The following is a 144,179-nucleotide window of genomic DNA, read 5'->3' on the forward strand; positions in this document are numbered from 1 at the left end:
GTAATCTGTCATCCTCTAACTCTTTGAATGCTCTTAAGATAAATCTTCCATGTCTGTCAATGTTATGTCTATTGTCTATGCATTGAATATTCTCCTTCCACATTGGTTAAGTATTTTCATTCACATTTTTCTGCTTTTCCTATTAGTTAATTTATACTTTCATTTTACATTCAAGTTATGAAATGATATCAGGCCACTCATCCCATTCAGTCCATGCTTTTTCTCATTGTACCTGGACAGTATTCCTAATTCATGTACCCATCTTAATCCCAGAGCCATTTCCACCTGTCGTATTGTTCAATGTTGACATGGTATCTCCTTTAATCATTAACCATGGTCATGGATTTCACAGCAACATACCAGTCCATGTGAAATGTTTCTCCCATAGTCTGTCCTTTATTTGCAATGTTCGATCTTATACCTACATCTTGCTTGTTCTAGACCCTTAGAAAGATTTTTGTACATTTTATTAGAATTCTTCATAAGAATAGACACTTTCAGATTAGATTAGATTACTTATAGTGTGGAAACAGGCCTTTCGGCCCAACAAGTCCACACCAACCCACCGAAGTGCAACCCACCCAGACCCATTCCCCTACATTTATTCCTTCATCTAACACTATGGGCAATTTAGCATGGCCAATTCACCTGTCCTGCACATTTTTGGAGTGTGGGAGGAAACCAAAGCTCCCGGAGGAAACCCATGCAGACATATGGAGAACGGGCAAACTCCACACAGAAAGTCGCCTGAGGCAGGAACTGAACCCGGCGCTGTGAGGCAGCCATGCTAACCACTGTGCCACCATGCCTACCAATCTAGGCAAAAATGAGGACTGCAGATGCTGGAGATCAGAGTCAAGATTAGAGTAGTGCTGGAAAAGCACAGCAGGTCAGGCAACATCCGAGGAGCAGGAGAATCGACGTTTCGGGCAAAAGCTCTTCATCGGGAATGATGAAGAGCTTTTGCCCGAAACGTCGCTTTTCCTGATCCTCGGATGTTGCTTGACCTGTTGTGCTTTTCCAGCACCACTCTAATCTTGACTTCTACCAAACTGCCATTTGATCAGATACACGATAGAAGATTCATATATTACAGCAAAGTTGCAGGCTATTCAGCCCATTGATTCGGTGCTGGCTGTTTCCTGTCAGCCCCACTCTCCTGTTGTTTCCCAATTTCCCTGCATTCTTTAACCTTTCAAATATTTATCTAATTCCCTTATGAAGGTGAGTTGAAGCTGTATCCACGATTCTATCTGCATTTAATTTCAAATTCAAAGTCTCATTGTGTAAAGAAATGTTTTTTCCTTATATTGGCACTGGTTCTTTTGCCTTAAATCATCTTAAGTCTGGGCGCTTTAGTTATCGACAGTTCAGCCATTGGAACACTCTTTTTAGTTTTCCTTTCATAATTTTAAACACTTCCATCAAATTTGCTTAGAGATGTTTTCTGCTCTAAGGGCAACACTCCTGATTTCTATAGGCTACCATTTAACTGTTAATAACTGAATTGCTTGAGCCATCCTAATAAATAGCTTTAATACATTCATCATGACATCCATCAAAGTGTTTGTGCTCTTCTTGTGCTACCCAGAATTGGAAACAACACTCTAGCTGGAGCCAAACCAGCTTTTCATAAATATACAGGATAACTTCACTTACTTAACCAGTAGGCCTACATTCCCATGACTTGTTATAAGGCTTGTTGGAGTGTTGGAAGGTGGGGAGGGGAAGGGCATTAAGAAGGCCGAAGAGGAGCTCAGAGAAACACAGCATTGCTATTTTCTTTAGAAACAAAATTATCTGCAAGCAGCATCACAGAACTGAGGGGCATATTTTTAAGGTGAGAGGAGGAAGATTTTTAAAAAAGACATGGGGGGGAGGGCAACATTTTTACACAAAGAATGGTACTTGTGGGGAATGAACTTCCAGAAGAAGTGGTGGATGCAGATATAGCTAAAAAGTTTAAAAGACATTTAGTTAAATGCATGAATAAGATATATTTGGAGGGATATGGGCCAAGTGCAGGCAGTCAGGTCTAGGTTAGTTTGAGATTACGGTTGGATGGGCGAGTTGGACCAAAGGGCCTGTTTTCATGCTATATGACTCTATGGCTCTGATACCACAGAAGGCAGCTTTTGTATTGTGGCAGTCTTGCCAGACATAAACATTAGTGGATACTGGGTTCAGACCCATTTCCAGATAAGGGTCAGAAGTGTGTTGAAGGGCTTTGGCCGAAAATATTGATTTTCTTCCAGCTCTGATGCAAATGGGACTAGATTTATTTTTGGATATCTGGTCAGCATTGCATGAGTTGGACCGAAGGGTCTGTTTCCATGCTCTACAGCTCTGAACATTTCACCACTGCATCTTTCCCTTTGATTTCTTATTTGCATAATTCGCTTCTTTCCCAAATTCCTAGCTCATTCCAAACCTGTAATTTTATCTCTTGAAAACATCAGTTCAACTCTTCACTGAGTCCATAACCTTGTTGTATGAGGGAGGCAATGAAAAAAAATCCAGGCAAACTGCCAACAACAGCAGCTTGCATTTCTAAAGGCATTTTTAACGTAGCATAACATCCAAGGGCACCCAAAGACAGAGAAAGCAAACATGAACTGTGACTAACTGCAGATGACTCTCATGTGTCTCGTGTAATCAAGGCAAAACCCTGAGAATGGGTCACTGGGAAGTTTGAGCTGAGAAAGTGGATGGCACATGAATCTATATTCTCTTACGCATATGGAGCGCATGAACCTGCATAGTTTTATATGCAGTTTTCTTTACTCAGTTTTCTTTACGCTAAGTTTTCTTTACTCAGCGAGTCGTGAGTTCATGGAATGCCCTGCCAGGAGCAGTGGTGGACTCTCCCTCTTTATGGGCATTTAAACGGGCATTGGATAGGCATATGGAGGATAGTGGGCTAGTGTAGGTTAGGTGGGCTTGGATCGGCGCAACATCGAGGGCCAAAGGGCCTGTACTGCGCTGTATTTTTCTATGTTCTATGTTCTATAACATGCAGCATGTTAGCCAGATTTCTCTGACATGGAATCTCTTACTCACTTGTACAGAGTATTGTCCTGTTCATCAAGGCTCGTGAAGTAAATATCAATGAATGATAGACTTGAACATAAATCATCCAACAAAACATAATCATCATGTCGCAAAGTCTGTTTGACCTTCTCTACTATTTCACTGAAACTTTCAAATTGGCTGGTTTTCTGGAAGAAAAGGCAAAAAAGAGATAGTCCATCACTTTCTCTCTTTTGAAAATTTCTCTTCTGTCTGGAGTTGGAAAGAACCATCAAATCATTACATCATAATAAAAAAGGCCAGCAACCCATTCTGTCTGTGCCAGCTGAACTAACTGGCTGCTTATTCTAATCCACTTCCCAGCACCTGGTCAGCAGTTTTGCAAGTTGAGCATTTCAGATCCTGATTCCTTTTAAATGAGTTGGGGATTTTGCCTCAACCAGCAAACTGGGCACCGAATCCCAGACATCCATCATTCTCTGGGTGAAAAATGTTTTCTTCATGTCTCCTTTAATGCTTCTACCAATCACCTAAATCTGCATTCATTGGTAAATACCTTTCCACTAGGAAAGCTGAGAAGTGTGGTGCTGGAAAAGCAGAGCAGGTCAGGCAGCATCCGAACAGCAGGAGAGGCGACATTTCGGGCATAGGCCCTACCTCAGGAGCACATTCCAGAAATTTCAACTCTCCTGCTCTTTGGATGCTACCTGACCTGCTGTGCTTTTCCTGTGTCACACATCTCGACTCCGACTCTCCAGCATCTGCACTCTCATTTTCTCCTTTCCACTCGTGGAAACAGGTGTCAATGTACACTTTATCCAAGTCCCTCATTATTCTGCATACCTCAATTAAGTCACCCCTCAGCCTCCTCTGTTTCAATGAAATAACTCTAATCTCTCCAATCTTCCCTCATTGCTGTTATTTTCAATCCCCAGCAATATTCTTGTAAATCTTGTCTGTACTCTCCCTGGAACAATTATGTTCCTCCTAAAATAGTGACCAAAATTGTATACGACTCTTCAGCTGTCGCCTAATTAGCATCTTACATAGTTCTAGCATTACATTCCTGCTCTTTTATTTATTTTAGAAAAGCATCCTATATACCTTCTTTACCACTTACCTATTTTGCTCTGCCATCTTCAGGTACCTGTAGGTAAAGGACATCTTCATGCACACCAGATAACTGGTGAGACCAGCCTACCATTTCTAAATATTAGAAATGTTGCGAAACGTTGATTCACCGAGCACATGCCACATGTTGGTGTTTTGAACCATGCAGATCCAAAAGGTCCAAGCTAATTCTAGAGACTGGTTTAGTTCACTAACGTTGTTCAGAAAGCTAGTGGGATCTCCAGTTAGGAAAATGCAAACATATTACAGGACTCCTGATTGTCATGATTTGGAGGTGCCAGTGTTGGACTGGGGTGTACAAAGTTTAAAATCACACAATACCAGGTTATAGAATCATAGAAATGTACAGCTTGGAAACAGACACTTCGGTTCAACTCGCCCATGCTAACAAGATATCACAACCAGATATCCCAAACCAATCTAGTCCCACCTGCCAGCACCTGGCCCTTAACCTTTCAAACCCTTCCTATTCATATACCCATCCAGGTGCCTTTTAAATGTTGCATTTGTACTAGCCTCCACTACTTCCTCGGGCAGCTCATTCCAAGTATTTTTTCAACATATAATTTCAGTTACATCACACTGTAAACCTTTGCTATAAATTCTGTGTCTTACTCCACAACCACCTGATGAAGGAGCAGTGCTCCAAAAGCCAGTGTTTCCAAATAAACCTGTTGGACTATAACCTGGTGTTGTGTGATTTTTAACTTTGTCACAATCAGATGTACATTCTCCTTTTGCATACACAAAATATAGCCAGTTGGAAACAGCTTGCTTAATTGGCACCACATCCCTTCATCACCAATGCTCAATGTGTACCTTCTACAGGATGCACTGCAGAAAAACACTAAGGCTCCGTCAGCAGCACCTTCCAAACCTTTGATCACCAACATCTAGAAGCAGAAGGGCAGCAGATATACAGGAATAGCACTACCTGCAAACTCATTTCTAAGTCACTCCCATCTAGCATTAGAAACATATTGCAGTTTCTTCACTGTCGCTGGGTCAAAATCCTGGGAAATCCCTCCAAATGGTTCTACCTGCACCAAATGGACTGGAGTGGTTCAAGAAGACAGCACCCCACTACCTTCTCACAGGCAACAACAGGTGAGCAATAAATGTTGGCCAAGCAGCAATGTACACTTACTATGAATAGAGAAAATAAAATCTATTCAGTACTTTATGATATGAATGTTACAGCATACACATCAAGTCAATTCAAATGTTCATTCTAATAAACATTCAGAAGTAATGAATCCAGATTTGGGAATTGGCAATCACACCTGTTTTATAACATAGAGTTCCAGTCAAATCAGAATGAATTCAATACCTGTTTCTCCATTAAATTTGCAATATGCGATTGTTGTCTCTGTAACATAGCCTGTTTTTTTTGGAACAAAATTGTCTCTCGTTCTGTTTGGAGTCCCTTATTAAATGCTGTGGTGGTTTCCTAGAAATAATAATATAATTTATTTTGGTGGTTTTACTGAACAAGTATTCAATAGCATGTGGTTAAAAATAAGTATCAACATACCCGAATATTTATAATGACAACTCCAATGAAGAGGTTGAAGAAAAGGTAACATCCCACTAAGATGAAACCAATTACAAAAAATCGACTTGATGCAAAGCCAAATCTGCCTGTTTCAGCCTGAAGATCAGTCCAGCCATCCAACTGCAAAATAGAAGTCAATTAAACCACCCGAATGAAATAACTGCAACAAAAAGATCATTTTCTCCATCCATAGTATCTTTACCTTCTATAAACAAAACAACAATGCATTGCAAGATACATAAAATCCTGAAATATCTTTTCCTTTGTTATGTTATTGGAAAGAAGGTCTTGCTAACCTATGATTTTAAAGCTATGGGCCACAAAAATCAGCATTGAACCTACAGTGAAATATTAAAACCTGCATAACAAGGAGCACTGAAAACCCATCCAAAATTCATGTATTGGCAAGTGGTTACACAAACAAAGTCTTAAGTGGGTTCATTGCCATAAAATCCAAACTAAAACTATTCACTAAGATGATCAGGGCAGGCGTTGAAGATTTCTCTAGGAAATTGCTCATGCCTTCCACTGTCCCTGTTGAAAGGTGGCTGCTGTACAATATTTTCCTTTGAAAATATTTTTGGCTGCAGGGCTCCAGAACTTAAACTTAAACTGAATGTCACAAATGACCATGCAGGAGCCAGTTATATATGGCGATCTGGGATGGGGTGTATAATGTTGAGGAGTGTTCACTGCGGAGGGAGGAGTCTAAGTTGCTGCTGCTCGCACGTGTTATTTCACTTGACATTGCTGTGTCCAGTGAATGGAGAGACTGGTGAAATTTGAGACTCTGGTTTCCAGAGATTAACCATATTTCTGAGGAAGTTGTGCATCAATGAGATTGTTGTAATGACTTGAGGCCCGGATGGGTGCACAGTACTCAGCTGTTGAGAAGACCAAAGCTCCAGGGCTATGGCAGAAGGATGGTGGATAGTGTTTTTAACATCCCAACTTGTAATGGTGAGATTTTGGATGACATCCACTCATGTCTTTGTCTTTCCAACAAACGTAGGAGGTGGTGACATTGTTAGAGAATGGTCAAGGGTCATGCCAGCATACACAGGATTTGGGTTCTGTCACACACTTGCTCCACAGAAGACAATATTTTAGGTGTGGTATGCCTTGTGATTTTCAAATTGAAATGCAGAATCATTGGACTTTCCTCCATTTGGTTTCAGTCTCCACTCATAGAAATATTCATCCATTTTTGGTAGCTCATGGTTTAGAGTGGCTTCCATGTCCTGGAATGATTTCGTCTGAGTTATCAAAGCAGTATCATTAGCGTAAATACGTTTTCATGATGATGTGGTGGCCATGTTGTTAATGTAGATATTAAAAAGAGTCAGTACTGACTCTGACCAAGTCGAGACCACTGTTGAGTTTTCTTGGAATACTAACCTCCTCTCATGGGTAATCTTCATCCTTAGGCAGTTCAGAAATTGTCCTCAATGTTACCAGCAGTTAAGGAGGGTCAAGTCAACTCCCCACTTTTTAAACTCCTCATGATCAGTCACACATATCTAACACTCTTCAATTAACAAAAACAGAAATTACTGAAGAAACTCAGCAAGTCAGCAGCCTTTGTGAAGAGAAAGCAGCGTTTACATTTCAGACGCAGTGACCCTTCATTAGAACTAAGCTGAATTTAGTTAACCAGATCAATAATGATTGTTATTACTTATTGAATACAAGAAAATAAAACATAAAACAAATGCTCAGAAACAAAACTTAATAAAAGGTTTAAAAAGGAGGAAGGGGAGTGTGTCTATACAGATAGGAGGTAAAGGTAGCTGAGTTTAAAGTTTTTCATCGTCCTTAAATTCTAAGAATGAAATCTGAGTCACTACTTTTAGCTGCTGTCCTGTTTTCCTCAGGAATACAAAGCTTTCAGCTAACATTAATTTCTTGATGAACAATGATCTTTGTACCCAAATTGCTTTTACACTGATGCTAGTTTCTGAGATTCAGAGAGGAAGAAAAAAGTTTTCAGCATCAGTTTTCAGTCCATATTGCTTTCTCTGTCCTTTGTTACTCAAAGGTGGTTATTGATCAGCAAGTACTGGTGTCTGACATTGATCCAACTGGATTGCTACAGCCAATCTTTCATCTCTAAATATGTGAATTTGCCATCCAAGTGTGAGTAAAGCAAGGCATGCAAATTTCATGGAGCTTCACTGAGTTTCAGTGTCTCGATTTTAATTCCAGTTTTTGCATATTCCAAATAGGCTTGTCAGGTGATCACTCCAGCTATTTTTAGATCAGCAGAGTTCTCTTTTAGTACTATATTAAATCCACGGAAGTCTCAGATATTAAAACCAAATAATGAAAGGTGAATATTTGTCGACCATTTTCACTCTGATAGAAAAGCAGCAGCTGGAGTAATGTGACACATGGGAGTACAGGGACTTTTTGACTATCAACTCATTTTTCCACACAGTATTTTATGCTGAGTAAAATAAAAACTTTGAGGATTAAAGAGTTGACAAAACCAATGCTCTGACAATAACTACCAAGCATCTACATAGTCGCTTGACAGCAACAGCATTTGGTTTTCTTGTGGCTTTGCAATCTCTGCTGGGTTTGATGCAGACATATGAGCAAGGAGAGGAGTAGTCAACTGGATACAAAATTGCTTTGATAGGAGGATCAGAGGGTGGCAGCAGAGGTTGTTCAGACTGGAGGCCTGTGACCAGCGATGTGCTGCAAGGATTGGTTCTGGGTCCACTGTGGTTTGTCATTTATAAAAATGATATGGATGAGAATATAGGAGGCACAGTAAGTTTTCAGATGATAACAAATTGATGGTATAGTGGACAGTGAAGAAGGTTATCTGAGAGTACAATGGGATCTTGATCGACTGGGCCAATGGGCCAAGGAATGGCAGATGGAGTTTAAATTAGATAAATGTGAGGTGTTGCATTTCAGCAAGACAAGTAAGAGCAGGACATATGCAGTTTATGGGAGAGCCTGAGGCACTGTTGTTGAACAGAGACCTACGTGTGTAGTTACACAGTTCTTTGAAAATGGTGTCATGTGTTGACAGGGTGGTGATGGCGGCACTTGACATGCTTGCCTTTATTGAGTTCAGGAGTTGGGACGTCATGTTACAGCTGAACAAGACATTGGTCAGATCATATTTAAATCTGGTTGCATTAAATGTGGTCTGACATGTAATTCTGGTTGCCCTGCTATAGGAAGGATGGTTTTAAACTGAAAAGGGTACATAGAAGATATAGAAGGATGTTACCGAGTTTTTAGAGTTTGAGTTATAAGGAGAGACAAGAAAGGCTGAGACACTTTTCCCTTGAGTATAGTAGGGTGAGGGGTGACCTTATAGAGGATTATAAAATCATGAGGGGCAAAGATGGTGAACAGCAAAGGTCTTTTCCCGAGGATGGGGGAGTCCAAAACCAGTGGGTATAGGTTTAAGGTGAGAGGGAAAGATTTAAGAGGGACCTGAAGGGCAATCTTTTTCACACAGAGGGTGGTGGATATATGGAACAAGCTGTCACAACATTTAAAAGACACGTGGACAGGTTCATGGATAGGAAATGTTTAGAGGGATATGGGCCAAATGGAGGCAAACGTTCAGTTTAGGAAACCTGGTAGGCATGGTACGATTTGGGCCGAAGGGTATGTTTCTGTGCTGTATGACTCTGTGCACAGACCATTCAGCCATCGAGCCTTCTCCATTAGTTACTGAGATCCTGGCTGATCTGATTGTGACCTCAAAATCTACATTCCTGTCTACCACTGATAACCTTTCCCCCCACTGCTGAACAAAACTCTTTCCAGTTCTGCCTTCAAAGTATTTAAGTATTTAGCTTCCAATGGCTTTTCAGGAAGAGACTTCTAAAGACTCCCAACCCTTTGCTGTCTTTCTGTTTCTAATGGTGATCAGTGGCCCCTAGTTCTTGATTCTCCCATAACTGAAATATTCTTTCCACATTCATGTCGTCAAGGTCCTTCTGGGTCTTTTATGTTTTAATTGAGTTGATGCTTCAAATTTCCTCAGGAGATTCTAGTCCCAGATGGCTGTGTCTGTAAAATCCAGGCTTTCCATGCAGCACTTTCAGCTTTGATTTCTACATTTGCCCAAAGATTCAAGGAGTATCTTGTAGCTGCTGCGGGATCTTGTGCTCGTTGGTGTTACTGAATAAAGGCTTTGCGTTCAAGACTGAAAATATGTTGCTGGAAAAGCGCAGCAGGTCAGGCAGCAGGTCAGGCAGCCCTTCTTCAGACTCATGCCCGAAACGTCGACTCTCCTGCTCCTTGGATGCTGCCTGACCTGCTGCGCTTTTCCAGCAACACATTTTCAGCTCTGATCTCCAGCATCTGCAGTCCTCACTTTCTCCTTTGTGTTCAAGACCCCTACTTCAGGTGTTGATAAGACGCTCAATGTAGGTCAGATTTACATTTGCAACTAAGCTTCTGTCATGATTGAAGGCATTACTCCTTGATACCCATAGCTAGTGCGCGACCTGATGGAATAAAGGATTTACAAAATACTGGTGCGAAATATTGAATCATGATTGTCGGGAATTGAACACAGAGCAGGCAAGCCAGGTTTCCAATGTTCTTGACTGTCTAAAGTATGGGCCACATATGAAAACACCATTAATGGCTTTTCATGACCCACCAATGTCAATCAGCCTAGTAACAGAAACACATGCACACAGAAAAACTTGTTTGTTACAGGAATGAGCTCTAGCTTACTGTCTGATACTAGAATAATCTAATTTTACAGTGCATTAAAATCCCCACATCCTCCCAATGTAGATATTATTCAAACAACAAGGTTCGTAATATTACCAGTGCTGCATTGGGTTAAATATGAATGTAACCTTGATAGATAACTCCATATAATATTGCTACTCCCCGAACCCTCATATTAACAATGGTCAATTGTCTATTTGCTGTAAGCTGATGTGATCGAAATCTCCCAAAAAAAGAGTGAAAACTCTTGACTTTTTGAGGTTTTTTTGAGGTAAATGACAAGGGCAGTTGATAAAGGGGAACAGTAGATGTAGTAAATTTGGATTTCCACAAGACATTCAATAAGGTGCCACACAACTTGAAATTACCTGAAGGGGAATGGAGGAGGCGACACCAGACTGGAGGGCGACACTGGGGAATCACAGCAGTGGCTGTCATGGAGAAGTGAGTCCCGGAGCTAGCTTGTCATGGGGAAGTGAATCCCAGTACAAGATTGTCATGGGGAAGTGAGTCCCGGAGTGGAGGCTGTCGTGAGGAAGTGAATCCCGAAGTGGAGGCTGTCTCAGGGAAGTGAATCCTGGATTGGAGGTGACACGGGGAAGTGAATCCCGGATTGGAGGCTGTCGCGGGAAAGTGAATCCCGGATTGGAGGCTGTCACGGGGAAGTAAGTCCTGGATTGGAGGCTGTCGTGGGGAAGTGAGTCCTGGAATGAAGGTTGTCGTGGGAAAGTGAATCCCGGAGTGGAGGCTGTCGTGGGGAAGTGAATCCCGGAGTGTAGGCTGTCACGGGGTAGTGAATCCCGGAATGGAGGCTGTCGTGGGGAAGTGAGTCCCGGAGTGAAGGCTGTCACGGGGAAGTGAGTCCCGGATTGGAGGCAGACACGGGGTAGTGAATCCCGGATTGGAGGCTGTCGTGGGGAAGTGAGTCCCCGAGTGGAGGCTGTCGTGAGGAAGTGAATCCTGGAGTGAAGGCTGTCGTGAGGAAATGAATCCCGGAGTGGAAGCTGTTGTGAGGAAGTGAATCCCAGAGTGTAGGCTGTCATGGGGAAGTGAGTCCCGGAGTGGAGGCTGTCGTGGGAAAGTGAATCCCGGATTGGAGGCTGTCGTGAGGAAGTGAATCCTGGAGTGGATGCTGTCGTGGTGAAGTGAGTCCCGGAGCGGCGACTGTGACTGGGAAGTCTATTCCAGATTGGGGGCTGTCACTGGTGAGTGCCAGGTTGGAGGCCATCACCGGTGATTCCCAGAGATTGGTCCCGGAGCAGAGGCCGTCACAGGGAAGTGAGTCTTGGAGTTGAGGCTATTACAGGGAAGAGAATCCCAGAGAAAACGTACATGAGAGCAGCTAAGAGCAGGCAGGGAGCTTGGAGTGGTGTGGGGTCAGTTGTTGGACTGCGGTCTGGCACAGGTGGAAACATTATCGTACTGAGCTACTATCATATAATCTTTATTTGTAAGTTGTTTATACGTCTGTAATGTCTGTCCTTTTAACTATGTCATACTTCTAAATTATTCAATGAATCACTGTAAAGTAATGCAATTACTTTTCTTTTTAATGCCTTTTTTTAATATCTAAGATTTGTACCTAGATACTTTCTACCTAAGATGGCACCATAAGAGGCAATGTTGTAAACGTTTCATTGTACTCCTGTACTTCTGTACTGGATTGAGGATTGGTTAAAATGCAAGGAGAGAAATTTGAGATAAATGGGTCTTTTACAGACTGCAAGATGCACAACGATCTCAATTATTCGCCATCTATATTAATTGGAAGACAGGGCAGAATGCGATGTATCCGGTATGCTGATGATATGAAAGTAAGTGAAAAGGTTTGTAGTGATGAGGACATAAGGAATCTGCAAAGGTTGAGAGACAGGGCAAAAACCTGGCAGATGGAGTTTAATGTTGAAAAATGTAAGGTCACTTTGATCGGAAGTATTTAAATAGACTGTCTAGAAAATTACAACACAGAGGAATATGGGTGTTCTTGTGCATGAAATTTGAAATGTTACCATGCAAATGCTGTAAGTATTTAAGAAGGCAATTGGAATTTTGGGCCTTCACTGCTGGGAGGCTAGAGTTTTAAAAAATAGGAAAATCTTGTTATGATTATACCGGATGCTGGTGAGGATGCACTTGAAATACAATAGACTGTTTTGATCGTCGTATTTAAGAAAGGATATATTGGTATTAGAGACAGTTGTCAAAGAGTGTGGTGCTGGAAAAGCACAGCCAGTCAGGCAGCATCCAAGGAGCAGGAGAATTGACGTTTTGGGCATAAGTCCTTCATCAGGCCTTCCTAATGAAGGGCTTAAGCTTAAAACGTCGATTCTCCTGCTCCTCGGATGCTGCCTGACTGGCTGTACTTTTCCAGCACCACACTCTTCGACTCTGATCTGCAGAATCTGCAGTCCTCACTTTCTCTCATTAGAGACTCACTACACGGATTGCTGAAATGAAAGCGTTGACTTATCAAGACAACAGGTCAGATCTTTATTCATTAGACTTTAAAATAATTAGTGCTGATCAACTTGAAACATACAAGATTTTGAGGGGGCTTGACGAGGTGGATATTGAGAAGATGTTTTCATTGGTGGGGAAATCTCAAACTAGAGAACATAGTTACAGAATAAGGGGACATTTAATTATAAACAAGATACAAAGCAATTTCTCCTCCAGGCAGCCAATGAATATCTGGAATTCTTTACCCTTGACAATTGTAGTGGTGAGATCATTAAAAATATTTAAAGAGGTGGACAGATGTTTGAAATACAGGGGAATTGAAGGCAGTGATAAACTAATACAAAAGAAGAGTTGAGGCCTGGGACAGTTTAGCATCTTTGAATGGCAAGATTGGCTTTAGGGACTAAATAGCCTACTTGTGCTCCTATTTCTTATGATGTGGAGATGCCGGTGTTGGACTAGGGTGGACAAAGTCAGAATGTCATATGACACCAGGTTATAGTCCAACAGATGTATCTAAAATCACAAGCTTTTGGAGTATTGCTCCTTCATCACTTGACAAAGGAGCAGCACCCCGATAACTTGTGATTTAAAATACATCTGTTGGATTATAACTCAGTGTCATGTGACATTTCACCTACTTCTTACGTCATTAGGACTTCCTCAGTGTAAAGCATCTCCACTCAGCAGTCAAATTTCTTCCAAATAGTGGGATAACTGTGAGTATGAATTTGATTGGGAGAGGGGCTTAACTTTACTGATCATCAGTTTAGAGATAAATGTTCAGTGGGGCATCAGAAAGAACACCACTCTCCTCTGGAATGGCAAATGGGATGATTTATATCTAGCTGAGAGTACAAATGGAGTTTGGGTGGAATGTGCCACTGAAACAATAATATTTCCAACAGTGTGCTTCTCCTTCATGAAGGTCCATCATTTGAAATGACTCTTTAAATGATCAGAAGTTTCCACTCAAACCCTGGTGTGTAGGACTGGAGAGTGCAAAGTAAACCAAGTAAAACAGGTCTGTTCTTAGCTCATTTCATTTGGATAGCCAAGGTATCCATTTCGAGAGCTGAGGTGCCACTTGGACAGAAACCCAGGACAACTTTGTGCATGGGTTCAGGGATGCTGTTAGGATGGGGCAATGGTTCAGGCTTCAGTTATGGGGGGGGCATCTGGTAGCCACAGTGGCGGATCAGGTATCCTTTGAGATTGTTAACTATGATGAAGACTGTGTGCAAAAGCTGTATGAACCCTTTCTAATTTTGCAATCTGTCAAGAGATGTCATCCTGTCAAGAAGGGTTGATCTGTCAAAATGTGTTCCATGGACAATAGTGCTATTCCTGTTACAGCGTAGGCTAAAAATTGAACTTTAAGTATAGAACTCTTTTTTTTCTCGTATGAGTAGGGGCACTTGTAGATTCTGAGCAAGTTGGCATGGTTGATAAAGGGGAAAGGGGGTTAGTGCTAAATAGGCAAAGTGGATATAAGGAACCATGGGCAATTGATGGTGGGGATTAGGTGTCAGGGGTTGGAATGGGTGGGATATGGGGAGTGTGTGAGGGTGAAGGGAAGCAAAGGAGATGCAAGGGATGAAAACGGGGGAAAGCTCTGACATGTTATTCTTTTAATTTTGGACTACAGCACTGAAGCCCAAAGGCAGCTTTTCCACTCAACCTACCTCAGGAACCAGGCACCTCCCCAGCTATTTCCAGGTCCATTGCCTCAATTCCCAATCCAGCTCCCACCTCCCTGTGACGGCACATACTACGTGCAGGCAGCTAGTTTTAAAGGTCAGGTTTACAGAGCTAGGAAATCTCCTTCCTCTACATATCTCACGCGGAACAAAAATCTGGTCCTGTATGTTCAAGTCTCTGAAGTACTAGTTGTTCTCATAATCCTCGAATAAAAGTCCTTCCAAGGTAACAAATTTCATGCCAAATCTTAAAAAAAATTCAAAAATACATATTTGAATTATGACCATTTCTGAATTTTAACAGAAGTTATCATTATATTGCTTGTGCCTGAACAATATAAAGAATGCTGAAAAGGTTTCATTACCGTTACCAAACTGAAGAGTGTGAAGTATGCAGACCTGAGGCTACCCCAGTTTTTGTAATCGCCGTGATCTGAGTTTCCATAGAAATAATATCCGATCAGTGCAAAAACAGTCATTAGTAAAAAGAGGAGGAACAGGACAAAGAAAACATTCTTCAATGTGCTCACCAGGGCAGTAGTCAGAACCTACAAAGCAGAAACAAGAATTATCATTTCAAAAGGAGCTGTAGGTAACTTTAAGAAGTAATCAAACCCTGAATATCAATTCACATTAATCTTCCTAGATCTCACCTTTCATTTATATTTTCAAACAGTCTAAACAGCCTTGGTCCAAAGACTGACACAACAGCTGAACTCGAGAGGTGAGGTAAGAGTGACTGCCCTTGATGTAAAGACTAATTTAACTGGGTGTGGCATCAAAGAACCTAAGCAAAACTAGTCAATGAGAATCAGGAGCAAAGTGTCCACTGGTTGGAGTCTGACCTAGCAGAAAGAAATATGATTGTGCTGGTTTCAGGTCAATTATCTGAACTCCATGGCAGCTCCATACAAGTTTCCCAGGCTAGTATCCTTGGCCCAGCTGTCTTCAGTTGCTTCTTCAATGACCTTTCCTCTATTGTAAGGTCAGAAATGGAGATGTTCGCTAATGGTTTCACAATGTTCAGCCCCATTCGCAACACATCAGCTGCTAAAGCAGTCAACATCCAAATGCAGGAAAACAAGTAATATGCAGGCTTAGGCTGACAATGGCAATTAACATATGTGCCACACAAAGACCACTTCAAACAAGAGAGAATCTAAACATCGCACATTGATACTCAATAACTTTAGCACCAAAGATATCCCCATTACCAGCAACCTGGAGATCAGCAATGACCAGAAACTGAACTGGACTTGCCATTTAAATAATGTGGCTGCAATGTCAGAGGCAAGGAATGCTGCGGCCAATCACTCACATCCTGACTCCAAAAGTCTGTCCACCATCTACATGGCACAAGCCAAGAATGTAATGGAATACTCTGCACTTACCTGGATGAATGCAGCTCAAATGACTGTCAAGAAGCTTGACACCATCCAGGTCAAAGTGACTCACTTGACTGACACCATATTCAAAGGCATTCACTCACTCCCAACTACCAAAGCTGGTTATCATTGTGTGCACCCATCTGCACAATGCATTGCAGAAAGTCATCAAGACTCCTGAAATAGCCCCTTCCAAACACACAGTGGGTAGGTATACGTAAACACCACTGTCTGCAAGTTCTTCCTCAAGCCACTTAGCATCCTGACTTGGAAGGACATCGCTGTTTTCTTGTCATTAGGTCAAAATCCTGGAACTCGCTCCTTAACAACGTTGTGGGTGTATCTAACTCATAAAGGTTGGTCACACTTTCCCAAGGGCAGTTAGAGATGGATAATAAATACTGGCCCAGCCAGGAAAGCTCAAATCCCTCTAATTAATTTTAAAAGTTAATGCACTTCATGGTCTTCACCCAAGCTATTTACCTGTAAGCCACGGATAAATGAGATTATCCTGAGTGTTCTGAGGGGTCGTATTATATGAAGCCAATACAGAGAGCGTTTAAATCTGACCGGAAGGAAGCGGTGGATAAGGGATAGGCTGAGCACGATGAAATCAAACACATTGAATCCAATCTTCCAATATTTGATTGGGTCAACATAAATCTTTGTTAAGAACTCCACTGTGTAAATGGCCAAGAACAGCTGTTCAGCTACCTACCCAAATGAAACAAATGAATGGAATTAGAATATTATTTCTAAAGACATCAACATTCTCACACCCTCCCTGCTTCTCCACCTGATAGCTGGGGGACGCCCCATCACATATTCTGTTGCCTTAATTCAATGTACCCTTCAAACAGGTTAGTAGATCAATCATCATGAAGTCATTTCCTGTTTTACATTAGTAAATAATACCAAGACAAAAACCTATTACCACTACTTGAGAGATTCAGCAGAAAGGTAGTTTAATTTGACATGTTCTTGTCCTGATATGGACCAAGCTTCCGGATTGGTGAGGAGAAAGTGAAGACCGCAGATGCTGGAGATCAGAGTTGAAGAGTGTGGTGCTGGAAAAGTGCAACTGGTCAGGCAGCATCCGAGGAGCAGAAGAGTCAATGTTTTGAGCATAAGCTCTTCATCAAGAATGAGGCTTGTGGGCCAAGGGGGCTGAGAGATAAATAGGAGAAGGGTGGGGCTAGAGGGAAGGTAGCTGGGAATGCGATAGTCAGATGAAGGTGGGGATGAAAGTGATAGGTTGGAGAGGAGGGTGGAATGGATAGATGGGAAGGAAGATGTACAGGTAGGACCATTCAAGAGGGCGGTGCCAAGTTGGAAGGTTGAGACTAGGATAAGGTAGAGGGGGAGGAGAAATGGGGAAACTGGTGAGATCCACATTGATTCCATGTGGTTGGAGGATCCCAAGGTGGAAGATGAGGCATTCTTCTTCCTCCAGGCGTTGGGTGGTTATGGTTTGGTGATGGAGGAGGCCCAGGACTTGCATGTCCTTGGCAGAGTAGGAGAGGATGTTAAATTGTTCAGCCACAGGTTGCTGGGATTGGTTAGTGCTGGTGCTCCAGAGGTGTTCTCTGAAACGACCCGCAAGTTGGCGTCCTGTCTCCCCAGTGTAGAGGAGGCCATGTCGGGTGCAACAGATATAGTAGATGACATGTGTGAAAGTATTGGTAACTTTCTGTCAGATGTGGAAGGATCCTTTGGGGCCTCGGATGGAGGTGAGGGGGGAGGTGTGGGTGCAGGTTTTGCACTTCTAGCGGTGGCAGGGGAAGGTGCTGGGAGGAGATGGTGGGGCGCGTGAACCAGACAAGGGAATTGCAGAGGGAATGGTCTTTCCGAAATGCAGATAGGGATGGGAAGGGAAACACATCTCCGGTGATGGGGTCTGTTTGTAGGTGGCAGAAATGGCAGAGGATGATGGGATGTATCCAGAGGTTGGTGGGATAAAAGGTGAGGACCTTCTTGATTGGTTACTCTTAGGAGTGACTGCAACAGTGCTCATTAGGAGGGGACTGATATATAGGACAGTAGTTTGACGGAGGTGAGTCATTTGAAATTTGCTGTCTCCAAATCTCATCTGCGTGGTAACAAGAGTGGATGTATTTTCTGTTGGAACTTTTGTTCAAAACTTGAACATTAATTAAATACAGAATATCAGTTTACAAAAGAAAAAAACTTGAAAGAAAAGAAAAATAATGAATCCTGAAAACTGAAATAGAACCTGACTTGAGCAGAAATCTTGCTTATATTTTTTTTTAAAAGTCAATGTCCAAGACATTAGAAATGACTCATGTAGTTTTTAAAAAGTCAGTGCTTTTTTTGCAAAAGGGACATAGCCCCAAAAACCATTGACAATTAATCTTATGCTTTCTTCCTTTATATTCCGTTTTATGCATCTACAAGTATCCTTTTAGTACATATTTACACCAACAAGTGATGGCATATTAGGCATTACTACAACTTATCCTATTGCACTTGCAGGATTAATACTTGTTGTGACGTACCCTAGTCTTATATTCCAGGCTATTTGAAGCTTTTGGTCAGCTTCTGTGTTTACTAGATTGGTATATGTATGCTAGCTGTGCTAATTTGAACTTTAACCTCATAGGAAGGACTGAAATTAAAACATGTTCCTCAGTAAAACTGAGGAGTTTTGAAGGTCTAAGTGAAGGTGAAGGTGTAAGATATTTGCGAATGAATCTGCTCGGCAATATTGTTACACATCTCTGGAGCAGCTGGTACTTGAACCAAGGCCTCCTGCCTCAGGATTAGGGACACTACCACTGCACCACAAGAGCACCCAGTGAAGGTCAAACTAACAGCATGCAATTTAACCGCCCTTGTTTGTGACTGGCTCAGAGTGGTCTTAGTAATTGTAGTGATGTTAGTGATGTATCACATAGAAACTTAGAACATAGGAACCAGAGTAGCAGATTCAGCTTTCCAAGCCTGTTTTTATCATTCAATATGATCATAGCTGATCATCCAACTCACTACTCTGCTCCTGCTTTCTTTACATATCCTTTGATTCCTTTAGCTCTAGGACCTATGTCTAACTCCTTCTTGAAAATATTCAGTGTTATGGCCTCAACCATTTTCTGTGGCAGAAAATTCCACAGACTCACCACTCTCTTGGTGAAGAAATCTCCCCTTATCTCAGTCCTAAATGGCCTACCCCATATCCTTAAATATTATCTCTGTTTCTGAGCTCCCCAGTCTTCAGGGCCATCTTTCGTGTGTTCACGTCATCTAGAACTATCACAATTTTCTAGGTTTCTATGAGATCCTGCTTACTCTTCCAAAGTCTAGTGAATATAGGCTTAACGGATCCAGTCTCTCTTCATACACCAGTCAAGCCATCCCAGATATCAGGAGGCAGTAAATGCTGGAGATCAGAGTTGAGAGTGTGTTGCTGGAAAAACACAGCAGGTCAGGCAGCATCCGAGCAGCAGGAAAATCGACGTTTCAGGCCGGAGCCCTTCATCAGGTATGAGGCCTCATTCTTGATGAAGGGCTCCAGCCCGAGAAGTCGATTTTCCTGCTCCTCAGATGCTATCTGACCTGCTGTGCTCTTCCAGCAACACACTCTCATCCCAGATATCAGCCTAGTAAACCTTTATTGCACTCATACTATAACCAAAACATCCTTCTTCACATAAGGAGACAAACCTTTCACATGATATTCTGGGTGTGTTCTCACCAAGGACATGTATAAGTGCAGTAAGACATCCTGCCCCTGTACTGGAATCCACTGACTATGGAGGCCAACATATCAATTGCCTTCTTCACTACCTACTGCACCTGTACACTTACTTTCAGTGACTGGTGTACAAGGACACCCAGGTCTTATTGAATCTCTCCCTTTTTCAAACAATGATAATTCAGACAATAGTCTGCGTTTGTGTTTTTGCTACACATGAAGCATCTCTGGTTCCTCCTCACAGCTCACCTTCCCCCCCCCCAGTTTTGCGTCCTTTGCAAACTTGGAAATATTATGTTTAGCTCCACATCTAAGTTATTTATATATATTGTGAATAGTTAAGAGTCCTAACACTGATTTCTATAGAACCCACTAGTCACTGGCTGCCTCTCAGAAGATGTGTTTATTCTTACTCTTTGTTTCCTGTCTGCCAAACAGTTCTGTAACCATGTCAGTACACTACCCTTGTGCTTTAATTTTGTATGCTATGTGGGATCTTACCTGAAAGTCCAAATAAACTACATCAACTATCTCCCCCTTATCAACTCTAATAGAGAAACCACAGGAAATGTGTGGCATATACCCTCAAAACAATAGGAAAATACTAATAAATTCAACTGTGTAAATATATTTTGAAAGTATTATGCTTTTCTTACATTAAAGAATAGAAAGAGCCTGTTTGCCATTTGGTAATCTGTCTCAAGTGCCAAGAAAAGGGAATTTGCCAAAATCGTGGTGAAGATAATTCCTTTGAAAATCCAGCTCTTCGTAAGTCTTTTAACATAATTATGAAACACACCATCTCTCCTAGAAAAGGAGATTCAGACAAAATGTAAGTGTCAGTTTCTTTTACAAAGTTAGTAAAAGCCCCACACCTTAGATTTACTTACCGCTTTTTTCGAAAGTCAAAATTTGTTTGCTCTTGATGAACATTGTCGAACAATGGATAGATTTGTTTCCCAAAAGGCATACTGAAATATTATTTGCTTTCTTGCTCAAAAAAATGCCATGACATTTAACTGCTCTATATCATAGAAAGATTATTCTGCAGTCTCTTATTTTTTTTGTGAAAGATCACAGCATTAAGAAAACAAATTTAATAAACAGTTCTAGAATGGAATAATACACAGCAACGGAGTAAACAATAAAAAGAAACTGATTGTGATGTACAGGCATTCTAGCATATAACCAATACCAAATGGCAAAATTATGAGCAGGATTAGGGCATTTGATTCTTTGATCCTGCTGCACTATTCCACAGAATTGTGGCTGATCATCTTGATGCCCTTAAAAAGCTAAAAAATATCCATTTCTTTCTTGAATGTATTTACTGATGTAGCCTCCACAGCCTTCTGTGGTACAGAATTCCAGAGATTCATGACCTTTTGAGTGAAGAAATGTTTGCTCATCTGAGTCCCAAACGGGCTACCCTGAGACTCTGTTCCCTGGTTCTAGACTCCCCATCTAGTTTGGTCGTATTTCTGTATCAGTTAGCCAGGTAGTAGTTGATTCAATGAGGACCTCAACCACCTCCAGTTTCAATTCATCTCCATTCTCACCCTTGTCCCCCATGTCATTGCCAATGGGACAGACTGTTACTTGCTTTTCCCCTTCTCCATTGTGGCATCACTTTAACTTGACATAACACAGCCTTTGCTTTTTTCCCTCATCTGGGGTCTCAATTCAATCATTCACTTCCTTGGATTATTGGCAAGTCTGCACAGGCCACTGAATCTGGCTTTTCAAGGGTTCCCTGATAACGGTAAGAGCACTACTAATACAGGGGAAGCTCGATTATCTGAATACCAATTATCCGAAAATCGGATTATCCAATGGAGATCTTGAGGTCCCGATGGAAACATGACATCAAAGACATCCAACAGTGATCACGTCTTTTGTTACAGTGATTAAACAGGCACCGTGTCCAAATGACTGACCTTCATCCCTCTCTCTATCCCCACACTTTCCCTGGAGTTCTACAGAGGAGTGTATACTAACCCCACCCCGCTTCCCAGGAATAATCTCTCCAACATTGTCCTGTGCAGGGCAAAAGTGGAACCTATCAAAAATTTGCAGTAAAAAATTGTGCGTGTGGCCATGGCTGTGTCTGTGTGCTATTTGGAGACATACCCCACAAAGGCAGCTGCAGCAACAGCAGTCTTGTTGCTGGTGTGCAGTCCTGATGCTCTGGAGAGGGAGTGGGGGTAGATGGAGGAGGGATGGCGGGGGCGGGGGCTCGTGTGCTTTGTGCTGGGGGGTGGGGGCAGGGGCAGGGTTAGACCGGGTTGGGGGGGGTGGAGGGCGTGGGGCAGAGTTGGACTGGGTTGGAGAGTGGGGGTGGGGTTGGACTGGTTTGGGGGGGGTGAGAGCAGGGTTGGACCAGGTTGGGGGCGGGCGTGGGTGGGGTTGGACCAGGTTGAGGGAGCGTGGGCGAGGTTGGACCAGGTAGTGGGGCAGGAGGGAGTTGGACCGGTCGGGGGCTTGGGACTGGGTTGGGGTGTGGGGGAGTTGGACCAGTTTGGGGGGCAAGGTTGGACCAGGTTGGGGTGCGTGTGCAGGGTTGGACTGGGTGGGGTTTGGACCAGGTGTGGGGCGTGGGGCAGGGTTGGACTGGGTTGGGGCGGGTGTGGGGTTGGACCCGGTTGGGGGGCAAGGGCAGAGTTGGACTGGGTTGGGGGGCAGGGAACAGGGCTGGGGGTGGGCAGAGGGCAGTGTTGGGTGCAGGCACTTGCGCGTTTGGTGCCGGGGTGTGGGGGGACAGTGTTATACAGCGGGGTCAGGAGGGCGCAGTGTTGGGGACAGGGTATCGATAATCGATTATCCAAACGAAATAGTGTCCACCATCTTGTTTGGATAATCCAGGTTCCATTGTACATAGTTTCCCGACTTAAAGATTCAGATGTTTGCCTCATTTTTATTGATGCCTGAGAGATTTTCAAGTGCCTTTTTAAAAATAGACCTAGCAGGGTTTGTCGTTCATTATTATTCAACATTTACACGTGTTAAGGTATAATGGAAGTTCCTGACTCCAAGCATGACAACCAAACCTTCCTCTCTGTCTGTGCATAATTACACTTTGCATTAGCCAAAGTCCCAGGTGCATGTGATATTGGGTATTCCTCTCCATTGAGCCATGTATGAGCGACATATGGTGAGGCATCAAATGTCAATACCAGATCTCGCTTGGGATCATAGTGTGCCAACACCTCACAGGACGATAGATGTTTCTTCACTTCCCAGAAAGATTTGGCTTGGCAACGCGGCTATTTCCAAGGATGGCCATGTTTTATTAGGAATTGATGCAAAGGTGCCAGGATGGAGGCCAGGTTATGTATGAACATAAAAATTAACATTTTGGGTCAAGTAATCCTTCCTCATAACTGATTAGATTAGATTACTTACAGTGTGGAAACAAGCCCGTCTGCCCTAAAAGTCAACACCAACCCCCGAAGCACACCCATCCAGACCCATTCCCCTACCTTTACCCCTGCACCTAACACTATGGGCAATTTAGCATGGCCAATTCACCTAACCTGCACATTTTTGGACTGTGGGAGGAAACCTACGTAGACACGGGGAGAATGTGCAAACTCCACACAGTCAGTCACCTGAGGCGGGAAGTGAACCCAGGTCTCTGGCGCTGTGAGGCAACAGTGCTGACCACTGTGCCACCGTGCCTGAGGAAGGGTCACTGAAGCCAAGTGTTAATTTTGATTTCTTTCCACAGATGCTGCCAGACATGCTGAGCTTTTCCAGCAATTCATGTTTTTGTTTCTGATTTTCAGCATCCCCACAGTTCTTTTTGTGGTTATTTTGATTCATTCTGATTTGGATGTGCTAACCAATTTAACTGTTCCAAACCAGATGTAGGTGGACTTTCCAGGATGTGTACTCTCCTGGATACTGGCCCGAGTTCTCTTACACAATTTATGTCTTGTGGAACTCTTTTGCTGTCTCGAGTCTGCATACTGGCAGTAACTACAATGGCTTGCCAGCCCAGGTGCTGAAGAAAATTTTAACTGGTAGGCTGAGGCTTGGTTTTGCTTTGGTTTTTGCTGTGGGCTGACCTACAGTCTGTCTGTTCAGGATATGTCCTGTGAGCCTTCACTCAAATGGTGTCCACTTCCACCGGAATACCCTGCAACTCAAATGCTAAACTTGCCACATTTTCCAATGATGAAGCCAATTGTAGTGCCTGTTTGAGGTAGAGGTAGAGCTCATAGGCGCTTTTGCATTGTCACATCATTAATCCCACAAACCAGTCTCTCAATATCCCATTAAGGATTAAACCAAAGTCCCGTGCCTCTCTGAGTTACCCTAACCTAGTCAAAAATCCCAATACAGAATCCTCTGGTTCTTGAATTGCTGAGTAAAACTGATAATGTCTCAGAATTAGAGGAGCTTGGGGTTGTAATATTCATTAACTAAATCCATCAACTTTTGAAAGGTTTCCCTGGTGGCTCAGGAAAGTTAGGCTCCTAATAACCAAACAAGTTGTGGATCCACAAGCTGTCAGGAGAATTCTTCATTGTTTTTTCATCTGTGCCAGTCATTTGCCTGGGGGAAAAAAAACCTTCTTTCTACATACTATGCCTAGTCTTTGACTGCAGGACAGAATGAGTCAAGCTTCCCAAATAATGGCATGATGCCAGAAATGCTTACCCCAACTCAAAGATGACTTGCAAACAAATTTCTTCAGGAGCATACTTTTTTTCTCATCACCACTGAAATAACTCCACAGACGCTGGTATCCCATCACCAAGCCACCCTTTATTTAAACATGGAAAGTCCTTGATGCTGATCCAAGTCCCTCAGAATGAACAGGATGTCAGACACACTTGCTTTCATACATCAGCCAAGGCTCCCCAATTGGACCAGATTAATAGTCCCAATCAGGGAACTCATTCTATGAGGTCCACCTGGCTGATCTTATTACAATCACCACTATTTGTATGTCTATGAGGGAGCTCTCCATTTCCTCATCAGCACCATATTTTTAGCGTAGTCAATTCAGGCATGACTGCTGCCTCATCTTCAGTCTGAGCCATTGTTTTTTACATAGTAGGTTAGTTCACGGGACTACTATCAAGGAAGTTATATTTCTTACATGTTTCAGAATCCCCCGAAGTTGTGTCAGCCATTCCAGATTTCCAGTAACCTGTGGGTGAGTTTTTTATCCCCCGCAAATCCTCTTGCTTTTAACCTTAAAATGATATCCCTCTTATTACTGACCCTTCATCTAAGCTGATTTGTATCCACGATCTATCCACGTCCTTCATAATCTTATACTGCACACCTCTATTAGGTCCCTTCTCTGCTCTAAAGAAAACTACCCAAGATTATCCAACTTCCTTCATAGCTTAAAATATCCATCCCAAGTGATATCCTGGTGAATGTATCACATGTAAAATGTGGAAGATTTTAGATTGACAAGACTTCTAGAATAGTCCCATCTACATGAACTACCAGAGGCTAGCAATTCTTGAATAGCACGACTTGGAGCAGAGATTCTCCTCAATGCACACCATACAAGAAAGAGAGTGGTCCCTGGAATAGTTGTACCAGAAAGTATCTCCACATCGAGATAGGCAGGCAAGGAGGAGCAATGAGATGGCAGGTGAGTGGGTGAACACTCGCCAAAAGGCATGGAGACAGCAGATCCTGGAAACCCAGGATATTTTGGAGCTGTCTAACAGGTCTGAGATTTTAGACACCTATTTAATGAGCAACACAACTGAGTAAGGGGTGGATAACTCAAGGAAAAGTCACAGCACCACAGTGCTTGAGGCTGCTCTGGGAAAAGACAGCAGGCTGGTAGGCAGATTAGAAAGGTAGTAACAGTGGGTAACTTGATAGTTCCAAGGTTAGACAGCATAGTTTGCAGCTGGGATTTTAAATGCCATTTGGTCTGTTGCCATCTAGGTGCAGGGTTCGGGAAACAATAGAATGGCTGGATAAACTTCTGAGAAGAGTGATTAACCCGTGGTTGTGTTTCATGTAGGAACCAACAACACAGGGAGGGATAGTATAATCTCCAACATAATGCCTGTGCCACAAGCTTCACCATTTAGTCAAGGGCAAATCTGGGAGGTAAATGCCAGACTTGAAGGGAAGGGCTTGGACTGTTGAGACGTTGGGATCCATTTTGGGAAAGGAGAAAGAGATGGGCTTCACTTCAGCAAAAAAGGAACTAATCTCCTCACTGAGAAAGTAAATAGTGTAGAAGATTGAATTTAAATTTCGAAGACAGGGAGTTGGGTTGAGTAATGGGCCTAGTTTTAGAAATACCAGAGAGTGCAAAAGAGAAACAGGGAAACAAGGAAAATGACATGAGGGAAGGTTTGAATGCTGACAGTGGAAAAAGGGTGATCACCTTCCAATGGGCAAGAATGCGATAACGGCAGGACTAAATTGTAAACGCACAGAGAATCAAGAAAAAAAACTAGGGAACTGGAAGTAGAAATTGCTCTAGGGGACATGACATAGAAGCACTGACAGAAATGTAGCTCAAGCCAGAACAGGACTGGATACTTAACATCCCAGGTTACAAGGTTTTTAACACAAATAGGGTGGGTAAAAAAGGGGAGAAGATCTTGTAGTCTTTGTCAAAGATAGTATCACTGCCCTTAAATGAGTTGCAATTCCTGAATTAGAATTTATATGGTTGAAAGTGAGAAACAGGAAGGAAGTGATACCCTTCGTGGGTATTTATTGTAGACCTCCAAATAGTGTGGAGGAAGAAGAAGACAGCATTTGAAGGCAGGTTATGGAAACCTGCAGCACCGGTAGGGTTGTGGTATTGGTGATTTTCAGTTAACCTCGGGTAGACTGGGGTAAAATGCTGAGTACGGAACATGGAAGGGGAGAAATTCCTGCATGCTTGTCAGAAAACTTTCTAAAACAATACTTTTCTAGTCCTACCAGGGCAGGAACTGTGCTGGATCTTGTCCAAGGAAATGAGGCAGGCCAAATGGAGGAACATTTAGGAAACAGTGATCATAATATGAGTACATGGATAAGAAATGTTTGGAGGGGTATGGGCAAGTGCAGGCTTAGGAACATGGTTAGCATCGAGTGGTTGGATGGAAGGATCTGTTTCTATGCTGTATGACTCTATGATGCTACACCTCTACAAATTGATCAGACCACATTTGGAGCTTTGCATTCAGTTCTAAGCACCTTATTTAATGAAGAATGTTAACGCCTGGAGAAGTTGCAAAGGAGATGTACAGGAATGATACCAGGAATTAGGGATTTTAGCACACAAGGGAATATTAGAGAAATTGGGCTGATTCTCCTTAGAATCCTTATCGTGTGGAAGCTGGCCATTTGGCCCATCGAGTCCACACCAATCCATCCCCTATCCTATCCCTGTAATCCTGTATTTCCCATGACTAATCAAACTGCCCTGCACATTCCTGGACACTAAAGGCAATTTAGCATGGCCAATTTACCTAACCTGTACATCCTTGGACTGTGGGAAGAAACTGGAGCACCTGGAGGAAACACACACTGAAGCAGGGAGAATGTACAAATGCCATATCGAGAGTCACCCGAGGCTGGAATCAAACCTGGGTCCCTGGCGAAATGAGGTAGCGGTGCTAACCACTCAGCCACCATGCTGCACTGTGCTCTCCTTGGATCAGAGAAGACGAGGAGATGACGTTATTGAGGTGTTTAAACTTATGAATAATTTTGACAGGTAAAGAAGGATATTCTCTTACCACTAGTTGGCGTATCAATAACTAGGAGTCACAATTTCAAAATTGTCCGCAACAGAGCTAGGAATGAGATGAGGAGAAACATCTTTACGGAAAAAATTATGAGGATTTAGAATGCAATGCCTGGGTGAGTGATGGAGGTGGATTCCATCGAACATTTCAAAAAAGAGCTGGATAAATATTTGAAATTGTTGAATTTAGAGGGCTATGGATTATAGAGACTGGAGTCAGGAGTCAGTACCCGGACAAGATCCAGCACAGCTCTGGTAGGACTAGAAAGTTTTCTTTCACTCTCTTCCAGGAGTCAGAACAAACACAATGGGTTGAATGGACTCCTTCTATACTGTAAAATTCTATGACTCTATGAATCTCCCCTTCATCAGCTCCAGCACAATCACATTCTTCCTACAACGCAGTGACCAAAACTGCATACAGTACTCCAGCTGTGACCTCACCAAGGTCCTGTGTATACTGGTCTGACTTTCCCCAATATTCCAGGAAGCTGAATTTCTCCCACCGACACTGTTTCTTTAACCATACAGTCATCTGATCTATCGTGTTATTTCTATGTTTGCTAGTACATGGCACTGGTAGTAATACTGAGATTACTACATTTGAAATTGTAATGTATAATTCACATTCTAACTCCCTATTTTCTGCTTATAGGATGTTATCCTTTGCTTTTACCTATGTCATTGGTATCGATGTGTACCATCACTACTGGTGATTCACAGTCCCCTTTAACCGCTTCAATACACCCTTGACCTTGGCACCAGAGGAGTAACATACAATCCGGGAATTGGTTTTGTGGTCACTGAAATGCCAGTCTTACTATTGAATCCCCTCTTATTTTAGCTGTAACTCCAACCCTATCTTACTCCCTTTTCGGCAGCAGAGACACCCATGGCATCACAGACGTGGCTTCCACTGCTATCCCCCGAGAAGTTCTCCCCAAACAGTATATCTGTTACAGATAGCCTCCTGCACTGGCTGCCTTTCTGTCCTCTGCCTGGTGGGCTCCCATCCCCTTTCGAGCTGTTCATTCTTTACCTGTGGTGTGACTACCTAACTAAACATGCTGTCCAAGAAAATCTCAGCATTGCAAATGCTCCATATTGAGCTCACCAACTACTCCAACTCCAATTAGTACTTAGCCAGTCAATGAAGATGGATATGTTTCCTGAACACATGGTTGCCAGGGAGTGTCCATGACATCCTACATAGTATAGGAGAAACACCTCACCAGTGTAAAATCTGCTGCCATGATGTCCCTCTTGATAAAGCTTGCTAGTTATTTATTTTAAAGAATACTAACCATGCCAGTGACCCTGGTTCATTCCATACACTCCCACTGCAGTGCAAAGTTCTTCCCTTAATCTTTGAAGGCCCTACTTTCAGTCTTTATGTTACTTCCATTATATTATATTGGCCCCAACTTTCTCAATTAAATCCCTAACACAGGTACTTAGATTTTAACTAAGTTTGTCTAATTTACATCAAATGCAGACAAACCCTAACTTTCCTAACTAAGGGGTCCTTACCAAACAAGAAGCATATTTTGCCTGTGACATAATGCATTGTCTTTCACTCTGTATCAAACTCAGTGTGACCTGCTCCCTTGCCAGTGCCACTACCTCTCTGACTCCGAAAGTTAACTGCCCTCAGGATAAATAGGGATGAGTATTAAATGGCCAGCTGCATCCACATCCCACGAAAGAATTTTAGAAAGCACAAAAAGTGTAAGCAGTTATGAAATTGCTAGTGTTTTTTGACTTAGTAAATAAATGTTCAGATACAGACCACAAATGGACATGTTAGGCCAAATGGCCTATTTCTGAGATGTAAATAGTTTTAATTTTTATAAATAGTCTGTGAAATAATCTTATATTTGCAATGTTCAACAGGAGTAATAATATTGGCAGACTTGCTTATGCAGATAGCTAAACAATACGATCATGAATATAATATCATTTGTTTCAGATAATATAAGGCTACATTTATTCCACTAGACTAAATTAAATGGACCACAAAGTAAATAACTGTATCTGAAACTCCAAGGTATTTTCTATTTGAATGGAAAGCTATTGTGAAAAAAAGGTATAAAATACATTTATAAACCAAAAAAAAGATACTCAGGTTCAGATTTCTTTATTGTAAGATATAAGGACATTAATGAAATGAAATAACAATTAATTTTAACTTGCCAATAATTTTTCCACTGAGATAAATCATCTCAGCAAATTGCCCACCTCATACAATTATGTTGAAGGCATCTTGGAAATGATAACAGTAGTGATTAGTTCCACTTGTTCAATAATTCACACATTACAGAAAAATAAGAAAACATTAATGATACAGAATAAAAATGGAAAATAATGGAATTACACAGATGTTGTGATTTCATCAGAATCGATCATTTAGATGCAATGGTCACCAGTGAAACATTAAACCATCCAGATATTCAGCTTCAGCACAAATAGATTTTAAACAGCATTCAGTCAGGTGCCACACTAAAAGATAATATACAAGGGTTCATGAGTTGAGGGGTAATGTATGCACATGGATGGAGGGTAACTAAAATAAAAAACAAAGAGTAGAGATAAACAAGGCAGTTAAGGTTGGCAAGCTGCAACTATTAGACTGCTGCAAGGATCAGAGTCGGGCCTCAGTTATTTATAATCTACATTAATGACTTAGATGAAGAGACCAGGGCTAATCCATCCAAGGTTTCCATGATATAGAGATATTAAGGCTTCAAAAAGATATAGGAGAAAGTGAGGACTGCAGATATTGAAAAGCGTGGTGCTAGAAAAGCACAGCAGGTCAGGCAGCATCCAAGGAGCAGCAGATCAACGTTTCAAGCATGAGCTCTTTATCAGGAGCGCTTCACCCTGACGAAGAACTCGTGCTCAAAACATCCACTCTCCTGCTCCTCGAATGCTGCCTGACCTGCTGTGCTTTTCCAACACCATACTTTTCAATTCAAAAAGATAGAGACAAGTCAGTAGGCTTCAGGTGATAGTTACACTGTTGAAAAATGTTAGATTTGGTAGTTATTACTTATTGATGTAAGAATAGCAAAGCATGATGTGATGTTAAAACACAAAACATCTAAATGTTGATTTTTCAGAGATGTGTATTTGCTTGTAAGATATAAAGAACATAAAGTTAGGATGGAGGTATGTCAAGTAGTTAGGAAAGATGACATGTTGGTTTTTATCGCAAGTGAATTGCAATCTAAAATTAAGAAAGTCTTGCTACTATTGCACAGCACAGGACTTTGGTGAGACAGCATCAGTACTGTATACAGCTTTGGTCTCCATGTTTAAGGAATGAGGCATTGGAGGGTGTACACTAGTTTGATTCTTGGGATGAGACTGGTAGTCTCTGACAAAAGGCTGAGTAAACTGGGTCCATACACTCTGGCACTTAAGATCAGGAGGTGATCTCATTGAAACATGCAGGATTCTGAATGAGCTTGACCGAGTAGATACTGGAAGGTTGTTTCACCTGACTGAGGAATTTAGAACATGGGCATGGTGTCAGGGAATGATTGTTTAGTACTGAGAGGAGGGGAAATTTCTTCACTGAAAGGCTTGTAAATTTGGAATTCTCAATCTCAGAGGGTTGTGGATGCTCAATCATAAAATATATTCAAGAGCCAGATCATGAAATGTTCAGGTTATTGGTAAAACTAAGGGTGAAAAGAAAGTGGAACAAAGGTAGAAGACCAAGCAGGACCGTCTGGAATGGTGAAGCAGACTCATGGGTTTGTTTTAGTCTACTCTTGATCCCATTTCTTGTATTATAATATTAGGTTACACACTTTTTTCTTCATTTGACCATATTGAATGTCGTTGTAATAACAGTAATATTAATTTAATTATTGGCTTAAAGAATTTGAGAGGAAATTAAGAAAGAATGAAGCAGCACAAAAAATACAATCAGTTGTAAAATCCAGCTAAAAGTTGAAAAATTTAAAGAATTTAAAAACAAAAACAAAAATTGTTGGAAAGTTTCAGGAGGTCTGACAGCACCTTCAGAGAGACATCAGAGTTAATGTTTCACGTCTAGTGACCCTTCTTCAGAACAGTTTGTTTCAAGAATAATTTAAAAGAATTTGTTTTATTTTACCTTGCTGAAAGTGTTTTAATTAATGCTTTTTTAAAAACAAAAGAAACACTACTCTGATAACTAAAAAGCACGCAATTGCATTGAAGAATCCTACATGTCAAATTGTTATTACAGTAAACCGGTTAGCCTACTAAAGTTTCATTCTACTGACATATAGAAAAACAATATCCATTTTACTTAATAGGGCACTGACTACTCAATGCACCGTGCAAATGCACATTCTATAAACCCTTACCAATTCAAAATGAAGGGCGTTTTCTGAAAGGCAGCCTAGTCCCAGACCGCAGCAATGCTTGTTCATGGTGGCATCAATAACTCCTGCACCGCAGTTGCTGTTTTCACATGCAAATTGCACCTAAAAGGTTTGGATGAACAAGCACCACCCAAAGCACAGCAGTTACTAAGTCAATATTGCAATATTACTGGCTTCACAAATTCGCCATTCGACAGCAAAATTGAAAATAATTGCTGGCCTTTTTGAGGATGTCATTCATTATAAATACCTTCTTTTCTACCAACTGACAACTGAGAAAAGACTCATAAACAAAAAGGAAACAAATTGAACATCTAAATGAAAATGAACTACATATTTAAAAGCAATAATCAGTGCAGATTCAGAGCTGGCTTTCAAACTCGTGGCATAGTTATTTATGAATCCCGAACTTTGTTCTGGTTCATGACATTATCTGAACCTTTCAATTAGGTGTTAGCTTGTAATCCATTCAAAAATATTTAGGAATTTTTCCAGATAAATCATCTGAACCTTAGTCACATTGCAGCCACTCCCTATCATCCATTATTCTCCATTTATTCATTGCTCCTTGTTCAATCTTGATACTCCTTGTCTGCATATTTTTTCACCATGAAGCTATTAAAGTTTTCTACAACTGAAATGCTAGCACCTGCCAGAAGCTTTTATTTCTTTCAACAAAGGGTGTCAACCATTGCCATCCACAGACCCTACGGTGGGCAAAAACCTTGCAGACTAAGTGTTCTAGCTGACCTATTTTCACTTCACATCTCAAGAAAAAGACATAATTCATGGGAACTATGGAAACTATAAATATTTTGCTGCATTCTCACTACTAAATGTAATACATTCATGCAATATTTAAGAAAATTATGCATAAATGAAAGCCAGAAATAGGCATAGATGTTTGCATATTCTAAACATTAGTACTAACAGACAATTTCTTCACTTGAAACATTCTAATGTATCAGAAAAATCACAATAATTTTAGAGGAAATACTTAACCTACACCTATTTTCATCAACCAAAAACTACAGCAACATAAATCTTGCCCATGAAGCCCTACTACTTGCATTTATGATGACTTGTATCAAAAACACTGGAGCCAGTCTGTTTGTATGACATAACATGAATGGTGGGGATGCAGATTCTACAGTCACAGCTGTGCTGTTATGTGTCAGTGACTTGCACTTTAGACCAACTCATGGACCACCAACAGTCTACACACCACGCTTTGAGGACACTGTTACAGAGTGTCTTAGACATGACTTGATTAATGAGATATGTGTTTTTGATAAAACAAATTAAAGACAATCTAAACATTAATATATTCAATCAATGCTTTATTAAGCCAAAGCATTTAGCTATACTTGAAGGTGGCTACTGGTAAGTCATACCACCTATTCTGACAGCAACGTCGCTAAAATTGGGAACTTAAAAGTAGTGTAGGAATTCACTGTCCACTCACTCTTCTGTGATACCTCGAAGCCAATGCTTTCCAATCCTCTTTCCTGATGTGGTTCCATTATAATGTTTCAGTTTTGTGAAAATTTGAGAGACACAAGGACTTCTGATCATTTGGGGGTGGGGGTCAGCATTTGGGGATGGTCGAGAGTAGAAAAAAAAGAGAGAGGGAGGGGCTGAATGACCAGATGAGCCCGAGGGCTGTTGATGAAAAGACAGTTATCTCCAAAGGAAAAGCAAGCATTAATGATTTGCAGGCTTATTTGGAGCAGCAGCAGCAGAGCATTCAGAGATCCAGAGAATTCCATTAAGTCACACTCACTGACAAAAAAACAACACAAAGATTTGGAAAAGCCTCTCAGCTGACTGGGGTGGGGGGCCAAGGTAAAACCCATAGTTTGGGAACCCCTGCTCTAAAATGTTAGTTTATTCACTTATTAAGCACTAATTTACTGTAAGTTTGTTAGTTCAAATTCCATAGTTACAGATGAAAGATTGAGAGAAAATGTTCTCTTCAGATAGAACAGCAGGGCACACAAATGTAATTAACCTTGCATTGTGAATTCTTACATTAGGTCTTTATTTTGTATTTGCTTTTATATCACTTTTAGCTGAATAGCAAAGTCAATCAAAGTATAAAAGCTTTGTTGCAGTACAGATTAAAGAACCGGGCATTGCTATATGGAAGTGCTAAAATAACCTGCACAATGGGCATGACAAAGAACAGACAACTTCTTTATAAATATTGACAGTGAAATTTATAAAAGAAAATATTGTCACAACAGTGATACAAAGTAGATATGCTCTCATATATTAAAATTGACTCTCTCTGCACCTCTGTAGCTGTAACACTACATTCTGCATTCTATTCTATTACCCTGATGTACTTATGCAAGGTATGATATGTCTGGTTAGCACGCAAAGCAATACTTTTCACTGTATCTCAGTGTATGTGTGTCGACAACAAGAACTTGATTTTAAATGAGTAAGTGCGTTCGTTGTAAGGAGTTGAAACCTCACCTTTAATATTCAAATATATAGTTACTCTGAGAAGTGCACTGTAATATTAATGGAAATTTGTCTTTATTAGATCTGATATCACTCAAACTAAACCCAGCAAATGCCAAGTTCAAGGGCAAGTCTGATATTTCTGCACTGTTTCTTGTTTCTTTATTGTTCCAACATTTCTTACATGTTATATTGCATGGATAAGAGAACAGAGAATTAGAGAAATAATTTTCCACTCACTGCAATTCCAGTCTCAGCATCTGTGATCCAAATATTTCAAGGAATATGCTTTAAATTTGGGAATACCTATTTCAGTATTTTAGTTTGACTACTTCTCACCTGCTTTAAGGGGCTCAGTATCACTTCAGAATTCACTTTTCATAATAATCCTTTTTTAAAAGCATAAAAATGACTAATTTATTGAAGCAGCTGCCTGTTCGATGAACTTTGCCAATTTGACATCTTTTTTGGATAGACCACCACAGTCATGTGTCAAAAGAGTTATCTGCACCTGGGGAGGAATGAAATAAAGAATGTTAATGCATCGAACAGATTCACCATTCCACCTTAACCATACTGTAGGAAGTGTCAATTTCAGAATCTCCTTTCTGCTTGCCTATTAGTTTCATTGGAGCAATTGCTTTGAGACGTCTTGTGTGACATCTGTGGTTTTTGAAGGATGGGAAAATAAAGCAGAAAAAGAGAGTGATGATAACTTGCTGTTTTTACAACAAGCAGAGACAAGAAGGTTTTCATCCAAAGAGAAAAGGAAAGGCCTGAAAACTTGCTGCAGTAAAAAGATGTCAGTATCAAAAGATCTAATTTTTCCCTTTAATTATTCTTCCAACCAAAAGAAAATTTAACAATATCCTGCTTAATGAGCATGAATGTCATCCATACACTCCTTTAACTACCAATTTAACTGGCATTGGGTGTGTGGAAGGCAGCATGCAACTAAATTGTTCACAACTAAAGTTTCTAGGGTACAGTTCCATTAGCACTTATTATGAAAAAGTGAATTTTACTTCTTAAAAATGTGACATTTGTAACTTGGCTCCAATTTCCATTTGGAAGTATTTGACCAACAATTCACCTCCACCTCAAAACTAAAATGTCTGACTGAACCAGTGTTGATTTCTGCCATCTCCCAAGATACCAGTCAGTCTAGGTGGGTTACTCTTCGGAGGGTCGGTGTGGACTGGTTGGGCCGAAGGGCCTGTTTCCACACTGTAGGGAATCAAATCTAATCTAATCTAAATCAGTCAAATTCATTGTGTGTGAAACCTAACTGACCCTTCACAACTAAAGTTGGGTGTGGTGCTGGAAAAGCATAGCAGGTCAGGCAGCATCCGAGGAGCAGGAGAGTTGACGTTTTGGGCAAAAGCCATTCATTACTAAATTCAACTGACCATAACCTCATCAAACAACACCATTTTAAATATCCTTTTGTGACCCACAAGCAAGTTTATATCATAAGTCATAACTTCAAAAAATAATTATTATATAGATATAAAATTTATTTTCTTTAACCAAAAAAAATGTTTTGAATTATTTCATTGCATTGTATTACCTGCCCATTGAGCAACCAGAAGAAATGCTAAAGACATTATACATATGAAGAAGTAACAAAGAAGATTAATGAGGGCAGAGCAGTAGATGTGATCTATATGGACTTCAGTACAGCGTTCGACAAGGTTCCCCATGGGAGACTGATTAGCAAGGTTAGATCTCATGGAATACAGGGAGAACTAGCCACTTGGATACAGAACTGGCTCAAAGGTAGAAGACAGAGGGTGGTGGTGGAGGTTGTTTTTCAGACTGGAGGCCTTTGACCAGTGGAGTGCCACAAGGATTGGTGCTGGGCCCTCTACTTTTTGTCATTTACATAAATGATTTGGATGCAAGCATAAGAGGTACCAGTTACTAACTTTGCAGATGGCACCAAAATTGGAGGTATAGTGGAGAGCGAAGAGGGTTACCTCAGATTACAACAGGATCTGGACCAGATGGGCCAATGGGCCGAGAAGTGGCAGATGGAGTTTAATTCAGATAAATGCAAGGTGCTGCATTTTGGGAAAGCAAATCTTAGCAGGACTTATACACTTAATGGTAATGTCCCAGGGAGTGTTACTGAATAAAGAGACCTTGGAGTGCAGGTTCATAGCTCCTTGAAAGTGGAGTCGCAGGTAGATAGGAAATACAATGCAATGAAAGAATTCAAAACTTTTTTTGATAAAGGAAAATAATAATTATATAGATATAAAATTTATTTTTCGAACTTATGACTTATTTTATAATATAAACTTGCTTGTGGGTCACAAAAGGATAAGTGAAGAAGGTATTTGGTATGCTTTCCTTTATTGGTCAGAGTATTGAGTACAGGAGTTGGGAGGTCATGTTGTGGCTGTACAGGACATTGTATAGGCCACTGTTGGACTATTGTGTGCAATTCTGGTCTCCTTCCTATCAGAAAGATGTTGTGAAACTTGAAAGGGTTCAGAAAAGATTTACAAGGATGTTGCCAGGGTTGGAGGGTCTGAGCTACAGGGAGAGGCTGAACAGGCTGGGTCTGCTTTCCCTGCAGCGTCAGAGGCTGAGGGGTGACCTTATAGAGGTTTACATAATTATGAGGAGCATGGATAGGATAAATAGGCAAAGTCTTTTCCCTGGGGTCAGGGAGTCCAAAACTAGAGGGCATAGGTTTAGGGTGAGAGGGGAAGATATAAAAAGACCTAAGGGGCAACTTTTTCACACTTTCTCATCACATGTATGGAATGAGCTGCCAGAGGATGTGGTGGAGACTGGTACAATTGCAACATTTAAGAGACAATTTGGATGGATATATGAATAGGAAGGATTTGGAGGGATATGGGCCGGGTGCTGGCAGATGGGACTAGATGGGGTTGGGATATCTGGTCAGCATGGACGGGTTGGACCGAAGGGTCTGTTTCCATGCTGTACATCTCTATGATTCGATATCAGTTCTTAGGTGTAATCAGAAGCACACATCTGTCTTGCACCTCTGTTCATAACAAACAAATTTCTCACTCACTCTGTTCCCTCAAACATCTTGTTATTATCAGGAACTGGCCATTCAATAAAAATAATGGGAGCAAAATCAGATCTTACCATAGCATTCTTGGCCAGATGCACAAATAAAAAGCAAATTGACCTTCACTTTCACTGCTAGTTAAATGGATTCTACTTTCTTTAGACATATCCTGTAATTTTCAAAGTTAGAGGGAGCTTTTCACACCACAACCAATGGTTCCAGCAATTTATGTTTTATGATTTACTTGCTGGAGGTTTAACATTATGTGCTTTCTTCCTTGCGTGAGACATAATGTTCTACTTCCATGACCTGAAAGCAGTATTGCTTCCAATATACAAGTTCCATGCTATCACGTAGGCTCTACACAGTTGTAACAAAGGACAAATTCCAGGTTGCTATAATTCGCACTGTACCAAAGGATCAACACACTGCTACAAATGCCATTTTTGACAGAGATGTTAAACTGAAGCATCTTCTGCCCCTTCAAGTAGATCGAAAAAAGATAGCATAGTATTATGCCACAGTAATACAGGAAAGCTCTTCCCAGTTTCCTGGCAATAATCATCTTTCACCCATTGAGAAAATGACTGGAAATGTGCATAAATTGCCTGTGTTGTTTCTTCCAGAACAATTAACTATCCTGTAAAAGCACTTTAAAATATTCTATGGCTATGAAAGATGAAAGATATTTTACATTATGCATCTTGGTTCTTTAATCTTTCCTCTTACGTTATCACGTTCATCATTACTACACATCATTTCATAGCTTTTTCCTTACTTTCCTTTGTACGTGTTCCTCCACTTTTCTCACTGTATGCCTGCTTATACTTCCAGTTCTGATAAAAGGCTGTGCCTGAAAGGCTATAGTTTTCCTTTCACTTCAGGTGCTGTCTATCTTATTGTGTTAAGGACTCCATGTTTTTGTTGCAGATTTATAGCATCTGCAGCTAATTCTTAGAATAAAATTTCATTCTAAAGATGTTGTTCACTACAAAATGCTTCTGGTACGTTTTGCTAGAATTGTCATACATATTAGATCTATTCTGTGGCTTAACAAGACTAATACTAAACTAAAATATAGGAAATAATAAAACAATCTGCACTGGCTGAAATGGGAATCCCCAGAAGTACAAAAGCATAAGAAAATTATGACAATAGTGGTGGTGATGGTGATTGGGGGTGGGTGAAGTGAAGTGTAATGGGTTCCAACAATAGCACTTACTCTAATCTTAGTTTAAATTGGTGATGGTCTGGATGGACTAAAAGCTGCATTAAATGCACACAATGTTGTAAGCGACAGCACTACTAATGGCTAAGCTGCTTTGATCCTCCTGTGCAGATCTCTATAACAAACATCAAAGGAAGGATTTTGAGCCAAGCAGCAGTAGCACATTAACCAAGATAGCAATATATTTGAGAACACTAGTGCGGGCTTGTCGTATCATACAAAGTTTTATGTCCAGATTTGTGCTTTCTTGTGCAAAAAAAAGATCACATGGATTTGAAGTGCAGGGGATATGATACATAATGTGCCTGAACACACATTGTTAAATGTAAAACTGTGTTTGAAACTAATGGATTGCACATTATTGTAGAGTGAGTGATTTATACTTATAGAATGACAGCAAAATGGAGCACAATCTGAAAACATTCACATTACCTTGTGGTACACATTGAACCATTCAGGGTGATGATTCAGTTTCTCTGCCTGTAAAGCCACACGTGTCATAAATCCAAAGGCCTGGAATAAGAATTTATTTAAACAAGACATTAACAGCATTCTAAATTTTTTTTTGAAGTTATCAAAGGGCAGATCTAATGTACAATTGAAGTTAACCTTCTGATAAGGTGCAGTAGATAATATTGGGCATTTCTGTTTCTACTCCAAAAGAAAATATGCTGTTTTTATGATGGCCCAGATTTCTGATACCATTACTAGCAAACATGGTAACATTTGCTGTACACAATGACTGGAGTGGCAGTGCAATCTTCAGAAACTGTACTTGTGTCAAAATCTGGAAGTTTTAGCATGCTTTATGGGCTCCAGAGGACTTCGTGTTGTTTGTCCTTTGCGCAGCAGGGATCAGCTGGCAAGACTTTTGATTATTTTCCCATAACTTCCAAGGACTTGGAGCTGATGAAGGTGAAGCAGGGCCTTAGAATTTCATTTTAAATAGCAGGAGGGTAGAAAGAGTGTCAAATCACTTACTTGAAGATTTGTTACTCTGTGTAAACTCTAACTGCAGAAAGGAAATCTAAAATAAACTGGCTCTTTTTAATAAAGGCCATTATGAGGCAGAGTAATACTCTTGGAGTAAAACCCAGCAGAAGGGAGGTCTGTTGCCCGGGTATTAAATGTACCTCACTCTTCTCCACCCAGCTTCTGTTATGATAATGTTAAAAGCACTTTTATCACTTTTTAACAAGGTTTAAAACTATTTGGATTTTTTGAAAAAACATCACATGCCACCTGAGATGACAGCAAAAGTCTTTGGAGAATACAGAACTAGTTGGGGCAGTTTCAAAATAGGAAACACCCAACTTAAGATGGAAGTGAACAAGTATTCCTTCTCTCGAAGGCTCATTAGTGTTTGGAGGCAGTGGAGGTTGCATCATTGAATATATTTAAGGCAGACTTTTGATCTACAAGGAAGTCAAGGGTTAATTGTGAAGGGCACACTGGTGGCAATGTGGCAGATGCTAAAGTGAAATTAAGGTGACAATCAATTTAGCCCTCATCTTATTAAATAGCTGGGCAGGCTCAAGGAGTCAAATGGTCTCCTTCTACATGTATTTCTTCTGTTCTTGTTCAGTCCAAGTTTTGTGAATGTACAATGTGCATTTTATTAATTCTTTCAAAATTGTTATCACGAAAAATAATAATTTTACCAGGTCTATACGAAAGAATGTTTTTACAATAGCAGAATACATTGTCTTATTGCTTTTGTCAAAAATATATACTTACCATAATTTGAAAAGAAGCTTTAAAAAAACAGAAGAGACAGAAACAGACAAAAGCCAAAATACCTTTTTTTAAAAATTGTCAGGCTGTAGCCCAAGCACAGCAGGACTCAATTATCAGTTGACAAGAGACACAACTATACCTTGTATTCCCATCACAACCACTAAATTGTTAATCTAACATTCTACAGCTACAAATATACTTGAACAAATTTCAATCTTTCAAGCTTCATAACTAGTATAAAGAATGGTAAAATTATTAACTGATACAAAACACAATCTTTACACGTCAGAGATATATTGTACAGAGATAGGTTGCATGATCTTGCCAAGTGATAAGAGGGATCAATCCTGCTTCAATATTCTTAACTGCATTTGAATACACATCAGACTAATCTGGGAGAAAGGACATTTTTCTGCTGTGAACATCCTAGATGCAAATATGCATCAAAAACTTGCCAAAGTTTGACATAAACTAGATTCAAAAGATACTTGAATATGAGCTCATGGGTATTATAAGAACAACCCAATTAGCTCAACATGTAATCACATTGGTCTGGATTTATCAGTCAGCACATGGCAATGACGCTAACTGCTGACCTTAAAGGTCAGCTGATGAAAAACCACCTAATAAAGAAGCAGTGCTTCGAAAGCTTGTGCCTCTAAATAAACCTGTTGGAGTATAGCCTGGTGTTGTGAAATTTTAACTTTGACCTTAAAGAAAGCTGACTTTGAAGATCTAGCTAACGCTATTGTGTGAATTTCTATTATACCATAGGCCAAAGTACAAAGGAGCTCCAGTCAGTTATTGGAAGCTCCTTGTGCCTTAAATATATGCACATAGTATCATGAATAAGTAAGAAGTGCCTTGGGTTTGTTTGTTGGAATTGCAAGGAAAGTCAAACTCCAACATTTGTTTGTTTCTCCATATGCAAAGTCTGTACAGAACTGAACTGCTATAGTGACTATGTACGTAAAGTCTTTTTTATGAATAAAGTATATTTTTGAAATAAAAATAATGGAGAGTTGAATCTGGCATCAAGCCAAGTGATCCACAGCAAAAATGACAGTAGTAAACAGCAATCAGCCAATCACACTGAAGTGTTCGGAGGTCGCACATCATAATCTACAATGCACTGATTAAAATGATAATGCAAGTGAAAGACAGAGTGAAATAAAACATTGGGACAAACTTGAAATTAAAGGAGAAACCAAAATAACAAAAATAACCAAAATAATTTTAAAATGTAGATTTTAAATAAATAATTATGTATAAATTTGATATTTTACAAATATAAAATTAGTTTTTTTCAGCGACAGGATTTCTAGCAATAATTATGAATTCATTACAAAGTTTAAAAAATCCAAATAGGTTTTTTTGTTCAACAAGGCATAATTTTTTTCAGAATTTATTCGCCACAACTGGAAACAGCATAAGAAGGGAAGGTTCTTGTCAGTTCAGTGATTTCTAATTGAATGGAGACAATGACAAGTTCAATATCACATCCTATGGAGAACTAGCTGCAGAATACCTGCCAGCAGCCAATGCTCCCTTTAAATTCTGTTTGCTACACAAAGACAGCTTGTCCCATTAAGATGGCTTTTAGCTGTGCACTGACTCTTCTTGTAGAAGCATTTTATGCCTGGTCTTTTTATTCCTAGTGTGGCACATTGCAGATTGGTGCATGGCTGCGCCAATCTAGTGGGAACACCGCAGCAATTTCTGGATTTCTGTTTTTAACTATTTATGTATGGTTTCAAAAGATGGCTACAAGGTTCAAAAGAGTAATGACAACAATCACAGGCAGTTTCAACATCATTCCTGTTGCAAACATTGGGCAATTTTCAAAACCTTGGTAACTGAAGTTAAATAATTTATTCTTTAAAATCCAGTCCATTTACATAAGGACCTGTTTAACTAGTAACATTAAAGGACTTAAGAAGAAATCCCAGGATATTAACTGGTGCTGGTACTCTAACATGTGGTACAAGTTTAAATCCAGAAAAAAGAATGACTATTTGCTACAAACAGAACTGATTAATTGCTCACAGACAAATTTCAATCATTTGTCAAAAGCACAAAAACAGAGCACAGGTACAGTTGCTCTGTTTTTAATTAGTGTATTTTGCCCAAAAATTGGTGTAATCCATTGAACATGGAGCTTTCAGTGAAAATCTCCTTGTAAGGAGTCAGCTATTTCGAGGGGGCATAGCTTTAAATTAAGGGGTGGACAGATGTTAGGGGTAGATTCTTTACTCAGCGAGTCGTGAGTTCATGGAATGCCCTGCCAGTAGCAGTGGTGGACTCTCCCTCTTTATGGGCATTTAAATGGGCATTGGATAGACATATGGAGGCTAGTGGGCTAGTGTAGGTTAGGTGGGCTTGGGTCGGCGCAACATTGATGGCCGAAAGGCCTGTACTGCGCTGTATTTTTCTATGTTCTATGTTCTAAGTGATCCTTTGTGCTATTTTAAGATGATCCGCAGTTACACAATAACATGGTGTCATGTGACTTCTGACCTTGTCCACCTCCGTCCAACACTGGCACTTCCATATCTATTTTTAAAAAGCATCATGCTGGAAATCTGTCTGGTAACAAACCTGGTCACACCATAGGATCAGATTAACCATAAATAACAAGTTTCTGCTAATTGTCTTCGGAGTTCCTATAACTTTAGTCTGGTTCATCTGGACACAAGGATTTTAATAGATAATCATGTTTGAGCAGAAGTTTTGAATAATATATTGTGCGGTTTTTTTGCGTCAAGTCTCAGAACAAAGTAGTTCACTTGGTCTGCATAGCTTCCACCAACCTAAACATCCATACACAGCACCACCCATGCACAGTTGACTGTAGTGTGCATTATACAAAAGATGTACTACAACAACTCATGCAGGCTCCTTAAACGGCATCTTTCAAACTGTTGACTTTGACATTAAGCTTCCTTGGTTGTCAACAAACAAGTAACATAATTAATTCTGTCTTGGCAACCAAACTGAACTGCAAGTTTAACTATTAAATAGCTTTGCTCAGGGCATCAAAAAGCAGTTGTTAATTTTTTCAACAGTGTCATAGATAGCACATGCGGAGGTCATTTATTCATGAGATCCCCCAGTTTCCTTTGATAGATATTTGTGAATCTGCTTCCTTTCATGCATTGTTTTTCAGATCATAATCATAAATTTCTGTTCCCAAGTGCTGCCTGTGGTTCTTCGTCAAATACCTTAAATCCACATCCTTTAGCTGGGAATGTTTTTACCATTTGAAACAGATTCTCTTTAACTTGATCAAAATTATTGATGACTTTGACCACCTCCATGAAATCACCCCTAAAATACAAGCAAATGTACAACTGGTTAAAATAATTAAGTAGTTCATTAGGATTATCAAGTAAAGCAAGACAGGTGATGTCCCACAGCACAGCTGAGTGTGTTCCTGAATGCCAGTGTGATCCAATGCAAATGCGCCTGCAGTAAATTGTTGGGATGATTACACTACTAGGGTGTTTAATGTAGGGCTAGGGAGGGTAATACTATTACTGCAACAGACACTTCTAGTTCCAGCCCTGAAACGGTTAATAACAGCCATGCGGGCTGAAGCTGGCAACTGCATGACTACCTGTCTGGAGCTCGCAATTGATATACATTTTGTTAATTAAATCATGGAGCCTGTAACTGCCAGCCAGTGTCAATTGATCCATCGAAACTCATGATTGATAAAGGAACCTGTAACTGTCAGACAGTGTGAATTGCTCTATCGGAACTCATAGCTGATAAAAGTACCTGTTAATTTACTTGCTGAAACTATTGATTAAATCACGGAAAACGACTAGCCTGTCAGACACATAGTAATGAGAGTTGATTCTCCAAACAATGAACTATTGATTACGGGATCGGAACCGCTGGCCCCAGGACGTCTGTGCCATTGCCAAGCACAGCAGGAGCTGGCCAGGCACCTCGATGTAGCCAATGGGAAGACGGATCCCATCGCGCGCAGATGAACGGACCAATGAGGAAGGCGGACAAGGAAAATCTGACCAGGGACTCCAGGCAGCGCGAAGTATAACTGTGCCAAGTCCGAATGGGGCGGGCAGAACGCCTTCTCCAACGAATGCATGCTTGATAATTCGTTGTATCGTTTCCCAGTTAAGATTCTGTGAATAAACGACAGTCTGCGCCAAACTAAAGATGCCAGTGTGGGTCTCTCCTTCCAAAAGAACACGCAAAGACGGGACCCCGCGGGTCCGTCACAACAAAATTATTGAACTTTGAGCATTTTCAGAGTTTATGCATGGGAGATTGAATTATAGACACTATGACAGATTCAGTTTGGGGGGGTGCGGAGACACAAGTATCCTGGATTTTTTGTAGCAGGAGGCAAGTACAACTCATAGGATACACCTCATCTCCTGATGTGGTCAATGTTCAAGGTGATGATGACGACCAAACCTCCAGATAGGAGATTCTTTCTGCTTCTCTGGGTGACAGTGGAAGCTGCCACATGGATGAACTAACTTACCATGATCGAGGAAGCCATTCAGGTGGGGGGAGGATCAAATGAGAATGTGGTGTTTGTTAGGGATGTATGGCCAGAGGGATTGATAAAGGGGATGTGGTGAAAGATTAGGTTAGATTAGATTCCCTACAGTGTGGAAACAGGCCCTTCAGCCCAACAACTTCTGGATTAGTGGTGCTGGAAGAGTACAGCAATTCAGGCAGCATCCGACAAGCAGTAAAATCGACGTTTCAGGCAAAAGCCCTTCATCAGGAATACAGGCAGAGAGCCTGAAGGGTGGAGAGATAAGTGAGAGGAGGGTGGGGGTGGGGGTGGGGAGAAAGTAGCATATAGTACAATAGGTAAGTGGGGGAGAGGATGAAGGTGATAGGTCAGGGGGGAGACGGTGGAGTGGATAGGTGGAAAAGAAGATAGGCAGGTAGGACAAGTCACGGGGACAGTGCTGAGCTGGAAGTTTGGAACTGGGGTGAGATGGGGGAAGGGGAAACGAGGAAACTGTTGAAGTCCACATTGGTGCCCTGGGATTGAAGTGTTCCGAAGTGGAAGATGAGGCATTCTTCCTCCAGGCGTCTGGTGGTGAGGGAGAGGAAGCAAATGTGGCTGTGGTAGCGAGTTTGTTTCATGACATGGTTGAGGAGCTTCAGGGCAGAGGAAATTACCTGGGAGCTGCAGTGGGAGAGAGACTCCCTGAGATTCTTATAGAGAGAGAGGAGGAAAACTTCTTCAAGGCAGGCATCCTTGCAAGAGGATTCACAGTAGGGTTAAAATCAACGAGGTAAAAACAATGACTGCAGATGCTGGAAACCAGATTCTGGATTAGTGGTGCTGGAAGAGCATAGCAGTTCAGGCAGCATGGATTAGTGGTGCTGATTTTAACCCTACTGCAAATCCTCTTGCAAGGATGCCTGCCTTGAAGAAGTTCTCCTCCTCTCTCTCTATAAGAATCTCAGGGAGTCCTTCTCCCACTACAACTCCCAGGTCATTTCCTCTGCCCTGAAGCTCTTCAACCATGTCCTGAAACAAACTTGCTATCACAACCACATTTGCTTCCTCTCCCTCACCACCAGATGCCTGGAGGAAGAATTCCTTCATCTTCCACCTCGAAACACTTCAACCCCAGGGCATCAATGTGGACATCAACTGTTTCCTCATTTCCCCTTCCCCCACCTCACCCCAGTTCCAAACTTCCAGCTCAGCACTATCCCCATGGCTTGTCCTACCGGCCTATCTTCTTTTCCACCTATCCACTCCATCCTCCCCCCCACCGACCTATCACCTTCATCCCCTCCCCCACTCACCTATTATACTCTATGCTACTTTCTCCCCACCCCCACCCTCCTCTCACTTATCTCTCCACCCTTCAGGCTCTCTGCCTGTATACCTGATGAAGGGCTTTTGCCCGAAACGTCGATTTTATTGCTCTTCGGATGCTGCCTGAACTGCTGTGCTCTTCCAGCACCACGAATCCAGAATCTGGTTTCCAGCATCTGCAGTCATTGTTTTTTAACTTCGGCCCAACAAGTCCACACCGACTCTCCGAACAGTAACCCACCCAGACCCATTTCCCTCTGATTAATGCACCTAACACTATGGGTAATTTTGCATGGCCAATTCACCTGACCTGCACATCTTTGGACTGTGGGAAGAGACTGGAGCATTCACAGGAAACCCAAGCAGACATGGGGAGAATGTGCAAATTCCACACAGACATTCGCCCAAGGCTGGAATCAAACGTAGGACCCTGGTGCTGTGAGACAGCAATGCTAATCACTGAGCCGCAGTGCCACCCTGGATATTAAATTATGAAGCAAATTTCAACAAGTCATGATTTACAAGTTATTACTTGAACCACATGCAAATTGGGAGAGACCTAAGCAGATCAGAGAGATTATTGCATGGCTCAAAGACTGACATGAGAGATGTATGTTCTGGTTTGTGGGGCACGGGCACCAACACTAGGGAACATCGTACTTGGGTTGTTGGGAATGGCCTCCAGCTGAAACATGCAGAACACTTGCCAGAGCTCTTGCAAGCCACATAATTGGAGACATAGAAAGGATTTTAAACTAAATCGTGGGGGCAAAGGATCAAATTTAGGAGTATGTGGTAAACCAAAAACAAGGCAAAAGAAAGTGATATCAATACAAGAAATGATAAGCAGACTGTGACAAGAATGGATGAAGTACAAATCTAAAGAGTAAAGTAAGAAATAAGTAAAATGAATAAAGCTCTGCATCCAAAATGCACACTGTGTTTGAAACAAAATAATTGAATTGAGAGTGCAAATAGAAATAAGTATGATCGGGTTGCAGTTAAAGAGACATGGTTGTGAGATGACATATACTCGTTCCTGAATGTTGATGGGTACAGGAAGCTAGGAAAAGGCAGATGGGTAACTCTGTAATTAACAATGATATTAGCACAGAGGGTCAAGAGGGAGACTCCTTAATTTCAGAAAACTAAGGCATAGAAACAGTTTACGAAGAGATGAGAAATGGTAAAGCTGTAAAAATTGAAATGATGGTGACTACTGGAAATCAGAAACAAAGACAGAAATTGCTGGAAAAGCTCAGCAGGTTTGCCAGCAGCTGTGGAGAAAAACAGAGTTAACATTTCGGTTCCGGTCACTCTTCCTCAGAATGATAAAGCTCGTTTTTCTCATCGTGATCATATTGTGGTGCCAGGACCCTGGAACAGTGAGGCTGTGGAGTGGTAGAAGAGGAGTGGGTTGGAGGGAGTAGTAGGGGGATGCCTATGAGGGGCAGATGAGGAGGTGAAGCTATTTAACAACAGGCTTTTAAAGTTAAAAGCACCTATCTTCCCATTTGGAATTTAGGAGAAAGTGAGGACTGCAGATGCTGGAGATCAGAGTCGAAGAGTGTGATACTGGAAAAGCACAGCTGGTCAGGCAGCATCTGAGAAGCAGGAGAATCGGCATTTTGGGCACAAGCCTGATGCTAATTCCTGATGAAGGGCTTATGCCCGAAATGCTGATTCTCCTGCTCCACGGATGCTGCTTAGCCAGCTGTGCTTTTCCAGCACCACATTTGGTATTTAGGACAGGATTCAAGCCCACAAAATTGTGACAGATGTGAGATTTCTTTTGTATATTTTAATATCATTTATTTTAGTGTTTGGATTTTGAACAATTGGTATGCAGGTTTGGGTCTGAATGTTTGAGAGAGTTCAATAATTAACTTGTGATTATTCCTGCAGCCACTTTAAAAAATAAATTCAGTGCAAGAGCGAGCCCCTTGTGTTATGATTAAGGTTAAGTAGGGATTTCTTTGCATTGCAAGAATTTTACAAGCAGACAGAATAGCCATCAAGCAGCATTAGCTTCCTTTCAATTTGGAAGGATCAGGATTTTTTTTGTTTTGATGAGGGAAAAATCCTAAAACTTGGAAAGCTTTTGGTTTTCAGTTCACAGAGGTCCTGATGAAGTTAGATGTGTGAAATACCTTCACCTGAAGAAAGAAAATAGTTCAGAACCATTCAGAATAAGGATCTTAGCTTGAAAGTTCAAGACAAGAAGTGTTTGGTTAGAACAGTGATGAAGTTATTCAAAGTTGAGAAAGTCTAAGCTCAGTTGCATAACTAATCAACGAAGAGGCAGCCAAACTCTCATGACTGGAAACTAAAAGAAATAGTTTATAGATGCGATAGAGAAGCAAAACCTCCTTGGAATTTTGAGTACTGTAAAGTGATGATAGCATAAATGGGATTGTATTTTTGCTGTTATTTCAGACTCCATCATCTCAGCTCCAGGACATCTTTGCAGGAGTTCCTCAAGGTAGTGTCCTACGCCAAATCATCTTTAGCTGCTTCATCAATGACCTTCCTTCCTTCATTAGGCCACAAGTGGAGATGTTCACTGATGATTACACAATGTTCAACAACATTCATGACCTGTTAGATACTGAAGCTGTCAATGTTCAAATGCAACAAGATCTGGACAATACCCAGGCTTGAACTGACAAGTGGCAAGTAACATTCATCCCACACAAATGCCAGGCTATGACCATCTCCAATAAGAGACATTCTAACACCAACTTCCATCTAGAAGGCCAAGCATAGCAAATATATGAGAACATCACTAGCTTGAGGTTACCCTCCAATCACTCCCCATCTGACTTGGAAATATATCACAGTTGTTTCACTGTTACTGGGTAAAATTTTAGAATTCCCTCCCTAAGGGCATTGTGTGTCAACCTATAACACCTGGACTGATACAGTTTAAAAAGCCTGAGGGTGACCTTGTCGATGTTTATAAAATCATGAGGGACATGGATAGGTTGAATAGCCAAGGTCTTTTTCCTAGGTTGGAGGAGTCCAAAACTAGAGGACATAGGTGTAAGGTGAGAAGGACATGATTTAGAAGAGATCTGATGGGTAACTTCTTCACGTAGAGAGCGGTACAGGCATGGAACAAGTTGCCAGAGGAAGTGGTGGAGGCTGTACAACTACAACATTTAAAATTCTTTGTGATAATCTACATTTAGAGAGAAAAAAATAGTCACATGGGTAAAAGGTAGTCTCAATGAGAAATTCATAGAATGTGTGCCAGATAGTTTCTTAGAACCTTATGTTCTGAAGACGATCAGGCAGCATGGTTTTATTAGACTTGATACCATGCACTAAAATTAATCATTTAATAAGAAGGCACCCCAAAGAAGCAGCAACCATAATATGAAGAATTTTAAATTTAGTTTGAGGGGGGAGGGGAGTGGGTCCATTAGAGAGTGGTGAGGGGCGAAGGTGGAGAATTTAAGGAAGGATAGAGTTTCAAGTTGTAGCATTATAAGGCAGCAAGTTATATTTCCTAACTGCCATTGGTTAAAGACAATATGTTCATAATAAACAGATTTTTTTGCAAAGTACAGAACCTTGGCGAATGGTTTGTTTTAACCAGTGTTCATCAGTCAGGCAAACTTGGAATTTTGCATTACTTATTCTTAATCCTTTTCACATTTGTGACAAATTTGGGAATTCAGTGTACTACCCAGGGAATTATGATGAAGTGTGGGAGCTTATGCTCACGATTTTGGACCAAAAACAAAAACACCACAAGATTGGGTGCAGTGACAAAAAAGGGATAAAGTAAAAAAAGGAACCATCATATTCTATATGATCAAAATAAGGTGGCATTAGATGGGCCTGACAATCATACAAGAGATCCCAGAAGCCAGGTTGATTGAATAGACAAGCAAATTAGAAGTAGAATTGCCTGCCAGGGCTATGAAAGTAGAAACAATTGAAAGACGAGCACAACATTTGGGCTTAATGGAAATACAAGAGAGTCCAAATACTCCAAGTAATGAGACATCGGAATCAATTCATATTGAGTTACAGTTAAAGCAGTTTGAGCATGAGGAACAAATAAAGAAGCTGGAGAGAGACTGGGAAATGAAAACGTTGGAAGGGAAGAGTGAATTCCAAAGTGCAGGATAAAAGGAGATAGAATTGAAAAGATTGGAATGGAAAAATTAAGGAGAATTAGTACTTAACCAAGACTCAAATGAACAGGAAGAGACAAAATAAGCATTTATAGAGTCATAGAGATATACAGCACAGAACAGACCCTTCGGTCCAACTTGTCCATGCCGACCAGATATTTCAACCCAATCTAGTCCCACCTGCCAGTACCTGGCCCATATACCTCCAAACCCTTCCTATTCATATTCCCATCCAGATGCCTTTTAAATGTTGCAATTGTACTAGCTTCCACCACTTTCCCTGGCAGCTCATTCCATACACACATCACCCTCTGTGTGAAAGGTTGCCCCTTAGGTTTCTTTTATATCTTTCCCCCTTCACCCTAAACTTATGCCCTCTAGTTCTGGACTCCCTGACCCCAGGGAAAAGACTTTGTCTATTTATCCTATCCATGCCCCTCATGATTTTATAAACCTCTTTGAGGTCACCCCTCAGCATCCGACACTCCAGGGAAAACAACCCTAGCCTATTCAAACTCTCCCTATGGCTCAAGTCCTCCAACCCTGGCAACATCCTTGTAAATCTTTCTGAACCCTTTCAAGTTTCACAACATCTTTCCGATAGGAAGGAGACCAGAATTGCATGCAATATTCCAACAGTGGCCTAACCAGTGTCCTCTAGCTGCAACATGACCGCCTAACTCCTGTACTCAATACTCTGACCAATAAAGGAAAATATACCAAACGCATTCTTCACTATCCTATCTACCTGCGACTCCACTTTCAAGGAGCTATGAAAGCTGCACTCCAAGGTCTCTTTGAGGACCAGGAGAAAGAATGAACATTTCAAGAGACAGATCGTGAAAACTGGCCTGAAGTTATGATAGTTAAAAAGGAGACAGCTGAAGCCAAAGAGGACTTTAATGGGGAATATTATAGTCATAATCTTTGGCCCAGTAAAAAAAAGTTTAAGTTGGAACATTTCCTATCAAAGTTTTAGGAAAGCAAACATGTCGGCATTCTTAAATGAAAACTGAAAGAGCTGCGGATGCTGTACATCAGAAACAAAAACAGAGATTGCTGGAAAAGCACAGCAGGTGTAGCAGCATCTGTGGAATGAAATCAGAGTTAACATTTCTGGTCGAGTGACCCTTCTTCAGAGCTGTTGGCATTCCTTATCATTTCAGAAAATCGCAAGAAAGATGAATTAACCCAATTCACCGGACGGCACGGTGGCACAGTGGTTAGCACTGCTGCCTCACAGCGCCTGGGACCCGGGTTCAATTCCCGACTCAGGCGACTGACTGTGTGGAGTTTGCACATTCTCCCCGTGTCTGCGTGGGTTTCCTCCGGGTGCTCCGGTTTCCTCCCACAGTCCAAAGATGTGCGGGTTAGGTGAATTGGCCATGCTAAATTGCCCGTAGTGTTAGGTAAGGGGTAAATGTAGGGGTATGGGTGGGTTGCGCTTCGGCGGGTCGGTGTGGACTTGTTGGGCTGAAGGGCCTGTTTCCACACTGTAAGTAATCTAATCTAAAAACCGGATGCTTCCCATCCAGATCACATTAACAAGTAAAGCACAGCAAATTTATGTCTCACAGTCAGAGAAGGTTTCTCAGGATTATGATACTGTAAAAACAAAACAAAACCTATACATATGCATATGAGTTGGTTCCAGAAGCATAAGGTACAAGTTTTAAAATTTAAGCAATAGCTGCACAAACATTATAGAGAATTTGAAAGGGGTAAACAACATAATTTTGACAAGTGGATACAAGCATTATAAGTTAAAAACACATATGAAGTTCTCAGATAGATCATGTTCTTCAAAAAAAAATCAAAGAATTTTAAAACTCACTATCTTTTCTAATAAGAACTCTGTTTGAAGAGAGTTGCAATTGCTAAACAGGCAGCAGTAATGGATGATGATTATTAGCTGATCTATAGAACTAACATTTTGTTCTGTCACCCCCCATAGACTCAATAAGGATAAAGCACAACAGAATGAAAAGAAGACAAGCAGTCATGATAAGGAAAGAACAGCGGGGAAGACCCCAAGATCTCATCCTCTGATCAGAAGGGTAAGTACTGAAGATGGAGGTGAAAATCTAAGACCAAAGCATTTCCATTGCAATAAAGTGGGACAACTTCAATCAGATAGCTAGAAGCTGCGAGGGAAGCCCAGGGAATGCACAGGGGTTTGTAAGAATCAGTCAAAAAAAATCTCAAAAAGAAAATAGTGTGAATCTGACCGGAGCTTTAACTACAATCTGGAAACCGAAGGTTAAAAACTGTTATGAGTGGAAGGGAGGTGAATAGGGTATAGGTGAAAACTATGAAAGAGGAATAAAAAAAATTGGAAAATAACCTCTTCTGCTTCCAGTAATGAAGCTAAACCCATAACTACATTAAGGGACACAGCAGCTACTCAAAATCCTTTGCTGGAGAAAGATTTAGAGTTCCACCCAGAAAGCTAAAAAGTGGACTAAATGGTATAAGTTGAGAATATATCCCAGTTCCACTGTACAAAGTACAATTGGATTGTGATTTTTAACTGCGTCAGTGGTGGTACAGGTGATTAAGAAATTACATGTAAACGGAGTAAAGATTTGGTTACAGTGAAGTTTATAGTTTTATCCATAATTAGAGAAAGTGTAGGGGCATTAAAGGGGCAGAGTTACAACAAGTCCCAGGTATTATTCCATTGTATGCAGCCATTGCTTTGGTCACCTTAATGTACATCACCAGAGGTCAAAGTAATATCACAGGTAGATATTAGAGCAGCCAAAACTTTCCTCAATAAAGAGGATAATGCAAATGAAGTATTTTGCATTCATTAACTGAGGCTTAGAATGCAGATCCCAAGTTAACTAAGTGAACACACACAGCTCACACTGAAGCAGAGGCTGAAGGATTTCTGGAGTTCTATTATATTGAAAGTGAAGTTTTGAGAGAAAATAGAGACAGCCCCAGAATCTGTGGATGAGAAATAGACTTGTTCATCATAGTCATAGAGCTATACAACTGGAAGCAGACCCTTCGGTCCAACCAGTCCACACTGACTATGTTCCCAAGCTAAACTAGTCCCACCTGCCTGTTCCAGGCCCATACCCCTCCAAACCTTTCCTAGTCACGTACTTACCCATATGTCTTTCAAACGTTCTGACTGAATCAGCACCCAACACTTCCTCTGGCAGTTCATTCCATACATGAACCACTCTCGATATAAAAACATTGTCCTGCATGTCCTTTTAAAACCTTTCTGGTCTCACCTTAAAAATATGCCCCTTAGTTTTGAACTCCCCCACCCTAGGGAAAATACCTTTGTTATTCACCTCATCTATGCCCCTTATGATTTTATATACCTCTCTAAAGGTCGCCCCTCAACCTTTTACAAACCAGTGATAAAAGACTCAGACTATTTTTATATCTCAAACTCTCATTCCTGGCAACATCCTATCAAATCTTTTCTAAACCCTCTCCGGTTTAAACATATAACAGGGTGACCAGAATTGCACACAGCACTCTAGAAGGGGGCTGACCAACCTGCTGTTACAACCTCAACATGACATCCCAACTTCTATACCCAATGGTCTGAGCAATGCAGGCAAGTGTGCTAAACACCTCCTTAACCACCCTGTTTACCTGTGAAGCATATTTCAAAGAATTGTGTATCTGAACCCCGAGGTGTCTCTGTACCCCTAGGTCTCTCTGTTCTACAACACCACCCAGGGCCCTACCATTAATTGCATAAGTCCTGCCTTTGTTTGTTTTACCAAAATGCAATATCTCACATATATCCAGATTAAACTCCATCTGCCACTCCTCAGCCTACTCATCCAAATGATCAAGATCTCTTCTTAATAAAAACTAATAGAAATATGATGACCAGTCCCAAAGTGTTGCCCTATTATCACTTCAGTCGCTTGCTCTGCCTTATTTCCCAAGATAAGGTCAAGTTTTGCTCCTTCTCTAGTAGGAGCATTTACATATTGATAAAGAAGCTCTTCTTGAACACATTTAACAAATTCCTCACCATCCAAACCTTTAACACTATTGCAGTCCCAGTCAATGTCTGGAAAATTAAAATCCCCTTATACAACTCTATTTTTCTTACAAAAACCTGAGATTTCTCTACACGTTTGCTCCTGAATTTCGCTCTCATTACTGGGGGGGGGGGGCTTTAGTGCAATGTCATCAAGGTGAGCATCCCTTTCTGATTTCTAACTTCAACCCATATATTTTCACTGAACGGTCCCGCAGAAATATCCTGTCTAATTAGAGTAGAAATGTTTTCCTTAATCAAAAACACCACTCTCCTTCCTCTCTTTCCTCCCTTTCTATCCTTCCTGTAGCATCTCAAACCCAGAACATTGAGCCTCCAGTCCTATCCTTCCCTCAGCCAAGTTTCTATAATAGCTATGACATCCCAGTCCCGCGTTCCAGTACATGCCCTGAGTTCATCAGCCTTACTTGTAAGACCTTTTGGATTGAAATTTTTCAGAATTGCCTCGTTCTCTGACTTGCTCTTCCCTGTCTTTTCTCGTCAATTTGCTCTTTTCTGAGTCAGAATCATCCTCATCTGTCTTTCTACTCTCACTGCTCCTTAGGATGTATGTCCTAGCTATTCCCTTCCTATTAATGTGCACAACAACTTCTGGCTTCTCACTTTTCCCTTTGAACCACCCTTAGTCCTGGCACTAGAAAAGCATCATTCTATCCGAGATTCACACTCACTGCTGCGGACTCTCCTGTCTGTACCCCTGACAGGAAAGTTGCCTACAATTGTTTTTTTTTAAATCATGACAAACCTTGTTTAATATAATATTCATTCTTACTGCCCAAAATCAGACTGCGACTTATATTGTCCTCTAATAGACTATCCCTTTCAATAGTATCCAAAATGGAATATTTGAGAGCAGAATAGCCATTTGAGACTTCTGAACTACCTACCTAGACTTGAAACATTATCATGTTCTCTCTCCATTGATGCTGACTGATCTGCTGTGGTCTCCAACATTGAACATAAGAACACAAGAACTTAGAGCAGAAGTAGGCTATCTGGCTCTTCGAGCCTGCTCTGTCACTCAATAAGATCATGGCTGATCTATCCATGGACTCAGCTCCACTTAGCCACCCTTTCACTGTCCTCAATTCCTTTATTGTGAAAAAAAATCTATCTTTGCTCTAAAAACATTTACTAAACTATTGTCAACTACTTCACTGGTCAGGGAATTCCATAGATTTACAACCTTCCGGGTGAAGAAGTTCCCTCTCAATTCAGTCCAATATCTGCTCCCCCTGATCTTGAAGCTAGGCCCTCTTGTCCTAGTTTCACCTGCCAGTGGAAACATCTATTCTACTTCTATCTTATCCATTCCCTTAAAGTTTTATACGTTCCTATAAAATCCCTACTCATTCTTCTAAATTCCAATGAATTTAATCCCAGTCTACTTAGTCTCTCCTCATAAGCCAATCCTGGCAACTCTGGAATCAACCTAGTGAACTCCTCCATACCTCCTCTAGTGCCAGTACATTCTTTCTCAAGTAAGGAGATCAAAACCGTACACAGTACTCCAGGTGTGGCCTCACCAGTACCCTGTACAGCTGCAACATAACTTCCCTACCGTTAAACTCAATCCCTTTAGCAATGAAGGACAAAATTCCATTTTCCTTCCTAATTACTTGTACCTGCAGATCAACCTTCTGTGATTCATGACCAAGGACACCCAGGTCCCTCTGCACAGCAGCATGCTGCAACTTTTTACCATTGAAGTAATATTCCTTTTTAGTGTTACTCAAATCAAGAAGATGACTTCACATTTATTAACAAATGTATTCCATCTGCCACACCTTTGCCCACTCACTTAAAGTATCTATGTTCCTCTGCAAAAGTTTCATTGTCCTCTGCACACTTTGCTCTGTCACATATTAGTGTCATCTGCAAACTTTGACACACTACGTGCGGTCCCAAACTCCAAATCATCTGTATTAATTGTGAATAATTGCGGTCCCAACACTGATCCTTGGCACACCACTAATTACTGATTGCCAAAACCAGAATAACACTCATTTATCTCCACTCTTTGCTTCCTGTTAGTCAACCAATCCTCTATCCATGCTAATACTTTACCCGTAAGGCCATGTATCTTTATCTTATGCAGCAGTCTTTTGTGTGGCACTTTGTCAATGGCCTTTAGAAAATTTAGGTACATCACATCTAGTTGGTTGTTCTCAGTACCTTCTTACCTTTGCTGGCCCATCTATCTGACTGTTCTTGCTGTGTAACCACCTCTCGAAATCTTCTAGTCATCACATTGTGTCCCTTGAATGCCCTGAGTAACATTAAGCCTAAAAAGAAGCTCTTAAAAGCACCTTATATATAAATATAAACTACCCTTCCTTACCCACAGATTTTAACCATAATCATATTTAAGATAAAAAAATTAAACATATAAACTTTTTTAAAGAAATCAAGCACTTAGCTGAAACAATTGAAAAATACCTCAAGTCCTCCAACTGTCTGTTTTCAATCTCTGAATAAAACAAAATCTCTCTCCAGAGCCATCCACATGTAGGCCTTTCCACAAGGTCCGTATGTAAGACAATCTCTCAGCCTTCCCGTCTACTTTTCTCATATAATTTTTTTTTACAAGTATAAAGTTTCAAACACTAAAAACAAATCCTCTCCAGGTTGAAACTCGACAAAAACTTGGAAGTCTCTCCCACACAAACTCTGTTTGAAATAAAAATCTCCCCTTCTTCGTGTTTTTTTATCTATAAAAACTCCAAATAATGATTCAAAATAAAAAAAACTTATGCTTCTGATATATAATAACCATAAGAAATCTACAAGAAAGTCTGCAACTCAGCAGCAGCTGCAAGAATCATATCGTGGTCCCACCCACATGTCACAAGATGGTAATGAGCACTGCACTTGAAATTCCTTTCGCAGGGCATATTGGAATATGGAAAACCCAAGCATTCATAAATAGGCCCAGATATCATAAAAGGATGTGTTGCAATTCTGTAAAATATGTCATACATGTCAGATAGTAGGTATGGCTCCATGCAAAATCAAAACAGCTCCTTTAATCCCCATACCAGTTTTTGAAGAACTATTCAATAGGGTGTTGGCTAAGTCAAAGAAAATTCGAGATGTGATAAAGAAACCAACGTTTTGTTTGAAACAAGGGATAAAAGTATTCAATCTGAATCCCCAATCCAGGAATTGGAAATGCACAATACTGTCATAGCAAAAGATGAACAACAAAAGTTTATTCAATTAGAAGAATGTGAAAGAACTATTTAGTGTCCTACAACACGTTCATCTACACCATCAGGATTAAATTTAATTGCAGTTCTCAGGAAGTAATAATTTTTGCCAAATGTACAGGAGAACAAGGAAATGCAAGTAAATTCTGTACAATTAAATAAATATAAATATCAAGGGACATTCTTTAACAGTCTCCATGGGCAGCACAATATTCAGCTCTGGAAATAACGACGTTGCTGGACAAGGGAAAATTTAGTATATGCAGTCAGCCCTTCTACAGCTAAAAGAATGTGTTGTGGTTCATTCTCCTTACACATACTACAGGAGGACTCAGGCGTGCAGTTTAACTTCAGGTTTATTCAAACAACTTTGGTCTTAGACTGGCTGAACAGACTTCTGTCTGATACTCTGTCCTGATTGTCCATACAAACAGAAAAACATCACATATACATATGTTATTGTACAAAATTAAAATGTAATAAATGGAAATATTTCATCCCAAATTTTTCTCATCCTGTCTACAAGAATCTACTTAAGTTCTCTAATTTGCTCTTAGGGTTGTTACAGGCCTTAACGTATCCAAGGTTCATGCCTGCAAAATAGGACTTAAGACTAACTTTCCTTATTCATGTTGGAACTGTTTTTAAAAAAATTACTTATTTGACTAGCCCAAGATAGCCAATTCCAGTTTTTTTTCCCCTTTTATGTTCCACCAACCCTTGCCTCTCTGTATGTTTCTGCAATGTATAGAATATTTTCACAAGAAATAATACTTTTACTATATTTAGGCACTTCGAAATTCATTTTCAAACGTAGCATGCTATTCACAAAGAAATTCACATTTTATAACTCTTTTCATCAAACTAGTTTTGAATCTGTGAAAATTGAGGACTACCTCTCGTTTCAGTACTGATGTCAGTCAAATATAAGGGATGTTGTCATTGCAACAGTCATAGCAACTGTGAATGCAATCCAATTTTCAGTGGGGTAAAAGGACTTCCACAAGTGTCTACCCCTTTCTTTACAGCAACTGACAATACTTCATCTGCTGGTTCTGCCTGTATCCTTACTCTGTCCTGATTGACATTTCAGATCAGCTTCACCTCATTGCAATCAACGAGGCGGAAGAGTGAGGGAAGCAGTCTCAACTACACTCCTAAGTTACCTTCTTTGGCTTGCAAGACAGTGGTATGTTGGCTCAATTTTCTGTTTAGGGGTAAAAAATGAGGTCTGCAGATGCTGGAGATCACAGCTGAAAATGTGTTGCTGGTTAAAGCACAGCAGGTTAGGCAGCATCTCAGGAATAGGGAATTCGACGTTTCGAGCATAAGCCCTTCATCAGGAATGAGAGAGAGTAGCCAAGCAGGCTGAGATAAAAGGTAGGGAGGAGAGACTTGGGGGAGGGGCGATGGAGGTGGGATAGGTGGAAGGAGGTCAAGGTGAGGGTGATAGGCCGGAGTGGGGTGGGGGCGGAGAGGTCAGTAAGGAGATTGCAGGTTAGGAGGGCGGTGCTGAGTTGAGGGAACCGACTGAGACAAGGTGGGGGGAGGGGAAATGAGGAAACTGGAGAAATCTGAATTCATACCTTGTGGTTGGAGGGTTCCCAGGCGGAAGATGAGGCGCTCCTCCTCCAGCCGTCGTGTTGTTATGTTCTGCCGGTGGAGGAGTCCAAGGACCTGCATGTCCTCGGTGGAGTGGGAGGGAGAGTTAAAGTGTTGAGCCACGGGGTGGTTGGGTTGGTTGGTCTGGGCGGCCCAGAGGTGTTCTCTGAAGCGTTCCGCAAGTAAGCGGCCTGTCTCCCCAATATAGAGGAGGCCACATCGGGTGCAGCGGATGCAATAGATGATGTGTGTGGAGGTACAGGTGAACTTGTGGCGGATATGGAAGGATCCCTTGGGGCCTTGGAGGGAAGTGAGTGTGGAGGTGTGGGCGCAAGTTTTACATTTCCTGCGGTTGCAGGGGAAGGTGCCGGGGGTGGAGGTTGGGTTGGTGGGGGGTGTGGATCTGACGAAGGGAGTGGTCCTTGCGGAACGCTGATAGGGGAGGGGAGGGAAATATATCCTTGGTGGTGGGGTCCGTTTGGAGGTGGCGGAAATGACGGCGGATGATACGTTGTATGCGGAGGTTGGTGGGGTGGTAGGTGAGAACCAGTGGGGTTCTGTCTTGGTGGCAGTTGGAGGAGTGGGGCTCAAGGGCGGAGGAGCGGGAAGTGGAGGAGATGCGGTGGAGGGCATCGTCGATCACGTCTGGGGGGAATCTGCGGTCATGCTTTGATTAAAGCTAAAATCATGGAAGTCGTCTGTTTTATGATCTATTGCAAAATTAATATCCAGATTTTCCAATCACAAAGTTGGATCTATTTGCACTATTTTTCTTGTGCTATGCATTGCTTTGTGTAGGACATTGCTTTCCTGTCAGCAATCATTTTTACTCTTGCTCTTTTAACAATTCCCACAGCAATTTATTTTCCTTATCCAGCTGTAAGGCACACAAATGAGCATCATTGGCCAACTTATTCCAGACTGTTTCTAACTCAGTTGTTCCTTTCACAAACTCTTTCAAAAGCCTATAAAGGACACATTCATATTTACTATTGCGTACTTCTGTAATTATAGCACACTCCTGTTACCGATGATCCCAACTTTTCCATTAAATTATCAGCTGCATTTTAAACTATCCCAATGCCAGCGTAACTTCAAACAAAGTCTGCTGTTTCTCAAATTCAAAACTAATTAAACCTCAATTCCTGTGAAATAATCCCACATTGAAAACACAGGGACATCTGCTCCAGCAACATTTTACTGATGAGTGGTCTGGTCTAACTGGAACAGCCTCAACTACTACCTGTTCACTGATAGCAACCACCAGCATGCCTCTGCCCCCCCCCAAACCCCCTCCCCCTGCACACTCAACACCTCCTGTCCAAAAACCTCCCCCAGGTTCTTTTGATGCTCAAACTGTTCTCCGGTAGACTTGCTGCACTGACTGGGTGGTAAATACAACATGCTCACCCCTTGACAGGGTCAAATTGATACAACTATCCTACCAAACACGCCAACTGTTGTGGTTAATTCTCCCTGCACAAACCACAGAAGGACTCAGCTATGCAGGTTAACCTAGTGTTTGTTCAAACAACCTCAGTCTTAGACAGGCTTAACAGGGTTCTGTGTGATGTGCTGTCCTAGCTCTGTCCCATGTCTGTCCAATACACACAAAAAAAGCATCAAACTTTATACCCCCGCAATCACACACGCATACTTTCTTGGACAATAACGAAATGAAAAGAAACAGAATTCTCATGTCACAAGTCTTTCCCTTATTCTTTCTACGGGAAACTAGCTAAACTCTACGTGATACAGGCCTTAGTGATACACACCTGCTTAAATGAACTTACACTGCTGGCTCACCTTACGTTTCTCAGAACCACATTTTATAAAATCTTATATAATTCCTGCTACAAATACAAAATAGCTGCTAAGTACCCTGCCAAAAATTCTCCTTTAGAATCAAATATAGATGTGAGAAACTATCAATATTTCCCAGAATATTAGATGCAAGCTTTGAATTGGGGAAACTTCTTGGTGACTCTAATGAAGGGCCTACATTCGGGTAAAGAAAGTAGGAAAAGCATCAAATTTGAGGTACAGGAAATTAAATTTAAATCACAATCAAACTTCTGGATCTCGACCCTGAATGAGCCGAGAGTCAAATTCCTCACACTGATTGCTGCGCTGATATAAAGTTTGGTCAGCAAATCGTTTGATAGATTTGGATAAAATGAAAAGAGCCAGAATGTCTAAATGCTGTTGTTTCAAAAATAATGGAAATACATAAACTGGAAGGAGGGTTAGAAAAGTAGGCCGTCAAAAATACATTTTGAGCCTAACGTAATGGTTCAAAGTAATAAATACTCCATGTAGAAGTGCTGTTTACTATAAATACTGATCAGCTACTCAATCTGAGGAAGTAGACATCAGCAAAGCAACTGTGACAAAACAAGCAACTTGCAGTTGAAAGCTGAGAAATGGATGTGCAAGCAGATGTATAGTTCATATCCTGAGAATGACTTTATTGAAGCAGGGATTCTTCAGTACTTACCAGAATCACAGGAATAATCCAATGCTCTAATCTAAGAGCATTGACTGGGAACCAGGTTAGATAAATATCATCTTTGAATTCTTCTGCGTCAATGTCTATGTGGAACCAAATGAGGATTCAACTGAAGATTTAGACAAAGGAATGGAGTACTCTTATCCAGTATGAACTTTATTTTTATTTGGAACAAGAGACAGCGTGCATAAAGTTTAAAGATTGGAATGCGCAACTCTACAAATGGAGTCAATTGAGCCAATGATTCAGTGTAAAAATAGTTCACATTTTGTTAAAGATATTCAACCATAGATGCCTTGTCTTAATGTAAAATAATGAAACAAGTTAAGAATTTAAGAAAGGATAAAAGATTCTACAAGACTTGTACAGTGGAAGAGTAATGATGAATGGATACAAGATCTTTTTGTTCCCTGCATGTCACATTGATGAGATGAAATGTATTTTTGAAATTGCATTTTATCTTTCCTAACTGTGAAAACATGTAAAGATTATATTGTTTAGTTCCTTTATTTTTTTGCCACTGGACTGAAATAAGAATACAAACCATGGAGACTGTGCAAACAGATGGCTGTCATTTTCAAAATCATGTTGGCTGGAGCACATCAAGTTGCATATTGCTTTCTCCAAGAACAGCAATAGCAGAAGAAAGACACAGAGTTAATGGGTTCAGAACCAAGGGAATCCAACTTGACAACTTTTTTTTAAATTGCTCCTGATCAAGTGACCATGACTTTTGTTGAAGCAATGCAGCAAATAAAACACGCCTGCAAATCTTCACTAAATCGGTCTGTCTCTCATGTGGACGGACTAGAATAATTCCAGCTATTTTCCACTCACCTTTTGCTACAAATCTCCTGTTGAAGGAGTAAAATGCTTTCAAAAGCAGCGAAAATCCATAATCTCAATTCTCAAAGTATTGATGTGCAAGCAACCTTGTGTCAACAGCAACAATTAAAATAAATTGTAAGAAATCAAAATAAATTCTACATCAGATCCTGTGGTCCAAACTGGTGCTATCGAATTTTGTCTTTTCTCATTCTTAATATTCAGGTCTTGTCTGTCTATTTGTAAAGATAGAATTTAAGTTATAGGGATATACCATCATTGAGGCAATTTGTTCATCAAGTTATTTTCTTGTTAAATACAGTAACCTGTTAAGTGGTTTTCTTTAAAGCAAGAAGTCAATCAATAAAATAAATTAGGGACTTTGGATATTTTGACTAAAATCATTTCCCATTTATGATGACTCCAAAAATGGTGTGGCTTGATTTCCAATGCACTGTCCCAGTGAGTCATTTCACTCAAAGAACAAGTGTACAATTTTGAAAGAACAAATAAGAAGGTTAGACAGAATATAAGCAAAGAAAAACAACAAAAAGTAACAAGCAGGGAAATGTTAGAGTATGAGAGAAGACTAGCCAGAACTACAAAAATACTTATGAGTTTCTATAAGCATTTACAAAAGAAAAATTTACATAGTCAGTATTGGCCCTATAGATAGAGTTTGAAAAAATCAAAAGGTGGCAAAAGAATTTTACAGGTCGTTTATATCAGTCTTCACTATAAAGAACAGATATCACAACCCAGTTTGAAGGTATCATTCAGGAAGTGGAAGTGAGTGAAGGAACTCAGAAAAATTTGCACAATCTCCAGAGAAGTTGTGCTGAGTCAATTACTGAGTGCAGGCTAATAACTGCCCAGATCCTGATGGACTTCATTCCACATCCTTAAAAGGTGGTGGTGAAACAGCTGGTGAGTTGGGCTAATTTTCCAAAACTCCCCAGATTTGGAGAATGTGCCACTAGATTAGGAGGAGATGGCAAATGTAACACCTCTATTCAAAACAGAAGACAGACGCAAAACATTACAGGCCAATTAGATTAACACTTGTTCTGGGCAAGATATGAGAAACTAATATTAATTATGTGAAAGCAGGTAACTTGGATAAGTTCAAGGTAGACAAGCAGAGTCAACATGGCTTTGTGAAAGGAAAGTCAAGTTAAATCCATCTATTGGAGTTCTTTGTGGAGGCAACAGATGTTGTAGATGAGAGGTGAACAGGTAAATGTACTACTGTAAAATTTCCAGAAGGCACTGATAAAATGCTACACTGAATATTCGTAGTGATAGAAGATTGGCTAACAGGAAGTAAAGTAGAGAAAATGTGTCCTTTCCAACTGGCAAGATGTAATGAGTGCATGTCCCAGGGTTCAGTCTTAGTACGGCAACGGTTTATAAATTTATAGAAATTACTTAGGTAAAGGAAGACAAGGATTTTTTTGCAAAATTTGATGATGATACAATTTTTGTCACTTGCTGGCCAGTATCTATTGTCCATCCATAGCTGACCCCTCAAGAAGGTGATGCTGATGATGCAGAGCTGTCTTCCTGAGCTGCTGCAGCCCACCTATTGTGGGAAGGAATTCCAGGATTTTCACCCCACGACAGTGAAGGAATGGCCATATATTTCCAAGTCAGCATGGAGTAGCTTGGAAGGGAACCTGAAGGTGGTGGTGTGGATTCTCTGTATCTGCTACCCTTGTCCTTATAGGTGGAAGTGGTCATGGGTTTAGAATGTGCTGTCTCAGGATCTGCTGAATTGCTGCAATGCAGCTCATAGTAGCATTGCTGCTACTGAATGTCAGTGATAGAGGGAATGGATGTCATGTCAATCAAGCAGGCTGCTTTTGTCTGGATGATATCAAACATCTTCAGTGTTGTTGAAGCTGCACCCATTCAGGCAAGTGGGGAATATTCCATTACACTCCTGACTTGTGCCTTATAGATGATGGGCGGGCTTTGAGGAGTCAGGAGGAGAATCATGCATCTCTGACGTACTCTTGTAGCCACTGTGTTTATGTGGCAAGTCCAGATGAGTTTCTGGACAATGGTAACTCCAGGATGTTGATAGTCAGGGTTTCAGTGATGGTAACACCTTTAAATGCCAAGGTGATGGTCATAGCCTTCCATTTCTGTGGTGCAAATGTTACTTGCCACTTGTCAGCCCAAGCCTGGATACTATCCAGATCTTATTACTTTTGAACATGGACTGCTTCAGTATCTGAGGAGTCACGAATGGTGCTGAACACTGTAATCATCGGCCATCACCTCCACTTCTGACTGTTTGATGGAGGGAAGGTAATCGATGAAGCAGCTGAAGATGGTTGGGCTGAGGACATTGTCCTGAGGAGCTCCTGCTCATATGTTCTGGAGCAGAGATGACTGACCTGCAACTCAATGGTCCATCTTCCCACATGGTAAAAACAAGGACTGCAGATGCTGGAAACCAGATTCTAGATTAGAGTGGTGCTGGAGAAGCACAGCAGTTCAGGCGGCATCCGAGGAGCAGGAAAATCAACGTTTTGGGCAAAAGCCCTTCATCAGGATTCAATTTTCCTGCTCCTCAGATGCTGCCTGAAATGCTGTGCTCTTCCAGCACCACTCTAATCTAGAATCCATCTTCCTACATGCCATGTATGATTTCAACCAAAAGAGAATTTGTCCCCTGATACCCACTGATTCCAGTTTTGCAAAGACTCCTTGATACCACACCTGGTTGAATGCAGCCTTGATGTCAAGGGCTGTCACTCTCACCTCATCTCTGGAATTCAGCTTTTGTCCATGTTTGAACCAAGGCTATAATGTGGTCACAGCAGAGTGACTCTGGCAGAACCCAAACTGGTGAAGGACTTTTGCCCAAAACATCGATTTTCCTGCTCCTCAGATGCTACCTGACCTGCTGTGCTTTTCCAGCACCAAACACTTGACTCTAATCTCTAGCATCCGCAGCCCTCACTTTCGCCAAGTTATTGCTCAGCAGGTGCTGCTTGATAACACTTATTGATGACACCTTCCATCACTTCACTAACAAATCGAAGGTAGACTGATTGAGGGATAATTGGCCGGATTGGATTTGTCCTGCTTTTTATTTAAAGGACATACCTGGGCAACTTTTCACATTGTTGGGTAGACACTAGTGCTGTAATGGTAATGAAACATCTTGACAAGGGGAGCGGCACGTACAGGAGCACAAAGTCTTCAGTATTATTGCCAGAATGTTGTCAGGGCCATTGCCTTTGAGTATCTAATTCTCTAACCATTTCTTGACATTATGTGGAGTGAATCAAATTGGTTGAAGACTAGAATCGTAATGCTGGGGACCGCTGGAGGAGGCCGAGATGAATTATCCAGATTACTGAGAAAGCTTTGGCCTTATCTTTTGCACTGATGTACTGGGCTCTTCCATCCATTCACGACTGGATGTGACAGGACTACAGAGCTTAGATCTGACCCGTTAGTTGTGGGATTGCTTAGTTTTGTCTATCACTTACTGCTCATGCTGTTGCGCATGCTAGTCGTCCTGTTTGGTTTCTTTACCAGATTCATGCCTCATTTTTAGGTATGCCTGGTGCTGCTCCTGGCATGCCCTCCGGCACTGAATCAGGATTGATCCCCTGGCTTGACAGCAATGGCTGATTGAGGGGATATGCTAGGTCATGTGGATGCAGATAGTGCTGGAGTACAAGTCTGTTGCTGTTAATGAACTTTGTGGATACCCAGTCTTGAGCTGCTAGATCTGTTTGAAGTCTGTCCCATGTAGCATAGTGATAGCATTTTTCTCAATGTGAAGTTGGGTAGGAAAGTTTGCTGTTATGGGAAAGATAGGTAGGAAAGTAAGTTATGAAGAGGATATAAAGGAGGCTACAACAAAATAAAGATAGATTAGTATAATGTGGGAAAGAGTGAAAGTGACCATTTTTGAATAAAGGATGCATATTATGTTTATAATCCAAAACTGAACAGTTCCGAGATACAGGGGGATCTGGGTGACATGGTGCATAAACCACAAAGTTTTAGCATACAGGTACAGCAAATGATCATTTATTGCAAAGGGAATGGACTATAAATGCTTCAGCTATACAGGGCATTAGTAGTACCCTTTCCAGGTACAGTATTGGTCTCCTTATTTATGGACGTAAATGCAGTGGAAGTCGTTCAGAGACGGTGTATTCAATGGGATAGCTGGGTTGTCTTATCTTATGAGGAAAGGGTGGACAGGCTAGATTGTACCTGCTAGAGCTTACCAAATTAAGAGGTGACTTAACTGAAACATACAAGATCCTAGGGGGTCTTGACAAAGAGATGGGAGATAGGATGTTTGCCGTTACACAAAATCTAGGAGTAGAGATCATTGTTTAAAAATAAGGGGTCTTACTTTTAAAATAGAGATGATATCTTTTCTTCCCTACAGGATCATGAGTCTTTGGACCTCTCTTCGCAAAAAGATATTGGAAGTAATCTCTGAATACTTCTAAAGCAGATATGAATAGATTCTTGACAAGCAAAGAGGTGAAAGGCTATCGCACAAGCAGTATTGTGGGTTTGAAGCTGCAATGAGATCAGCCATGATCTTACTAAATAGCAGAGCAGAAAACAGTACAAGTGGCCAAGTCTTGCTCACTGTTCGTGTTTTACTGCTTGAAGGAGAACATCGCAGATTTCTGCAGTCTTGCTATGAAACAGATGTACTTTACGTCTAGTAGCACTATAGTAAATGTCATCCACATCACCACACTGTCCCCCCACCTCACCTTCCTAAGGAATTCGCACCAATATCCGATTAGGCTTAAACAGTAGTTATAAACATTTCAGGAATTGCTTTAGGTGTAAGACCTTTTGTAAGCCAAGGATTCTGTGAGATATTTTTTAAAAATCTTCTCCATTTGTCCAGCCACATTCAAAGTATATTTTATGCACATCCGCTCTATTCCAAATTTTCTTTAAAATTGTACAATTTAGATTACATTATGCCATCTCATCCTTCCTGCCAAAATCACACTTCTCGATGTGAAACTTCATCTGCCATGTACCTACCTATTTTGCTGCCTGGTCTTGCATCCTTTAACCAAGATAAACTTTTGGTTATTTTTGTTTCCAGAGAAGTTTACCCTTATTAAACAATCCCCTTGCACTACAAAATATATTCGAGCAAAAAGAGCAGATTGAAAATGTATGATATTGCTCCCAGAGATTCAGAACTAAAACTAGGCCAGGAGAAATTAACTTCAGGATTTGTAATTCTGTGGGAAAACAGCAATATTCTATAGGAGCAAGAATACTGCTTCATTATGAGTCACTAAATTATTTATTCACCTATTAAAACATCATCCACAAAAAGCATGTTAGAAATAAAAGCGACTCTAAAGGAAAAGGAAATATAACAAGATGGGCTCACTTACAAAACAGAAGTAATATTTTAATAGTATTTTATAGCCACAGTAATTTTGTTCTGAAACCATGTGCAAGATTTCAAATAACTAGCCGACTTTACTGTTGCAAATGGTATTTTATACTGAAGATGGGCCTGGAAGTCAGGTGTACATTGTATGTCAACATTAGTAAGAAAATGAACCAGTGATTTTTCTATGCATGAAGTATGTTACATCATAAAATGGGAAATAAATCCCAAGTATCATTTTTACAAATAACATTCTTTAGAAATTGACAGTAATTGAAGCATAGTTAAGCATTGTTAAAGTCATGGAAGGCTGTGCCTTACTAACTTAAATTCATTTTTTGACGTGGTATCAATGAGAATTGAGGAGTGCAGTGCAGTGCATATTTGGATATATAGATTTGGAATTGTATAAAATGTTGATTAGGCCACAGCCAGATGTTTGTGAACAGTTGTGGAATCCACGATATAGGAGAGATGTGATCACACTGGACGGGGTGCAGAGATTTACCAGGATGTTTTCTGGGCTGGAGAGTTTTAGCTATGAAGACAGGTTGGATAGACTGGGATTGTTTTCCATTGTGCAGAGTAGACGGAGGGGCAACGTGACGGAGATGTATAAATGTATGGCGGGCATAGATAGAATAGACAGGAAAAAAAATTTCCCCTTGGTGAAGGGATCAATGACCAAGGGACATAGATTTAAGGTAAGGGCCTGGAGGTGTGAAGGGGATATGAGGAAAAATGTTTTCACCCAGATGGGTGTGGGAATCTAAAGCTCACAGTCTGTGAGGTTGGTAGAGTCAAAAACACTCAGATATACACTTGTTATGTTAAGGCATACAACGGCCAAGTGCTGAAAAATGGGATTACAATAATTCATAGAATCCCTACAATGTGGAAACTGTCCCTTTGGCCCAACAAGTCCACACTGAACCTCTGAAGAGTAACCCACCCAAAGTCATTCCCCCTTACCCTATATTTACCCATGACTAATGCACTTAACCTTCACAACCCTGAACACTATGGGCAATTTAGCATAGCCAATTCGCCTAACCTGAACGTCTTTGGACTGTGGGAGGAAACCCACACAGATACAGGGAGAACATGCAAACTCCAAACAGACAGTTGCCCAAGGGGGGAATCAAACCCAGGTCCCTAGTGCTGTAAGGCAGCAGTGCTAACCACTGAGCCACCAGGCCACCCAATTTAGGCACAGACTTGATGGGCTGTATACTTCTATGACACTATTTTAGTAAGGCATTTGACAAGGTCCCTATTGCAGGCTGGTCAGAAAGACTAATACTGATGGGATACAGGAAAACTTGGGGAGTTGAATTTAAAATTGGCTCAATGATAGGAAACTAAGCATAATGACTAACAGATTTTGTTTTAAACAATGGGAAGTGGTTTCTACTTTTGGTCCACAGGGCTGTTTTGGGTCCCTTGCTGTTTTAGGTATATGTTAACAATTTAAACTTTAATGTGAAAGAATTAGCTCTATTGTCACATGAACTCACATGAGTATAGTGAAAAGTTTACAAGTTGCCACTTACAAAAGTACAGTTTCTTTAGTACAAGTTCTCAGGAAAAATACAATATAAAACTAAAGGAATAAGATCTTCAAAATACAAAATCACAGCAATAAACTTTTTTTTAAAGAAGTTCAGAATATTAGGTCTTCCACGATAATGTAATAAAAGCATTAAGAAATTTATTTTAAAAAACAGAAATTAATCAATTTCATGGCTCGGGGCTTAAAGAACACCATCTCTCCCACCAACAGTCCTCCCACTAACCCTTCCTCCCATCCCAGCGTTTGAATCCCAGGTCTGACCTGTACGATGCCAAAGAAAAGCAACAGACCAATGCAGAAGCTGCCCCAAGGTGACCCAGACCGACACTGAGGAAAGCCGCCGTGTCGAATGACACACTAGGACACAGGCACAAGGAATGGACGGATCCACACCACATTCTCTGCTGCAGCTGCCTCTCAAAACCTTCATCCTTACCCAAAGCTGCCAAAAGATGGTAAGATGAAATTGATGTTAGAAAAAAAAGAAAAACAATGCAGCAGGCCTGGTAATAGAAGTAGGGCCAGGGGCTCAAACACTTCCTACCCTGCTTCTGCCATCTTGAAAGTGTGGCAGGCAAGATTGGCAAATTTGCAGATGACATTAAAAAGTGGCCAGGTAGATGACAATGAAGAAGGTAATTATTAACTGCAGGAAGATATCAATGGTTTGATTGGCTGGCAGAAGAGAGCAAATTGTGAGGTAATATTTTTGTTGAGGACAAATAAAACAAGGCAATACACAATAGAACGTGAGATTTTGTTTAATTCTCCCATGGCATGGAAGTGTCACTGAGTCAACCAGCATTTGTTCCCTATCTCCAACGGTCCAGAGGGCAATCAAGAGTTGGCCATATTACTGACTGTCTGGATTCACATGTAGATCAGACCAGGTAAGAATGTCAAGGTTTTCCTTCCCTGAAGGAAATTTATGAAGCAGATTTTTTTTTACAACAATGGAGATTATCACAATTAGACTAGCTTCTAATTTTAGATTACTTATTCAATTCAAATTTCACCATCTGTCATGATGGGATTTGAACCCATGTTTCAAGACATTAGCTTCTGGCACTGGATTTAAATTTGGTCACATTACCACTACACCACCGCTTCCTTACCTGAGAAGGGTCAAGAAAGTGAAAGATCATACAGTACAAGTTGACAGCTACCTGAAGGTGGCAAAGGCAGTAAATGGGATACTTTCGCTCGTTGGGTTAGATATTTAATACAAAACCTAAGACATAATACTGAAACTATACAAGACATTGGTTGGGCCACAGCTGGAGTGGCATTTTTTGGTGCTACATTACACAAAGGAGAGAAATGCAAAGGAGATTCAAAACAATGTTGTCAGGGCTGGAACACTGGAGTTGAGGAAAGATTGGATAGGCTAGAGTTGTTTCTCTCATATCAGAGGTTGCTGAGGGATGATCTAATTGAGGTGTGCAGAATAATGAGGAGCTTGGAGACCAGTTTCCATCAGCAGACAGCTCAAATACCAGGAAGCACAGATTTAAGATTGATTGAAAGAATATTAGAGTGAACACAAGGTAAAGCTTTTTCATCCAGAAATTGGAGGGTGTCCGGATTTATTGTTTGGATTGATGGTTGAGGTGGAAACTCTCAACCCAATGAAAAAGGAACTTGGATTCTGCATCAGAACCACTGTAAGCTGCGAATGAAAAAGACCAGGTCCTAGAAAGTGGGATTGGAATGGGTGACGAGTGTATTCAGCTGCCACAGCCATGAGGACCTTTTTCTGTGCCATACATTTGCTGTAGTTTTAAAGGATGAAAGATAAAAAGATAGAAATGCTCAAAGAGGGAATTATCAAGCTTTGAAGATGAAAACACAGTTGACAATGACAGAGTGATTACAATCAAGAATGTTCAAGAGACCAGAAACAGAGTAGTGCAAATATCTGAGAGTTATAGAGCTCAGAGATTACAAAAAGTAGGGAAACGTAAGGCCATAGGGTGATTTGAAAACAAGAAGAGCATTTCAAAATGGAAGCACTGTTTATGAGTCAATGTTGGTCTGTGAGTACATTATATTTCAGTTTAACTTTAATTTCAAGTTTCATTACATTGAAATGTAGTATACTTTAGATTTCTACACCAATGATCTTTACTTAGATTACTAGTAGTGTTAAATGATCACACATCTCCATTAATGGCTTACTGAGTCACTTGCATGTGGCTTGAGTTATCATCATTGCAGGAAAAGTATCTAGAGCAAAAAGGAAAAGGACTTTCAACCAAATAAACTCTTACAGTGACTTTAATAACTGAAACACTATATAGTAATGGAAGCTTTTCGGTCTTCATTCCAACCCTTCAATGTGGTCACTGACTGGCTTTCCAGTGATTGCTTTGCAATTACTGACCATGGAACTTTCGAAGCAATTACATATTGATATGCAGGGATACTTTCAGGAAGCTTCAAAACATTCCATGGAATCAATTTCCATCTTACAGCACAAACTATTCTTTGTTCCCAAACAAAGATTTTTTTCATTATAATATCTGGATTGAATTTCCATTCATCGTCAATGGTTAGAAAATCAAGTCTGTTACTTGTCTCTGTTTGTGCTAAATAGAGTCCAGAGGTGGTGGAGAAGGTGAAATCACAAACTCCTTTAATGACAGTCTGAATTCTTACAATTTGTTTTCCTACATTTCATCTTTCAGACCATTTCTTCACTATGATGGCTATTATAAGTTGAAGGGTACTGGGAGGTATTCTCTCAGGTAGTGCTGGTCACTTCCCCAAAATGTCTGAGTGTCTTCTTTCCCAATACCTAAACACACTACAACTTAACTTAGGGATGTAACATCAGAGCGCTATTGTGTATAAATGGGATATCATAGCTCTTCACATGTTAACTCAAATACACATCTTTAATCTCTGGATAGGTATATTTGCTTAACAGCAAATTCACCAAGTGAATCAATTTGTACTGCATGTATTTTCGCCAAACATTAGTGCACATTACTAAAAGGGCAAAGTAATTGTGTTGTTCAATGCTACTCTAAACAGTTTCAAATTGCAGGACCCAGCCACCTGCAGTTTAACTTCCAGTTCCAGCCCATAAACTGTATGGTTAACCATTGTTCACTACTTAACAACACCCTTCTGAATCAGTGGTGCTGGAAGAGCACAGCAGTTCAGGCAGCATCCAATGAGCAGCGAAATCGACGTTTCAACCCCTTTATTCCTGATGAAGGGCTTTTGCCCGAAACTTCGATTTCGCTGCTCGTTGGATGCTGCCTGAACTGCTGTGCTCTTCCAGCACCACTGCTCCAGAATCTGGTTTCCAGCATTTGCAGTCATTGATTTTACCTTAACAACACCCTTGCCTCTCCCACAAACAACAGTTATTTTCTTATATGGGAATCAAGGCAGTATGATCTCGGAAACCCCAATATGAAGAGATTGCCAGCAGGCCCATCAATTGAGCAATTTATCCTCTCACACAGAGAGATATTATCTGCAGACATCTTCCCATGCTTATATGATTAGAAATACATTCATGACAGTTTAAATACTTTTGGCTGATCTCAACAGAAACAGAAATTATTTCACATTGCTGGCTGCCCAAATGGGGGGAGGTAAGGTGCCTAAAGTAGGACTTTCAAATAAGCAGAATTGAGTCAGCCCCAAATTAACCTGCCTGGTTTCAGTATAAATTCTTCAATTCTGCAGCCTATGGCAAAATTCATTTAGTTTTTAAAGCATAAATTCCATATGTAAAATGTTAATTTCAAAAGCATTTCATTAGTTGTAAAGCACTATGGAACATTTGAGCTTCTAGAAAGCACTAAGCTGCTGAAAGTCTTTCTTTCTTCAACTCAATCCCAAAATATTTTCCATGGAAAACAAATGATCAAATATCTCACAATGCAACGTTTTCATTGAAATATTTTCACAAGCAAAAGCACCAACATAAATCAGCGAGTAAGCATCATGACAACTTAGGTTTATAGTTTTCTTCTTTGAAATGAATTCTAAGAACTGTATCCAGAGCGAATGGGTGAGGAGTTACTATGTGCCGCTGGCCTGACAGCCTTTTTCCAAAACTGCCACTGGGAGGTCCTCAAATAGTCAATTAACAACCATTGAAGGAGGGGAGAGGGGCATTGATCTGGGGCACAGATAAGGCAAGGGAACCACTGGAAGTCACCCACCCCACCTTTGCTTTTGACATCTCTCTGCCACTGAGCCTTACCCTCCAATACCTCCCAAAAAGTAACCTATATTGCCCATGGATCGTGGGCTTCAGCCTTCCTGTGCTGTCAGCAGCCTTGGCCGTTGAAGTACACAGTGACTGCTGGCCGTCAGTTGACTGGCAGCTTCAGGAAGGGTGGGGCACAGATTCTCTAATGCAGCCACTTCTTGTCTAAAGCAACATATCGTGGCTCTCAGTTGCACACTTTACCTCAGAATTAGAGAGACGAAGGGTGGACAAGAATGCAAAACCAAAGAAGGTTGATCTCCCCCACATGGAAAATAATAGCTTTGGTAAGAAAGCTGGGTTTTGCTCAGGTTAGTTCAAAATATTTTGAACCAGCGATAGATAAGTAATGCAAACTCAACGACTCTTCAGCAAATAGCTAAACATCATTACTAAGAGCAAGTTCACATCATAGTATTAGGAAATTTAAAAGCATAAATCCTTAATCTCCATTTCTTAAAATCCAGAGCTACCCAAATGTCCTGTATAACATATTCTCTCAAAGTTCTCCAAATGCCAAATTATCAAAACAAGGATATGAGAGAGTGCTTGTGCCCACCCACCCTCCATATATAATGCTCAAGCTTCCTGCTTTGTAGAGGTCTGAACTGAATTTGATTCAAACTCCACACGTGAACGATCATACTAACTATGCATCACCCAGCTTCTGTAATTTTAGATTTTCTTAATCTCTGTCTGTGTTTCAATTCGTTAGATGAAGTCTTTCACAAAAATAACTCCCACCAAGAAAATGAGCACCAGTAATTTAAAGACAAATTTCCCAAAGCAATTCTCATGGCAATCTTAATTAATTCATGTTTAATATGCCTCAAGAAGGTATCTTTTGGCCAATGGAGTGGAGATGAATTCCTACACTAATCAGGTAAATTAGAAGTCTATTATTTAAGTGGTGTCTTATTATCCTTTAAATATTTGCAGTGCACCAACATACTAACTTCATTGAGTATAGCTGGCAATAAAAAGGAAAGAACATTCAGATACAGTCTTCTACTTGCATTTCATACTTAACCATGTTTGACATTTTTCACATCTTGTCATGTGATCTATCATTAAGTGTAATTACTTTGCATGGTATCTGTCTTGAGACCCAATTAAAGTAATTGTAGGATTCCGGCAACAAGACCTTTCTTAATTTGGCTACAGCCTGTACTTCTTCAACTTTGATTAAATAAAAATTTAAGAAGGTATAAATTATTAGTCAATGCTCAGTCACGATGCATCAGTACTCATCTGAAGTACACCAAAGGATCACATTTCAAACCATGAAGAACTAAAATTTGGCTACCGGTCACTTGAAGATTCATGATCAAAACATTAGCCAAACAGCAAGACTGCTGATGTAGCCTTTTACATATAATTGAATCTTCAGGATTTAATTGAAGTAATTTGGCCATCTTAATCAGTCACAATAACTCAAATGTTACAGTAACAGAACTGTAATCAAAAAATTGCCATGGGGTTTGGAGAAAATTACAGCAAACCAGATGTATGTTACTTCAGCTTTGTATGATATTAACTGGAGCTTTTTATGATGGAGACATATGAGCTATGATGACATTCAAACATAGTACACCACAAAATGTGTTAAGATATTGGTTTCAAAACTGTGATTATTCATAGAACTTACAGAGTCGCAGCTGTACTGGTAGTATGACACCAGATGGATATCACAAGACATGATTGAAAATTTGGAGGGAGAGTTCTAGTTGGGCTACTTTTAAAAATGAAAACGCTTACAGAAAATATTGAAAAAAAGAACAGTATTCTTTCAGCCACATAATATTTCATGGTCAGAGAAGGAAATGGGAACAAAGCAGAAGTTAGAGTAATCTAGTACACAGCAAACAGAAATTACATCATAAATTATGCAAGTTTAAAAAAACTAACAGGCTGCAATAAGTGTAACAACTTATAATGAGCATTTTCTGGCTTCGACATTTGCCATAGAGCAGAAATTCATACAGGATATGTAAGAGCAGAAGCATTAAGTTTTCTTCAAACTGGCCATGATGAATGTAGCTGCAACTTCCCAACAAACTCCTACATCTGGACTTCTATCTTTGAGGCACAAATTGAGGTGGACTATGATCCTGTCTCCCACACAACAGCGCCCACTCACTCTATTGTCATGACAGATTGGTAGGGGCTGGCAGATTCAAAGCCACTAGCTCCAGAAACAGACCTGAGGTATAGACAGGCTGGTTAAAAGGCCGGTCTTCATTCGATGGAACATCACATAAGTTTGGTAGATAAATTAGAGGCCCCCCCCAACCCTCTAAACTTCACACTTCATGGTCACCCTATGCCCTCTCATAGTGTCCACTATTTTTATAGTTCCAGGACCCTGTAATAACATTGCAAAGTGTTTGAAAAAAGACATGTTAAATCACAACTGTCAAGATAAAATAAACTCAATTCCCTTTGATAGTTGTAACAAACATTTCTGCTGTGATGAATGCAGTAGCGGGGTTGGAGCTCAGCCAAGCATTCATAATAGGATTCCACTGCATAATTTCATAAGCAAATGTCCCCAGATCTAAATATATTCAAAATGTTAATGTTATTGAAATAACTCAACTAACTATCCAAAATTATCAGCAGAACAATAGATTTATCAACTGTCCTTTAATTTAAAAAGATCAAATCACATGGAATTTTAACAATCAAATCTGAATATCAACACTGTTCAAGACAGAATAACATAACCCACTGATAATGTACTCTGACCAGTGTTGACAGCTGAATGGTCATTTATCTTACAAGAACAAAATCCTATCATTAATCACTACATTGAAAGCATACTTAAGTTATGATGCAAAATTTGTTAACACATTTTGAACCTAACCAACAAACATTTCCAGATTTCAGACAAGAGGGCCCCCATGATTCATGATACTGTTGAGGCACCAGGAACAAATCCTCCATGAGACGCCAATCTGAATCCACCAAAAATTGGAGTGGGTCTGAAATGGAGCCAGCAAGATAATTAAAGTGACAATGCAGCCTCACTACTCAAACCCTTTTCTGATGCCATTAGATATGAGCAACAGGAACAGGGGCAGCAACCACAGAATTTGGTCCCGCTTGCCATTTATAAAGTGCAATCAACTACAAGTAAAGGCATGGAAGATTCAGAGTACACAGGCTAAGCAAAGGTCTTCTGCTGACTCAGAACAACATTGGAAATTTCACGTTCACATAATGACTCTAATTAAATTCATAAGGGAATTACTTAGCTGGGGTTCTTTCAGAAGAAAGAGGTTTATAATTGAAATACAACCCAGTGATCCAGACAAGGTTAGGTGGTCTTCAGTGTGGTGTTGGCCAAATTACTGGAAGTTATCCTATTTCATTTCTCTTTCCACATGCAAACCTGTAGCATGTTGCAAAGCAAACCTACCTCTCTCGGTGTGGGAAATAATATATTAGCACAGATATAGTATCAGCAAACCAACAAAGGTCAAAGAGTTGGGATGAAGGAAGTACATTTGGAATGACAACCAGCAATTAATGGAGTGCCACAGACATCATTGTTGGCAACACAAATGTTTATAATAAATATTAAACACTTAATAGGGAAATGAATGAACTGTAGCCAAATTTTGCAGGCAACAACAAAAAAAGTGGGAGGTCAAATGTTGAGGATGTTGCAGAGAGTCTACAGAGATATATACAGGCTAACCGAATGGGTAAAACCTCAGCAGATGGAATATAATGTGGAGGAAATGAGAGATTATGCAGTTTGGCAGGAAAAATAGGACAACTGAGTATTATTTAAATGGAGAAAGACTACAGAAAATTACAGCACAGAGGGATTTGGGACTCCTTGTGCATAAATCACATATAGCTATAAATAAGTTCAGCACGTAATAGGTAAGGCAAATGGAATGTTGATAATTATTTCAAAGGGAATGCAGTATAAAATTTGAGAGGTCTTGCTAAGAATAGTCAGGACACTAGTCAGACTACAAATGGAATACAACAAATAGTTCTGGTCCCTTTTTATAAGGAAAGGTATTCTGGCATTGAAAGCAGTCCAGGAAAGATTCATTCGGTTGATCCCAGGTATGGAGGGACTGTCTTACAAGGAGAGTTTCAGTAGGTTGGTTGTGTACTTAGTGAAGTTACAGGAATGAGAGGTGACCTTATTGGAATACAGGAGATTCTTCACAGTCTTGGCAGAGTAGATGTGGAAAGGTTGTTTTGTTTTGTGGAAGAGCCAAGGATCAGAGCGTACAATCTCAGAAAAAGGTGTCGCAAATTTAAGACTGAAATGAGGAGGAATTTCTTCCCTCACAGAGTAGTCAATATGTGGAATTCTTTGTTGCAGGGAGTTATTGAGGCAGGATTGTTAAGTATATTCAAGGCCAAGATGGACAGATACCTTTAATCAGTAATGGGATCAAGAGAATTATCAGATCTGCCATGATCTCACTGAAGGGTGCAGGAGATTCAATGAGCTGAATGGTCTACTTCTGCTCCTATGTCTAATGGTCTAAACATTGCATTTCCCTTGTTAAAACACTTTGAGAAATAATGCCACCACCCTACACAGAAGCCCAGATACAGGAACAGTGTCAACAAGCAATAAGTACTTCATGACTTTAAGATAGAGAATTAAATGTCCTGGAAGAACTAATATGGTATGCAAAATATCAAACTATTAAATTATTTAAATGCCTTGTTCTTCCAAAAATGAAAATAAAATCTGTTTGCCTGTGTCTAAGAGTTCAAAAAAAACCCTGTTCGTGCACCTTCAATAGCAGAATGTTCACATAAGTCGCTCAGTTATCATTCTAACATTCTTAATTGTTAACTTGCTTTCTGCAACCTTATATAATGAGAGTGGGGTGGGGGAGGAGTGGTTGCAACTTCACAGTTTGATTGACAGCCGCTAGAGATTATTAAAGGATCAGTTATCTTAAAATGTGCAGTCATGAATACAAAATATTTATTTTGATATGAGATCAAATACTTTATGATATGTAACTATATCGTGTGGGCTTTTGTGAATGGAATTTCTTTTTACTTAGTGAATTTTGTCGCAATTATGTAGAACTTTATTCTAGCTCATCTCAGCGCGGCACTGAAGATCTGCCTATGATGGATACTGAGTGAGTTTGCACGGAGGATAGAAGGGTAAGGATGGCATATGGAAAGCATGAGTTGGCACATGCTGACATTGGTAGGGCAAAGGGTGTGTGTGGAGGGGGGATGTGGGTGAGAGAGTTGAAGGTAAGAGGGGCCCAATATTTAACATAATAATGAGGATAAAGTCCCCGATGAACAAGACAATCCTTCAAAACATCCTGGCATAGCACCTGGCAGTCCTTACCACTGCCTCAGATCTGCACCCAGGGCTAGGCACCCACTCCCCCACCTCCACTACCCAAACCACATGAAGAGCAAATTAAACCATTGTGGACATTTTTTCCTGAGGCAGGGAAAGTGATCTCACTCTGTGCTACTACTATTCTATAATTGTATTCATGGGAAACCTAGAGTTACTGACATTTCCATTTCATGCAGAGAAAAGAAGTCAAAAATAATCTTACACACAAATTGCTGCAGCGATTTATTCCTCATTGCAAGTTTGTACCTCAGAATAAAGCTATGACAATTCAAAGGAGATTTATAATGTATAAAGCAAGGTATTATTTCAGTATATTTTGCTTACCACCCATGAAACAATTCAATGATGAAAGAGGTAGATAGGTAATTAGTTTTACAAACTGCTTTCACAGATAAAACAACATTTGATATCATTCCATGTCAAGAACAGCTGTAACTTAATTCAACACAGTACGATACCAAAGAATCCATGTGGAAAATGCATCATAAAGTGCACATGGTGCAAAGAGACAAGTGATGTCGTCTCAAGTTACCCCTGGAATGCATTTAATAATCTACTACCATAGTTGGAAATAGGTTTCAGCTCAAACACTCTTAAAGTCTTGCTGCAATGATGGAATAACAAACACCTCCCTGGTTTGAGAACAGCTTTAAATTTATTGGAATACTTCATGCTGGTTCTTTTAAAATTAAAAAAAAAAGTTTAATCAAGTTAAATCAATTCTCTACAAAACATGCAATGCTCAGATGCAATCGAAATTTAGAACCACCACCGGGTATGGTAAATAAGCACTGTACACGCATTTATGCTACTTGAACACCTGGCAACAATCGCAGGCTCAAATACAGCAACATGTTGGGTATGCTCCATTTTAAAGTGAATGAATGACCAAGTTATGCATTCCGGTGAACACAAATGCAAACTCAATCAAGCCAAACTAGGTTAACCTGCAGAAAACTGAGACAATGTTTAATATATTTCTGTTTAAAAAAGTATATTTGGATGTTGGCAATTTTAATTTTAGAAACAAGTTTCAGTCAGTCTGATTAAAACCAGCTGGACTCTAGCTCTAGCCTAAAACAGCCTGTCTCTGCAGGTTTAGTCTACTCTCTGCCATATTCAAACACATGCTATCGCTTTATAAATGGCTTCACCCAAGCGTATCCTAGTCACAGTGCTATCTTTCTTTCCCAGTATACTCTCACTTCTGCTATCTTGGCTTCATTTCAATCTTGTTGTTTCTGCTCTATGCCATTGCTTGGCTTACATCCCAGTCATCCATAGGCTGTGAATGAGGCTCAACCATACAGCTGGTGCAGTAACACCACAAAAGGCATTTCCCTTGCAACAGCAGACGATAGGAACACTACATTTGACTTCCAGGTTGCAAGATAATGGGATCAAAGGGCATCAATGTTGGTCCCTGCCCCTGATTGCTTAATTAACTCCTGATAGAATAAAATTGGGCATGTATGAACAGCATGGGGGCAGAAATAGGCTCTACTCCATCAGTTCAGAGTCAAATATTCATTCCTGAATCACAATCTTTAATCAGAAATAGTCAGGGATTGATGCAGGCAGCTCAACTTAGCAGCCCAATATGTGTGACCACATTACAAGAGGAAAGAGTTTTAAAAAGCATAATTTTGCAACATCTGACAGTTGGCAAAAATAAATACTAAAATTTTGGCTGGAATCTTCCAGGACATGCCATCCTGTGTCCTCAGAAGCCTGTAGAAGTGCTGGCAAGGAGAACTTAATTGGATGAGAGGTAAATATTCAGTTTCCTGATGGCAGCTTGAAGTTTGCAATTAAGTTCTCAGAAGCTTTCAGGCATTTCACATCTTTATTACTAGGAACCTGTTTTGCATTCATTAACATGTTACAAATTCTTATCAGGACCCAGCCGACACTGGTGCAATCTTGTTAGCGAGGAACACGAAATACATGTACTTAGTAACTTGACAAGAGTGGCATCTAACAATTACTAGCAGCTTTGATTGTGCTGGCTTGTGTTTGTACGTAGGAATCACTCTTGGACTATGCATATGAAAATCAACTGCATGGGCATGGAACCACAGACTGCATATTCCAACATCTTAAGGCTGCACCACAGGAGATAATTCGGAAAACCATGAGTCCATGCAGTGCGCTGATCACCACATGCAAAGGTAAAAGGTCACAAAGATGTTGCATATGAATGCATCAGGAAGGAGAAAACACTAGACGTGGTTTGTCGAGCAGGCTGTCACCCAACATGTGACAACCTGATCAGGACTTACAGGTTACATTGACAATGTCAACGACTCAAATGGAAAATATACACCTTATTCCTGATATTTCGCCACAGTTCAGTATTTAAATGCAATGCTCCCTCCAGGCTGTGAGGCCATTCTGGAGTTCCGCATTGTCAACTGCATTAACTTTAGATTTCAGAAGCCACCGCCATGCAAAGTTTAACAGGAATCTTGCTTTCAGATGTGCGAGCAACTTAACCTAACAGATGCATCAGCTTTGTTGTGATGAAGAAGCAGAAGGAGAAAGAATAGAAGGAGGGAAGAACAACGAAGAATCAAGGACAAGAGGCTCAGAGGGCTGCAGCTGTGGGAAGGCTGGCAGCACATCAACAGGAGAACCAATGCTATCAACTAGGGCACTGAGAAAGGGTGTACCAAAGGCATTCCAGTGACCTGTAGGTGAAAGAAAGGTAGTGTTGGAGATATCTTCACAGACAAAAGAAACCATTACTGACATTTCCCACCTCCTGCAGGAAAGTATGCAGCCATTTTAGAAGGCAGCACAGTGCCATTGGTGTTGAAGATCACAGCTACAATGAATTTCCTCCTCTCAAACCTCAACCATGGTCTCGTGTGCATTAAATAAGTTAAACAAAACCCTTCACAGGGATGTTGGTAAAGTTTCAAGATTAGAGTGGTGCTGAAAAAGCACAGAGGGTCAGGCAGCATCCAAGAAGCAGGGAAATCGATGTTTTGGGCAAAAGCCCTTCATCAGGAAATTTCCCTTCATCAGGGAACTTGTGTTTCATTCCAAGGTTCCTCGAACGTTAGCTGCCCTCAGTTCCAGGGCTGGCTTCTGAGTGACAATGGGTACCCCCAGCTCATCAGAGGCCACAGCTAATGACTCCAGTGCACAACCCCCAGAGTGCATTGAACAATACAGCAGTGCCATCCATGCATTCACAAGGCCATCAATGAATACACAGTTGGTCTTCAGAGGATGCACTTCCATTGCCCGGACCCCCCAGTACTTATCGGACTGGATCTCCAGATTACTGATTGCTTGTTTCATCCTGTGCATCTCAGTTCAACAGCAGTGACAACTTAGAAGAGGGGAGATAGACCTGTCTCCTCGGATGAGGAAGAGGTGGAATCTGAAGGAGTCAACCTTGAGGATGAAAATGACAAGGTAGCAACAGCAGGAGTGAGACAAAATTAACAGGCCCAAAAGATTGTGACAGTGACTAGACTGAAAAGCAACTAATTTTGCAAGAACATCTGTGGGCACTTAAGTACCAGCCAATGTAGTACACAGGCATTCCTGTCATTCAAGGGAATTTGTGTTTTTAAAATAATAAACATTAAGATACTTTGATTGCTGATTCCCTTTGTTTAAAATTCATTTTTGTTGCCCCAATAACATTCTGACATTAAATTTCCTGGCCAGAGCATCAGTATAATGAAGGCATTTAGGGTTTCGGCAGAGGGAAGATGGTGCCACAGGGCACTAATGGAGTGTCCTGAGAGGACAATCCCAAAATGCAAATCAGTCACTCTTTCTCTCTGCCAATGCACAATGGCAGCGCTGTCATCACTTGGTGAGATGGTGGGAAGTTAAGATCCTTCAACTAGCCAGTGAATGAAAGCATCCATAAAGTGATGATCTTAGTGCATATTCAGCAGATACCAATGGCTCTGCTGGTCCCGGCTCTCAATGTCAGCCACCAGCAGTCCACAGGGGTAGAATGTGCACAAGTGCCGTAGTGACAGCATCTGACAGAACTTGAGCAGATTCCTCCGTACTGTGCTCCAGTCCCTGGCACCTCTGCCTGAGAGTCTCCTTCTTACCTCTGTTATTATTATTACTATAATTATTATCTTATTAATGGCTGAGTCTAGAAGATCATTGCTTATACTGTGTTCAGCAGGGGCTTGCTCGCCACACCTCCTCTGACTGTGCTGTGCTCACCAGAATGTGACCCTGAGCCTGAATGGTTTCGCACTAGGGGAGGGTGGAGAGCAAGTGTCTTGATGATATTTGCAGTACCTCAGCTGCTTCATCTCAGAGATGAGCTGTGAGGTGCTGTTAGCAATGGGCCTAGAAACCTTATGTCCCCAGTCTTGGTTTGGGAGTAGGATCCGAAGACTGTACAGAAAAATAAAGACCTGTTAGTGTTGTCAGCCACCACCCTTACCCAAGGTTTAATTTAGGTGTTAGTGCTCAACATGAAGGTCGGACTAGCTGTTCACACTAGAAGGATGTAGATATCCAATCTCACCTTTAATACAGGCATAATTCATTTGCTCATCTCTCAGCTTAGTGGCATCTTCCTTGAACAGGTTGAGGAGCCTTATTTCAGGTATTCCCTACCCCCTCAGATGGTAGGTATCACAGCTATACATGATCTCAGAGGCAAGTGACATCCCATACCTTACCTTTTTCTGGTTGGTTCACTAGTGTAGGCTAAAGCACCAAAAATACAACTTTAGAATATCAATTTCAACACTTCAAAAATAAAACCCCTTAAATAACATTATTATGCAACAGTGTGCAAACTATTAGTGCATGTCTAAGTATCAATTCTCTATTTAGTCCAGGTATTCCATTTTTAAAAGGATGAAAAACATTTCCAGTAGAGACAAATTTCAAATAAATCTTGAAAATGCATTTTATAGTACGTTCCCCCACAGTGTAGTTTCAAGCTTCTGGTCAACTTCAAGTTGTTTTAGTTCGAGGAACTGGAATTGGCCGTCAACAATATTATGGCTTCAAGAAAATGTAACTTAGTTTAAAGGTAATTAAAATAGACAAGAGCAGTTACAGTGAAACAAAATTCTAAAGAACTCTTGCCTACGCATCAAAGTTGACCTGTGAGTTTCTACAAGCATCAGCCAACCAAAAAATCAATATATATTGAAAACTCATTGCCTTCAGCTTTGTAATGCATTGAAAATATTGGCAAGGAGAGTGGCAAACAATAAGGGTAAGATGGAATTACGACTTCAAGAAGACACCCAAAATGTGTTCGAAATGCCAGAATACTCCATCCCGAAGAGGATTTATCAAAAACTGCAAAGTCTTTTCCAAAAAAAATTCAAATCTTTTCAAGTTGTACTGAGAATGGTTAAAATAGTTTATGCCATATGAAAAAAAAGTTTATCATACTTTTATTATTAGTCGCTATAATTTAACAAAACCCTGATTAACATTAGCAAATTTATTTAGCTTAAGGTGAAGGGTCAAATACCATTCATGTGGGTTACACCTGCAACCAATCATCACCCTGCCTTTGATAATTAGCAAAAGATTCACTTGCCAGGACCACATTTGTCTAAAATGAGAGCCTCGTGGCTTAGTTTCCTTTCATAACATAGACATATTGATACTTTAAGCAATGAACAAGACAAAAAAAATTAACCTGAAAGGTTACAGGATGTTATTTTGAAACCATTCTGAAGTCAGTAATTCAAAAGGCTTTGTTATCTCAACCAGGCAGAGGTGCAACTGAAGATGGACAGCAGACAATTCAATGATACCAGTACAAATTGGAGTAAAAGTTTTTAAGTGGCAATCAGGATAAAAGTCTGCATTCGGAAAACGCAGAGTCAACCGAAGTACCTTTCTGTGGTAAGAAAAGCACAATGCTGTGGATACTGGAAATCTAAAATAAGGAAAACATTGGAGAAACTCAGGCCTGGCAGGACCTGTGGAGAATGAAACAAGAGTAAAATGTTTTTGAGTGGAAATACTGAAACAGTAACTGTTTCCTTCTCCACAGTTGAGTATTCTCTGTGATTGTTTCAGCCTTGGCTGTCCAAGTTAACTCAACACAGACAAAGAAACAAAAACTGGTCTGCTCAAGACTGCACAGTTCAGCACCACACTACACTAGCATGCATCCTTTGCTCAATGGAACAAGTCAGCCTGTTGATGACTTCAAAGACACATACTGACAGAAAGGGACCAATAAGTAAAGAACATAGATTTAAAATAAATGGTAGAAGGATTGGATAGGAGAAGAATTATTTTCACCTAGAGCATGGAAGAAAGTTTTGTAGCTCTCTGCTTGAAATGGTAATACATGCAGAAACACTACTATATCTAAAACATGTTTGGATATGCACTAGAACTGCTGCAAACCCCATGGATTGCAGCAAAATCCAGAGACTGCGATTAGACTGGACAGCTCTTTCACAGCCATCACAGACAATAGGCCAAATAACTCACAGATACACTTCAGCCATGCATCATTTGTTCCAGGTGAGAAGAGTCAGGATGCCTCTGTTCTTTCTCCACTCCCTTAACTTCTTATAAAAAGGATTTGCTTGCTAATTCATTGGATGTTTAACTAGTTTATCACTCTGACTGTAAAGCTTTTAAGTATTTAAAACAGGAGTAGTACTTCACATACTCATAACCAAACATAAATAAAAATAATAAGAACACTAACCCTTATGCATCCGAAAATTCACAAACATTGCTACAGACATGTAAATTACAAATTGGAAAGATATATTGTTTAAAATTCCAGAGTAGAAAAGTCAATCATGTATGGATATGAATGATTTAAATAATGAAAAATTTAAAAACATTGATGGAATACTTCTACTTGCCTTTTGAATGCTACCCATGACATACAGTTATTGAAAGAAGGCAGAGTTCAAGCTTGCAGGACAGACACTGGGAAAAAGAGAGAGTGCTTCTCCAGTGTCCCTACAAGTTCTATTCCCTGATCTGGAGAAAATATCACCCTCCCTCTCACCTCCTGATTAGTTACCCAAAGATTATCACAGCAAACCAATTCCAGATTAATGGTTGGAAAAGTTCCTTGCACAGCCAGGATCCATTGTGTGTAGAAATGGCATCAAAAGGTTTAGAGCTGCCGGAGGAAATGGTGGAGGCTGGTACAATTACAACATTTACAAGGTATCTGAATAGGAAGGGTTTAGAGGCATATAGGCCAGATGCTGTCAAGCGGTACTAGATTAGGTTAGGATATCTAGTCAGCATGGGCGAGTTGGACCGAAAGGTCTGTTTCTGTTCTGTATATCTCTATGACTATGATTCTAAAACAGCTGATATTTGGATACCTTATGAGTGGATTAGGGGGTGGAGTTATTTATATTCCTCTAAGGCTATTGTCCTTGATGGATTCTCCTGGACAGCCCGACTCTTGCTAATGGAATTAGAATTTGTAGGCTACAGTTGGTCAAAGGTTCCGGCATAGAGGGAGGGAATGAGTAAGAGTGAATGAATGAATTTTTCAATATAAAACATGGTTTTACCAAAGGTCTATAGAAGAGCAGCTCTGCTCCTGAACAATCTTAGCTTTTACAATTTCTCCATCGCCATATATGCAAGGTTGGATTAGACTACATCCATCTCAAATTTCCCCAGCAATTTCAATCTTAAACCAAGAAGCATACTTAATCAAATATGTGCACAAGGTACATTACCTGTGATTCTAGAACTAAGATTGTTTATGGGACCCTGAGAATTGTATGCAAGCTTACCTACAAAAAAAAGGTAACTATACAGATCAAGAATAATTTATTCGTATGGAGTCATTTTGATAATACATTATATAAGTACATCTTCTGTCTTGCCACATGTGCAGACAGAGTTTAATTTTTCAAACTCTTAACACATTACTAGAAAGCCAATGCATTCCACAGATGTATCACTTAGGTTTTATTTTCTGGCATGATCACAATTTAGGAAGGGTTCTACTTCAGTGGCTACATGGATATTTATGATATTCACAGCCATTTCCTGCAAGCCTCAGATATTTATTTCCTATCACAAAATCCTGAAACAATTTGCCATGGGGAATAAAAAATCTAAAGACTGCTAATCCTTTTGAAATTCCCATGCTTGCAAAATGTCTGACTCCCCCTGCAACTGATGGTTTGACCAGTGATGGCGACGTGATATTCTAATAAAAGAACTTGAAGACGAACATTTTTCCTTTCACTCCCTCAGTCTGGCTCCGCTGGTCTCACTGTCATTTCTGAGTCACATGGACTGGGCTCACTCACAACACTCAAGTTTGAGATTTCATTCCAGTACCTTTCAGAGGCAATGTGAAACCGTGGCCTGTGTTCTTTCTTGGATGGATAAAAAATGATTCCATGGCAGTATTTTAAAGTAGTGCAGAGGAGTTGCCCTCTATGTCCAGAATAACATTTATTCCTACACTGCAACTGTGAATACACTTCAAAAAGCTCTTTATTGGTTGTAAAATGCTTTGAGATGTCCAAAAGTAAAGCATTATAAAATGCAAGTGTCTCATTATCAAGCAGTTATTGTGACACTAAAGAAAGCCCCAAGGTAATTCAGAAGCTTGCTAACATTAAGAGTCAAATATGAGAAGACTTTTTCTTAACACCAGCATATCCTGATTTGTTCACAGATTATTTGCTTTATCACAAAGAAACTCAATAGATTTGAATGAAAAATGTTGATAGAATAAAACACATTTATAAATCAGCCATATCTGATAACAGCAGCAGACTTTTTAAAATTTTTCTTGTTCTGCATATTATTTACTTGCGATTGCATGTTAGTCAACAGTAATGACATTTGAGAAGCAATGTAGCTATTGATAATATCCATGTGGAGACCAAACGCTTTGACAAAGATTTTAGAATTGCAGTGACAGCAAGGATCACGTAGCAAGATTTCAAGTTTTAAGACTTTAACTGTAACAATCAAGTTCAAAAACAACATTGATTAAATCATAACTTTGTCTGTAATTTAAACCGTAGATTACTAAAACCAGTTTTAACTTTTAAAATGAGCGATAATTCCCCTTTATTGTTCCAATTTACTCTGTCTCTTAAATGGGCACTTCAGTCCCTGAGAACTATCTCAGAGATACACTCTGCTCTGGGTGGCTTGCTTCATTTTTCCTTTTCTATCCAGATAATATCTAATCTCTGAACTGATTTTCAAAAAGTGAGGGTTACTCTGGAGATTCCTCCCTCTGAAGAAACCTAGGTGTATCCGCCACCCCAGTTTAACTCCTCATAATCTAGGTATGTTCAACCTGAAAAAATGAGCTCCCCAAAGTAATTTTATCTGGTGAAAAAGACTCCCTAGCTGCCTTTCTCACTCAGACTCCAATAGACTGACGCATTTCCATCAGGTTCATTGATATCTTAGAAAGGACTTTAAGGCAACATTACAACATTTTGCTATGCCATTGTCTCAAAGCCCATCTCCATAGCACCATCTCCACAGTGAACCACATGGGTCTTGCAGCAAATTAAGTATGTTAATTATCTATCCTTTAGCCACCCAATTCCATTCTATCATGAAATAAAGAGTTTAAAGTATAACTGCTTCCAAAATCAGATATTCCTCACACCGCTGAGAAATGGGGACTAAGACATAGGTAACAGAGATGATTCTGTCAATGTTTACAAGTGTGAACATTTCAAACCATTTCCTCAGTAAACTAACTTACTCCCCCCACCCCCACTTAACCTTATCAACCAAACTACCCATCTTGTCATCAGGTCGGATTCAGGGCCGGTCACTTTATTCCTCTATTTTACCCTAAATAAAAGAGGTAGGCCCAAGTTCAAATTTAGATTAAAATGAGCTCACAGAGCAGTATTACTAAAATGAGGAGGAAGAGTCAAAGCTGCTTATAAATATTCCACTGGATTGGAGGGGAGAGGTGACAAGCTGTATAAAAGTTACAAATCCCAGCAGCTTCCTGTCTGAGGAGCAAGGAGACAGCCAGAGAGATGGCACAGGTATCAGACAGGTTGATAGGGCTAACTTAATGGACTTAGGACATTTATGCAAATCAATTAATCTGACCTAGTCATTCCATTCCTGCAAAATTTAGGACACCATTGTAGTGGTGCGGTTGTAGTGTCCCTACCCGTGGACCAGGAAGCCCGGGGGTTCAATTCCACCTTCTCCAGATGTGTGCAATGACATGTCTGAACAAGCTCATTAGAAAAATAGGTGTAATTTTTAAAAAGGCAGAAATATTATTCAAGTATTTTCTAAATAAGTTTTTCTGCCTCTACCAAACTTTCGGGCAGCAAATTCAATACCACCAATATCAAAAATTCTCAATTCTCTCTACTACAACTGCTAATTACTTTAAAAATACGTCCCTGTGTTATTGATCTCTGTTAAGGGAAGCATTTCCTTTCTCTATTATAGGTCTTCATAATTTGCACACCGCAATTAAAACTTTGTTGTGCTATGTCACATGGTCAGTGTACCTTTACTGGACACATTCATGATATCACCATTTAACCATCATATGTAACCTGAGGCTATAAAGGTTTGATACACATTTGGCAAGGCATTGGTCCAGTGGTATCATTACTGGACTGTTAGTCCAGACACCCTGGTAATGTTTCAGGGACCCAGATTCAGATGGTGAGATTTGACATCAGTACAAGTCTGGAATTAAGAGTCTAATGATGCCCATGAAACTAGTGTCGACTGTCGAGAAACCTATCTGGTTAACTAATGTCCTTTCATGTGACTCCAACCCAATAGCAACGTGGTTAACTCTCAACAGCCCTCTGGGTTGGGCAACCCTTAGGGATGGTCAATAAATACTGATCAAGCCAGCAATACCCACATCCTGTGAATGAATAAGGAAAGAAAAAACCCAATTTTGCCTCAGATCTCATGAAGCATGGCACCCTGCTAGAAGCACAGATTCTTCAACACTATGATATTCACACACAGTTTTCTATGTGACTGAGGATTAAAGAAGGATTGTTACATCAAGTAAACATCCTGTTGGAGGTATACTCATTCCACCCTTAGCTTCTGGTATTTTACAGAAATTAACCCTAGCCTATCCAAATTTTTGTTCATAGCTATAATTTTCAATTCCTGGAAATATTCTCACAATATCCTCTGTGCCCTCTCTAATATGATCACATCCTTCCTGTAATGTGGTAAACAGAACTGTATGAAGTGTGCTATCTCCAGTATGCTGCTGACTTCATTTTTTTCTGCATCAAGACTCACGCAGTTTAGGTCCTGGTTATTATACTGCATACAACTTTCCACCAGCTTTTCCTTCGTGTTATGTGATGCTAGCAACCATCCAATCACCAAACAACCCCCCCTCCCCGACCCCCAACCAAGCCAGTTTACAGAATATATCAGTGTCAGTCTTTAAATACATTAAATTTGCAATCTTAAGTTTTGTTTGCAAGACTTCATTGTAAAGTAATTTGAAACAGAATCTTTAAAATAACTTCTGTTAATCTAATTTTGCCATAGCTGAGATAAAGACTTGTACAACATGTTGTGTTCCATTTTATTTCATCCACCATAGCTAGGTTAGAAAAAAAAACTCAGCAAAACATGCAAGTATATGTGTGCTGAATCAGTCTTATTTCTTTCATATGAACATACTATTCAATATTTCAAAAATATGAATGCCTACTGGAGTCATAGAGATGTACAGCATGGAAACAGACCCTTCGGTCCAACCCATCCATGCCGACCAAATATCCCAACCCAATCTAGTCTCACCTGCCAATACCTGGCCCATATTCCTCCAAACCCTTCCTATTCGTAAAACCACCCAATTGCCTTCTAAATGTTGCAGTTGCACCAATTGTTGCAATTGTTGCCCCTGAGGTCTCTTTTATATCTTTCCCCTCTAACCCTAAACCTATGCCCTCTAGTTCTGGACTCCCGACCCCAGGAAAAAGACTTTGCCTATTTACCCAATCCTTGCCTTTCACAATTTTGTAAATCTCTATAAGGTCACCCCTCAGTCTCCGACACATCAGGGAAAATAGCCCCAGCCTGTTCAGCCTCTCCCTATAGCTCAAATCCTCCAACCTTGACAACATCCTTGTAAATCTTTTCTGAACCCTTTCAAGTTTCACAACATTTTTCTGATAGGAAGGAGACCAGAATTGCACACAATATTCCAACAGTGGCCTAACCAATGCCTTGTACAGCTGCAACATGACCTCCCAACTCCTGTACTCAGTAAACTGACCAATGAAGGAAAGCATACCAAGTGCCTTCTTCACTATCCTATCTACCTGCGACTCCACTTTCAAGGAGCTACGAACCTACACTTCAAGGTCTCTTTGTTCAGCAACACTCTCTAGGACCTTACCATTAAGTGTATAAGTCCTGCTAAGATTTGCTTTCCCAAAATACAGCACCTCGCATTTATCTGAGTTAAACTCCATCTGCCACTTTTCGGCCCATTGGCCCATCTGATCAAAATCCTATTGTAATCTGAGGTAACCCTCTTCTCTGTCCGCTACACCTCCAATTTTGGTGTCATCTGCAAATTTACTAACTGTACCTCTTATGCTCGCATCCAAATCATTTATGTAAATAACAAAAAGTAGAGGACCCAGTACTCCACAGGTCATAGGCCTCCAGTCTGAAAAACAACCCTCCTCCACCACCCTTTGTTTTCTATATTTGAGCCAGATCTGTATCCAAATGGATAGTTCTCCCTTTATTCTGTGAGACCTAACCTTGCGAATCAGTCTCCCATGGGGAACCTTGTCAAACGCCTTACTTAAGTCCACATAGATCATGTCTACTGCTCTGCCCTCATTAGTCCTCTTTGTTACTTCTTCAAAAAACTCAATCAAGTTTGTGATTTCCCCCACACAAAGCCATGTTGACTATTCCTAATCAGTCCTTGCCTTTCCAAATACATGTAAATCCTGTCCCTCAGGATTCCCTCCAACAACTTTCCCACTACTGACGTCAGGCTCACTGGTCTATAGCACTGGTGCAGAATTGTTGAGATAAAGCTAAAGTATCACCTTTACTCCAGGTATATACATGAAGATATGTATTAAGTGCAAAAGGAATATCAAAGGGCAGTTCAATTATATAGGACCAAATCCTGGAAATGTCTTTCTGCAATGCTGTAAAAAGGTGTATATTTCCATGAACAGCCAAGTTACGTTCAGTTTAACAGTATGTGCTACTTCAGCTAGTACCAATTCCAGGAACAAGAAATATCTGATAACATTCAAGGGCATATATTTAAGGTGAGAGGGGCAAGACTCAAAGAGGACCTGAGGGGAAAGGTTTAGAAAGATATGGGCCAAACATGGGCAAATGGGACTTGTTCAGTTTAGGAAACCTGGTTAGCATGGACAAGTTGGACAAGGGACCTGTTTCCATGCTGTATGATTCTATGTCCCATTCTGAATGACATTGATAGTTAGAGCCAAATTTGATACTTGATCATATATGCCACATATGCCATTAAGACTTTGAAACACAAATCATTAATAAAAAAGTTCACAACAAACAGAGGTAAGAAATGTTTTTTTTAAATCTAACTCTGAATTGTTTGTAGCTTCAAGCAGTCAGTTAAAGGTCCACTGGCAAACTCAACTCTCCAATAACTTGCCCATTCGGAGCAGAAAAAAAAACTTAAGTTTCCTTGAATGACTCCAAATGAGCGGAGTTCAATCTTTCCTTTTGCTGCATACTCCTATGTTCAAACAGGAATCAAGAGTACATCTAGGTGCAGTTCTTCCCTCCATCACAGAATACAGCAGCTGGATGTAACACGGGTTGAGATTAGCCAATAAGGCAAGATGCATGGAGCTCATCAGTTAACAGCAACCACTAATACAAATGTGAGAAGATTTTCATTCCATTGGTTTTAGTTCATTTTAGATCCAAAAGCTAGAGGTTCTCCGTTGTATAAAGCTTCTCAGCTACAAAGAACCTTTAGCCTGATTTTTCACTAAGTTTCAGCACAAATAAAAATCTCAAATCACCTGTTTTTAGACTTAATTTTTCACTGTAATTATCAGGATGAATTTCAATCTCACATTCTTTCGATACAAGACATTATTCATTTCATTCTAGTGACTACTGAATGATTCACTCAAAGCTGTTCAGAGAGACTTGCAGCTGCTCATCAAACCCAAATAATAAAATTCTGAATTTCTGACAGAGGGGAAAAAAAAACAATGTTTGTTGAGAAGATTACAGTTAAGCCATGTTAATTATTTTACACTACAAAAATATTGTACCTGGTTAAAATTCTTGAATGAAAATTCTTTAAAAAGGGCATCCCGGTCTTCAACTTGCCTCCATCCAGCTGCTTTTAATTCTGGAAGAAGTTGTTCCCTTTCCTCTGGAGTTAACCACTGGGACTGTGAAGCCTAAAAGAACATCAAGCACAAGGTATTATGAGCATTGCCTACTTTGTCAAGTTTACAGTAATTTATAAAACAAAATGGCAAATGTTGTAATAGTAATTTATGAAGATATAAATAAGAATGTTTAGTAACATTAAGGATTGTGTATAATGAAAAAGAAACAACATAAAATGACATTCCATTTGAACCTGAATGCCATGTTACCTTCTTCGACACGACAAGGCAATAGTTTCTCCACATTAGGCTTGAGAAGGAACTAAAGTCTCACACTGCCAACACTGCAATTAATTAAAATATTCACCCATTGCAAGTACCTGGGCGAAAATAAAGTGAAAACAATTCATCACAGCCCGGTTATGTTTGGAGGCAAGAGAGGAACCAAACATGTATGCCTCAGCTGAGCAATGGAGAAGAAGCATTGGTGAAGGATTGAGATCAACTGTTTCAGAAGCTGGATTATAGACAAGGTAATCAAAGAGGAAAACAACATTACAGTTACAAGGGATGCCAATGGTATTTTAGACTGCAGCCATTTCAATGCAGTGACACGAGCAAAATCCTGATGAAGGATAATTAAACAAGAAATTGCAGGAAAGATGGGCACAACTTTGGAGGAGACAACTTATTCAACTACTTTAGAAAGGAAAGTAAGTTAATGTGCAAATCATAAAGGAATCAACTTTTATTAAAAAGGAGAGCAGTAATGACAACACAATGCCCAAGGAGATGGTCTAGCTTACAAAATTAGCGTGCATTCAGATATTTTACACTTATTAAAATTATGAATTCACATAAAACTTTAACAGTTAAATAAGGTTATGAATCATTTTTTGCATGTCATGGACATATTTGACAGAGCATGTAAATGATTCAGCAAGAAAAGCTTTTGTTCTGCTGCATTATCTTAAAATCACCACAAGATGGCATAATCTTAAACAGAATCCAACTAATTCACTTGCCGATACAGATTGCAGTTTAATAATCCAGTAGCTTCAGAGTCGCCAGACCATGGGAGATCAAGTGTCCAAGACAGTACCCTGAGCTCCTAGCCTGTGCCATCCTCCAAAATTATCCCATGGAATGTAGGCATCACTGGCTGGGCCAACAATTATAGCCCATTCCTAACTGCCTCTCTCAATGCCCTGCAATAAAAACTTAGCCAACAAACAATGGCCACATCAGAAGTACTGTGAGAGCTGGATCACAGATGGGTACTGGATAAAACAGAAGTTCAAACTGTAAAATTGACTTCTGAACCTAGGACTGCCTGTAAGTGACAGCTTCACACCTTCAAAATGAAGTGGACTCAAGATTTTGACTCTTTTGAAATCACAATGCATCACAGGATGCTAAATTTTCACAAATATGTTCATTATTGGGTTTCAATATAATGTTGTCTTTTCATCTTAATTACTGAGGTGGCCAAATAAAGCTTAATGCAGAAGAAAGTGAGGACTGCAGATGCTGGAGATCAGAGTCGAGAGTGCAGTGCTGGAAAAAAACAACAGGTCAGGTAGCATCTGAGGAGCAGGAGAATTAATGCTTTGGGCAAAAGCCATTCATCAGAAAGATTAATACAGTCAAGTGTAAAGTGTTCAATGGTCATTGATTAACTTCAATGTCTTAATCCAATTTCGAGTGCATCTAGTTAGCATGAAAGTCGTGGATTTGTGAAAGATAGAACCTGGGGTTCAAACTATGAGAAGCAAAATCGCATATTCCATCTCAGGGTATAAAAATCCCTTAGGATTTATTGTATTATGGAATCGGTTGTTCCCAGATAGTCCTTTATCATTAAGACATGTCACATGATTTTATATATACAAAGAGAGAGAGATAGCCACTCTGTGTAATCACAATAAAAAAAACAGATGTAGGCCATTCAGTCCCTCAGGCCTGCTCCATCATTTAATAAAATTGCCATTGATCTGATTATAACCTCAAATCCACATTCCCTGAAATTAACCCCCAACTCTGCAATCCTGCCTGCTCACCAAGAATCCACCCATCTCGGCCTTAGAAACTTTGAAAGGCTTTATTTTCACAGCCTTTCCAGGAAGGGGGTTCTAAAGACCCACTACACACACCAAAAGAATGAAACTTGCCTCATTGTCATTATAAACGGTCACCCATGTTAGATTCAATATATTCAGCAGTCAGTTAGTATTTTCAATTAGTCAGATGCATGTATGTAACATACACTAACATCAGTAAGCACAGAACCCAGATTACATGTGACAAGTCTGAGTTGCTAAACAAAGAGACCTTGGAGCGCAGGATCATAGTTCCTTGAAAGCGGAGTTGCAGGTAGATAGGATAGTGAAGGTGTTTAGAATGCTTTCTTTTATTGGTCAGAGCATTGAGTATAGGAGTTGAGAGATTATGTTGCGGCTATACAGCTCTTTGGTTAGGCCACTTTTGTAATATTGTGTGCAATTCTAGACTCCCCCCTATAGGAAGGAGGTTGTGAAACTTGAAAGAGTTCAGAAAAGACCTACAAGGATGCTGCCAGGGTTGGAGGGTTTGAGCTCTGGGAAAGGCTGAATAGACTAGGGCTGTTTTCCCTTGGAGCGTCAGAGGCTGAGGGGTGACCTTACAGAGGTTTATAAAATCATGAAGGGCATGGAAAAAGTAAATAGGCAAGGTCTTTTCCCTGGGTTGGGGGGAGTCCAAAACTAGTGGGCATAGGCTTAGGTTGAGAGGGGCAAGCTTTAAAAGGGACCTACGGGCCAACTTTTTCACGCAGAGGGTGGTGCATATATGAAATGAGCTGCCAGAGGAAATGGTGTAGGCTGGTACAATTACAACATTAAAAAGGCATTTGGATGGGGACATGAATAGGAAGGGTTTGGAGGGATATGGCAAAGTACTGACAAATGGGACTGGATTAGTTTAGGACATCTGGTCGGCATGGACAAGTTGAACCAAAGCTATAACTCTATGACTCTAAAAATAAAGAGTCTGTTTCCGTGCTGTACACTATGACTCTATATTTTAACTGTTTAAATAGCTCATTTATTAGTAAACTTCAAGACACCTATCTAAGCAGGAACCAACTCTTTGTAGTATATGTTATGCAGACTAACACATGGAAAACCATAAAATACATCAGGCATCTCCCTCCAAAAGGGCAAGGCAGTAGGGTTTAATTAATTCCTGAAGTACCACTCCATGTGTATGAGGTAAAGTGAGAAAGCTCACTTCCGTAAACTACTCTCAACAATCTATCCAAACAATTAGAGATTAAAGTTAATACTGATCAGTCAGGAGTAAGAAGGGTAATAATTTGGATGATTGTGTGGGAGCCTAAGCATTGTTCCAGACCAAGAATGAACAAAAACTTGATTCTGCACCCAATCAGATTAACTCCTTTTGAAATGGGAAAGATGACATTCATTTAGAGTACACTGTACCTGTTGTGTTGTATCTTTTCAGGGTTAACAGCATATTAATTCTGCAATCTACAGGTCACTCATCTGTATGTTTCTTTGAATTATTCTATTTATTTTACTTTCCATTTAAAATAGAGCATTCTTTATTTTTTGTCAAATAATAATACTTTTATAGTTAAATATTTAAGTTCAGTGCAACATTGGACAATAAATGCCATCAATTCTCATTTGTAAATAAGTTTAAAAGCATAGTATGGAATTAATAGCAAGAGTACAAATTTGAGATAGGGGCTGAAGATAATGACTTTATTCGCACAGGCTTAGATATCAGACAGTCCAGAAACACAGTAAGAGTGGAATGGGGGAGGACAGGCAATGAAGAGATAGTTAAACATCATCCGAATCAGCCAAAGATACTGCAAGACCACAGATGCTGTAGCAAAGCAAATCACATATGGAAGGAAGGAAGAATACATCCTCAAAAGGATAGGCTGCAGTAGGAGAAAACAAAACAATTATTGAAAATACTTTGCCTATGATTAGACAGGCAAGGGTGGAACAACTAGAAAGCAGAAGAAGAGGTCCCTTGGAGAAAAACGCTGTGGTTGATTGTGTCCAAGGCTGCAGGGAGGTCAAAGAGGCTCCACAATCATAGAGAATAGTCACTTCTCTGTGCATCAGTTTACACAAAAAAACCACAGCCAAGGTTGACCCCATCCTAACGTCGTGTTGCATTTCGATCAGCCATCCCAGCAAAGACTAGGAACGGCAGAGTTGTTGTGCACAGAAGTACTGAAAGTAATTGTAGACTTCCCTGGCGTTATTGTAGCCCGGGTCAATACATTCAGCAGTGACTGGCTTGCGAAGCGTTTGAAGTTCTGGCCAAGTTAGTGTCTGTAGTATTAAACTGACAGCCACCAGTTGAATACCATCAAGTTATCTACAGCTCACATGCAAAAAAAAATATTGAAAACAAAAGCCAAGGATGCAAAAGAAAAGTTCCTTCACCCGTGAAACTGTAAACTATATTAAACCAGATTCACAGGGACGTCTCTACAAGAATATCCGAGGCCCTCGTTTTCTCTGAAGGCACTGACGATAGCGGAATGCTGCGTCCGCACTCCCACAGTGACTGCAACATTGAACACAATGTGCATCAGTCCGATACCTACCATTTTTGAAGACAGTCTAAAGGAAGCAACACTAGAGTGCACGGAAAGGAGACTATGCAGCACTCTGGGCCCCGCCGTATGGCTGAACATTAACCAGCTCATCGCTCTCACAATAACCCACGGCCTCCCCCTGCGTTCCGCCTTCACCGAGCAAAGTCCCCAGTCACGGACGGGACGTTCAATTTCCTTCTCGTAAAATAAAAACAATCATTAGTTACCAATGGTATAAAATAAGAATCATTTTTTTAAAAGACATCGGGTTGATTTCAAAGACGGTATATCGCTTCCTCGTCCCTCTAGAGGGAGCAAGTTGCGCATTATGTCCTTTTGCTTAGACCTGGGCTGGAATGATTAACCATATGATCCCACCTCTCAACAACAGACAGGAACGTCCGCTACCTTTCACCACACCAAGGGAAACACAGGCTACCGGGTCGGCTTTTAAGTATGACTCGAAATGTGCACAACTTTAATGAGCCAGCGTTAACCAAGATACGAAGTATGATATATTATTTAGTTGTGGCTTTCATGTTTCAATTTACAAGTAAACAGCGCTGAACAGAAACCCCGAATTAAAATTCCCTTTCTGAACCTCAATTTACCAAAGCCAATACCTCTGAGCCAGGAGGCCTTGGTTCAAGTCCTACCTGTTCTAGAGGTGTGCAGTAATATCTCTAAACAGGTGGATTAGGAAAATGTGTTTCATTTCTCTTTCCATCTGGTTGAGATCATCTAAGTGGACACAATCCAAAGTTGCAGTCCATATAACTACATATAAAGCATTTCAACCAAACTGCCATGGAGGGCAGCTCTTCCTGAAAAAAATGACAAGCTATTCTAAATGTTGTGTTATACTGCTGCAAAGGAAGAAAAGGAATCAATAGCCTTTTGGGGTCATTCTCCCCATTTACATGGTGGACTGACTTCAGTATTAGAGGTAAAAGTATTTCTCCTGGAATCTGCATTAGGATTGCTGTTGTTTCTTATTTGCGTCACAAATTTGTTTTCAATTTGCAAAATTCAATCCAGATCTATCTTATTTGCAGCTAATACTAAATGAAGAGAATCATCAGAAGCAAAAGAGCCAGTTCATAGAGTGTCGACAGAAAACATTCTTCTTCTTATTGGTAATCTTTCGACTCGGGAGACAATTAAGTGGTCAACTCTGTGTTACACATTGCCTAATGTGGCTCCGGATTCCCGCTGCACGTGAATGTCTACTTGCTGCAGGGGAAGGGAGTGTATTGAGATGGTGTCAGATTGATTGGCCTGTCTCCACTAAGCCCTTTTCTTCGCCAGCTGAGCTTCAGCTTTACCTGCCTGTATCAATGTCAGTGGCAACATCTGCCATAAAACCTAAGAAACAGAAACTGAGAAGGCTGTTCAACTCCTTGAGTCTGCTCCACCATTCAATAGTATCATGGCTAATTCCACATCCACTCTTCTGCCCTTTCCCCATAACCTTTGATTCCCCAACTAATAAAGAATCTGTCTCAGCTTTAAATATACACCAGCACTCTACCTCTACAGTTCTATGTGGCAAGGAGTTCCAATGACTCATAACCTTCTGAGAGAAGAAATTCCTCCTCATCTCAGTATTAAATCAGCACCCCTTTATTCTGAGACTATGCCCTTTGGTCCTAGACTGTCCCATGAAAGGAAACATGGTCTAAGCATTTACCCTGCCAAGTCCCTTACAAATCCTATATGTTTTACGGTGATCATTCCTCATTCTTCAAAACTCCAGAGAGTAGAGTCCCAACCTGTTTAACCTTTACTCATAAGACAATCCCCCCATATTAGCGATCATCCTAGGAAACCTTCTATGAACTGTCTCCAATGAAACAATATATTTCCTTAAATAAGGAGACCAAAACTGCTCACTTTTTACAGTTGCAGGAAGATTTCCTGCTTTTAAACTCCAACCCTCTTGAAATAAGAGCCAACATCCCATTAATGTTCCCAAATCTGCTGCTGGTTTTCTGTGTTTCATGCACACGTACCCACAAATCCCTTTGAGTTGCAGCTTTCTGTAGATTTTCTCTATTTAAATACTATTTTGTTCTTTTGTTCTCCCAACTTCACATTTTCCCACAGTATACTCCATTTGCCAACTTTTTGTCCAGTTACTTAACCTATCAATTCCTCCCAGTAAACTGTATGTATCCTCTCTGAGCCTGCCTTTCCATCAATTTTTGTGTGGTTTGCAAATTTGGCTAAAGTACATTCACTTCTTTCCTCCAAGTAATTAATATACATTGTGAATAACTACAGTCTCAGCACTGATCCCTATTAAACCCCACTAGACATGAGTTGCCAATCTGAAAATGAATCCTTGATCTCCGTTCATTGTTTTCTGCCCATGAGTCAATTCTCTATCTATACCAATATACTACCTCCAATACCATGGCCTCCCATGACTTAACCTTTTTTTTATTTTGAATTCATTTTGATTTATTATTGTCACATGTACCTTGCTATAGTGAAAAGTTTTGTTTTGCATGCAGTATTGGCAGATCATACCATACAGACTACATTATGGTAATAGAATAGAGCAAAGAATACAATGTATTGGCTGCAGAGAAGGTGCACAAAGAACAAGATCAACAGTAAATTTGCCAAACGGTCTCTCAGCATCTCATTAAATTTAAACCAAAGTCACATTCCTCTGTCAGTCATTGACATGGATTCCCCTGGTTCTTGGATTGCTGATTAAAACCAATAGCACCTCAGAATTAGAGGAGGCTTGAGGTCATAATATTCTTTAACTAAATCCGAAAAACTCTTGAAAGGTTTTTAGTATCTGGTGCCTCAATAACCAAATAACCAAAAAATCTGCAGGTCCACAAGCTGTCAGGAGAATTACTCATTGCTTTTCATTTGCCTCAATGTCATTTGCCTGGAAAAAAAATCACATGCTTTCTACATACTGGGCCCAGTCTTCCACAGCAGGATTGAATGAGTCAATCTTCTCGAATAACGGCATGATGCCAGAAACGCTCACAGCACCTCAAAGACAACTGTTGCAAGTGATTTTCTTCAGGACCATGCTTTTCTCTTGTGACCACTGAAGTAAATTCACGAAGGCTGGTATTCCACCACCAAGTCACCCTTTATTTACAGTCCGTGACACTGATCCAGCTCCTCAAAGCCAGCTCCCAGAATGTACAGGATGTCTGACACTGTCAGCCAGGGATCCCTGATTGGACCAGATTAACAGCCCCAAATTCTATGAGGTCTATCTGGCTGAGTTCATTATCATTATTAACTATTCTTTTAGGATCCTAGGATGCAAGCCATCAGGGCTGGCGGACTTGTGTGTCTTAAGTCCTGTTAGTTTGTCCAATACCCCTTCTTTAGTGATGGCGATGATATTTAATTTCTCCCCTGTATTCTTTAGTATTAATGAAATGCTTGAAGTGTCTTCCACTGGAAAGACTGATGCAAAATATCTGTTAAAATTTTCTGCCATTTTCTTGTTCTGCAAAGCCATCTCCCCAAATTCGTTTCCCAAGTAGTTTATGTTCACTTTGACTTCGCTCTTCATCTTTATATATTTAAAGAAGCACTTATTGTCAGTTTTTATATTCTTCACTAGCTTGCTTTCATAGTTTATTTTCTCTAACTTCATTACGTTTTTGGAGCTCCTTTGCTGGATTCTTATCTTATCCCAGTCGTTGGGGCTGACATTGACTTTGGTCTTCTGGTGTGCTTTTTCTTTCAAGTTAATACTCTCTTTAACTTCCTGACTTAGCTATGGTTAGTTTATTGTTCTATTAGAATCTTTCCCCCTTAATGGGATATATTTTTACTTATAGTCATGAATTACCTCATTAAATGTGTATTGTAATTTATTGTCATTCCTGCTAACCTATCCACCCAGTTCACTTTAGCTATCTCTACCTGATTTCATTGTAATTCCCTTTAAGTTAAACTCAGTTATGTCCAACCTGAATTTCTCACTCTCAAACTGTTCTATCCTGTTATGATCATTATTTCCCTGGGGACTTTTATTCTAAGGTAATTTATTAAGATGCCTCATTGCCACATCCAAGATAGTGTACTTTCTGGTTGTCTCCATGACATATTGCTCTAATAAACTATCCCTAATTCATTACATGAATTGTCATGCTATGCTTTCCAAATTGATTTACCCAAATCAACATGAAGATTAAAATAACCAATAATTATTGCTTTATTCCTTTTACAAACTCCTATTAATTGTTAATTTATAGATTTTCTCACAAAGTGGCTGTTGTTTGGGAGTCTATACCCTACTTCAACCAATGTCTTCTTTCCATTGTTGTTTTTTAACTCTGCCCAAATATACTCAACATCATTGAAGCCTAGATCATCTCTCACAACTGTCCTCATTTCATCTCTTATTAACAACGGCATCCTGCCATCCCTCCTGTCTCTTTGAAAGATCAAATATCTCTGAATGTTAAGTTCCCAGTTTTGATCTTTTAATCATGATGGCGATGAGATAATATTCATTTACCTTGATTTGCATTGTCCATTGTCTACCTTATCTCAAATGTTCATGCATTAAGACATAAAGTCTTTAAATTTGTTCTATTATCAAATTTCCCTACACTTTTATGGTTCCTCAGTACAATATGACATTCACACATTTTGTGCCTATGTGTTATTTAACAATTACTAACCTGCGATTCTAATATCTCCTTTACTTTTGATTTTTTAATTTTCCATGCAACTGAACCTACTGTTCCACTATTTAGTTTGAAACCCCATCTACAGGCCTAGTTATGTGATATGCTGGAAGTCTGGACCTTGGCATGATTTAGATGGAGTCCATTCCATCAGAACAATTCCTTACTTCTCCAGTATTGGTGCCAATGCCACAGAGCACGGTGGCACAGTGGTTAGCACTGCTACCTCACAGCACCAGAGACCTGGGTTCAATTCCCGCCTCAGGTGACTGTCTGTGTGGAGTTTGCACATTCTCCCCGTGTCTGCGTGGGTTTCCTCCAGGTGCTCTAGTTTCCTCCCACAATCCAAAAATGTGCAGGTTAGGTGAATTGGCCATGCTAAATTGCCCGTAGTGTTAGGTGAAGGGGTAAATGTAAGGGAATGGGTCTGGGTGGGTTGCGCTTCGGTGGGTCGGTGTGGACTTGTTGGGCTGAAGGGCCTGTTTCCACACTGTAAGTAATCTAATCAATGTCCTGTGAATTTGAAACTGTTTTTCCCACACCAATCTTTAAACCATGCATTTACCTATTTAACCACATTGACCCTATGCCAATTAGCTCATAGCTCAGGTCGTAATCTAGACATTATCACTTTTTGGTTCTGCTTTCTAATTTAGATCTTAGCTGCTTGTGTTCCCTCACCAGAACATCTTTCCTCTTTCTACCTATACTCTTGGTACCTATGTGGACCATGAGATAACTGGATCTTTCCCCTCTCACTCCACATTCCTCAGCAGCTCAGAGGAGATAGCCTGAACATGGGCAACAGGCAGGCAACACGGTCTTCAAACTCAACTCTGGCCACAGAGATCTCTGTCTATTCCCCAACTCCTATATCCCCGATTAGAATTATGTTTCTCTGGCCTCTTGACTGGCCATATTCTCATGTCATTTGCAAGTGCCATTTTGGAGGAGATATAGATTCTCAGCAGGTGGTGACCAAGTGGCTAGCTCACCAGCCAGAAACTCTTTGAGTGGACTGCTGTTATCCACCTGATGAACATTGATTGAACCAGCACAGACAGCATTGACTTAGCACTGAGTAAATGCTGATGGAAGTAGTAGTAACCTGGAAGATCTCTGCATTGGTGACTCATCATGCCAAGAGATGAGGGAATCACAAATTGTATGAGAATGGAAAAATATCAGCTTAAATTTAATGAAAGACCATAAGACATAGGGGCAGAAGTAGGATGTTCAGCCCATTGAGTCTGTTCCACCATTCAGAGATCACAGTTGATTGATAAGACTCAATATTAGAGTCATAGAATCATAGAGATGTATAGCATGGAAACAGACCCTTCGGTCCAACTCGTCCATGGTGACCAGATATCCTAATCTAATCTAGTTCCATTTGCCAGCAACTGGCCCATATCCCTATAAAACCTTCTTATTCATATACCCATCCAGATGCCTTTTACATGTTGTAATTGTATCAACCTCCACCACTTCCTCTGGCAGCTTATTCCATACACTCAATACCCTCTGTGTGAAAAAGTTGCTTCTTGGGTCCCTTTTAATTCTTTCCCTAAACCTATGCTCCTCTAGTTTTGGATTCCACATGGTGAAAGGACTGCTTCTGTTTACTGCAGCGGAACAGCACCAGACTGTCCCCAACACCCCCACTGTCCCCCCTCCCCCATCACCCCCCCCCCCCCAACCACACTCCCCACCCAGAATCAACCTGGTGAACATTCTCTATACTGCCTGCAATGCCATTATATTTTTCCTTAAATAACAGCACCAAAATCGTTCATAGTATTCAAGGTGTGGTCTGACTAGTTCCTTATATAGTTTTAGCAATCCTTCCATTTTTTATGATTTTGAGGTGCCGGTGTTGGACTGGGGTGTACAAAGTTAAAAATCACACAACACCAGGTTATAGTTCCATAGGTTTATTTGTAATCACTAGCTTTCGGAGCACTGCTCCTTCATCGACTGGTTGTGGGGTATACTCCAAAACCACCTGATGGAGCAGCACTCCAAAAGCTAGTGCTTCCAAATAAACCTGTTAAACTATAACCTGGTGTTGTGTGATTTTTAACTTATTTTAATACAGCATTCCCTTTAAAATAATGGTTAATATTCCATTTATGCACAAGGAGTCCCAAATCCTTCTTTCTCCATTTTAATAATATTCAGCTCTGCATAACACCTGGAGATGGTTATAGACAGATACAAAAGTTGACAAAATAATCTCTGATGAGACAATGTGGGAAAATGTGAACATACATGTAAACAAATAAACTAGGCCACTCAGCCCTCGAAGCCTGCTCAGCCATTCAATAAGATCATGGCTGATCCGATTTTAACCTCAACTCTACATTCCTGCATGCCTTTGGTAATCTATCTACTTCTACCTTAAAAATATTTAAAGATGCTACAAATACTGCTTGCAGAAGGGAATTCTAAAACCTCACAACTGTCAGGAAAAAAAAGCTTTCTCATTTCTGTTAAGTGGGCACCCCCTTATTTTTAAACTACAACCAGATTCTAGATCCTCATACAAGAGTGAACATTCTTTCAACATTCACTTGGTAAAGTCCCCTTAGGATCTTTTGTTTCTATCAAATCACCCGACTGTAAACTTGAGATATTGCAGGTCTCACCTATCTAACAATCAAAAATTTTAGTTTCATGGTAATCAGTACATTCTTAATTCCAGATTTCTTTTATTGAATTCAAATTCCATCAGCTGATGAGTTTCTGGATTCATAGTCTAGCAATAATATCACTAGATAATTGCCTTCCCTCTAGTGATAGTTATTGTATTTGTTTGCTCTATGCATCACCGCCATTGATTATTTAGCACTTTTAGAATGCTGTGTCTTTCATCATAATGGCCTATGTAGTTTATTCAACTTCTTTGCCATTTCCTAATTCCTCACAATGATTCTCCACCTTCATTTTCTAAGAGGCCTATGTTCACTCTTCCTATATTTAAAGGAGCTCTTGCTATCCATCTAGATATTATGTTCAAGTTTACCTTCAAACTTTATTGTCAAACTCTTTTGCCAGTTCTTAAAACTTTCCTAATACTCTGTCATGCATTGAGGCAAAGATTAGTACTTTTTCTCCTCAATTGGATTCTATCTTTAATTTCCATGGTTAACCACAGTTATCTCCATTCTAGAATTCTTCTTTCTCACTTGGATACCTTACAGCATGGAGACAGATCCTTTGGTTCAACTGGAACACATCAACCATGTTCCTAAACTAAATTAGTCCCATCAGCCCGCATTTGGCCCATAACCCTCATGTTCTTATCCAAATGTCTTTTAAGTATTGTAACTGTACCTGCACCCACCACTTCCTCTAGCAGTTCATTACACACACTAACCACTTTGTGTAAAAAATGTTGTCCCTCATGTCCTTTTTAAATCTGTCTCCTCTCACCTTTAAAATATGTCCCACAGTTTTGAACTTCCCCACCTTATGGAAAAGACTTTTGATGTTCGCCTTATTTACACCCCTTAGGATTTTATAAGGTTACCCCTCAACCTCCTATACTCCAATGAAAATGTCTCAGCCTATTTTTATAACTCAAACCCTCCATTCTCAGAAACATCTCAGATAAATATTTTCTGAACCCTCTCCAGCTTAATAATATCCTTCCTGCAACACAGAACTACACACAGTACTCCAGAAGAGTAAATCCTGTACAACCTCAGGTTTTGACAAGTCCAATGCTCAATGGTCTGAGCAATGGAGGCAAGCATGCGAAATGACTTCTTAACCACACCTGTCTACCTTACGTAGAGAGAGAGCGCGAGAGATTCTGCACATGCATCAGAATGTGGGATGTGTGCCCGAGAGCTTATGTATGTCAGAGGATCTGTGAGAGTCTGAGAATATCTAAGCTGTAGTGTGGTGTGTGTGAGTATACTGTAGTGTGACATGAACCCACGGTCCCAGTTGAGGCCATCCTCATGGGTACTGAACTTGGCTACCAGCCTCTACTCAGCCACTCTGCATTGTTGCATATTCTGCAGTCCGCCCTGAAGGATGGCCACCCGAAGATCAGAGGCCAAATGTCCCTGACACACACACACACTCACACATGCACGTACACACACATATAAGTCTATGGGGTGAAAAAAAATTGTATTTGCAGATACATCCTATTTTGTTCAAAATCTGTAGGCAGTCAATTTTTTTTTATATAATCCATGTGGCATTTTATAAATTCAAGATTGGAATACATAGACTCTACCCTCACACCTTTAAAGCATTGTCTGAGCTGAGATGTCACCTGTTTTCCTCTACAAAACATTAAGTTATCTCAGGAATGTGAACTGAAAGAAGTTTAGGATTTACATATGAATGAATCAAAACCTGCAACCCATTCAAAAAGATGAAAGACTGAACAGCAATCTAGGTTGGTTCGACAGATCACATCAGTGTATGACATGACGACCTTTTGCTATAAATTCTGTGTCCTGTGATCTGACTCCACTAGATACCGGATGAAGGAACATCGCTCTGCAAGCTTATCCTTCCAAATAGACTTGTTGGACTATAACCTGGTGTTGCCTGATTTTTAACTTCAGTTTCAAAGCATATGCTGCATATAAGCAAATCTTTTAAATGCATGTTAAGAAAATACAATTCAATATCAAAATTCCAAGTTTGTGAAAGACATATTTATTCATAACTGATAAAACAGTCTTAACTTTTGAATATTTATTTACACAATTCAAATTCTGTGGAAGAGGAATTTTGTTAATTACAAAGCTGACACATTTAAGTATTACCAGTGTCATTCATGTTCTTGTGAAGTTGCTCACTGTGTTGGGTAATGATCAACAGAGAGAGTTCAATCTTGATGTTCATGCTCTTGTCCTGTTATTAACCACTTGATACTATCTGACTGCACTGTACCATAAACTAAAAAACCACAGACGAACACCACAGAGAAGACAAGCAGCCAGTCAATGCCCCTCACTGCAACACTGGGAAGTGGTCCACTTAGATCTTGTTCTATCACTTCAACAGTATCATTTGCTTCTATGCCTGCAAAACAGATCAGATTGTTTAAATCAGGTTGCAATGAAAAAAGTATGTTAAGCAGATTCCATTTGAACAAAATATAAAATACCTATTGTTTTTATAAAACTTAATTGTTGCTGTTTTCTGCCCTATTTATTCCAAAAATACATACAGTGTCTGCATGTTAACAAATTTAAAGAGGCAGTGTATTGATTTAAAAGGGAGTACTGTAGAGTGCTGAAGTACAAGGGGAGTCTTCAAACCATTAAATTCGTAATGGTAGTCCATGCCATGTGAATTAACTGGAGTAGAAAAAGTCATGTAGGGAAGATAAAGAGGAAACAACAATCAGTTTTCTACTTGTACTCTCGTTAACAATATTTAACGGCCTGTTGAAGTTTTTGTTAGTTCAACAACTGAAAGAGGAAGAGGGAGGACAAAAGGCAGATAGACACATATTATTAAAAGTGGGTGGGCACAGCACATGTTTGCACGTACATGTGTAGCAGAATCAGCAAAGCACGAATCCTGTAAAATTGGTACAAACTTGGATCCAGGTGACATGAACATGATGTTAAATCAGCAAGTCAGTAAGTCTTATTCCTTCTAACTTGTAGATAAAACAAATACTGGATGCTACCTTTTCAAGGAGACTAAACTTGAGCCAAACTTTTAAAAGAGCTATTTCACTCAATGAATGCATAAGTTTTACAAACATTAGTGAATACTCAAATATAATTTACAATGGTGAAATTACTAACCAGTTTGATTAAAAATGAATGCTCTCAACGTTGAAAGTGTTCTATCTGTATGATTAAACCTGGCCATTGGCTTTACACCTTGGAACAGGAGAATGTTCGGAACAGCTACTGTACCAAACCTGGTGGAAAGACTTAAAAGGAACAGAAATAAATAATTAATCCAATGACAGGTTAGTATCAAGCAAATAACAATTCAGTTTTTTTTTGAAAGGTACAACACTAGAAACTCTACTTTCAAAAAAGTCACATCTGCAAATTGTCCAATCCCAATGCTCCAATTTAGAAATATATTTTCATTAGTGATGAAAAAGAAGGCTAAATATAAGTATTCTATTTATAGATGAGATAAAAGATTTTAAATGTCAATAATGGAGACAAATAAATAGAATCAGGACATATTCAGATAAGTAAATAGGCTCAATATTTTGTACATTACTTCGTAACATTTCATTTGGGTTATACTTGTTGATGGTTGAGTGTTCTAGCTGCAGTGGGACTTCAGAAGGCTATAAAAAGTTGGTGCTATATTGCTGTTTATAACAACACCCCAAGAAAACTCCACTTAACCATATTTGCAAACATGTAGAGCTTTGTTTCTCAAAAATACTTGTAATCATCAGGAAGATGAGGACTATTAAAAGAAAATCAAAACTTTTAAAGAAAAGTATGCATGAGCACATAGGAGTCATGTTAAATTGGTTATGAACCCCCACACTGTTGCAACATTCCATGTGAGCCTAAAATTCACAAAATCATCTGGATGCTTTTTATGGTGAATATTAAGAAATACACAATTTATTTTTTAGTGTTATTCCTTTTCACCAGGTACAATCTCAAAATATTCTGGTGTAAACCCTTGAGATTTGCTTGTTTTCATGAGGCAATCTTATATAGTTCACAAGTAAAACTATTTTCTCTTGGCTGTCACAAATCAAATCCTGCATGTTAGGAAGTATGCATTCCACTGTTCAGTCACAGACCAATAAATACATTAGCAATTGTACTGATGGAAGCTCAATAAGCATTATTCAGTTGACAAAGCTCAGCAATGGAAGCCATGCTATGAGTTATATGGAAAAGCACAAAAGAATACATAGAAATTGAAGCAATTATGTAGACAAGTTTCAAAGTTAATAGATAAATTGTAAATTTTAGTTCAGAGGTCATTTGAACTTCTTGCATATTTGTTGTACTCATCAGCTCATTCTCAATTAAAGGATAGCATCCAAACAGGATCACAAATTTCATCCTGAGTTTTCACGTGGCTGAACTAACCAATTTTCAAATCTTTCGGCATCTGGGATGGATGTTCCTGGAGGTGGTGAACTCCAAAAGGATTTTTGTGTGTTTATTTAACGTCTCCTTCTCTTCCACTGGTATGCCTGATCATTAAGATATTATGAGTCAAAGTATGACTCAGCTTAGAACATAGGACATTACAGAGCAGTACAGGCCCTTCGGTCCTCGATGTTGCGCCGACCTGTCATACCAATCTGAAGCCCATCTAACCTACACTATTCTATGTACGTCCATATGCTTGTCCATTTAGATTGCTTTTTTTTGGAATGATAGGTAGTGCAGTTGTGAGAGATCCCTTGGGATGAACATTCATAGCATGATAGAATTTTTTGGACAAGTTGTTGCCATTTTGAATTATTGAAAGACTGTCTTGGAAACATTTGCTCTGTCCCCTGAAATGCTTACCATTTGAGAAGTGAGAAAAAGGACCTGGCAAGAGTAACACTTCACCACCATCTGAACCATGTCCAGCTCTGTAAAATTGATTTTGCAGGTCTTTTGACAAATGTTTATGGAGCTGATTTCAAGAAAAACATTTCTGCTCATTCAACAATCCTCCCACTAAAATGTAGAGGCATTGCTGGTGAAATTTCCGCACTGCTCTCACGTCACTGATACAGTCCAGGTCTTACTGCTGTAGAGGAATTAAGCAGTCTCGGTGTTCCAATGTACAATGACAAGATGAAATGCAGACTGAGTAACTATTCTATGCAACACCTCAATTCTGTTGTAGGACTGACCCCAACCTCCCAGTTGCTTGCCATTTCAATAAACCTCCTTGCTCTCATTCAAACTTTTCTGGGGTGGGCCTGAAATATTCCAAAAAAACACAACAAGCTTGAGGAACAGCATCACACTTTCCACTTGGGCACTCTACAGGCTCGATGTCTCAGCATTGAATTCAAAAACCTCAGAAATTGACCACTTTATGTCTGCCCTCCATTTTCTCTACAGTCTCTTTGCCCCATCCCACACTCCTGCTGTGTTATGTTTGTGTCTTGTTTACTGTGCATTTAATAGCAAAGACTCATTCTCTCCCTTTCACATATTAATTTACACTCTCTTTACATTTTTTTCCACTACTTAATCCTTTTGTCTTTTACATTGGGCCTCTATACTAACTGCTCTCTCGCTCTTCCTCTGCTTGTCAAAAATATTACGATAAAAAGAGCCATACCAGACTTGAAATGTTAACTATTTCTTTTTCTCCAGAGATTGTGCCAGACCTGCTGAGTTTCCCCAGTGTTCTGTGCTTGTTTTAAGATTTCCAGAATTCACACTTCTTTGCCTTTATTTCTTAATTGCAGACTTAAAGAGATAGAGAGATGACTTGCAGGTCTGGTATAACGTCCTAAAATATACTGCAGTCATCCATAAGCTGTAGATCATGTACATCTCTGGTTGTCAGGAAGCAATTGAGATTTAAGAGTTTTCCAATTGGGCAATATTTAATACAGACACCACAGTGCACTTGATCATTAATGAGGTGAATAGCTATTGTTGGGTACGTTATAAATAGTAAGGGGATATCACAGCCCTGCTTGACTTGGGACTAGATTAACAGTATCTACTTCACGTTACCCTTATGCATTTGTGTCGCACAATCAGCTTGATAAGACAATGGAAGACAACATTATTCACTGTAGCTCAGTACCCACGTCAGTAATCAATCAAATGAAATCAAAACAGTTCCAGACATATTATGAAGCACTTTCAAGATTGTGATTAAATTTCTGGACATCCAAGTGTTTGGAGCACAATTAACAGACCCTCATGACTTACTAAGTCAAGTACTTTGGTCAGATTAAATGAATACAATGAAGATTTCCTATTGTTGCTTAACATTTTATCACATTTGTCTGGTAACAAAGACCATGTCAGAGATTTCTCCGAAAAAGTTTAAAGCAACGCCGTCTCTTGAAAATATGCTTAATGAAAAAAGTACTTGATTTTTGGAGTGATGGTCCCTTAAAAATTAGGAGTTCTCTGGAAGATGACTGCTTGTATACATTCTAAATGTTGCAGTTCGGAATATTAAAAAGTTTTCCTTTTGTTCATTACAAAGATAGTGATTCCACATGCTGTGCTTTCCCAGCCAGTAAGAAGTGACAGACTATTTTCAGGCTTTCTAGCTTCCTCTCCATTTGGTAGTAGAAAAGCATCCTGAAGGAAGACTGCTCAGTCTCGGATGCTGCTGCCCAAATAGACAGAACAGACACCTGTGCTGGGACAAATGACCTCCATGCATCAGTTGCTTGGCAGTTGATTTTTGACTAAGAACTCCTAGCTTCACAGCTCTATTCCCACAGGACTTGACAAGCAGATACTGGTGGATGCTTGGGTATGACTTTGTTTAACATGGGGACACAATATGAATTGATAATTGATTATTTCAATGACACAAGGACTGCTGAACATTTCTTCCATCTTTGCAGCCTGTTTTCAGAGGAACATGTTGGACCACACATTTTTCAGTATGTCTTCCAAGCCTGCTACAATGAATATCTCTACTAGGAGCATTCAAGGACTTTGCTCAAAAGATTATCAGGGTACCCAAGCTTCTTCACCACATCCAGGAGATGTGAATATTGGACCCTTGGATTTATATTTCTTCCTTGGCCACATCTCAACCCTGAAAATGTGTTGCTGGAAAAGCGCAGCAGGTCAGGCAGCATCCAAGGAACAGGAGATTCGACATTTCGGGCATAAGCCCTTCTTCCACATCTCAACCCTGCCAAGGAGCCAAGAAACCTGTTCTTGAGGTCTTACCGATAGTGCATCCAACCCAGTAAGAAAGTGCAAGACACTGATTCTCGGATACAATTTCCCCTCCACCCTTTGAGAAGATGCTAGCACTCTACTTGATGCCTCACCTAAGACAAGTCATTAAATTGCCTGTTACAAAAAAAAGTTTTTATTCATCCATTTCTTCTCATTTAAATTACTGAAATAGCAGAGTTGGAGGACTATTTTTCAAAATGTTTAGTCCCTTAGATAATTTCAGGATCTGTGCATAATTGTGAACTCTTATTGGCTTCTAGCTGTCAGATAGCTTACATTTCAAATGCAAGACCATTTAAGCCATATTGTAACATTCTTTCAGTTAACAAGAGATATATTTTGCTCCAAGTACCTGCTGTGCTGTGATGCATCCAAAGCCAGAAACTGTAGTGATGGGAAAGCCCTCGGCAGTGCATTGAAATGTGGACCAAGGTCTGCAGAGAACCGGCACCATGGTGTGTAGAAGAGAACTACAGAGCAATCAGTGCCATTGGCATTCAGGAAATCCATCAGGTCCTGTGAATACATGTTGTATTCTTAGCAGTATTACTTAATTCTGTTTAATGTCCAAGAAAAAAAGCAGAATAAATCAAAGCATATTCTATTTAGCAACTATTATATCTTCACCTTGAGGGTCTGCACCAAAAAAAAGAAATGCATTAATTTTGTGTGACTATGAGCTAAGCAATAGAATTGCATGGCATATTTTTAAATCTACTGTGTAATTGCAAGCAAAATCCTTCATTTATCCCATTATCCCCTAAATAGGACAAAATAAAACCAAAAACTGCAGCTTCTGGGAATCTGAATCAAAAACTAGAAATTGCTGGAGAAATGCAGGAGGCCTGGCAGCATCTGCAGAGACAAAGTAGAGTCAATGTTTTGGGTCCAGTGATCCTTCATCAGAATAGATGTTGTCTGACCTGCTGAGTTTCTCCAGCAACGTGTTTCTGCTCTTGCTATACCATACTCTTTACCCACCTTTTTCTCTTATGTTTACATCTTTTAAAGTGGGAGAACGTAAACGTTTCAGTAATATTTTGGTAATGGCATATTGTTTTACCAAAAGGGTAAAATAAGTGTCTTGTCTCATCTAGAAGCATCGACAGAAAGAAAAAAGGTATGCTATACATTTACTTGCTGATTTCTCCACTCTTGATGAATGACATTATAGCCAATCTCAGTTATGCACTTGACGATGAAATCCATAGATGGTGCACACATTTCTCATCACTGCAAGTCATAGCATAAACAGGTTTTGATTTTGTAAAATGACTGAGGCAATTCAAGACTTTGCCGCAATCTTTTCCATCTTGAATTATATTAATTTCTCGATTTGCATGCAGTTCCACATGTAGTTCGAATAGTTGTTCTTAAAGGAAACAGATGGCAAAGAGTTTGCACTACTCTTCACGATAACAACACAGCAGAGCTCAGAAACTGTCCTTACACAACAACATTGATGCAAATCTTTTAGCAACAGGTGACTAGCGTATGTTGGACCTTCCAGTCTGAGGTGTTATATCAATCAATACTTTTACTAAGTTAACAGTTCTTACACTTATAACAAAACAAGCTTTTTTTATGCATAATTTGAACTACTAGTCACCAGCTAATTTTAAAGATTCCTGCCGGAAGTAAGTACTCTTTAAAAAGAAATGCTGGATTTAATAACCCAAGTAAACTTAGGCTCAATGTATATACTTTTCAAGATGCTGGTACAGCATTTGACAATTTTGTACAATGGCAAAGCCCAGTTACTTAAGTGCTTAAAACTGACATACATTCATGAATTTCTCTTTTAAACTGATATCTGCTATTCAGATTCCCCTAGTCCCCACAGAAAGCTTTTGAGCAGAAGATAGCCAGAGAATTTGGAAGCATTGGTTGAAAGCATGTGTGTAATCTTCTAATCCTTTGGAGAAAACACTTGGCATTCAGTCTGCACCTGTCCCTGACTACATGGAGTGACCATAAACTTTAACAGGCTATTACAAATGTCAAAACATACACAGTGTTTGTTGCACATAAATATAACTCCCACCCAATTCTCTATTGCATTTTACTTTCAAAAAAATTCTTGCCACTTAAATTTCAGGAGCAATTCCATGCAAGTAACTATCAGAAATATTTTGTAGATTGATTCCTCATGATTAATTAATAGCACAGAGGAGTCTTTTACTGCTCAATGCACAGCTCCAGCTTCCACTAATTAACCAGTGGGAAGCAGTTCAAATATTCAAGCAAGAACTCGTATAAAAGCTGCAAATCTGGAGCATTTAAAGCTAGAGGGGTTGTCAGAATCGGAAACACAAATCTAGTCTTTTATTTCTATCAGCATTAAAACTTCAAAGTCACTGAGCCAATAAACCGAAGTATCTTTCAAGTCCTGTTTTACTGTCAATCACATAACCTCGTAACTACAATTCCCAATCAGTTAGTCCATCGCAAAGAATGGAATTTTGGATTATAATTTCTGAAATTATACAGAATCTTTATAAAGAAATTTCCAAAATTATGAAATAAGACCAAAACAGTTCACCTCCTATCTCACAAATGTGTTTGTGGCTTCTTTGATGGATGGAAAAGCATATTCACCATATGCTTAAGTACGTACAAACTAACGTCTAGTATTGCTTCACTATATTGCAACAACTAAAATTGTTTTTTGCATAATTTTGCCTGTGAATGCTTCTTCAATATCATTTCAATTATAAAGAAAAACAGTTCCAAGCTGTTGCAGAGTGGAACATATGCCTGTGACTTCTAATCTCATTTATACTGCAGTAAACAGCTAACTAGGAGCCAGATGTTTCCAAACAGGCGGCAAGTTCTCCCTCTTGATTACCAGATGGGAGATATGTAAGGGAGGGAAATACCTCATCTGAATCACTGCATTCTACATTTTCTCCCTTCACATCAGTGCAATGCTTATCTTTGACTTCAAAATCAGAGTGCTCATTTTTAATATTCTGAACAAAAAAACAATATTGCTTCTTGATTGGAAGGAATTCCAGATCCTAGAACAGCAGCATGTGTTTCCTCCGGGTGCTCCGGTTTCCTCCCACAGTCCAAAGATGTGCAAGTTAGGTGAATTGGCCATGATAAATTGCCCATAGTGTTAGGTGAAGGGGTAAATGTAGGGAAATGGGTCTGGGTGGATTGCTGTTCAGAGGGTCGGTGTGGACTTGTTGGGCCAAAGGGCCTGTTTCCACACTGTAAATAATGTAATCTAATCTAATCTAATCTAATCTAATCAGGAAAGAGAGAAATAGCAAGTGGATATAAAAGCATTACAGCATCGTAGAAAAAGGATTTTTGTTCTTGAATAATCAAGAATCAAGAGAATAAAAAAAATGAAAACTTCAAAGCCTACATATTGTTAGGCAAAAAAGTGATCATGTCAATGGTAATGCAAGGCCTTGTTAAAGAGCTACCAGCAAATTCTCCAAAACACACAAATTGTAAATTCATCTTACTTGTGAACTATTAAGAATTTGGACAACAAGGTTCTCTAATCCAGTTGTATTTCTTTCTTCACAGTTAACTTTCGGTGGTCTGGTTGTTTCAGTTGTATTTCCTTCTTCTGCTGCTCGATTCTCAACTTGCACAGATTCAAGAATGCCAGTTTCTCTCTTTGTTAGTTCTCCCTCCTGATTACCAGATGGGAGATATGTAAGGGAGGGAAATACCTCATCTGAATCACTACATTCTACATTTTCTCCATTCACGTCAGTGCAATGCGTATCTTTGACTTCAAAAACAGAGCGCTCATTTTTAATATTCTGAACAAAAGACAATATTGCTTCTTGATTGGAAGGAATCCCAGTTCCTAGAACAGCATCAGCAATTTCTGCTGTTGGGAACTGTATTTTTCTATTAGTTTGCTCATCCCTTCCTTCGAGTTCAACATCACTGATCGTAATTTCCAATTCATTACTCTCTTCCCCAGGGACGTGTTTTGAAGAATCACCATTTCTTTGAAGTTCAGCTGCAAAATCAAAACAAAAATTTATTTGATTAAAATTGTTTGACTACATAAATTCAAGATGCCAAAACTTTAATAGTTCCAACTACGCATAAGTACAAAGAACAATACAGCACAGGAAAGGCCCTTTGGACTAAAAGCCTAAACTGACACATGGTACCTTTCTAAAGACTTTTTTTTGCCTTTACACAGTCTGAATCACACTATTTCCTGTCTGCTCATGTATCTGTTAAGGTGCCTCTTAAACGTTGCTATTGTATCTGCTTCTACCACGTCTTCTGGCAGCATACTTCAAACTCTTATCATCGTCTATGTAATAAAAATTGACTTGCCTCTTATTTAAACTTGCCCCATTTTACCTTAAAACTATGTCTGATAGTAACTGACATTCCTACCATGAGAAAAAAAATCCATTCCTCTCATAATTTTGTAAACTTCTATGAAGTTGTCCCTCAGTCTTTGATTAAAAAATCTTCGAGTAAAAAATGAGGTCTGCAGATGCTGGAGATCACAGCTGCAAATGTGTTGCTGGTCAAAGCACAGCAGGCCAGGCAGCATCTCAGGAATAGAGAATTTGACGTTTCGAGCATAAGCCCTTCATCCTGATGAAGGGCTTATGCTCGAAACGTCGAATTCTCTATTCCTGAGATGCTGCCTGGCCTGCTGTGCTTTGACCAGCAACACATTTGCCTCAGTCTCTGATGTTCAAGTGAAAACAAACCAAGTTTATTCAAGCTCTCCTCATAAAAAATACACCGCAAACCAGACAATATTCTGATAAACTTTTTCGATTCAACTAAAACTTCAATACTTAACATCTGTGACTTCAAGAATAAGAACTCCCAAAACATGAAAATGTCAGTATTTGGCAAATAATTGAGCATTTTATTTGGTGGAGTTTTGCTGGAACTCAAACAAACAAAGTCATTTCTCCATCATTGTAGGATCCCCTACTTCACAAACTGGCATTTTCATGGATCTTAGTTTTACAAAGATGTATAAGTTCAATAAGACCTGTCCAAAGATTTTAGCACAGCTGTGCTGCTTCAAGCCAAAAGACATTACAGTGCCTGTGTCACCATTTCTTTCCCCCAAGATACTTAAATTTTGTACAAGCATCTACTTATTATTCAATATGCAAATATGACTACATTTATACAGCCAGAGTCATCTGGTTCTAGATGTATAATTATCATAGAATAATTGAGTTTACTAGAACAAAAGGTTCACTCGCAAGGTATTTCACAAACGTTCTTTATATTTATACCGAAATACATATAAAAGCAACTGTGAAAATATAGCTATTAGCAAGAGTCTGAGTCTCTCTGCCCAGTGCTCAGACACATTATTGACAATGTAAAAAAAATGCTAGCAGCAGACTTCCCATCTTAGAAGTGGAAGTGCTATAACTCAGCAAATGGACAATCAAAAGGTCCTTCCAAAATGTCACAGTAGAACAAAAATCCAATGCAGAGCTGCAGACCAGCATTTATGTGAAAGCCACACACAAACGCTGACCAGATGCTCAACAACAGGAGCAATCATCCCGACACCCACAAATGGAGCTGCATCAGAATATTATGCGAGCCACAATATGCTGCAGCACCCAGGAACTACAAGAGGCCAAGGAAAAACACTTATACAACGTATACAGGAAGAACGGGTATCCAATAAGCGCAGTCCGCTGATTCATACACAACAGATCTAAGCAAGAAGACACAACATGCCCAGAAACTCTAGCCACCCTGCCATACATTAAAGACACCTTGGAGATGATGATCAGACTACTCTGGCCTCTAGGCATCATGGTAGCCAACAAACCTACCACCACACTGAAACAGCTCCTGATGAATTTAAAAAGGACCCTGTATCAACAACCAGCACAACAAACGTCATATACAAAATACCCTGCAAGGACTGCAACAAACTTTACATTGGACAAACTAGCAGGAAACTATCCACCAGGATACATGAGCACCAACTAGCCACCAAAAGACATAACCAACTATCACTAGTATCCATACACACAGATAAAGAGTGCCACCTGCTCGACCGGGACAATACATCTATCCTCGGAAAGGTTAAACAAAGACACGCACTGAATTCCTACAGGCCTGGCATTCAAACCAGAACTCCATTAATAATCATATCGATTTGGACCCCATTTACCAACCTCTCAGAAAAAGAACCAGAAGTGATATCACCCACCACAAGAGACCAAGACAAATAAATAGCAAGCAGGAGAGAACACCAACACTTCAGTGGTGGCTCACTGATGTTACCTAGCATGGTGACAAACATTTGAGAACAAATCAATCAGTTCAACGAGCAAATGTACAAACTGGTCCTTCACTTTTAATTTTATCCATATAGAATAAAGTCCATTCATCATGTGTCAGCATGCAACTGGTAAAAAAGTATCTCTGGTCTTGAAAGGCATTTTTTAAATGTACGCATATTTTTATTTCCAGCTCTCCAATATTATGAAATAAATGCTAACTCAAATGTTAGTAATGGTAAGGTTTGGAAATACTATTTACAATCAGTGTGATAGTAAAACCAAGAATGTTAGTAAAATCATCTAGTATGAAGCCATTAAAAGGAAAAATAGATATGGTAGTTCATGGCTGTACTGATAATTATAAGATAGGAGAGTTTTCTTAGCTCCACTGAAAAATATAGAAGAATTTAAAATAAGACCAAATACCAATGGATTAACAGGAGGTTCATGCCTCTGTAGTTCTACTTTGTTTCACGTCCTGTTCAAGGCATCATAACTGTTCTCTGTTCAAACAGCCTACATTCCATTGAAAGAAAGATAAGAGCAAGAAAAAGTAGGCCATTCAATCCCTCAGGCAAAAGTGAGGACTGCAGATGCTGGAGATTAGAGTCTAGAGTGCAGTGCTGGAAAAGCACAGCAGGTCAGGCATCATCTGAGGAGAACAGTCAACATTTTGGGCAAAAATCCTTCATCAGGAATGAAGCCTCCTGCTCATCAGAAGCTGCCTGACCTGCTGTGCTTTTCCAGCATCACACCCTCGACATTCAATCCCTCAGCCCACTCCTCCACTCTATGATCATAGCTTATCATGAAGTTCAATACGTTAACCCTATCAACTCCCACCTCCATATTGCTTGATCTCTTTATCTCCTTCTTAAAGCCACAATGTTTTGGCCTCAACCACTTTCTGGGATAGTGAATTCCACAGGCAAAGTTAAGTCTTTAATGGTACATTGTCTGTATACACCAACAGAAGCTAAGATTCACTAATGGTATGATCTAGACTGCAACTTCAAACAGCAAAGTACCTTTAACGTCCTCAGGGTGTCCCCATTTACAGCCAATAAGCTACATCTGAAATGTAGTCATTGCTACTTATATGGTGCATTTCAAGAACCATTTTAAAAAAACCTAGCACATGCTGAATGAAATTTATTTTATATCTGAAAATATGGCAGGAGAATTGTGCACATTGGGTCTTATAAACAGCTACAGGCTAATGCCTGGCCTCATGGGTTTCTGGGCATCAGCTGTAAGAAAGCATTACTGGCCAGGCCAAGCAGGAAGAACTGACCTGCTATTCTTCAAATAATATGCAATCTTTTACACATATCCAACACAAGATAGTATTTAACATCGCATCCAAAAGGCAACATCTTTAGTAACTTCCTGTATGCAGCATGGCACGGCATTGCTCATGTCCCTGAAGAAAACCCACAGTCTGGTGACCGCTCAAGAATACAGGGTAGGATGAGGAGAAATTTAGGACTAAGATGAGGAGAAATTTATTCACTGTGGTCAGCCTCTTGAATTCTGTGACAGAAAGTAGTTGAGGCAAAATCATGGAGCGTTTTTAAGAAGCAGTAAGATACAAATCTCTGGGCTAAAGGATCAAAGGAATAAGGTAAAGGCAGGAGGGAACAAGGTATGATCGTAGTGAACGTCGGAAAGGCCTACTCGTGCTCTGCTTTACTATTTCTATGACAGATGAGTGCCACTACTAACCATCATCGTTTAAAGGACCTCAATGGTGCTCTCCTTACAAGGGTCTGGGATGCAGACGATGCCCTGTCTGTGCCACCCAACGACGCAGGGGAACTGATAACCCAGATCACTCACCATCCGCGCTCACCCTCGTGGTAACCAAGGAGACGACGAGTAAAACCGCGCTCGCCCTAAAGCCGCCCATTCTGTGTTGCCAGCGAACATAAGACGATACTACGTGACCGAGCTGGAGGCCGCCATTCCAGCATTCACCTACATCAACTGCACCATCCGCGACAGCTCAGCGGTGCTGCAGACTAACCTGCTGCGCACGACCTGTGAGAGACAGTAAGATTAACCAACCAGCGGCGGCGCTTCACCAACGATCCCGACGTTTCAGCCAATAGACAATAAGACATTGTGATCACGTGTCAAGGGCGGGTTTTTCTTTTAAACTGAAGCTTGTGTGAATTGCAGCCGGTTACTAGGAAACGCTGTGAAAAGGGAAGGGATTTCCGACCGGATACAGGCCAGTCGTGAATCTAATGCAACAGAACCTGTCTTTCCAAAGCACAGCCAGCACATGCACTAAATTATTTCTTTCATATTGTATTTGGATAATGATTGCAAATTTCTGGACACCAGGATGTGCTGACAATCTCTGATTTTCCCAACTGAAAATCACAAGGCAGGCCATATCCTCAATTGGTGCCCTGTCTAATGTTTAGTCCACCACCAACATTTCCAAAACATATTAGCTAGGTCATTTGTTTGCTGTGAGTTAAAACATTAAACAGAAAACAAAAGCCCTGCGGATGCTGTAAATCAGAAACAGAAACAAATTGTTGGAAAAGCTCAGGAGGTCTGGCAGCATCTGTGGAGAGAAGTATGAGTTAACTTTTGGGGGTCCAGTGACCCTTCCTCAACACAAAACGCTAACTGATTTCTCTCCACAGATGCTGCCAGGCCTTCTGAGCTTTTCCAGCAGTTTCTGTTTTTGTACCTGTTTGCTGTTGTTGCACTGTATTAAACTTAATTTTGTTTTCACAGTGATTAAAACAATGGGTCACAGTCTAAAGATAAGGGGTTGCCGATGCAGGACTAGGATGTGGAGGGAGTTTTTTTCATTGGGTCAGGTCGGTGCTTAGAATTATCTTCTCTGGAGAACAGTAGTCATTGAATACCTTCAAGAGATAAAGATTCTTGAGTAACAAGGGAACCAATGGTTATCTAGGAAAGAGACCCAGGAATAAAAACCTGTAAATCTTGAAAATGACATATATTGATCTTACTTGTATAACTCAGAACAGTACTCTACTGTGACCACTCGGGCATTTCCTAGAATTACTTTTTAAAAATTAATTGTCCCCTCATGGGGTTGGGGCCATAATCGCATTGAATGCAGGCGAGACGGGCTGGTCTTAATTTACAAGTTCACATGACTTCTTTTGAAATATGATTAACACTCGGCAAAGCAAGATGACAGGATAAAATGAACTGCTAGGAGAAATTGAGGAGTGCAGATGCTAGTGATCAGAGTCAAGAGTGTGGTGCTGGAAAAGCACAGCAGGTCAGGCAGCATCCGAGGAGCAGGAGAATCGACGTTTTGGGAATAAGCCCTTCATCCGGAATGAGTCCTGTGGGCTGGGGCTGAGAGATAAATGGGTGGGGGATGGTGGAGGTGGGTTGGGTGAAGGGTAAATGAGAATGCAATAGGTAAATGAAGGTGGGAGAGAAGGTGATAGGTCAGAGAGGAGGTTGGACAGATAGATGGGAAAGGCTATGCACAGATCAATAGGTTGGTGTTGAGTTGGAGACTTGGAACTGGGATAAGATGGGGGGAGGGGAAAGGAGGAAACTGTTGAAGTCCACGTTAATACCATGTGGTTGCAGGGTCCCAAGGCAGAAGGTGAGGTGCTTTTTCTCCAGGCGTTTGGTAACATTGATTCTCCTGCTCTTTGGATGCTGCCTGACCTGCTGTGCTTTTCCCAGCACCATACTCTCAACTAAAATGAAATGCTGAAAGAGTGGTGCTGGAAAAGCACAGCAGGTCAGGCAGCATCCAAGGAGCAGGAGAATCGATGTTTTGGGAATAAGCCCTCCATCAGGAACGAGACTTGTGGACTGGAGCTGAGAGATAAATGGGAGGGGATGGGGTTAGGGGGAGGTAGCTGGGAAAGCAATAGGTGGATGAAGGTGAGGGAGAAGATGATAGGTCAGAGGGGCAGTGATGGACGGGTCCGGAGGGCAATACCGAGTTGGAGGCTTGAGTCTGGGATAATGTGGGGAAAGGGAAATGAGGAAGCTGTTGAAATCCACATTTATCCCTTGTTGTTGCAGGATCCCAAGGTGGAATATGAGGCATTCCTCCTCCAGGCTTCAGCTGGTAACGGGTTTGGCGGCGGAGGCAGCCCAGAACCTGCATGTCCTTGACGGAGTGGGAGGGAGAGTTGAAGTGTTCAGTCGTGGGGTGGTGGATGCGGGTGTCCCAGAATGCTCTTTGAAACAATCTGCAAGAAGGCGTACTGTCTCCCCAATGTAGAGGAGACCACACTGGGTGCATTGGATGCAGCAGGTGACATTGGAAGAGGTACAGATGAATTTCTGACGGATGTGGAAGGATCCCTTGGAGCCTTGGACGGAGCTGAGGGGAATGGTGTGGGTGGAGGTTTTGCAATGCCTGCACTGGCAGGAAAAGGTGCCTGGAGGGGGGTGTGGGCTGTTGGGGGATATGGACATGATGAGAGAATCGTGGAGGGAATGGTCTTTTCGGAACACTGATAAGGGTGGAGAGGACAATATATCTCTGGTGGTGGGGTTATTTGGAGGTGGCAGAGGATGATGCATTTTATGCGGAGGTTGGTGGGTTAGAAGGTGAGGACCAGGGGTGTTCTGTCCTTGTTGTATTGGGAGGGGTGGTGTTCAAGGGTGGTGGTGCGGGAAGTGGAGGAGATGCGCTGGTTGACGATGCCCTCCAGCAATGACCTGGCCTCAACAGCCTTCTATAGCAATGAATTCCATGGATTTACCACCCTCTGGCTGAAGAAGTTTCTCCTTATCTCCATTCTAAAAAGGTTTTCCGTTTCCTCTGAGGCTATGCCTTCAGGTCTCGTCTCACCTACCAATGGAAATATCTTCCAAACAGCAACTCTGTCCAGGCCATTCAGTTATATTTCAATTAGATCTCTTCTCATCCTTCTAAACTCTAACGAATATAGATCTAGAATCCTCAAAAGTTCCTCATATGTTAAGCTTTTAATTCCTGGGACCATTCTCACGAACCTCCTCTAAACACGCTCCAGGACCAGTACATCCTTCCTGAGATCTGGGGCCTAAAACTGCACACAGTATTCCAAATGTGGTCTGACCGGAGCCTTATTGAGCCTCAGAGGTACGTCCCTGCTTTTATATTCAAGTCCTCTCAAAATCATTGCATTTGCCTTCCTAACTACTGACTCAACCTGCAAGTTTACCTTGAGAGAATCCTGAACTAGAACTCCCAAGTCTCTTTGCACTGCAGATTAGAGAATTTTCTCCCCATTCAGAAAACAGTCCATGCCTCTATTCTTCCTACCAAAGTGATCTAGAATGGCAAGTCAGGCTTGAGAAATAGAATGGCCTAATCTTATTAACACATTCCTATATTTTCAAACTGGATGTTGCTCCACTCTACTGCACTTAAAAAAAACACAGGACAGCTCTTGTTTAATCAGTCAGGCTGTACAGGATGTTAGTTAGGTCACTTTTGGAATATTGTGGTGCAGTTGTGATCTCCCTCCTCCAGGAAGGATGTTGTGAAACTTGAAAGGGTTCAGAAAAAATTTACAATGTTGCTGCCAAGGTTGGAGGGCTTGAGCTATGGGGAGAGGCTGAGAGGTAACCTGATAGATGTTTATAAAATCATGAACAGCATAGATAGGGTAAATAGACAGGTCTTTTCCCTGGGGTGGGGGAGTCCAGAACTAGAGCACATAGGTTTAAGGTGAAGATTTAAAAGGGACCCAAGGAGCAACGTTTTCATGCAAAGGGTGGTGCATGTATGGAACGAGCTGCCAGAGAAAGTGGTGGAGGCTGGGACAATTACAACATTTAAAAGGCAGCTGGATGGGTATATAAACAGGAAGGGTTGGGAGGGATATGGGCCAAGTGTTGGCAAATGGGACTAGATTAGGTTAGGATATCTGGTCAACAGGATGAGTTGGACCAAAGGGTCTGTTTCCATGCTTTAAATCACTATGACTCTACATTTTGGTCATTGTACAAATACAGTCTACCATGACTAGGTATTAATTTTGGTAATATCCTTGCAGATGTACTATTTGAGCAATATATAAAGCATGAAAAGTCATAAAAAAAGAAAATTCTAGCCTAATCATCAGATCTTGCATGCATATTTGGACTCTTCAGCCTTTCCTGGTTTCCTGAACCACACTGAAATTTAAATCTTTTGCAAGATTAGCTTCACTACAGATGAAGATTCACTAGTCCAACAACTGCTCACAAGTTGCTGAACGAAGAAATAACAATACTTCAGGACAGGCATGAATGTCATTTTGAATCTTGTTTTGCAGCATTTTTTTTCCAGAGGGATACTGGGGATGCGAAGAATACCATTGGTCCATTAGACAAGTAACAGAACATTTTATGCAAAGCCAGCAATTACATTTCGTAGCTCAGGCACACCAGGAAACAAGAGGTATTTCAAGTAGCTAGGCTCCAAAATCTCATGTATAGAAAACGGTAAACATATATTGTTATTCAAGGTTTGTGCGAAGATTTGTAGCTCGGGTGCTCGTTGTTGTGGTTCTGTTCGCCGAGCTGGAAGTTTTTGTTGCAAACGTTTCGTCCCCTGGCTAGGCGACATCATCAGTGCTCTGGAGCCTCCTGCGAAGCGCTTCTTTGATGTTTCTTCCAGTATTTATAGTGGTCTGTCCTTGCCGCTTCCGGGTGTCAGTTTCAGCTGTCCGCTGTAGTGGTTGGTATATTGGGTCCAGGTCGATGTGTTTGTTGATGGAGTTTGTGGATGAATACCATGCCTCTAGGAACTCCCTGGCTGTTCTCTGTCTGGCTTGCCCTATGATGGTAGTGTTTTCCCAGTCGAATTCATGTTGCTTGTTGTCTGCGTGTGTGGCTACTAGGGATAGCTGGTCGTGTCGTTTCGTGGCTAGTTGATGTTCATGTATGCGGATTGTTAGCTGTCTTCCTGTTTGTCCTATATAGTGTTTTGTGCAGTCCTTGCATGGTATTTTGTAAACTACATTACTTCCAGCTCGGCGAACAGAACCACAACAACGAGCACCCGAGCTACAAATCTTCGCACAAACCTTGAACACTTACGGGCGAGAGACGCTGAGACAAGCCAGGAAATGGGAATCCTGCGCTAACCGCCTAAGCGCCACATATGAACAACTCCGGTTCCTACACGAATGCCGAAAGAATAAAATCCTTCCACAATGTGTCAGGTACAGACCACCAGTCAATAATCCACAAGCCAGGGAAACAGCCAAGCAGAACAGATTCAGGATGATCCAGGTAATGATCACAGACGCTCACAACCGACTGCACAAATACAAACAAGAAATTGCGCGCCAAAAGTTGTTAATTTCAAAAACCACTAATCATGAATGGACCCGGACCATAGAACAGGCTGTCACTATAGGACAGAGCAGGACAACACACCGCAAAAAAACGGCACTAAAAGAAAAAATGGCCAAACTAACACACAAAAAAGAGGACACTACAACACACACCTGGGTTAAAAACCTCTCCCACAGACAGCTCACAGACATGGAAAGAACAATACTGGCCAAGGGACTCAACTACAACCACAGGGATGCCAAGACAGCAGACTTCCTAGCAGCACTAGAATGCACACTCAGGAACAATGGACTGACAGAAGAGACACAACAAACAGTGAGACAAACGGTCGTACCTATGATGATAAGAAAAAGACAAACACATAACCTCAACACCAAGGAGAGGGAAGCACTGAAAGCACTAAGAAACGATAAGAACATAATCATACTACCAGCAGATAAAGGCAGAATGACGGTCATCCTAGATAAATCAGATTACATCAAAAAAGCACAACAACTACTCGCAGATACCAACACCTACCAAATGAAGGATTCTGACCCCACACCACAACTCACCAATAGAATAAATAACACACTAAGGAATCTACAAAAAAATGGACAGATAACCAAAGCTGACCTACAAAGAATAAAACCGGAAAGCAACAACACCCCCAGATTCTATGGACTACCCAAAGTACACAAATCAGACATCCCACTCAGACCCATAGTATCACTACCAGGGACACCAGCATACAAACTGGCCAAAGAACTACAACAGAAACTGAAACACCTCGTCAGCGGATCCAAACACTCCATACAATCAACACAGGAGTTCTTGGACGTCATCAGGAATACACACATAGATAAAGAAGAAACCATGATCTCATTCGACGTGACGGCACTGTTCACTTCGATTGACAAAACCCTAGCCAGAGAAACAATAGCCAACCTACTGGACATACAGAACAGAAAACAGGAGGCGGAACCTATCAACAAAGAAGGCATACTTAAACTACTGGACTTGTGCCTCACTACACACTTTACATTCAACAATCAGATATATGAACAAATCAACGGAACACCCATGGGATCACCAATCTCGGGACTCATAGCAGAGGCAGTTATGCAAAGGTTAGAACAAACAGCCCTACCACAAATTCAACCCAAACTTTGGGTCAGATATGTCGATGACACGTTTGTAATCATCAAAAACACGGAAATAGAAAAAAACACACCGGATCATCAACGCCATACTCACAGGAATCCAATTCACGAGAGAAGAAAATGATAGCCAACTCCCATTCCTAGACGTGATAGTACAGAGAACACCGAACGGAGAATTCACCACAAGGGTACACAGGAAAACAACACACACAGACCAAGTCCTAAATTATGAAAGTTACCACCCCAACACACACAAACGAAGCTGCATCAGGACACTATTCAAAAGAGCCACAACACACTGCAGTACACCAGAACTGCAAAAAGAGGAAGAGGAACACCTATACAAGGTATTCGCCAAAAACGGATACCCGCGCAACTTTATCAACAGATGCCTAAGAGACAGACCACGGAACGAGGACATGCCACACCCAAAAGGACTAGCCACACTACCATACATTAGGAGCGTTTCAGAACTGACAGCCAGACTACTGCGACCCTTAGGACTCATAACGGCACACAAACCAACAGCCACGCTCAGACAACAACTCACTAGAACAAAGGACCCGATACCCAACATGAGCAAAATTAATGTAGTTTACAAAATACCATGCAAGGACTGCACAAAACACTATATAGGACAAACAGGAAGACAGCTAACAATCCACATACATGAACATCAACTAGCCACGAAACGACACGACCAGCTATCCCTAGTAGCCACACACGCAGACAACAAGCAACATGAATTCGACTGGGAAAACATACTATCATAGGGTAAGCCAGACAGAGAACAGCCAGGGAATTCCTAGAGGCATGGCATTCATCCACAAACTCCATCAACAAACACATCGACCTGGACCCAATATACCAACCACTACAGCAGACAGCTGAAACTGACACCCGGAAGCGGCAAGGACATACCCCTATAAATACCGGAAGAAACATCAAAGAAGCGCTTCGCAGGAGGCTCCAGAGCACTGATGATGTCGCCTAGCCAGGGGACGAAACGTTTGCAACAAAAACTTCCAGCTCGGCGAACAGAACCACAACATATATTGTTATTGGCATTTGTATCATAAAATTTCTATTGCATGACGATACAACTTGTGTATGATAAGCCGATCATGTAAGCCATTCCCACACATCAGAGAAATTACATGCCGAGGCACATGTATCTAGTTGGCCTATTTCATGGCACAATACTGATAGGTTGAAATAGTACCTCCAATATGCTGGAAAATATGAGTATATCATTACAAAGCAAGACTGTCATTGGTTGTTGCAATCTACATCTTACCATATGCATGCTAATATTAGAATCACAAGCAAATGCCTTAATGCAATTATTTTAGTGCAGGTTAATATTATTTTCCTCTACCCAAAAATTGAATGATTACAGCTAATGATGGTATCTTGATTTTGACCCCAATGTCAGCCATTGTGTTAGCCGTGCTTTGGTGGTCATGCTGTCACATTGAATCAACAGTTGTAAGTTCCATTTCATCAGACTTGAACACAAAATCTAGGCTGGCACTCCATTGTGGTGTTGAGAGAATGTTGCATTGTTCAACAAGATATTTTTCACAAGAGACATTAAATTAAAGGTGTTTGGAGTGACAGTGGTTAGAATGATTTCACCCTGCAGCTTTTTTTTTCCACTACCAGTGTAAAACAGGAGAATTATTACATAATTTATTGATCAGCAGAAATTCCCAGAGATCTATCTACAGGATGCAGTCTTCATATCATAGTAGATATGCCAGCAACACTACTTTCAAAATGGCCACAGGAAATAGTTACATTTTTGGTAAATACATAAATTGATGTTCTTCCCACCAGCTCTGGCCTCATTCACCTGTATCAGCCTCATCTATGATCTGGCAGGAATGCTTTGAAACCAAATTGAACTATAGAACCAGCAATGGATTTATATACATAATAGGGAATGAGAAAACTTTGTTGAGAGTTCTGAATAGAACTCTTACTAAAAAATGTGTCTAGATTCTATCTAGCAAATATTTAACTATTAATAACTGATAGCTAATCATCTTATAACAACTTCTAGCTGTTTATAAGTCAAAGATTGAAAACTAAAATATTTTTCCAACCAAAGAACAATTTGAAGGATTCTTTACAGAGGGATGAATAAAAATCTAAACAATGGCACCATGATTACTCACTCATGTTTTCTCAATGTGAACCTTATGACCATTGGGAAAAAAAGTAACCATATGGTTATTAGCAATGCAATTAGAATTGTGCACAAATATAAACAGAATTGTCATGAATATTGCAACACTTTATCAACGTAGTGTGAGAAAGGACCATGTAGTAATAGATTAAACTGTTCATAAACCTTTGGCAGATCATCCAAACTGTAAAATATTATCTGCACTCGTATGGGGTGGCTGTGCTAAGATTTTACTTAGCTTGATTGTGGAGGAAATCATCCATATCGGTTAGTTTTTCCAAAGGAATATTCAAGTTTCATCAGCAGTAAGTCATCAGTCCCCAGCTTGGGAAGGGATTACGATTAGTCCTACTTTTTTTGAGTATTTAATGCATTTCACACAGGTAGAAAGGCATTTCTTAAAGGCAGTTTCAGAAAGAATTTGGTAAACATTAGACATAATATAATACCAATGGAACCTACTTCTAACCAAGGAGACATGATTTATTGAAGAGCTTAAGGAGTAGAGAGCCTCAGAAAGGTTATTGGTAAGGACAATAAAACAACAATTGTACTGCAAGGGAACCAATTGTTTCAAGGTTGCATTGTACTGCATCAATTTTGCAGATTCTAAAGGAGTTATACAAGGTAACAAGCATGTAAGGTACTTTTCATAGCCATAGGTTACAAAACTATAGAGATCAGATGGTCACAATTGACAGTTTATCTGATGAAAGATAGGTCAGTTTTGATAGGTCAAAATCAGACCATTGATCCTAAAAGACAGTTACCAAACATGTGGACTGATGTGTAATATTGATCAGAAGAGACTAGTCAATACAGAAATGTATAAGAACAGCAGGGAAGGCCATGGGAAGATATGATAACTGGCTGGGTATATAGAATGCTGCAGAAAGTTAGTACAATGGATTGAAAACATTAAGTACAAAAATGGAAGACAGAAGAAACTCAGTGTAAACTCGGATATTGGTACAGGGAGGTCAACATTTTATGAGAAAGCGATCATGAACCACTGAAAGCAATCCGTATTTGAAGGAGGGGGTGATCAAACAAGAACAGCCCAAGAAGTGATAAAAGGCAAGATAGAGACCATAGCTTAATAAGGTCAAAGAATATTAGGATCAGAAGCACATGATAAAGAAATTGAAAACAAACTAATAAAAGCTGTCAAACTGCAAGAGTTACAAAGCTGGAGAGAATTTGGAATGTACGTTGAGGTGTCAGCTTTATTATATTAGTGAATATAATTGGAGGTGTCTCCTGTGAGAAGGCTAAAGTAAAACTAATAGCATAAGGTTTTAAAAGTAAAACTGGAGATCAAAGATATAAGAGAATATGAAGGACAAGCAATTTTGATGAAGTTCTGAAGCCGACTCATACTGGACTCAAATTATTAGCTCAGTCTCTCTCTCTCCCCAGATGCTGTCAGATCTGCTGAGTTTCTCCAGCATTTCATATTGGGTTTGCATTTCCAGCATCCATTGTACTTTGCCTTTTTTAACATTTCATTAGCTTTGTTAGAACAAATGATTGGGAACACAGATTTATTGCTGTTAAAGCTACATTTCTGCAGAGAGAGCAGTTCAAATGCCAAATGTTTCTTTGCCCTACAAACCGAGTGGCAAAAGGTGGTGACACTCGAGTTCAATAAATGTGAAATGAATGAAATTAAGCCTTTCGAGTTTGATATTTCTCAATAAGAGAAATATTGTCTTATTAAATTGGGTTGTCTCCAGCTGTCAGCACATTTGTAAAACATGCGGAACAGCTTTTAACTTTATAATTGATGCAAGTGATTTTCTTGTGGGGTGGGAGCAGTGAAATTACATTATTTAAATTATCATTAAATGGGTTTAAAGCAGAATTCAAAATTGGGAAGCAAAAAAGATCAAAAGAGTAGCAATGTGTATATTGATAGCAGAAGTTCTTGCTTTCGTTGAGTTCTTAGTGAAAATAAAGCGAGAATTTCTAACTATGAAGAATTTGTTGATGTGAGGTCCGATGCCAGTGCTCTCTCTCTTATTTAGAGCAGCTATCATGTGTGAAAAGGAGTAATACATTCCCTCTACTTTCAGAAGTAAGATCTCTGTGCTTTCCTCATCAAATCACACTTATTGCACTATTGTGACAGGAGATCAGGTTCCTTCCAAATAAACTTTGGTACTATATTTAGGTTTGGTACTCCAAACCAAAAGAGTAGCCATGGGCACCCGCATGGGCCCCAGCTATGCCTGCCTCTTCGTAGGATATGTGGAACAGTCCATTTTCTGCAGCTACACTGGCACCACCCCCCACCTTTTCCTCCGCTACATCGATGACTGTATCGGCGCTGCCTCGTACTCCCATGAGGAGGTTGAACAGTTCATCAACTTTACCAACACCTTCCATCCCGACCTCAAATTTACCTGGACCATCTCAGACTCCTCCCTCCCCTTCCTAGACCTTTCCATTTCTATCTCGGGTGACCGAATCAACACGGACATTTACTATAAACCAACAGACTCCCACAGCTACCTAGACTACACCTCCTCCCACCCTGCCCCCTGTAAAAACGCCATCCCATATTCCCAATTCCTTCGTCTCCGCCACATCTGCTCCCAGGAGGACCACTACAACCCAGATGGCCTCCTTCTTCAAAGAGCGCAATTTACCCCCAGACGTGATCGACGATGCCCTCCACCGCATCTCCTCCACTTTTGAGCCCCGCCCCTCCAATTGCCACCAGGACTGAACCCCATTGGTCCTCACCTACCACCCCACCAACCTCCATATACATCGTATCATGTCAGCATTTCCTCCACCTCCAAACGGACCCCACCACCAGAGATATATTTCCCTCCCCTCTCCTATCAGTGTTCTGAAAAGACCACTCCCTCTGTGACTCCCTTGTCAGATCCACACCCCCCACTAACCCAACCTCCACTCCCAGCACCTTCTCCTGCAACCGCAAGAAATGCAAAACTTGCGCCCACACCTCCCACCCCTTACTTCCCTGCAAGGCCCCAAGGGATTATTCCATATCCACCACAAATTCACCTACACCTCCACACATCATTTACTGCATCCGCTGCACCCGATGTGGCCTCCTCTATATTGGGGAGACAGGCTGCCTACTTGCGGAATGTTTCAGAGAATACCTCTGGGACACCCGGACCAACCAACCCAACCACCCCGTGGCTCAACACTGCAACTCCCCCTCCCGCTCCACCAAGGACATGCAGGTCCTTGGACTCCTCCATCGCCAGACCATAGCAACACGACAGCTGGAGGAAGAGCGCCTCATCTTCCGCCTAGGAACCCTCCAACCACAAGGGATGAACTCAGATTTCTTCAGTTTCCTCATTTCCCCTCCTCTCACCTTGTCTCAGTCAAATCCCTCGAACTCAGCACCACCTTCCTAACCTGCAATCTTCTTCCTGACCTCTCCGTCCCCACCCCCACTCTGGCATATCACCCTCACCTTGACCTCCTTCCACCTATCGCATTTCCAACACCCCTCCCACAATCCCTCCTCCCTACCTTTTATCTCAGCCTGCTGGACACACGTTCCTCATTCTTGAAGAAGGGCTCATGCCCGAAACATCAATTCTCCTGCTCTTTGGATGCTGCCTGCCTGACCTGCTGCGCTTTTCCAGCAACACATTTTCAACTATATTTAGGTAGCACAACTCCTGGGAAGGAAAGGCTGATGTATGAAGAGAGATTGGATTGGTTAGGATTGTATTCACTGGAATGTAATAAAATTTTATACGTTTCTGTCAGATTCACCCTTTATTCTAACAGGACTAGACAGGATAAACACAGGAAGGATGTTCCCAAAGACCATGGAATCCAGATCTAGGGTGACATTTTAAGGATACAGGGTAGGTCATTTACGACTGAGATGCGAAGAAATTTCTTCACCCAGACAGTGGTGAACCTAAGGAATTCTCTGTCACAGAAAATGGTTAAGGTTAAAGTGTTCAAGAAGGAGGTAGGTATAGCTCTAAGAGCTAAAGAGATCAAAGGGTATTTGGTGAAATCAGGAACAGGATACTGAATTGGATGATCATATTGAATAGTGGAGCAGGTTCAAAAAGGCTGAATGGCCTACTCCTATTTTCTATGTTTGAATTCCTTAAATATGGGAATTCATCCAGATAAGATAAATCCCAGCAAGATACTAGGAAGCAAAATTCAAACCAGCACTGCGACTGCCTCCCATGTTTTGAAATGAACTATATCATAAATATTCTCACAATCTAAACATTATCACAGATACTTGATTCGAGCAATAGTAGTAGCAATATCCCTTCACATCAGTGAAGATCAAGAAACTGTTCACAATGGCCATTTGATTCACAGTATTCAATTAATTCACTGCAGATTTACATATTTCTAATCTTCTTTATCCCTCTGTGCATCTCGAATGAAAGTAGCAGCAATTTAAGAATACTTATTCGAACTCTATAAACCAAATCCAAGCATGAATCAGCCACACTTAAAGTGTAAGAAAACCTAATTAGGAGGGAAATAAATTTCCATTCATAAACTTTTATGATAAGTTGTCATTATCGTTGAGTAGGAGCAGCATATTTTGTTGAATTGAAGGTAACAAGATAATAGATTAAAATAAATGACAGAAGCACAATTATAATGAACTAGGGTTAAACAGCATTTCTGTCTCTGGCTTGTTGCAGTATTCTAGTGAGGCTCAATGCAAGCTAGAAGAACAGAATAGAATAAAAATTTGTTATCGTGTGTACTTCAACATGAAAAATACAGTGAAAAGTTTGATGTCACCCACCACAGAACCTACATAAATAACAGAACTCATACATATTAATTTTAAAAATTAAGACAAAATTTCTCATGATTCACTTAACAGCCCAAGGGCTTGGGAAAAGCCAATTAAGAAACAAAGGAACACCCTAAAGATATAGCCGGAATGAGACTGCCATTCCAGGACAAAACTGCCATGCTGGGCCAATGGGATACTGGGTCAGAAGCCTCCCTGAGACCGTCACTCCTGGACAAGACCACTTACCAGGCAGCAGGAATACCTGGAAGGCGAAGACGAAGAACAACAAATCATCTTCCAACTAGGCACCTTACAGCCTTCATGAGTTTCACCATTTCAGAACATGATGAAACAAAAGACAAAAAGAACTGTGGATGCTGGAAATCAGAAACAAAAACAGAGATTGCTGGGAAAACTCAGCAGGTCTGACAGTATCTTTGGAGAGAAATATTTTGGGTACAGTGGCCCAAAAAACCTCATTCTGAAGAAGGGTCGGTGGACCCAAAATGTTAACTCTGGTTTCTCACATGATAACCTTCCTCCATGTCAGTTACCTTCTCTCTCCCCAACACTGTAAGGATTGCTTTCTCCACAGCCAACCCATTTTCACCTATTCACACTTCTTGTTAGCAAATTATCTAGCATTCATCTATCAGCCTATTGTCAGCTCTCTTTTTGCTTATCTCCTTTTCTCTCTCCATTGCTACCCTGTTTTCAGCATAAATGCATTCTTTCCATCTATCGTCTGTTCTGATGATTGGTCATCAGACTCAAAACATTTGTTTTTTCCTCTCTCAATAGACCTGCTGCATTTCTCTAGCACTGTTTTTGATTCAGATTTCCACATCTGCAGTTCTGTATGTTTTGTTTTGTTAAACATCATGACCCTGAAAGGTAAGATTTGGATAGTGGCATGGGGACACCCAGTGGTATGGAGTTGCAAGACACTCAAACTATGATTTGGAGATGCCTGTGTTGGACTGGGGTGTACAAAGTTAAAAATCATACAACACCAGGTTATAGTCCAACAGGTTTATTTGGAAGCACTAGCTTTCAGAGCGCTGCTCCTTCATAAGATCGTGAGACAGAATTTAGAGCAAAAGTTTACAGTGTGATGTAACTGAAATTACACATATTGAAAAAGACCTGGATTGTTTGTTAAGTCTCATCTTTTAGAATGAACATGTTGGTTTCAGTTCTTTCATATGTAAATCACAGAACTTTCTTTTAGAAGTTACATTCTCAAGTGAAATTTAACAATTGGTGTCATGTCGGCCCAGATAATGCATTTAAGGTGTGAGCTATCCTGTGTGAGACCATCTGTCTGTCTGCCTGTCTCTCTGTGCCACAATGGTCAGACTGATTGTAATCTAAAAAACAGATTTACAGAATCTTAAATGCATTAATGCAGTTTTTGAGCAAAATAAAATGTAATTCTGCAAGTACAAATTCACCTCTCACTCTTAATGTTTTTGTGTGCATGTGGACATATGTGTGTGTGTGTGTGTGTGTGGGGTGGGGTGAGGGGGTAGGAGTGTCCATAAGAGAGTGTGTGTGTGTGTGTGTGAATGTAAAGGGGTATAGGTCTGTGAGAGGGTATATATGTGCGAGTGTGTACAAGTCTGCATGAGTGTATGGGTCTGTATGTGTGCGCGTGTGCACGCATGTGTGTGTGTGCGTGCACATAGGAGTGTCTGTTTGTGCGTGTGTGCATGTGTGTATCTACGCATGTGCATGTGTGTGGTACAATGGGGTCACCTGTAGTATGACATGAACCCAAGGCCATGTCAATGGGTACCAAACTTGGCTATCAGCCTCTGCTCAACCACTTTTCGTTGTTGCCTGTCCCAAAGTTTGCCTTGGAGGGCAGTCACCCAAAAGTCCAAGGTTGAATGTCCCGGACCGCTGAAGTGTTTTCCGACTGGGAGCGAACACTCCTGTCCGTTGATTTTTGTGCGGTGTCCATTCATCTGTTACCGTAGCCTCTGCTTGGTCTCGCCAATGTACAATGCCTCAGGGCATCCTTGCCAGCACCATAGGAGATAGACAACTTCGGCTGTGTCACATGAGTACCTACCATGTACAAGGTGGGAGAAGTCCCCACGCATAATAGTGGTATCCGTGTCGACACTGACACGTCTTGCAGCATTTACCGTGACAAGGTTGTATGTTGTTGTCCTGAAAGTGGGGAAGTTTGATACAAACAATGATCTGTTGAAGTTTGGTGGTTGTTTAAAGGCAAGAAGTGGAGTTGTGGGGAAGGTCTTGGCGAGGTGCTCATCCTCACTGATAATGAGTTGCAGGCTGCAAAGAAATTGGCATAATTTTTCGGTTCCTGGGAAGTACTGGACAACAAAGGGTACCCTGTCAGTTGCAGTTTGTGTCTGTCTCCTGAGGAGTTCATTATAATTTTTTGCTGTGGCAGGTGGTTGTGGAGTACACAATTGTAAGACACAGAATTTATAGCAAAAGTTTAGTGTGATATAACTGAAATTATACATTGAAAAATACCTTGATTGTTTGTTAAGTCTCTCATCTGTTAGAATGACCATATGTGGCACATTGGAACTAGCGGTCAATGAGTTGAGCATCCTATCCCATTATTATGGAGGCATCCTCGAGTACTGCCAGGTGCCCATCACGTTCCTCATCAATGGAACAGATCCCGTGTTTGTGTATGGCTGGTCCATAGGCATGGCTGTTTTGATATGTTTCGGGTGGAAGCTGGAGAAGGGTAGCATCTTGGGGTGATCTGTGGATTTGCGGTAGAGTGAGGTACTGAGATGCCCATCCTTGATGGAGATGCATGCGTCTAAGAATGAGATAAATAATAGAGAATAGTCCATGGTAAGTCTGATGGTGGGATGAAACTCATTGATATCGCTGTGTAGTTGTTTCAGTGACTCTTCACCATAGTTCCAGAGGAAGATGTTGTCAATGTACCTGGCATGTTGGTTGGAGGTCCTGCGTAGAGAAGAAGTCTTGTTTGAACCTGTGCATGAAGATGTTGGCATATCGGGGTGCACATTTGGTCCCCATAGCTGTTCCGTGTGTTTGCATGAAGAATTGGTCGTTAAAGGTGAAAATGTTGTGGTCAATGATAAAGCATATGAGTAACAGAAAGTGCTCGGAGATTGGCAGTTGTTGGTGTTGAGTACTGAGGCTGTTGCCACTATGCTGTCATTGTGGGGAATACAAAGTTAAAAATCACACAACACCAGGTTATAGTCCAAAAGGTTTAATTGGAAGCACGTGTTTTTAGAGCGCAGCTCCTTCATCAGGTGGTTGTGGAGTACACAATTGTAAGACAGAATTTATAGCAAAAGTTTACAGTGTGATGTAATGAAATTATACATTGAAAAATACCTTGATTGTTTAAGTCTCTCATCTGTTAGAGTGACCATGTTAGTTTCACTTCTTTCATATGTAAATCACAAAACTTTTCTTAAAAGTTACATTCTCAAGTTAACTGTAACGATTGGCGTCAGCCCAGATAATGTATTGAAGGTGTTAGCCCCCTGTGTGCTGCTGTCTGTGCTATAATGTTGACTGATTCTAATCTAAAAAATGAATTAACAGAATCTTGCATGGATTCATGCAATTTTTAGGCAAAGTACAATGTAACTCTGCAAGAACAAATTCACCCCACAAATGTATATATATGTGTGTGTGTGGGGGGGGGGGTGGGGTTGTGAGTATCTGTGAGAGAAAGTGTATATGTGTGTGTGTGTGAGTGTAAAGGGGTCTAAGTCTGTGAGAGGGTGCATGTGTGAGTGTGGGGGATGCTGGTGTAGAGTGCTGAAACGTCCATTGTGGCGAGGAATGTTTCGTTCAACTGGTCTGTAGGTGCTGAGTTTCGGTAAGATATCTGTAGTGTAAGATTCTGTATATCCGTTTTTTAGATTAGAATCAGTCTTACCATTGTGGCACAGAGAGACAGACAGACAGACAGACAGACAGTCTCACACAGGATAGCTCACACCTTAAGTGCATTGTCTGGGCCAACATGACACCAATTGTTAAAATTCACTTGAGAATGTAACTTCTATATAAAAAGTTCTGCAATTTACATATGAAAGAACTGAAACCAACATGTTCATTCTAAAAGATGAGAGACTTAACAAACAATCCAGGTCTTTTCTAATATATAATTTCAGTTACATCACACTGTAAGCTTTTGCTATAAATTCTGTCTTACGATTTTATACTCCACAACCACCTGTTGAAGGACCAGCGCTCCGAAAGCCAGGGCTTCCAACTAAACCTGTTGGACTATAATCAGGTGTTGTATGACTTTTTAAACTTCACTTAAACTAGGCCATCTAAACATGAGAACGTAGTGTTTAAGTAAGAAAATAATGCTATTCATCATTAATCTATGTATTGACCACTAAAAGATATAAAGTATATATAAAGCAGATAAAAGGTGCTCAAACCTTTTGAGGTAAAAACATCTTAAAATAATTCATAGTTAAAGTTTTCAAAATAACAATGTTCTGAACATGAGAAATTAACAGTGGTATAAACCATGGCTGAATCTTTGTGTCTTGGTAGTGACTGGCATGGAAGCATGTTCATCACTGGTCTACAGGCTGGCTCCCTAGCTCCACTAGCCCACTAGCCAACCAGGGGTAGCCAACTGACCTTCTTAAAAATCCAGTACAGACTATTGAGAGAAGGCACTTTCCCAATTGTTTTTCAGGTCCTCAGTCTTTGGAGAACAGTCTGATTACAGGCTCCTAGCAATAGGCTGAAGGGCCAGTAGACAAATAGGTTCTCTTCATTTGCATGGCTTAAGATGTGGCCAACCACTGCCCTTAATTAAGTCCACTCTCTGGCTGTTAATTGGCCAAATCACAGCCAGGTCACTGCCCTACATAATGCTGGTTTCTGAACTTACAGGAATAAATAGTGATATCTTAAAAAGATGTCTTTATTACAGAGGAGGTGGCGCTGGATGTCTTAAAACACAAAGGTAGATAAAGCCCCAGGACCTGATCAGGTATACCCCAGAACTTTGCAGGAAGCTTGGGAAGTGATTCTTGAGCCCCTTGCTGAGATATTTGTATCATCGATAGCTACAGATGCTGTGCCAGAAGACTGGAATTTGGCTAATCTTTATAAAGTCACCCTCAACCTCTTAAGCGCCAGTGAAAATAGTCCCAGCCTATGTTTGTAACTCAAACTCTCCACTCCGAGCAACATCCGAGTAAACCCCTTCTGAACCCTGTCCAGCTTGATTTCCTTCCTATAACAGGACAACCAGACTTGAGAAGTGGCCTCACCAACGTCCTGTACAACCTCAACATGACGTCCCCAACTCCTATATAAAGATGTGAGCAATGAAGGCAAGCATGCTAAATGCCTTCTTAAACATCCTTTATATATATAATGCAAACTTCAAAGACTAATATACCTGAACCTCTAGGTCTCTCTGTTCTACAACATTACCTGTTCTACAACATTAAGGCCTTACTCTTAATTGTACAAGTCCTGCCCTTGTTTGTTTTACCAAACCTTACATTTATCAAAATTAAACTCCATCTGCCACTCCTCAGTTTATTGGCCCAATTGATTAAGATCACTTTGTAATCTTAGATAACCTTCTTCACCGTCTGCAATACTGCTTGCTCTCACCCACCCATATACACCATATTCACACTTGCTCTTACCCAACCACACTCACACAAACATTCCATAGTCTCTTGCACTCTCAGCCCCAACCCCATTCACTCACCCATGCCTAGGAGATTTGGTGACTAATATGGCTATGAAGTTGCCAATGCTTGCTTATTCCTGCACATTCTAATGCTCCTGCTGTCTCAGGTGGTGCCATTGCTGGAACCACCATTCCTCATGACTTGCACATCTCCTTCCACTCTCCCCAGTCACTGTGAACAGTGGCCTCTCATTTTCATTCCACTCCCAATCCCCAAAGCATGTAGCCTGACTCTCATTCCTACTTCCATCAGCAGATGGTGGTAGGATACTCATGTCCCTGCTCTCCAAGACAGTATCTCCCTGAAAGCCTCTCCCAGTCCCTATCTAACAGACTCACCTCCACGTTTCTGGGTCTTAGCCTAAGTGAAGCCGGTCAATTGCTCTGTGAACTGCTCTTCCAATCACAGTTTTCCTTCTGCATTTCTTTTTGATGGTAGGTTCACTAGTAAGCCAAAAGAAAAGAAATGGCCTCCAATTGGAGGAGCAGTTTCTTTCAAAAACTTCCAGTTACACATTTACAAATATTTTGAACAAAGCCTTATTGGGCCCACAAGTCAATTAAAGGACAAGCCTACGTTGAAAGCAACCACAGCTACCATTCTTTCAATCTACTTTAATAATGTCATCTTAATGTACATCAATCAAACAAAAGTCAAGGGGATTAAGTGACCAGTACACTAACTGCCACTCCAAGCGATGGAGCATTGATTCTTATCTGCTATAAACATCAGAGAAAACAAAACTATACTTATGTATTGAAGCCCAATCTCTATTATGGTGTGATAAGGAAACTTAAAAAAGGTAGTACACTTTTATAGAGGCATAGCATTGTAATGGCTTCCTGTCCCCTCAGGGAGGTACCTGTAGAGGTCTATAGACAATGAGGATTAAATTTGCTATCACATGTTTTGCTTCACTTCATCCTCAAAATGACTTTAAAACAGATGATAAAATGTAAAGAAAAATCTTAAATCACAAGAGACTCTGCATTCTTCTTTTGAGTCTTCTGCCCAAAAATGGACCTATAGCACAAAAAGCTCTGCCGGAGGGAAGACAAAGAGGACAAGTCCTGAATCCACCTTAGCCAGAATACTGATGAAACTTACTGCTGTTGATAACAGTCTGATCCACAATGTCTATTCACCCAACTGAGACAACTGGCCCCACTCCATTTCAGGAGTGAGGATTGCATTAACACATGTTTGCTGAGGCCTGGACCTAGAGAGAATAATGCTACAGACTTCAATTTCCTTCTATTATGCGGATGACCAGGGATCTCTTCTTAGAGTCAGACAGCACAGAAAAGACCCTTCAGTCCAATTCATCTGCACCCACCAGACATCCCAATATGACCTAGTCCTATTTGCCAGCATCTGGCCCACATCCTTCCAAACTCTTCCTATTAATGTATCCATCCAGATGTCTTTTAAATGATGTAAGACTTAAATGTTTTCATCAGATAAACATGAAACTGAAATTCAAACAAATATTACACAATATACTTTGAAAGTGAAACAACTGCAGAGACCAGAATCCCATCACCACCTTTATTTACCTGTTCACAGTACACTCACTGTAGCCAGTCAGCTTGGAGTCAGTTGCCTGGACTGTTGCTATATTCCCTGTTTTTTAAAATTTTACTGACCAGTACAAATTACAAACAAACAGTTAACACGAACTGCCACATACAAGAAAAGGAGAAAGTGAGGACTGCAGATGCTGGAGATCAAAGTCGAGAGTGTTGCTGGAAAAGTACAGCAGGTCAGTCAGCACCCGAAGAGTAGGCAAATTGACGATTCCTGATGGACAGCTTATGCCTAAAACATCGATTCTCCTGCTCCTCGGATGTTGCCTGACCTACTGTGCTTCTCCAACAACACAATCTCGATCCCATATACAAGAAACAGCAATTTACAGGGGAAAGGGATGGCAAAGCCAGACCTCAACCGTTCCCCACCCCCCCTACCGTACAACCAGTTCACAGGGAAATGAGGTAACCTTGAATTCCCACCTTACATTATCAAGGAGGAAGTAGTGAACTTAATCACATACAGACAGTCCGATAAACTGAACAATAAAACAGTGCATATAACCCGATAACTCAGCAGACCACCCATTCCTCCCATCTTCGGGCCAATCAAAGGCAACCCACCCTTATACCCCTTCTGACTCTCATTCTGCCCGATGCCCCTTTTGGCTCTTGGCCCACCCTGACATTTCCCCTGTTTACGTTAGTCAGCCAGGGCTTCCTTTTTTTTCTTTTTCTTTCTCCTGTTTTATTTTTTTCTCTTTTAAAATTTTTTTTCCCCAGCACCCGTGTGCGTGTGCAGGTGTGAGACACAGTGAAAGACACAAGGTGCACGAATCTTTATTCAAATTTCCACCACCAGGAAGAAAGGAAACACCCGAGTGGCCAGTGACAAGCAGTGGCCTTCACATCAAAGGGCAATGCTGTGTGATCAAATAGTGAAAGGGAGGGCAGGGATCAAATCAAAATAGAATTGGAGAGGTAAATAATACACTCCATTCCCTGTGGCAAGGCTTCCTTATTAGCACAGATTAACGACTCCAATCAAGGATCTCATGGTCAACAAGATCCATCTGGTTCCAGCTACTACAAAAGGCCAACTCTTAACATTCATGGAGGAAGAGTACAGATTAGAGTAAAATGGTCTGCATTCTAGCATTTTGATGGAAGTAACAGTTGAAATAATGGATGCATTGGTTATAATTTTCCAAAGTTCTCCAGATTTTGGAAAAATTCCAGGGGATTAGAAAAATACTAATGTAACATCCTTTTTTAAAAAAGAGGGAGGCAGAAAGTGGGAACTTACAGACCAGTTAGTTTAATGTCTAGTGATTGGGAAATTGTTGGAATCAATGAGTAAAGTTGTAGTAATTGGTACATTTCAAAATCCAAAACGCAATCCACAGTCAGCCTGATTTTATGGAGGATACAAATGTTTTACTAATTGATGAGAGTCCTTCAAAGTTGTGACAATCAAAGTGGATAATTGTGGATGTAGTATATCTAGATTTCACAGCAAAGTGCCACACAAAGGTCAACAACAACGTAAGATCATACAAAGGTTTAGAGTAATATATTAGCTTGGATAGAGATTGGCTAACTATCAGAAAGCAGAGTCAGGATAAACGGGTCTTTTTTCTGGTTGGCAAGCTGTAATAATGAGATGCCACAATGTTGTGTCTTTGGGCTCCAGCTATTTATAATGTAGGTTGGTGACTTGGATGCAGAGATAGAACGTACTATAGCCATATTTGCAGATTACAATAAAATAGACAAGGAAGTAAGATGCAATGAAAAGAATAAGATATTTGTAAATGGATAAGTTAGGTGAATGGGCCAATATTTGGCAGCTTGAGCTTAGTCATTTTGTTTGGAAGAACAAAAGGGCAAGTTAGTATTTAAACAGAGGGAAACTTCAAAATGCATTGGTGCACAGGGATTTCAGTGTCCTTGTGCATGAATCGCAGAAACTGCAGAAATAATGCAGTACAACAGTAATAAAGGAAAGAAAATTAAATTTTGGCATGTATTGCTGAAGGAATGGAGCATAGAATTAGAGAAACATTGTTGCAATCCAGAATACTGTATATAGTTTTGGTCCCCTTTCTGGAAGATGAATGCAATGGTATTTGAGGCAGTTCAGAGAAAGCTCACTAGATTAATTGGAGAGATGAAAAGCTTGTTTTGTGAATAGCTTAGGCCAACACTTGCCAGAGTTTAGAAGCGAGAGAGATGTGTTCATTTATGTAAGATGCTAAAGGAGATTGACATACAGCTGATGTTTCCCCTTGTGAAGCAATCTAGAATGAGAGTTCATTGTTTTAGGTTAAGGGGTCTCAAATCTAAAACAATGATGAAAGAGGTATTATCTACTTTTGGCAAATATTAGAGAGATTTAGGAGATATAAATTGACATTTTTGGCCATGTTGGGAATACAACATCTTTCACCATCAAGCCCTAACGTGAGACTGGAATCCAAAATTTCTGTTCAGAGGCAGGGAAACTATCCACTCTAGTGCAAGATCATGAGTCTTAGCCTGTCTACCCCAATGTAAATCAATGTAGGCTTATTATAGTTAAAAATCACAACACCAGGTTATAGTCCAATAGGTTTATTTGGAAGCACTAGCTGTTGGAGCGCCACTCCTTCACCAGGTGGTTTTTAACTTTGTCCACCCAGTCAAACACCAGCATCTCCAAGTTATAGAGTTAT

The 144,179-nt window shown here is 40.4% G+C and overlaps 3 protein-coding genes across 5 annotated transcripts in view; all 3 read right to left on the minus strand.

Moving 5' to 3' along the window:
* Positions 1–20,659, minus strand: part of LOC132823077 (cation channel sperm-associated protein 3-like) — a 21,065-nt gene extending 406 nt beyond the window's left edge. Inside the window, exons 1-7 of the mRNA XM_060836617.1 lie at positions 20,580–20,659; positions 20,346–20,496; positions 16,461–16,691; positions 14,958–15,140; positions 5,696–5,836; positions 5,492–5,611; positions 3,061–3,218 (exon numbers count right to left, since the gene is read on the minus strand). Coding sequence (XP_060692600.1) covers positions 3,061–3,218; positions 5,492–5,611; positions 5,696–5,836; positions 14,958–15,140; positions 16,461–16,691; positions 20,346–20,496; positions 20,580–20,659 — 1,064 coding nt within the window. The remainder of the gene's footprint in view (positions 1–3,060; positions 3,219–5,491; positions 5,612–5,695; positions 5,837–14,957; positions 15,141–16,460; positions 16,692–20,345; positions 20,497–20,579) is intronic.
* Positions 20,660–30,377: 9,718 nt separating this feature from the next.
* LOC132823429 (pterin-4-alpha-carbinolamine dehydratase 2-like) lies at positions 30,378–98,324 on the minus strand. Of its 3 annotated transcripts, XR_009645548.1 has the most exons (5): positions 97,991–98,324; positions 93,298–93,429; positions 38,979–39,059; positions 34,606–34,777; positions 30,378–31,899 (listed from the first exon to the last, which is right to left on the minus strand). XR_009645548.1 is itself a non-coding variant. In XM_060837260.1 (4 exons), exons 3-4 carry the CDS (start codon positions 39,045–39,047, stop codon positions 34,679–34,681), a joined length of 168 nt encoding a protein of 55 aa, XP_060693243.1. In that variant the 5' UTR covers positions 39,048–39,059; positions 93,298–93,429; positions 98,209–98,324; the 3' UTR covers positions 30,378–34,678. The 3 variants fall into 3 exon arrangements, 2 of the variants coding, with proteins under 2 accessions (XP_060693243.1, XP_060693242.1); XM_060837260.1 differs by having other exon boundaries at positions 30,378–34,777; positions 98,209–98,324; XM_060837259.1 differs by having other exon boundaries at positions 30,378–34,777.
* An 8,999-nt stretch (positions 98,325–107,323) lies between these two features.
* On the minus strand, positions 107,324–120,840 carry txndc15 (thioredoxin domain containing 15). The gene is made up of 5 exons (XM_060836826.1): positions 120,641–120,840; positions 116,012–116,523; positions 112,885–113,048; positions 108,453–108,583; positions 107,324–107,715 (listed from the first exon to the last, which is right to left on the minus strand). The coding sequence occupies exons 1-5, from the start codon at positions 120,708–120,710 to the stop codon at positions 107,519–107,521; spliced, it is 1,074 nt and encodes a 357-aa protein (XP_060692809.1). The 5' UTR covers positions 120,711–120,840; the 3' UTR covers positions 107,324–107,518.
* Between the last annotated feature and the right edge of the window lie 23,339 nt (positions 120,841–144,179).

Source organism: Hemiscyllium ocellatum, chromosome 16 (genome assembly GCF_020745735.1).
Source record: "Hemiscyllium ocellatum isolate sHemOce1 chromosome 16, sHemOce1.pat.X.cur, whole genome shotgun sequence".
Taxonomy (NCBI): domain Eukaryota; kingdom Metazoa; phylum Chordata; class Chondrichthyes; order Orectolobiformes; family Hemiscylliidae; genus Hemiscyllium; species Hemiscyllium ocellatum.

Excerpts from the sequence above, each read along its gene's own strand:
- LOC132823429 (XM_060837259.1), bottom strand. The coding sequence starts at position 98,092 with ATGAGCTGGTTAATGTTCAGCCATACGGCGGGGCCCAGAGTGCTGCAT. Across the intron at positions 93,430-97,990 it reads TTAGACTGTCTTCAAAAATG|GCTTCACAGTCCCAGTGGTT; the intron begins GTAGGTATCGGA and ends ATGTTCTTTTAG. Across the intron at positions 39,060-93,297 it reads CATTCAAGAATTTTAACCAG|GCCTTTGGATTTATGACACG; the intron begins GTACAATATTTT and ends TTCTTATTCCAG.
- txndc15 (XM_060836826.1), bottom strand. The coding sequence starts at position 120,710 with ATGGGCGGCTTTAGGGCGAGCGCGGTTTTACTCGTCGTCTCCTTGGTT. Across the intron at positions 108,584-112,884 it reads GATGCATCACAGCACAGCAG|TCTTTCCACCAGGTTTGGTA; the intron begins GTACTTGGAGCA and ends GTTCCTTTTAAG. Across the intron at positions 107,716-108,452 it reads ATTCATTTTTAATCAAACTG|GCATAGAAGCAAATGATACT; the intron begins GTTAGTAATTTC and ends TCTGTTTTGCAG.